Source organism: Oncorhynchus gorbuscha, linkage group LG12, assembly GCF_021184085.1.
Source record: "Oncorhynchus gorbuscha isolate QuinsamMale2020 ecotype Even-year linkage group LG12, OgorEven_v1.0, whole genome shotgun sequence".
NCBI lineage: Eukaryota > Metazoa > Chordata > Actinopteri > Salmoniformes > Salmonidae > Oncorhynchus > Oncorhynchus gorbuscha.
The window spans coordinates 691,623-835,801 of record NC_060184.1 but is presented as its reverse complement, the minus strand read 5'-3'; the positions used below and the strand labels follow the sequence as shown (position 1 = coordinate 835,801).

Genomic DNA, 144,179 nt, shown 5'->3' with positions numbered 1-144,179 from the left:
ATGACGCTACAAGCATGGACTCTCCTTGGGTATGACGCTACAAGCTTGGAGTCTTCTTGGGTATGACGCTACAAGCTTGGAGTCTTCTTGGGTATGATGCTACGCAAACGTCTTGGTGGTTCCAAACATCTTTGATTTAAGAATGATTGAGGCCACTGTGTTCTTGGGGACTTTCAATGCTGCAGAAATGTTTTGGTACCCTTCCCCAGATATGTGCCTCGACACATTCATGTCTCGGAGCACAATGGACAATTCCTTTGACAATGGCTTACTTCTTTCTCTGACTGCACTGTCAACTGTGGGACCTTATATAGACAGGTGGGTGCCTTTCCAAATCATGTCCAACCATAGATGGATTCCAATTAAGTCGTAGAAACATCTCAAGGACTATCGATGCAAACAGGATTCACCTGAGCTCAATTTCAAGTCTCATAGCAAAGGGTCTAAATATTTATAATAAGGTATTTCTGTTTTTTATTTTTAAAACATTTGCAAAAAATTATGGGTTATTGTGTGTAGACAGATGAGGAAATAAAGGATTAAAACAATTTTAAAATAATGCTGTAACATAAAAAAATTGGGAACAAGTCAAGGGGTCTGAATACTTTCCGAATTCACGGAAACTAACAGGAAAGGTAAGTGTTTGGAGGGGGCAAAATAATGTATTAAAGATACTTGTTCTGAGAGGGCAAGATACCCTCATAACTTAGAGGAGAGGTACATGTTATAAGAGGGGAATGTATCCCCATATCTTACGAGAGATACATATTCCGAGGGAGCAAGAGAACCTCATAATTTAGAAGGGAGATGTGTGTTATAAGGGTGCGAAAGAAGCCCATAACTTAGCTGAGATACATGTTCTGATGGGGCAAGAGAACCCCTTACCTGAGATGAGAGATATTTCTTCTGAGGGATCAAGAGAACCCTATAATTTAGGAGAGATACGTGTTCTGAGGTGGCAAGAAAACTGCATCATTTAGGGGAGATAAGTTTTCGGCGAGGGAATTATGGTGTTGAACACTGAGCTGTAGTCAATGAACAGAATTCTCACATGGGTGTTCCTTTTGTCCAGGTGCGAAAGGGCGGTGTGGAGTGTGATTGAGATTAAGTAATCTGTGGATTTGTTGGGGTGGTATGCGAATGGGAGTGGATCGAGGGTTTCTGGGATAATGGTGTTAATGTGAGCCATGACCAGCCTTTCAAAGTACTTCATAGGTACCGCAGTGAGTGCTACAGTGTGGTAGTCATTTAGGCAGGTTACCTTCGCTTTCTTGGGTACAAGGACTATGGTGGTCTGCTTGTAGGTATTACTGACTCGGTATTACTGACTCGGTATTACTGACTGAAAATGTCTGTGAAGAGACTAGCCAGTTGGTCCACGCATGCTCTAAGTAAACGTCCTGGTAATCCATCTGTCCCCGAGGCCTTGTGAATGTTGACCTTTTTAATGGTCTTGCTCACATCGGCTACGGAGAGCGTGATCACACAGTTGTCCAGAACTGCTGGTGCTCTCATGCTTGCTTTAGTGTTGCTTGAATCTAAGTGAGCATAAAAGGCATGTAGCATGTCTGGTAGGCTTGCGTAACTGGGCAGCTCACAGCTGGGTTTCCCGTTGTAGTCCATAATAGTTTGCAAGCCCTGTATTGACACTTGCCTGTTTGATTGTTCGTCTGAAGGCATAGCGTGATTTCTTATAAGCGTCCGGATTAGTGTCCCTCTCCTTGAAAGTGGCAGCTCTAGCCCTTAGCTCAGTGTGGATGTTGCCTGTAATCCATGGCTTCTGGTTGGGATATGTACGTACGGTCACTGCGGGGACGACTCTCATCGATGCACATATTAATGAAGCCGGTGACTGAGGTGGTATACTCCTCAATTTAGGAGAGCTGCGTGTTTTGATGTGGCAAGATGACCCCATAATTTAGGAGAATTATCTTTTCGTAGGGTACCAAAGAAAAGCTCAGCTTAGGAGAGATATGTGTTCCTATGGAACAGGATAACCCCATAACTTGGGAGAGTTACGTGTTCATAGGGGGCAAGATAAATAATAAATTACCGGGGGGATACATGTTCTGAGCAGGCAAGAGAACCCCATGATTTATAGAAGAGTTACATTTTCTGAAGGGGTAAGACAACCCCATAACTTAGAGAGATGTCTGTTCTGAGGGGGCTACAGAACCCCATTACTTAACTGAGATACATATTCTGAAGGGGCAAGAGAACCCCTTAACTGATATGAGAGATATGTGTTCTGAAGGGTCAAGAGAACCCCATAACTTAGGAGAGAAACTTGTTCTGAGGTGTCAAAAAACTGTATAATTTTGGAGAGATGCGTGTTTGGAGGGAGAAAGTGAAGCTCATAATTTAGGAGAGATATGTTTTAGGAGGGGGAAAGAGAACCCCATAACTTAGTGGAAAAATAATTCAGAGGGAGCAAGAGAAAACAAAAACTTAATAGAGATATGTTTATGGTAGAGGTCAAGAGAACCCCATAACAGAGGGAAGAGACATGTTTGGAGGAACCAATTTGGCTTCTGTTCTTAGTGCTGTCTCAGATTATTGCATGTGTTGCTTTTTTCTTAAACTTTTTTTTAAATCTGACACAGCGGATGCATTAAGGAGAGGTATATCTACAATTCCATGTGTATAATTTGTATTATCATCTACATTTATGATGAGTATTTCGGTTGAAACGATGTGGCTATGCAAAATCACTTGATGTTTTTGGAACTAGTGAATCTAATAAGCCAATGTAAACTCAGATTTTTTTAATATGATATGAACTTTATCAAACAAAACATGCATGTATTGTGTAACATGAAGTCCTATGAGTGTCATCTGATGAAGATCATTCAAGGTTAGTGATTCCTTTTATCTTTATTTATGCTTTTTGTGAAGGCTATATTTTGCTGGAAAATGGCTGTGCTTATTGTGGTTTGGTGGAGACCTAACATAATCGTTTGTAGTGCTTTCGCTGAAAAGCCTATTTGAAACCGGACACTTTGGTGGGATTAATTAAATACAGGTTGGAGCGAGCGGTCGCATCCGCATTTCGCTCCGCAGGTAGTATAACTTTTTCATTACATTTCATTACATTTCATTATAGTACAACGGTTTGATTTGTCTAATCTTAGCAATTTCTTCTTAGTTAGCTACATAGCCGTCTTTGTATCAAAGATAATTGCGTAATTATCATATTTTGTCGTCCTAACGTAGTCTTCACTGCTCTGCCCAGCAGCTAGCCAGCTAGCAAACGTCCACCGATTAGCAGCACTGTAGAAACTATTACACTCAACTGAACGACTTGATAAGTGTAGTGTTAGCTAGCTACATAGCTGTCTTTGCTGTCTTCGTATCCAAGATAATTGTGTAGTTTAGAGTGTGTAGTCTTAGAGTGATTATCTTAATTTACCGAGGTTAGCTAGCCAGCTATTTGTCGTCCTTAACGTAGGAGACACTGCTAGCTAGCCAACAGCTAGCCAACGTCTTCCGAATAGAACTCAACAACCCGGTCGCATTCCGCTACGCTCCACAGGTAGTATCACATTTTCATTTCATTTCATTACAGTACAACGGTTTGATTTGTTTGATCGTAGCTAGCTACATAGCTAGCTACATAGCCGTCTTTGTATCAAAGATAATTGTGTAGTCTCGAGCGATTTTCTAGGTTAGCTAGCCAGCTATTGTCGTTCTTTTAACGCAACGTAACGTAATCAACACTGCTAGCTAGCCAGCTAGCCCCCGAATAGCAGCACTGTAGAAACTATTATACTCAACGGAACGACTTGATTAGTGTAGTGTCAACAACGCAGCCACTGCCAGCTAGCCTACAAAGTCAACGACGCAGCCACTGCCAGCTAGCCTACTTCAGCAGTACTGTATCATTTTAATCATTTTAGTCAATAAGATTCTTGCTACGTAAGCTTAACTTTCTGAACATTCGAGACGTGTAGTCCACTTGTCATTCCAATCTCCTTTGCATTAGCGTAGCTTCTTCTGTAGCCTGTCAACTATGTGTCTGTCTATCCCTGTTCTCTCCTCTCTGCACAGACCATACAAACGCTCCATACCGCGTGGCCGCGGCCACCCTAATCTGGTGGTCCCAGCGCGCACGACCCACGTGGAGTTCCAGGTCTCCGGTAGCCTCTGGAACTGCCGATCTGCGGGCAACAAGGCAGAGTTCATCTCAGCCTATGCCTCCCTCCAGTCCCTCGACTTCTTGGCACTGACGGAAACATGGATCACCACAGATAACACTGCCACTCCTACTGCTCTATCTTCGTCCGCCCACGTGTTCTCGCACACCCCGAGAGCTTCTGGTCAGCGGGGTGGTGGCACCGGGATCCTCATCTCTCCCAAGTGGTCATTCTCTCTTTCTCCCCTTACCCATCTGTCTATCGCCTCCTTTGAATTCCATGCTGTCACAGTTACCAGCCCTTTCAAGCTTAACATCCTTATCATTTATCGCCCTCCAGGTTCCTCGGAGAGTTCATCAATGAGCTTGATGCCTTGATAAGCTCCTTTCCTGAGGACGGCTCACCTCTCACAGTTCTGGGCGACTTTAACCTCCCCACGTCTACCTTTGACTCATTCCTCTCTGCCTCCTTCTTTCCACTCCTCTCCTCTTTTGCCCTCACCCTCTCACCTTCCCCCCCTACTCACAAGGCAGGCAATACGCTCGACCTCATCTTTACTAGATGCTGTTCTTCCACTAACCTCATTGCAACTCCCCTCCAAGTCTCCGACCACTACCTTATATCCTTTTCCCTCTCGCTCTCATCCAACACTTCCCACACTGCCCCTACTCGGATGGTATCGCGCCGTCCCAACCTTCGCTCTCTCTCCCCCGCTACTCTCTATAATAATAATAATAATAATAATAATAATAATAATAATAATAATAATAATATAATAATAATCTCTCCTCTTCCATCCTATCATCTCTTCCCTCTGCTCAAACCTTCTCCAACCTATCTCCTGATTCTGCCTCCTCAACCCTCCTCTCCTCCCTTTCTGCATCCTTTGACTCTCTATGCCCCCTATCCTCCAGGCCGGCTCGGTCCTCCCCTCCCGCTCTGTGGCTCGACGACTCATTGCGAGCTCACAGTACAGGGCTCCGGGCAGCCGAGCGGAAATGGAGGAAAACTCGCCTCCCTGCCGACCTGGCATCCTTTCGCTCCCTCCTCTCTACATTTGCCTCTCCTGTCTCTGCTGCTAAAGCCACTTTCTACCACTCTAAATTCCAAGCTTCTGCCTCTAACCCTAGGAAGCTCTTTGCCACCTTCTCCTCCCTCCTGAATCCTCCCTCTCTGCAGATGACTTCGTCAACCATTTTGAAAAGAAGGTCGACGACATCCGATCCTCGTTTGCTAAGTCAAACGACACCGCTGGTTCTGCTCACACTGCCCTACCCTGTGCTCTGACCTCTTTCTCCCCTCTCTCTCCAGATGAAATCTCGCGTCTTGTGACGGCCGGCCGCCCAACAACCTGCCCGCTTGACCCTATCCCCTCCTCTCTTCTCCAGACCATTTCCGGAGACCTTCTCCCTTACCTCACCTCGCTCATCAACTCATCCCTGACCGCTGGCTACGTCCCTTCCGTCTTCAAGAGAGCGAGAGTTGCACCCCTTCTGAAAAAACCTACACTCGATCCCTCCGATGTCAACAATTACAGACCAGTATCCCTTCTTTCTTTTCTCTCCAAAACTCTTGAACGTGCCATCCTTGGCCAGCTCTCCCGCTATCTCTCTCAGAATGACCTTCTTGATCCAAATCAGTCAGGTTTCAAGACTAGTCATTCAACTGAGACTGCTCTTCTCTGTATCACGGAGGCGCTCCGCACCGCTAAAGCTAACTCTCTCTCCTCTGCTCTCATCCTTCTAGACCTATCGGCTGCCTTCGATACTGTGAACCATCAGATCCTCCTCTCCACCCTCTCCGAGTTGGGCATCTCCGGCGCGGCCCACGCTTGGATTGCGTCCTACCTGACAGGTCGCTCCTACCAGGTGGCGTGGCGAGAATCTGTCTCCTCACCACGCGCTCTCACCACTGGTGTCCCCCAGGGCTCTGTTCTAGGCCCTCTCCTATTCTCGCTATACACCAAGTCACTTGGCTCTGTCATAACCTCACATGGTCTCTCCTATCATTGCTATGCAGACGACACACAATTAATCTTCTCCTTTCCCCCTTCTGATGACCAGGTGGCGAATCGCATCTCTGCATGTCTGGCAGACATATCAGTGTGGATGACGGATCACCACCTCAAGCTGAACCTCGGCAAGACGGAGCTGCTCTTCCTCCCGGGGAAGGACTGCCCATTCCATGATCTCGCCATCACGGTTGACAACTCCATTGTGTCCTCCTCCCAGAGCGCTAAGAACCTTGGCGTGATCCTGGACAACACCCTGTCGTTCTCAACTAACATCAAGGCGGTGGCCTGTTCCTGTAGGTTCATGCTCTACAACATCCGCAGAGTACGACCCTGCCTCACACAGGAAGCGGCGCAGGTCCTAATCCAGGCACTTGTCATCTCCCGTCTGGATTACTGCAACTCGCTGTTGGCTGGGCTCCCTGCCTGTGCCATTAAACCCATACAACTCATCCAGAACACCGCAGCCCGTCTGGTGTTCAACCTTCCCAAGTTCTCTCACGTCACCCCGCTCCTCCGCTCTCTCCACTGGCTTCCAGTTGAAGCTCGCATCCGCTACAAGACCATGGTGCTTGCCTACGGAGCTGTGAGGGGAACGGCACCTCAGTACCTCCAGGCTCTGATCAGGCCCTACACCCAATCAAGGGCACTGCGTTCATCCACCTCTGGCCTGCTCGCCTCCCTACCACTGAGGAAGTACAGTTCCCGCTCAGCCCAGTCAAAACTGTTCGCTGCTCTGGCCCCCCAATGGTGGAACAAACTCCCTCACGACGCCAGGACAGCGGAGTCAATCACCACCTTCCGGAGACACCTGAAACCCCACCTCTTTAAGGAATACCTAGGATAGGATAAGTAATCCCTCTCACCCCCCCCCTTTAAGATTTAGATGCACTATTGTAAAGTGACTATTCCACTGGATGTCATAAGGTGAATGCACCAATTTGTAAGTCGCTCTGGATAAGAGCGTCTGCTAAATGACTTAAATGTAAATGTAAATGTAATTAACAACAATATTACCTTTAAAATGATATAAGACACATGTATGTTTTAGGAATTCTAATTATGAGATTTCTGTGGTTTGAATTTGGCGCCCTCTATTTTCACTGGTCGTTGTCATATCGATCCCGGTAGTGGGATTGCAGCCATAACAAGTTTTAAACACCCTGGTAGGTTGACTGAATCAGGTTGTAGGCACTGGTTACAGTTAGAAGCTTTATCTTGAGTGAGAAGCTTAATGGAAGCCAATCGATATTTAAGTCACCCATGAAATATACCTCTCTGTTGATATCACATACAATATCTAGCATTTCACACATATTATCCAGATACTGACTGTTAGTACTTGGTGGTATATAGCAGTGTCGTGACTTGACTTTAACATGAATCTGAAGACTGTTATTTACCTAATTACCGAAATATGTTTAATTGATTAAATTAATCAGGTAAAAAATAACTCATTAGGTATCTGGGGCACCACAAGAGAAGTTCTTTAAAGAGTTACCATCTCCCAAATTAAACTCTAAAGGTCTTGACCTTTTCACATCTATAAACAATCAACATATTAATAATAACCTCATATCATCATTCTGAACAGTCCTAGCCTCCTGCATCTGTAATAACCTGAGCCTTATGATTCAGTACTACACAAATTGGTTAAAGTATTTATTTACTAGCTAACTAAATGGTAACAGGATAAACATACACACTTAATACATTAAAAACAGGTCCCTAACGGAATGACAACAATGTGGATACTCGTTACAAAAGAGATGGAGAGGGTGACAGAGACACTTAACATTGGTACTTTCAGAAACCACTCTTACTTACAGTAACCTTAATACGTTGTACACGAACCGCCTCCCACTTTGAGTAAGAAATCATGAATGTATTTAAATGAAATGCCTTAGTTCGCCGGATCACTCTTGGTGGACCATTGGAAAGGGAGTTGGGCCTTTTCACGGCACGCTTGTAAAGGGTTCCAACAAGAATTCTACTGTTGTTCCTCTCTGTAGTTATCCGGTATCCTGTGACTTGACGTGTAGTCCTGAACAGAACTACAGAGTTTATTTTTCCTTCCATTCGCTCTTGAAGATACTTCTTTGAAGATAGGCTAGCCAGACATGTCGATGGTTCCCAGTGGGGTGACAAGAGTAGGCTAATACAATGATTTGAGCAGAGTAGTATAATGGTCCTACTTTAATTTGCTTTCGAAGATACTTTACTTAGGACAGTTAATCAGCCGTACTAGTGATTGTCCATGAGGTGACTTTATCATCTCTACCTCGTGTTGAGATTCACAGTTCAAACCACTTTAAACGTGTAGCTTGATGCTTTTTAGGTGTGCTATGTTAATTTATGACATGCTCTCTGACCTCACTCAGAGGCGGTGGCAATTACTGTGCACAGTTATAAAAAAAACATCTCTTAGAGTTTCTCAAATCACATCCCTCTCTTGACAAAAACACTTTCATCATGTTTCATATTACATGCACAACACATAGTATGTAAACTTGGTACATCTACAGTGGTTCGTCCTTTAAAGGTTATGAGCTTATTCTGCGACCGTTTGTGGTAGATGGTGGCATTCTGTCATTGCACCACACTATAAAAAGGGGGCTTTAGGAACGCTGATATATAGGTAGTCTGAACTGTGGCAATTAATGGTGGTGTTTTCAGTGTGAGAGACTCTCTTCTCTGGCACTAGAGTCCAACATCAGACAACAACAACAAAAACTGTCAGTGGTCCTGGAGGGGAATTTCACATGACATGTGGACTGACAATTTTCCAACAAATAGTCACTGTGGGCTTTTGGTTTCTCTCCCTCTAAAAACATAAATCATTCTAAGTAACAAACTGGCTCTATTTATAAATTAGTAAGAATGTCTCACTCCATGTTCAAGAATGGCCTTTTTCCCTTTTTTCAGATTACAATCGCTCACATACGGTTACTTGAAATCATCATTGGAGATGAAATCATCTCCAAAATACCATTGTTATTATATTTTTTAAAGCCCTGGAAATGCAAATTCAGTCAAACAATTAAAAAGTAAGGAGCTTGGTTAATTAAAGAAAATTGTGATAAATAAAAATATATACCACTGTCTCTTGTCATTTACAAAACGATTATTATTATAATTATTAACCCTGCACTATAATTATATAAAAGCCCCTTAAATATTTTTACAGACCAGATTTGAACCTAGAAAAAATGCCCCTTAGATATTATTTTAGAATCCTCCAATCCTCTAAATGTAATTATTGGCAGAGAGCCACGTCATTGGCAGAGAGTCAGGCAGCATTGGCGGAGTTGAAGAGGAACAAGATGGCAAACATGCAAATGTTTATTTCAACTACATTTTAGTTTCAACAAGTTTGGTCGGGTTTCATTCAGGAGACCTACATGTAGAGATAAAAAATATATTTTTAGACATACTGTAGGCCTACCGTAGGCAACATGAGTCTCACTAGTGTTGAGTAATGTGCTGTTAAAAGTGTTGTGGGGGTTATGTTTATTTATTTTTATTTAACCTTTATTTTAATACAAAAAGGTCTACTTACTCTGCTGGCATCTTGATCCAGTTTATGTCCTCATTTGCAATGCAAACCATAACGAATTACTATGGGAATAAATTAGATGTTTATTTAACCTTCAGAAAGGGAGAAAAGTAAGGAACATCTCTGTCGGCCCTGGAGGCATTTTGAAAACATGGTCCCAAAAACAACTCTATGACATAGGGTCCAGCATATCTCTTGAGGATGTCAGTGAATGTCTCGCCAGCTTTGATCCAAGCCTGGGCCTGCAGGACGCAAAGTAATTTTTTGTTAGATGAATCATTGGGTCAAAACTACAGAACAGTACAAAACAAGAGAGCACACATGGTTAATGTTCTGGAAAAAATAATATAATTCAAATATATAAAAAAAAAATTCATATGAGTTTACCTATATGCTTATAGTTTTGCCTACACCTAGCGACCTGTTCAAATTATATGAGCAAAAAAGTATTTTTGTTTCAGGAGTCCGCCTGACTTTCTGACGAGTACTTATGACCATTTCGTTTCATGTGATTAATGGATTAACTTCTCCAAATCAAGTCAGTATGGTAGGTATGGTACCCTTGATAGAAACAGTAGTATTTATTTAGTTTGGGTGAAGAATGTCTCATGTTTTTAATCCCCCGATAGAACCCGTAGTATTTATTTATTTTGGGCGAAGAATGTCTCATGTTGTTTTTTACCCCCGATATAAACAGTTGTATTTATTTATTTTGGGTGAAGAATGTCTCATGTTTTTTTACCCCCGATATAAACAGTTGTATTTATTTAGTTTGGGCGAAGAATGTCTCATGTTTTTAACCCCCCGATATAAACAGTTGTATTTATTTAGTTTGGGCGAAGAATGTTTCATGTTCAATGTTTCAGATGATCAATGTATTTGTTGCATTAATGAATCGTCAATCATCTTGATAGCTTTCTCCAGTTCCAAAAAAGTGATTTGTTTTCCTAGATTCTTAAAATGTGTTTCTGTACGTAGCATTTGTGTGTTGGAGTCACAATACATTTAATTGATTTACCAATCCATGCCGTCCAATTGTTATAAAATGTCAGATAAAGCATATACTGTACAGTATTTCTTCATCAATATCTTTATGCTTTCGTTAATAAAATAATGATCAAAATACAGATTTCTATTTCGTTATGGATCCATACCGAATTACTATGAGAATAAATATCTCTAAATGACAGAAAAATGTGAATAAAGTCGTCTAATGAAGGCAACACATAGTTGCTCACTGGAACACCCAAAGTCATCCAATTGTTATAACAGGATTTGAAGCAACAGCCAACCTGTGAGTGGTCAACTATTTCATCACCGTTTCGCCCTGAGACCAGCATGGGGACTGGTCTTGATAAATCAATGAGATTTATCACTTAGCTAAATAGTTGGAAAGAGATTTTCGATGTACCGATTCCATGACACATGATTTATGAATTGACATGCAATTTTCCGTTCATCCTGAAAGGTCTAATCTGCTCAATTAAATTAGTAGACATCCTGGTCATGGTGCTACAGTATTTTGTTACAGATCAAAGTGATGATGGACTATTAGCAGGACAATAGACACTTCAACCTTTACAAAAGGATAGCTCGGCTTGGTGTGATAAAAAAATCCCCCCAACAATGTATTAAGTACTCTAAAATGTTACATTTCTAACTCCAAACCTCATGCATCCGTAAAATGTCAAAGCATATACTTTATGTACAGTCTTTGTTCATCAACATCTTTATGCTTTCATTAATAAAATAATGATAAAAACACTTGATTTTCAAAGGGCTATTAGCAAGACAATAGACACGGTGTGGTCCCATAAACACCTCTCTGACATAGGGCCCAGCATATCTCTTAATGATGTCATTGAATGTCTCCCCAGCTTTGATCCATGTCTGGGCCTGCAGAGTTTGTCAGACTAATCATTGGGTTGAAACTACAGAACAGTACAAAACAAGAGAACACACATGGTTAGTGTTCTCAAAAAATAATGTATATATATATATATATATTGGTCATATTGGGCATGGCTCCTGAGTGGTGCAGCGGTCTGAGGCACTGCATCTCAGTGCAGTAGGCATCACTACAGTGCCTTGTTCAAATCCAGGTTCTATCAATCTGGCTGTGATTGGGTGGTACACAATTGGCCCAGCGTTGTCTGGGTCATTATCAATAAGAATGTGTTCTTAACAGACTTGCCTAGAGGCTTTCCATAAGTCCACTCAGATGTATTCTGACTGTGATTAGAGCGATGTTGTGCGGGGTAAACAAGGTAAACAAAAAATGTAATCGTCTCACTGGAAATGGAATACAATGTAAAAAATGTGCAGCATACAGTGAAAACCAGCGGTCGATTTATTTAAGCATTATTAGGCCTACTTTACAGTATTGTAGCCTACTGTACCCGTTCATTTTCCAGGGATTTAGCATTCGGCATAACACAGGCGAATAGGACTGGCCATAATCCCCAAGTCCAACAGTATTTTACCGACACGTTTAAATATTCATGGCTCCTTTCTTTTCTCTGCACTGGATTTCTTTTAAGAATACTTACTGAACACCAAAAGTCATCCAATTGTTCTAATATAATTTTAACCAATAGCCTACCCGGGCGCGGTCAACTATTTCAGCACCATTTCGTTCTGCTCTGAGACAAGCATGTGGACTGGTCTTGATAAATCAATGAGATTTCTATTTTCACTGAATCTCCACTTGGGTATTGGTTAGCCTACAATTATGGTGATGACACGGTCACATTGTACAGCGCCATATTTTCCAAACGGAATCCTGAGAGTTTCATTTGAATTTTTAATGGAAAAAACACCAGAATATTAATCTAATTAATTAAGATACATTTCTTAAAATCAGTCCCATATACTATGTTCTTACAAAAAAAGCTTTTAAAATCTCTAGTACAGCCAATATTAAAAAGAGACTAACGCAGCTTAAAGATTCCCTCTGGTGGTCAAACTAGCACTAACTAGCATGAATGGCAACAATGGCTGGCACTTAAATAACGTGCCATAGAATTCTGCGGCAGCCCGCAAGGTATGCTGCAGTATGACTCAACTTTTAAAGGAAGAACCACTGTAGTTAGTTAGTCATAGCAGCCATTACAGAATAGGAATGTCATATCTAACAACAAAGTAGCTGATTGGCTGAGAATCCAGTTGTCCAATGGCTGCTGTGGCTGCTGCTAGCATGATAATATAATTTTATTATGAATAACAACAGCAAGTACTTTGTTATAAAATATATATATACAGCACCAGTCAAAAGTTATAGAACACCTACTCATTCTCGGGGTTTTCTTTATTTTTACTATTTTCTACATTGTAGAATAATAGTGTAGATATCAAAACTATGAAATAACACATATGGAATCACATATGGAACCAAAAAAGTGTTCAAAACATATTTTATATTTGAGATTCTTCAAAGTAGCCCAAAGGTACAACGGCCACCGGCCGCAAAAGGCATGGATTCATTTATGGGGCATTACGACCACGCTGGGAAATTAGAGGAATTATCAAGTGCCTGTCAACTTTGTGAATGAGAGACTGATGAAGTGTGTGCAGCCTGCGCAAATAACAAAGCAGAGCGTATTCCGTTCAAGCAACTTTTTTCAGGTATTTAGAGTCGCATCACGCTTAGAATGGCCTCCCGAGTGGCGCAGCAGTCTAAGGCACGGAATTTCAGTGGTTGAGGCATCACTACAGACCTGGGTTCAATCCCCCGTGATTGGGAGCCCCTTAGGGTGGTGCACAATTGGCCCAGCATCATCTGGGTTTGGCTGGGGAGGGTGGGCTTTACTTTGAACATCGTGCTCTAGCGACTCATTGTGGTGGGCCAAGTGCCTGCGGGCTGACTTCGGGCTATAGTTGAACATTTAAAAAATAAAAGTTCACCATTGCTTCCGGGTTTAGCGGGCAGGTGATAAGAAGTGTGGTTTGGTGGGTCGAGCCCATTGGGGAGGTGCAGCGAAAAGACAAGATCACAATTGGATATCACGAAAAGGGGGGTAAAATACAAACGTTGCGCTGTATTTTTTGATCACAACTAAAATTGCATAAATAACTGTAAATTATGTCACACTCTGGCCATAGATAGGCTTTTTATTCTCTATTATGGTTAGGCCAGGGATTGACTAGGGTCTATGTTCTTTTTTCAATGTTTTTGTATTTCTTTGTTTTTTGCAGGGTATGGTTCTCAATCAGGGACAGCTGTCTGTCATTGTCTCTGACTGAAAACCATACTTAGGTAGCTGTTGCCCACGTGGATTTTGTAGGTAGTTATTTTCTGTGTAGTGTGTTTTGCACCTGACGGAGCTGTTTCAGTTGTTGTTTTGGTTATTCAGTGTTCAGTTAAATAAAGTAAATGACACGTACCACGCTGCACCTTGGTCTTCACCTTCTTCCACCAACGGCCGTTACAGAACTACCCACCACCAACGGACCAAGCAGCGTGGAAAAAGGAGGAATGGACATGGGAGGACATTCTGGATGGGAAGGGATCCTACACATTGGAGGAGATCCTGGCTGGAAGGGATCGCCTCCCATGGGAACAGGAGGAGGCAGCCAGGAGAGCGGAGGCAGCCAGGAGAGCGGAGGCAGCAGGAGAAGGGAACAAGTGCTATGAGGTAAGGCAGCGCAACAGGCACGAGAGACAGTCCCCCCAAAAAATTGGGCGGGCGCACGGGGAGATTGGCTGAGTCGGGCGATAGACCTGAGCCAACTCCCCGTGCTTACCGGGAGAGGCGTAGTACTGGTCAGGCACCATGTTATGCAATAAAGCGCATGGTGTCGCCAGTATGCGCTCATAGCCCAGTGCGCTATAGGCCAGTCCCCCGCAAGTGCCATGCGAGAGTGGGCATCCAGCTAGGGCGTGTTGTGCCGGCTGAGCATGTTTGGTCTCCGGTACACCGTTTGGACCCAGGGTATCCTGCGCCGGCGCTGCGTGCTGTGTCTCCGGGGCGCTGGGAGGGTGCAGTTCGCCCTATGCCTGCGCTCCGCCCGTGCCGATCTCCAGTGCTCCCCCACAGCCCGTTTCAACCTGTGCCTGCACTCTGGATGGGCTAAAGTGGTCATCCAGCCTGGAGGAGTGGTGCTAAGGCTGCGCACCAGAGCTCCAGTGCTCCCCCACAGCCCGGTCCATCCGGTGCCCCCTCCACACACCAGGCCAGAGCTGCCAGAGCCGCCCTCCTGTCCGGAGCTGCCAGAGCCGCCCTCCTGTCCGGAGCTGTCAGACCCGCCCTCCTGTCCGGAGCTGCCGGAGCCGCCCTCCTGTCCAGAGCTGCCGGAGCCGCCCGTCTGTCCGGAGCTGCTGGAGCCGCCCGTCTGTCCGGAGCTGCCGGAGCCGCCCGTCTGTCCGGAGCTACCGGAGCCGCCCGTCAGTCCGGAGCTGCCGGAGCCGCCTGTCAATCCTGAGCTGCCAGAGTCGCCCGTCACTCCGGAGCTGCCAAAGTTGCCTGTCACTCCGGAGCTGCAAGAATCGCAGCCCCTCAGTCCAGAGGTGCCCCTCAGTTCAGAGGCTCCCCTCAGTCCAGTGGCGCTCCTCAGTCCAGAGGCGCCTCTCAGTTCAGAGGCTCCCCTCAGTCCAGTGGCGCTCCTCAGTCCAGAGGCGCCCCTCAGTCCAGAGGCGCCCCTCAGTCCAGTGGCGCTCCTCAGTCCAGTGGCGCTCCTCAGTCCAGTGGCGCTCCTCAGTCCAGTGGCGCCCTCTACAAGGGTATTCAGTCCGGGGTCCACGTCCCGCACAGAGCCTCCGCCGTAAAGAAGGCCCACCCGTACTCTCCCCTTTAGTCAGGTTTTGCTGCCGGAGTCCGCACATTTTTTGGGGGGGGGGGGGGTACTGTCACGCCATGGCCATAGAGAGGCTTTTTATTCTCTATTTTGGTTAGGCCAGGGTCCCACCTAGCTATCTGAAGATGAATGTACTGACTATGACTGTGATATGTGGTTGTCCCACCTAGCTATCTGGAGATGAATGTACTGACTATGACTGGTCCACCTCGCTATCTGAAGATGAATGCACTAACTGTAAGTCGCTCTGGAAAAGAGCATCTGATAAATGACTCAAATGTAAATGTAACCTCAGCCCAGAGCCAGAACAATATTAACAACACACACAACAAATATTTATTCTGATGTGTTATTCCTCCTCCTCTCCTCCCCTTCTCCTCCCCTTCTCCTCCCCATCCTCTCTCATCCCATCCTCTCTCCTCCCCATCTTCTCTCATCCCATCCTCTCTCATCCCAGCCGCTCTCATCCCATCCTCTCTCCTCCCCATCCTCTCTCATCCCATCCTCTCCCTCCACCTTATGGCTCATGGAGCGTATGAATAGTAGAACATTCGACTATTGAGTTATAATATTTATTTTGTTCTTGGTTGGGAGAATCACAGAGGAAGTGGTGGGTATCGTGGTCAGAAATATGGGGAATGTTCAAATGACTTTACTATGTATGTGTGTGTGCTGTTTTTAAGAACAGCCATTAGGTCGTAAAGCTGTGAGGGGTTTAATCCCATAATCAGAGACAGAGATGGAATTAAAACAACAAAATAACATGACATCACACACACACAAACACACACAAACACACACAATGGCAACAGCATAAAAAAGTAATTCATCCTTACAGCCCTATTCTGTCCATCTTGCTTTCTCTCTCCGTTTCTCTTTCAATCTCTTTGTCTCTCTCTCTCTTTCCCTTCTTCCATTTCTCTTTCTCTCACCATCTCTCTCTCCTTTTTTGAGTCTGGTGTCATGTAAAAATCTTCCCAACGTAAAATAGTTCCCAATTGTTCTGATTATGTTGTGATTGTGACATCATGTTGTAAGATTTCTCACAGTGTGAAAATGTTCGCAGTCAATAATTAAATCTTATTTATGCGGATGTCTCTCCCACCCTCCCTCGCCCTTGATTTATCTAGCTAGCATAATTAGGTATCAGGTGGTGGAGATGGCTTGTTCTCAGAGGTGTGCCGTTTTAGCTTGTTTATTTAGCTAAATAAAGTCATATAAAAGCTAGGTTATAGCGAAAGTATAAACAACTGTTTCACATCTACTAGTTACTTTTGATAGCTAGCTCAATACATCTGCCATTCCGTGCATCACATGATAGGCTGCACTAGCTAGCTAGCACAACTAGATAGCTTATAACTTTACCCACCTTCTCTCACATTACCCAACATTACATTGGTAGGCTCTCCTGGAGCAATTCCTGAGTAGAAAGTAAATGGCAGCACTGCACATAAATGCAATATTGATTTGTGGTAAAAAGCCAAATAAACTATCAACACAACTAACCTATGGTGTTGCAGTTTCTCCAAAACAATCTGTTTTTGCTGCCATTTGTCACTTGAGTGACCTCTACTGTCCTAATGTAGAACTGAAGACTCAACTGTGTTCAAATCAAATCAAATCAAATTGTATTGGTAACATACACATTTAGCAGGTGTAGTGAAATGCTTGTGTTTCTAGCTCAGACAGTGCAGCAATAAAACAAGTAATATCTAACCGTTTTAAAACACACAACACACACAAATCTAAAGTAAAGGAATGGAATTAAGAATATATAAATAACTGGACAAGCAGACTGACATAGACCAACACACAGTACAATAGAATATAATACATTATACACATATGAGACGAGTAATGCAAAATATGTAAACATTATTAAAGTGACTAGTGTTCCATTATTTAAGTGGCCAGTGATCTCAAGTCTATGTATATAGGGCAGCAGGCTGTAAGGTGCTAGTGATTGCTGTTTAGCAGTCTGATGGCCTTGAGATAGAAGCTGTTTTTCAGTCTCTTGGGCTTTGATGCACCTGTACTGACCTCAGGCAGTGGCTCGGGTGGTTGATGTCCTTGATGATCTTTTTGGTCTTCCTGTAACATCGGGTGTTGTAGGTGTCCTGGATGGCAGGCAGTTTGCCCCCGGTGATGCATTGTGCAGACCGCACCACCCTCTGGAGAGCCCTGTGGTTGTGGGGGGTGGAGTTGCCATACCAGGCAGTGATACAGCCCGACAGGATGCTCTCAATTGTGCATCTGTAAATGTTTGTGAGGGTTTTAGGTGCCAAGCCAAATTTCTTCAGCCTCCTGAGGTTGAAGAGGCACTGTTGTACTTTCTTCACCACAGTGTCTGTGTGGGTTGACCATTTCAGTTTGTCAGTGATGTGTATGCTGAGGAACTTTAAGCTTTCCACCTTCTCCACTGCGGTCAAATAAATGTGGATAGGGGGATGTGCCCTCTGCTTTCTCCTGAAGTCCACGATCATCTCATTTGTTTTGTTGATGTTGAGTGAGAGGTTGTTTTCCAGGCACCACACTCCCAGGGCCATCACCTCCTCCCTGTAAGCTGTCTCTTCATTGTTGGTAATCAAGCCTACTACTGTTGTGTTGTCTTCAAACTTGATGATTGAGTTGGATGCGTTCCTGGCCATGCACTCATGGGTGAACAGGTTTTACAGGAGGGGGCTGAGCAAGCACCCTTGTGGGGATCCAGTGTTGAAGATCAGTGGAGTGGAGGTGATGTTTCCTACCTTCACCACCTGGGGGCGGCCCGTCAGGAAGTCCAGGACTCAGTTGCACAGGGCGGGGTTCAGACCCAGGGCCTCGAGCTTGATGATGAGCTTGGAGGGTACTATGGTGTTGAATGGTGAGCTATGCCAATAAACATAATTCCTACATATGTATTCCTCTTATCCAGATGGGATAGGGCAGTGTGTAGAGTGATGACGATTGCATCATCTGTGGATCTATTGGGACGGTACACAAATTGAAATGGGTCTAGGGTGGCCAGTAAGGTAGAGGTGATATGATCCTTGACTAGTCTCTCAAAGCACTTCATGATGACAGAAGTGAGTGCTACGGGGCAATAGTCATTAAGTTCAGTTACCTTTGCCTTCTTGGGTACACGAACAATGGTGGTCATCTTGAAGAAGGTGGGGACAGCAGACTGGGATAGGGAGAGATTGAATCTGGCCGTAAATACACCAACCAGCTGGTCTGAGCATGCTCTGAGGACGTGGCTAGGGATGCCGTCTGGACTGGCAGCCTTGCGAGGGTTAACACGTTTAAATGTTTTACTTTTTTCTTCTCCGGCCACGGAGAAGAAAAAAGAAAGCCCACAGTCCTTGGTAGCGGGCCACATCGGAGACACCGTGTTACCCTCAAAGCCTGCAAAGAATGTGGTTAGCCTGTCCGGAAGCAAGATGTTGGTCTCGGCGATGTGGCTGGTTTTCCTTTTGTAGTCCCTGACACATACAGTGGGGCAAAAAAGTATTTAGTCAGCCACCAATTGCGCAGGTCCTCCCACTTAAAAAGATGAGAGAGGCCTGTAATTTTCATCATAGGTACACTTCAACTATGACAGACAAAATGAGAGAAAAAACTCCAGAAAATCACATTGTAGGATTTTTAATTTATTTACTTGCAAAATATGGTGGAATATAAGTATGTCCATATCAGCCATTTCTAGCATGTGCTTCTACTTCTGTTGAGCACCGCGGTACTGGACTGATGCCAATCTTTGAATGCGAAACATAACGGCTAAGTGGAGAGAACCTGTACAAGCGTTTTTAGCCATTTCTGATGTTTTCCGCTGCTGAGGTCAGTGAGTGATCCTTTTATGGGCGAGGTGTACCAGGAACCATCCCTCTGATAGCTGGCACATTATTAAAAAATGTTTTGTTCATTTTTTTCAAAGTTTGGGTTTTGCGTTGATGGAAGCTGCAAATGCGATTATAATTTATTTAAAGACGTTAATGAACCATCAATACTGGATCAGTAATGTTCGTAAATGAATTTGCAAAAGCAAAGTCAATGTGGAGGCTATATACAGGGTATTACGGTACAGTGTCAATGTGGAGGCTATATACAGGGGGTGCCGGTACAGAGTCAATGTGCGGGGGCACCGGTTAGTTGAGGTAGTATGTACATGTAGGTAGAGTTAATTAAAGTGACTATGCATAGATGACAACAGAGAGTGGCAGTGGTGTGGAGAGGGGAGGGGGGGCAATGTGAATAGTTTGGGTAGCAATTTGACTAGATGTTCAGGAGTCTTAAGGCTTGGGGATAGAAGCTGTTTAGAAGCCTCTTGGACCTAGGTGCTCTGGTACCGCTTGCCGTGCAGTAGCAGAGAGAATAGTCTATGACTACGGTGGCTGGAGTATTTGACCATTTTCAGGGCCTTCCTCAAGGCCTTCCATCATCCTCCCCCAGGCAGATATCAGACTAAAAGCATGAGATGTAAAACCTGCATAAACAAGTCAAGTCTCAGCTACAAGTCAAGTCTCAGGGACTAGGGCCTAGTGGACGTGTCAAACCTATTCCATGTAGGGCCTAGTGGAAGTGTCAAACCTATTCCATGGAGGGCCTAGTGAACGTGTCAAACCCATTCCATCTAGGGCCTAGTGGACGTATCAAGCCCATTCCATGGAGGGTCTAATACATGTGTCAAACCCATTCCATGTAGGGCCTAGTGGAAGTGTCAAACCTATTCCATGGAGGGCCTAGTGGACGTGTCAAATCCATTCCATGGAGGGCCTAGTGGACGTGTCAAATCCATTCCATGGAGGGTCTAGTACACGTGTCAAACCCATTCCATGGAGGGTCTAGTACACGTGTCAAACCCATTCCATGGAGGGCCTAGTACACGTGTCAAACCCATTCCATGGAGGGCCTAGTGCACGTGTGAGGATGAACCAGGGTGTCTGTAGTGAAGCCTCTAGCGCTGAGATGCAGTGCCTTAGACCGTTGCGCCACTCGGATGGCCGAGTGTCTGCTGGTTTTTGCTCCTCCCTTGTACTTGTACCTCTCTTGTACTCCTCCCTTATTAAGGTCACTAATTAGTGAAGAAGTCCCCTCGCCCTAGTTGTCTAGGTCTTAATTGAATGGAAAAAACATAAACATGCAGACACGAGGCCAGGGGATAGGATGAAAAACTGGAAGTGACTCAGCCCTCAGTGGAATGAGTTTGATTAGAGTATACAGAGTGTCTGACTTTATTGTTCTAGAAGTAAACAAAGCCATATGTTTTTTATTTGTAGTTATTTTACCTTTATTTAACTAGGTAGGCTAGTTGAGAACAAGTTCTCATTTGCAATTGTGACCTAGCCAAGATAAAGCAAAGCAGTTCGACACATACAACATCACAGAGTTACACATGGAATAAACAAACATACAGTCAATAATACAGTAGAAAAGTATATATACAGTGTGTGCAAATGAGGAAGGATAAGAGAGGTAAGGTAATAAATAGGCCATGGTGGCGAAGTAACTACAGTATAGCATTTAAACACTGGAATGGTAAGATGTGCATAATATGAATGTGCAAATAGAGATACTGGGGTGGAAAGGAGCAAGATAAATAAATAAATACAGTATGGGGATGAGGTAGATAGATGGGCTGTTTTCAGATGGGTTATGTACAGGAGCAGTGATCTGTGAGCTGCTCTGACAGCTGGTGCTTGAAGCTAGTGAGGGAGGTAAGAGTCTTCAGTTTTAGTGATTTTTGTAGTTTGATCCAGTCATTGGCAGCAGAGAACTGGAAGGAGAGGCGGTCAAAGGTAGATTTGTCTTTGGGAGTGACCAGTGAGTTATACCTGCTGGAGCGCGTGCTACAGGTGGGTGCTGCTATGGTGACCAGTGAGCTGAGATAAGGCAGGGCTTTGCCTAACAGAGACTTGTAGATGACCTGGAGCCAGTGGGTTTGGCGACGAGTATGAAGCGAGGGCCAGCCAACGAGAGCATACAGGTCGCGGTGGTGGGTAGTATATGGGGCTTTGGTGACAAAACGGATGGCACTGTGATAGACCGCATCCAATTTGTTGAGTAGAGTGTTGGAGGCTATTATTTAAATGTCGTAGCCGAAGTCAAGGATTGGTAGGATGGTCTGTTTTACGAGGGTATATTTGGCAGCATGAGTGAAGGATGCTTTGTTGCGAAATAGGAAGCCGATTCTAGATTTAATTTTGTATTGGAGATGTTTAATGTGAGTCTGGAAGGAGAGTTTACAGTCTAACCAGACACTGAGGTATTTGTATGGAGGATAGTTAACAGTGTCCAAAGAAGGGCCAGAAGTATACAGAATGGTGTCGTCTGCATAGAGGTAGATCAAAGAATCACCAGCAGCAAGAGCGACATCATTGATGTATACAGAGAAGAGAGTCGGCCTGAGAATTGAACCCTGAGGCACCCCCATAGAGAGTGCCAGAGGTCCGGACAACGAGGCCCTCCAATTTGACACACTGATGTCTGTCTGAGAAGTAGTTGGTGAAACAGGCAAGGCAATCATTTGAGAAACCAAGGCTGTTGAGTCTGCCAATAAGAATGTTGTGATTGACAGAGTCGAATGCCTTTGCCAGGTCATGGAATACGGCTATATCTGTTCCTGGTTATAAAGGTGACTAGCGTTGATTTGAGCCAAGAGGAAGTACGAGCAAAGTAAGAAGAAGCAGACCCATAAACGTGAATGAGCTGATAGGAAGTGCTAACCAAGTAACAAGAAGCAGACCCCGAGCAAAGAAAGTGGGAGAGTTCTCCAAAATGGTATGTTTGCCTTGAGTTTTTTAATCAGAGAGGGGAAATTCTCTTTAAATGGTGAGGAGTATTGTTTAGTAACTACAATTCCTAGATATGTCAATTTTTCTGAAGATGAAATGGAAGAAGTTCTAAACAAGAGGTTTTTGCAACCATATGGGCATTAATTTGGTACCAAACACATTAATCAAGAATAGCTGGAATGCTAGATTGTGGTTCTGTTACATAGAGGAGAATGTCATCTGCATATAGGGAAATCGTATTTAGTATTATAGCAGTGTATTGCTGCATGAGATCTGATCGCCTGAGTGAGAGGTCCAATAATTAGAGCAAAGAGCATAGGCGACAGCGCACAACCTTGCCTTGTCCCTCTATAAAGGTTATATCGGGGCGACAATGATTGGTTAGTGAGTATTCTCACACAGGGGTTCCTATATAGAAGCTGGATCCATTTTATGAACCCATCTCCAATATTACATTTCTGTAGGACCTTGAATAGATAGGACCCCTCAACTTGGTCAAAGGCCTTTTCGGTGTCAAGAGACAACGGTGTAAGAATATGTCGAAGAGGACGAGAGCTCAAAAGGACGAGAGCTCAAAAGGACGAGAAGTCAATAGAGTAATAATGATTAAAGGAAATAGTGTTTTTTCTGTAATAGGCTATTATTGATCAACAGTTCAGAGACATGGGAGGAACATGTCTTCTGAAATAGGATATTTGTTATTTGGCCATTTGGCTAGTTTTATTGCAAGGAATTATAATTGCTCAACTACAGGCTAGGGCTGGGTTATAAAACTAGATGCTGTCCCTTTGTTCTGTGGAGAGAACCACAGGAGAGAATCACTGAGAGAGCATCACTGAGGACAGGGGAGAATGACCATTTTCCTCACTGTATAATTTTTCCTCTTTGAATAAACCTATTTTCCTCCCCCTGATTTGCTTTGGGGTCTGTTATCAAAGAATAACATAAATTGCTAACAACGGCAAGGTCCACGTTGGGCAACCTCTAAGAATGCATAATGTTGAAGAGGCGCCTGAGAAGAATGAAGAAGAATGAGTTTCCGTTAGGGATAAAGCAGGTCTGGTCCGAATGGACCAATTTGCCCACTAAAGTGCTAAGCCTGTTAGCCATAATTTTTGCTAAAATATTTTGGTCTCTATTAAGGAAAGATATTGGTCTCTATGACCCTACCTCTTCCGGATCTTTACCCTTCTTATGTATTACTGTAATGAACGCTTCATCCATAGTAGGTGAGAGAGTTCCATCCTCATTGGCCTGAACCAACAGTTTGTGCAGGGAAAGAGCATGTTGCTCAATGATTTATAGAATTCACCAGGGAATCCATCTGGACCCAGGCTCTTTAGAGATGTAAGTGTTTCTCGAATTTCTCCAAGAGATATTTCCTTATTCGGGAAGTTGGAATCTTCCTGGTTCAGGGCAGAGAGATTACAGTCCTCCAAAAAGGGGTTAGGATCTGCTTTAGATGTATATAGAGTCTTGTATAACTGACGGAATCTGTAATTGATGTCCTTGGGGGAAGAGAGTAATTCCCCAGTTACAAATGTAACTTTGTGAATCATTCGGTGACTCTCAGTTTTTCAAAGTTGTCTGGCAAGTATTTTGTGTGGTTTGTCACCAAACTCAAAATATTTTTGCTTTGCATAGAGAAAATATGTAGCTATTTTAGCTGAGAGAATATGATTATATTCAAATTTAAAGCGTGAATTTTTTAAATGTTTCTCCATAGATGGACGACTAGCATTCTCTCTATCCAGTAAGTGCATTTGTCCTCCAAATCTACTAATTTTCCTCTCCTGGCAGCCTGAAAGGAGATGATACAGCCTTTCAAATAAGCCTTCAGTGTTTCCCACAATAATGCTAAGGAAGTGTGATGTAATTGGTTTTAAACCTCCAAAGCCTCTGGTTTGATACGATGCCACCCTCGGGGAGAAGGTGAGTGGACTGTGGTCAGAGATGATAATATCATGATACCTCACATTACAGGTATAAGGGAGTCATTTTGCATCAACTAAAAAGTAGTCAATTCAGGTATAAACATTGTAAACATGAGAGTAAAAGGAGTATCCCCTACCCGTTGGGTTACAGATTCTACAAATATCAAGTAAGTTAGAATTTCTTATGTAGGTATTCAAGAATTAATTTGAATTGTAGGTAGGGGTTCGCCAGGTAGAGGATCTATCCAAATATTGGTCTAGCACACAGTTACGGTCCCCCCAATGACCAGGTCAGTATGGGAAATACCTGGAATCAGGGCCCGTAGATATTCAGTAGAGTTACAGAAGTAGAAGGAATCTCTCCTATTTCGATTACATAACGACCCTCTTTATCCAAAATAGTGGTTTGATGTAAAATGGGAATTCCTTTCCGTACCAGAATCGCTGTGCCTCTCGGTTTGGCGTAGAAGTTAGAATGACCCACCCATCTACATTTAAGACGCTATGATAAATGTTTTTCAGATGGGTTTCTTGCAAAAATATAATATCAGAGGAGAGTGATTTTAAGCGGGCTAGGACCTTGCCTCTCTTAATTGGTTCGTTTAAACCCTTGATATTCCAGGAAGTAAATATAAAGCCCCGCCCTACTCTCATTTGTAGTTCCTATGGTGGCCTGCAGAACATGTAACTCAATAAAAAGGTAAGAAGGCACACCAAGCCATCAAGATCAGCATATGTACAGTGGTTCCTCCTTTAAAAGTTGTGAGCTTACACCGCAGGACCTAGAGGTACCCAGCGTCACGGCTTCATTGTTCCAGACCACCACAAGGGGGAGTTAGAGCACTCATAATGCATTTGGGTCCCAAGGTTTTATATGACCAATCATATCGAGGGGTTCCAATGACGTCACGAGCCACCAGTCCCTGGTGACTTTCTTCAGCAAAGATGGCTGACAAAACATTATGGCTTTACGGTGGAAGCAAATTTAAGTAATTATAAATCAAATCAAATTTTATTTGTCACATACACATGGTTAGCAGATGTTAATGCGAGTGTAGTGAAATGTGGTCCTTCTGTAGCTCAGTTGGTAGAGCATGGCGCTTGTAACGCCAGGGTAGTGGGTTCGATTCCCGGGACCACCCATATGTAGAATGTATGCACACATGACTGTAAGTCGCTTTGGATAAAAGCGTCTGCTAAATGGCATATATTATTATTATTATTATTATGCTTGTGCTTCTAGTTCCGACAATGCAGTAATAACCAACAAGTAATCTAACTAACAATTCCAAAACTACTGTCTTATACACAGTTGGTGTAAGGGGATAAAGAACATGTACATAAGGATATATGAATGAGTGATGGTACAGAGCAGCATAGGCAAGATACAGTAGATGGTATCGAGTACAGTATATACATATGAGATGAGTATGTAAACAAAGTGGCATAGTTAAAGTGGCTAGTGATACATGTATTACATAAGGATGCAGTCGATGATATAGAGTACAGTATATACGTATGCATATGAGATGAATAATGTAGGGTAAGTAACATTATATAAGGTAGCATTGTTTAAAGTGGCTAGTGATATATTTACATCATTTCCCATCAATTCCCATTATTAAAGTGGCTGGAGTTGAGTCAGTGTCAGTGTCAGTGTGTTGGCAGCAGCCACTCAATAATTATAACGAGGTGAGCAAAAAAAATACAATTGAGAGGAATCTGTTGATTAATTTGTGCATATTTTTGGTCATAAAGTTCATTTACAAAAATCGCTATTTAGCAAGTTAGCTGACTAGCTAACATTAGCCAGCTAGCTAGCTGATAATATGACATAGTAATTTGTGTTGTTTCGTGTTTTAGGGACTCCTGAGAAAACCAGCAAACCAGGCTGTCGTCTTGGGAAACAGTGGATGTAAAGAATCTAGCTAGCTAAAGCATTTACTGCAAATGTAATGTACAATTGTGTAAGCTTGCCTTGCAATGCAGCTGAAGTAACATAGCTAGCTAACTATTTACTTGCTTATTGTGTAGTGGAGGATAAAAATAACTGTAAACAAAACTATAAACACACATACAGTACAACAATTACATATTACATTGAAAAACACAAACATCTTGACTGAAAACAGCTGTCCTAAAGACAATTACACTCTTCTATGATATATACATCGATCAAGTGTTTAAACTCCACCAACGAAACTAGATCATCACATTTTAATATGTTCAGGAGAGAATTCTAGGACCACGGAGCTGAGTAACTAAAACTATTTCTACTATGTTCTGTTCTAATTTTTGGTGCTGTTAGAAGCAAATCAAAATGGGACCGTAATTTATATTTATTTACCAACCTGATTAAAAAAGAACAGAGATAAAATGGCATTTTACCCAATATGGCCTTATAAATCAGTGTATACCAGTGTTTAAGCCTATGCAAGGTTAATGACGACCAGCCAACGGCGCTGTAGAGATCACAATGATGTGTTAGATGTTTCTGATGTGTAATGAACCTGAGGGCTGTATGATACACTGAATCAAGGGCTCTCAGGGTCGTGGCTGAGGCCTGCATATATATAACATCACTACAATCTAAAACCGACAGTAATGTACATCGTACCAGCTCCTTCCTGGCCTCCAGAGAAAAACAAGCCTTATGCCGGTAATAAAATCATATTTTCAGCTTGAGCTTCCTTATCAAGTTCTCTACATGCAGTGAAGCTCAGCTTATCATCAACCCACACACCCAAATATGTGTACACTTTAACTTGCTCTATAGTATTTTAGCCAATGTAGCAATGACATGATTTGTAACATGCCTGGCATTTGAAAATACCATACATTTTGTTTAACCCGAATTCAAAATCAGCTTTAAATCATACAGATTCTGTTGTATGATGTTAAATGCTCGTTGGGTATTTTCAAAAGATAAACTATTAGCACTTGAATAAAGAACAGCATCATCTGCATAAAAATGAACATCCGCTGTTTCAATAAGATCCCCAATATTGTTGATATACAAAATGAACAACAGTGGACCCAAAATAGAACCTTGCGGAACACCTTGGCACACCTCTATGGACTCAGATTTACAACCATCCGCCATTACACATTGTGTACGATTTGATAGGTCATTTATAAACCAATCTAGAGCATGACCAGTTATTCCACAACATTTTAACCTTTGCACTAACACAGCATGGTCCACGGTGTCAAAAGCCTTTGACAAATCAATAAAAACAGGCACACAATGTAACTTCTTATCAAGAGCACAGTGGATGTCATTTAAAACCTTGAATGTTGCTGAAACAGTGCTGTGGCCAGACCTAAAACCTGATTGCATTCCATCTAAGATGTTGTTTTCTTGGAAGTAGGTCTTTAGCTGCCTACTAAGGACTCCAGTACCTTTGACAGTACAGACAATGTTGATATGGGTCGATAGTTGTCAAGTAGCGAAGGATCTCCACCTTTCAGGAGAGACAGTACAAAGGCAGATTTCCATAACTTGGGGATTTCCTTTACATCAAGCGTGCGGTTAAAAATACATGTTAAGTTGCATATGAACGTGACTGACAGCTTCTCTGATCAATTCATTTATCAGAATCATTATCATAATGGTTATAGCCAATAGAAATGGCAATAGAAACTAAGTTAAAACTAATGAAGCTGCTTGATGTGATTGTGTTACGCTGTAACCCTGAATTCACGCGTAACGGACTGAATTGGCTAGCAAAGGAGAAGTTACGTTAGCTGGTGATTACTTGTGACTGAGAAAGATAGAAAGTGAACACTTACCGATACTTTCCTTCCGTAGATGTTCCCAGGTACTGTTTTGAGATAGCCGTCTTGCACTATCAATCAAAAAAGTAGAGCTATGTCTTCGCAATAACAATCCAATTTCCTCACATCAACCCTCAGCACTTTGAGTCCGGATTGGCAGATGTACCAAATGCACATGCCCACAGAACAGTTCTTCCAGGTCAAGGGAGATAGAGACATCTGCATCAGCCATCCATACAAAGAGAAGCGCGTGCAATTATTGAACTGGGAACATTTTCACGCTGTGAGAAATTTTACAGCGTCACGATCATAACACAATCAGGAATATTGGGAACTGAGTTTTAAAACCCTAAATGACTGAGTTGGTTTCCCCTCTGTCCTCCCTCCTAAAATACGCACACTAACATGTACAATGGAACCAGCTGCACTGGTCCTAACAGAACTACTCTGTCCGCTCGCTCTCTCAATCTCTCTCCATCTATATGTCCATCTCGCTCTCTCAATCTCTCTCCATCTATATGTCCATCTCGCTTGCTCTCTCAATCTCTCTCCATCTATATGTCCATCTCGCTTGCTCTCTCCATCTATATGTCCATCTCGCTTGCTCTCTCAATCTCTCTCCATCTATATGTCCATCTCGCTTGCTCTCTCCATCTATATGTCCATCTCGCTTGCTCTCTCAATCTCTCTCCATCTATATGTCCATCTCGCTTGCTCTCTCAATCTCTCTCCATCTATATGTCCATCTCGCTTGCTCTCTTCATCTATATGTCCATCTCGCTTGCTCTCTCAATCTCTCTCCATCTATATGTCCATCTCGCTTGCTCTCTCAATCTCTCTCCATCTATATGTCCATCTCGCTTGCTCTCTCAATCTCTCTCCATCTATATGTCCATCTCGCTTGCTCTCTCAATCTCTCTCCATCTATATGTCCATCTCGCTTGCTCTCTCAATCTCTCTCCATCTATATGTCCATCTCTCTTGCTCTCTCAATCTCTCTCCATCTATATGTCCATCTCGCTTGCTCTCTCAATTTCTCTCCATCTATATGTCCATCTCGCTTGCTCTCTCCATCTATATGTCCATCTCTCTTTCTCTCACCTTGTCTCTCTACTTCTTTGAGAATCTGGCACTGAGTTTCAAAACACCAAATTAATGAGTTAGTCTCCCCTCTTCTCTCTCCTCTCCCCTCTTCTCCCTCTCTCCTCTCCCCTCCCCTCTCACTCTCTCTTCTCCCTCTCCCTCTCTCTTCTCCCCTCTCCTCTCTTCTCCCTCTCTCTCTCCTCCCCCTCTCTTCTCTCTCTCTCCTCCCCATCTCTTCTCCCTCTCTCCTCCCCCTCTCCTCTCTCCCCCAGGCTGACTGCAGTAGTTATTAAATCTAAATGTGCAGCAGATCTCTGAGGTCCTGTGTGTGTGTTTGTGTGTGTGTGTGAGTAACATCTTGCCACCGAAGAGGAAACCCCTGGTTCTCCTGTCATCACCTTCCAGCTCCTCAAACATTTCAATTTTGAGCGCAGTGCCGGTCCCACACACAGACACACACGGTCTGCATTAGGGACAGTGGAGGTGCTCCCTCTGCTCCCATTTCAGGAGGGCGTTACTTCAACCCTCTCATTCTTCTCTCTCCCTCTTCTCTCGCTCACTCTCTCTTTTCTCCTCTCTCGCTTTCCTCCTCTCTCAATCTCTCTCTCTCTTTTCTCCTCTCATTTCTCTCTTTTCCCCTCTCTCTTTTCTCCTCTCTCTTTTCTACTCTCTCTTAATTCATTTTAAGGGGTTTATTGGCATGGGAAACATATGTTGACATTGCCAAAGCAAGATAAACAAAAGTGAAATAAACAAAAAATGTACATTAAACATTACACTCACAAAAGTACCAATAGAATAAAGACATTTCAAATGTCATACTGTATTATGTGCAAATAGTTAAAGTACAAAAGGGAAAATAAATAAACAGAAATATGGGTTGTATTTACAATGGCGTTTGTTCTTCACTGGTTTCCCTTTTCTTGTAGCAATAGGACACAAATCTTGCTGTTGTGATGGCACACTGTGGGATTTCACCCAGTAGATATGGGAGTTTAGCAAAATTGGGTTTGTTTTTGAATTCTTTGTGGATCTGTGAAATCTGAGGGAAATATGTGTCTCTAATATGGTCATACAAACTTAGGTTAGGAAGGTTAGGCAGGAGGTTAGGAAGTGCAGCTCAGTTTCCACCTCATTTTGTGGGCAGTGTGCACATGCAGTGCCTTGCGAAAGTATTCGGCCCCCTTGAACTTTGTGACCTTTTGCCACATTTCAGGCTTCAAACATAAAGATATAAAACTGTATTTTTTTGTGAAGAATCAAGAACAAGTGGGACACAATCATGAAGTGGAACGACATTTATTGGATATTTCAAACTTTTTTAACAAATCAAAAACTGAAAAATTGGGCGTGCAAAATTAGCCGTAGCCGTAATTAGGCACTGTAGCCGGTCTTCTCTTGAGAGCCAGGTCTGCCTACGGTGGCCTTTCTCAATAGCAAGGCTATGCTCACTGAGTCTGTACATAGTCAAAGCTTTCCTTAAGTTTGGGTCAGTCACAGTGGTCAGTTATTCTGCCGCTGTGTTCTCTCTGTTTAGGGCCAAATAGCATTCTAGTTTGCTGTGTTTTTTTTGTTAATTCTTTCCAATGTGTCAAGTAATTATATATTTTTTTCTCGTGATATGGTTGGGTCTAATTGTGTTGCTGTCCAGGGGCTCTGTGGGGTCTGTTTGTGTTTGTGTGTTTCTCTCTCTCTCTCAGTGCATGCTGGGAGTGTTTTATAGTTGAGAGGCCTTGATTCTATTCTTAGTCTTTTCTTTCAATTTCTCTTTTCTATGGTGGAGGGTTAAGACTGTATAGTTCTACCCACTGTTTATTTTTTTCAAAATTAGGGAGGAAGAGGACAGACTTTTAGTTTCCTGGGGTTTGGATGGTGTGGTGTGCGTGATGGCTTCGCAGCCTAGAGTGGTGGAGACGCTGTTGGTGGAAGCTCGCGGTCGGTGAACAGGTAGGAGCTGAATATATACATTCCGCATCAAGAATGAACAAAGCTGTGGTTGTGATCATGAAAAGAGTGAATTTGATGGGGAGGCTGATCGCTAGTGGAATATTTGTAAGGGATGTGTTGGTTGCCGATTTCTTCTGTTTTGACTCCTTCGACATAGTAGTTCAAATCAAATCTAAGTGTATTGGTCACATACACATGTTTAACGGATGTTATTGGTCACATTTTTAGCAGATGTTATTGGTCACATGATTAGCATATGTTATTGGTCACATACACATGTTTAGCAGATGTTATTGGTCACATGTTTAACAGATGTTATTGGTCACATGTTTAGCAGATGTTATTGGTCACATGATTAGCAGATGTTATTGGTCACATGATTAGCAGATGTTATTGGTCACATACACATGTTTAGCAGATGTTTTTGGTCACACATGTTTAGCAGATGTTATTGGTCACATGTTTAGCAGATGTTATTGGTCACATACACATGTTTAGCATATGTTATTGGTCACATGTTTAGCAGATGTTATTGGTCACATGTTTAGCAGATGTTATTGGTCACATGTTTAGCAGATGTTATTGGTCACATGTTTAGCAGATGTTATTGGTCACATGTTTAGCAGATGTTATTGGTTACATGTTTAGCAGATGTTATTGGTCACATGTTTAGTGAAATGTTATTGGTCACATGTTTAACAGTGCAGTAAAATTACACCATGTTTACAATGTTATTGGTCACAAATTAAATGTTATTGGTCACATGGAATTAAGATGTTAAATTGGTCACAAGTACTGTCAGACTGTTTAGAGAACATTGGTCACATGTTTACAGATGTTATACAATCAGCATACACATGTTTAGCAAAATATAAACATTATTAATTGGTCACATGTTTAGCAGATGTTATTGGTCACATGTTTCAGATGTTATTGGTTACATGTTTAAGTTGGTCACATGTTTACATTTATTTATTTTCAAAAAACATGTTTCAGATGTTATTTAACCAGGTGTAGTGAAATGTTCTCATTTAGCTCCAACAGTGGCAAGATAAAATCTAACCATTTTCACAACAATACACACAAATCTAAAGTAAAGGAATGGAATTAAGAATATATAAATACCTGGACAAGTACTGGCAGACTGACATAGACCAACACACAGTACAATAGAATACAATACAGCATACACATATGAGATGAACAATGCAAAATAGTTAACATTAAACAACAACACAGATGTTACACATTTCTTAAATAACCAGTGATTTCAAGTCTAATAAACAGTTGAACACAGAGTTTACATTTATTTATTTAAAAAAACAATTATTTACACATGGAGTAAACAACACAGATTTAACCAGGTAAACAACACAGCTAGTTACACATGGAGTAACAAGTTCTCATTTACAACTGCAACCTGGCCAAGATAAACAACAACACAGAGTTACACAAAACAACAACACAGAGTTACACATGGAGTAAACAACAACACAGAGTTACACATGGAGTAAACAACAACACAGAGTTACACATGGAGTAAACAACAACACAGAGTTACACATGGAGTAAACAACAACACAGAGTTACACATGGAGTAAACAACAACACAGAGTTACACATGGAGTAAACAACAACACAGAGTTACACATGGAGTAAACAACAACACAGAGTTACACATGGAGTAAACAACAACACAGAGTTACACATGGAGTAAACAACACAGAGTTACACATGGAGTAAACAACACAGAGTTACACATGGAGTAAACAACAGAGTTACACATGGAGTAAACAACAACACAGAGTTACACATGGAGTAAACAACAACACAGAGTTACACATGGAGTAAACAACAATACAGAGTTACACATGGAGTAAACAACAACACAGAGTTACACATGGAGTAAACAACAACACAGAGTTACACATGGAGTAAACAACAACACAGAGTTACACATGGAGTAAACAACAACACAGAGTTACACATGGAGTAAACAACAACACAGAGTTACACATGGAGTAAACAACAACACAGAGTTACACATGGAGTAAACCATAAGCGTACAATCAATAACACAATAGAAAATAAGAAAGTCAGTGTGTGCAAATGGCTTGAGGAGTTAAGGCAGATTAACACTGGAGTGATGATGAGCAGATGAAGGTGTGTAAGTAGTGATACTGGTGTGAAAGTAGTGATAGATGAGCAGATGAAGGTGTGTAAGTAGTGATACTGGTGTGAAAGTAGTGATACTGGTGTGTAAGTAGTGATAGATGAGCAGATGAAGGTGTGTAAGTAGTGATACTGGTGTGCAAAAGAGCAGAATGCTCCGTTCAAAAAATGCAGAAATAAGAACAGATATAGCCCTTGGTTCACTCCAGACCTGACTGCCCTCGACCAGCACAAAAACATCCTGTGGCGGACTGCAATAGCATTGAATAGTCCCCGCGATATGCAACTTTTCAAGGAAGTCAGGAACCAATATACACAGTCAGTTAGGAAAGCAAAGGCAGGCTTTTTCAAACAGAAATTTGCATCCTGTAGCACTAATTCCACAAGGTTTTGGGAGACTGTAAACACCATGGAGAATAAGAGCACCTCCTCTCAGCTGCCCACTGCACGGAAGCTAGGAAACACTGTCACCACCGAAAAATCAAGAATGTCAATAAGCATTTCTCTACGGTTGGCCATGCTTTGCACCTGGCTACCCCAACCTCGGCCAACAGCTCTGCACCCCCCTCTGAAACTGGCCCAAGCCGCCCCCCCCCCCGCTTATCTTTCACCCAAATCCAGACAGCTGATGTCATGAAAGAGCTGCAGAATCTGGATCCCTACAAATCAGCTAGGCTAGACAATCTGGACCCTCTCTTCCTAAAATTATCCTCGACTATTGTCCCCTATTACTGGTCTGTTCAACCTCCTTTTTGTATCGCCTGACATCCCCAAAGATTGGAAAGCTGCCACGGTCATCCCCATCTTCAAAGGGGGAAACATTCTAGACCCAAACTGTTACAGACCTATATCCATCCTGCCCTGCCTTTCTAAAGTTTTCAAAAGCCAAGTGAACAAACAGATGACCGACCATCTCAAATCCCACCGTACCTTCTCTGCTATGCAATCCAGTTTCCGAGCCGGTCACGGGTGCACCTCAGCCATGCTCAAGGTTCTAAACGATATCATAACCACCTTCGATAAAAAACAGTACTTTCAGCCTTCTTCATCGACCTGGCCTAAGCTTTCGAATCACCGTATTCTTATCGGCAGACTCAACAGCCTTCGTTTCTCTAATGACTGCCTCGCCTGGTTCACCAACTACTTCTCAAATAGAGTTCAGTGTGTCAAATCGGAAGGCTTGATGTCCGAACCTCTGGCAGTCTCTATGGGGGTGCCAAAGGGTTCATTTCTCGGGCCGACTATTTTCTCTGTATATATCAATGATGTCGCTCTTGCTGCTGGTGATTCTTTGATCCACCTCTACGCAGACGACACCATTCTGTATACTTCTGGCCCTTCTTTGGACACTGTGTTAACTTCTTCGATTTAGGGGGCGCTCTTTTAATTTTTGGATAAAAAAACGTTCCCGTTTTAAACAAGATATTTTGTCATGAAAAGATGCTCGACTATGCATATAATTAACAGCTTTGGAAAGAAAACACTCTGACGTTTCCAAATCTGCAAAGATATTATCTTTGAGTGCCACAGAACTGATGCTACAGGTGAAACCAAGATGAAATTCCAAACAGGAAATGCCCCAGATTTTGAATGCGCTTTGTTCCAATGTCTCCTTATATGGCTGTGATTGCGCAAGGAATGAGCCTACACTTTCTGTCGTTTCCCCAAGGTGTCTGCAGCATCGTGACGTTTTTGTAGGCATATCATTGGAAGATTGACCATAAGAGACTACATTTACCAGGTGCCCCGCTTGGTCCCCGTTGCAATTATTGGGCAATCTCCAGCTGTGTGCATTTTACCATTTGCTTCAGAGGAGAAACCAAACTGCCACAAATGACTTATCATCGAATAGATATGTGAAAAACACCTTGAGGATTGATTCTAAACAACGTTTTCCATGTTTCTGTCGATATTATGGAATTAATTTGGAAAAAAGTTTGGCGTTGTAATGACTGAATTTTCATTTTTTTTTTTGCCAAATGTGATGAACAAAACGGAGCGATTTCTCCTACACAAATAATATTTTTGGAAAAACTGAACATTTGCTATCTAACTGAGAGTCTCCTCATTGAAAACATCCGAAGTTCTTCAAAGGTAAATTATTTTATTTGAATGTTTTTCTTGTTTTTTGTGAAAATGTTGCCTGCTGAATGCTAGGCTTAATGCTATGCTAGCTATCAATACTCTTACACAAATGCTTGTGTAGCAATGGTTGAAAAGCATATTTTGAAAATCTGAGTGGACAGTGTCGTTAACAAAAGGCTAAGCTTGTGAGCCAATACATTTATTTAATTTCATTTGCGATTTTCAAGAATAGTTAACGTTGCGTTATGGTAATGAGCTTGAGGCTATAATTACGCTCCCAGATACGGGATTGCTCGACGCAACAGGTTAACAAACCTCCAAATGAGCTTCAATGCCATACACCACTCCTTCCATGGCCTCCAACTGCTCTTAAACGCTAGTAAAACTAAATGCATGCTCTTCAACAGATCGCTGCCCGCACCCGTCTAGCATCACTACTCTGGACGGTTCTGACTTAGAATATGCGGACAACTATAAATACCTAGGTGATTGGCTAGACTGTAAACTCTCCTTCCAGACTCACATTAAGCATCTCCAATCCAAAGTTAAATCTAGAATCAGCATCCTATTTCGCAACAAAGCCTCCTTCACTCATGCTGCCAAACATACCCTCCTAAAACTGACTATCCTGCCGATCCTTGGCTTCGGCAATGTCATTTACAAAATAGCCATCAACAATCTACTCAGCAAATTGGAGGTAGTCTGTCACAGTGCCATCCGTTTTGTCACCAAAGGCCCATATACTACCCACCACTACGACCTGTATGATGTCGTTGGCTGGTCCTCGCTTCATACTTGTCGCCAAATCCACTGGCTCCAGGTCATCTATAAGTCTTTGCTAGGTAAAGCCCCGCCTTATCTCAGCTCACTGGTCACCATAGCAACACCCACCCATAGCACACGCTCCAGCAGGTATATTTCACTGGTCACCATAGCAACACCCACCCGTAGCACACGCTCCAGCAGGTATATTTCACTGCTCACCCCCAAAGCCAACACCTCTTTGAACACCTTTCCTTCCAGTTCTCTGCTGCCAATGACTGGAACGAATTGCAAAAATCACTGAAGTTGGAAACTTATATCTCCCTTACTAACTTCAAGCATCGGATGTCAGAGCAGCTTACCGATCTCTGCAGCTGTACATAGCCCATCTGTAAATAACACATTCATCCAACTACCTTCCTCATCCCCGTATTGTTTTTTTTCTGCTCTTTTGCACACCAGTATTTCTACTTGCACATCCTCCTCTGCATATATTTCACTCCAGTGTTAATTGCTAAATTGTAATTACTTCGCCACTATGGCCTATTTATTGCCTTAACTCCTTACATATTTTGCACACATAGTATACAGATTTTCTATTGTGTTATTGACTGTACGTTTGTTTATCCCCTTTGCTTTATCTTGGCCAGGTCGCAGTTGTAAATGAGAACTTGTTCTCGACTGGCCTACCTGGTTAAATTAAGTTGATTTTTGAAATTTAATGGCCATGCAGTCATGGGTGAACAGCGAGTTTGGAAATTGCTCCCAAGAATTAACCAGACTTGAGGAGGTCTACAATTTTCTGCGGTCTTCGCTGATTTCCTTTGATTTTCCCATGATGTGAAGCAAAGAGGCACTGAGTTTGAAGGTAGGCCTTGAAATTCATCCACAGGTACACCTCCAATTGACTCAGATGATCAGAAGCTTCTAAAGCAACGATATCATTTTCTGGCATTTTCCAAGCTGTTTAAAGGCACAGTCAACTTAGTGTACGTAAACTTCTGACCCACTGAAATTGTGATACAGTGAATTAAAAGTGAAATAATCTGTCTGTAAACAATTGTTGGAAAAATTACTCATGTCAGGAACAAATTAGTTGTCTTAACTGACTTTCCAAAACTATAGTTTGTTAAGAAGAAATTTGGGGAGTGGTTGAAAAATGAGTTTTATTGACTCCATGTAAACTTCCGACTTCAACTGTACATAGATTTTAGTTTCTTCAAAGTAGGCATTCTCTCAACCAGCTTCATGAGGGAGTCGCCTGGAATGCTTTTCAGTGTTGACGGAGTTCCATCCTATGCTGAGCACTTGATTGCTTTTCCTTCATTCTACGATCCAACTCATCCCAAACCATCTCAATTGGGTTGAGGTGGGGTGATTGTGGAGGCCAGGTCATCTGATGCAGCACTCCGGCGGCAGGTAGCCTAGTGGTTATAGTGTTGGGCCAGTAACCAAAAGGTTGCTGGATCGAATCCCTGAGCTGACAAGGTAAAAAATCTGTCGTTCTGCCCCTGAGCAAGGCAGCTAACCCACTGTTTCCTGAGCGCTGAAGACGTGGATGTCGATCAAGGCAGCCCGCCGCACCTCTCTGATTTAGAGGGGTTGGGTTAATCTTGCATGTGTAGTATTTTCACGTTCGGATGAAATGCATGCCCAAAATAAACTGCTTGTTACTCGGGCCCAGAAGCTAGGATATGCATATAATTGGTAGATTTGGATAGAAAAAAACTCAAAATTTTCTAAAACTGTTAAAATGATTTGAGTATAACAGAACTGATATGGCAGATGAAACCCAGAGGACAAACCATCCAAAAAAAAGAAGACTTCCACTGTTTTCCAATGGCTTTCATGTTTATTATGAGGCGAAGTCCTCCCAGATTGCAGTTCCTATGGCTTCCACTAGATGTCAACAGTCTTTAGAAAGAGTTTCAGGCTGGTTTTTGGAAAAATGAGATAGAAGTTGTGGTTTTTCGAAGTGGCTCCCATTTTGGCTGTCATGTTTCCATTGACTGACTGGGTGAAAGCGTGTTCTTTGTTATTTATCTCTGGTAAAAACATACTATTCTCCGTCTAAATGTTATTGTTTATTATATATATATATATATATATATATAGTATTAGGGTACCTGAGGTTTGATTATAAACGTTGTTAGACTTGTTTGGATAAGTTTATTGGTAATGTTTGGGATTCATTTTGTATGGATTTTGAAGGATGGAATGAAACGCGGCAGCTAAACTGATTTTTATGGATATAAAGAAGGACTTTATTGAACAAAAGGACCATTTGTGATGTAACTGGGACCGGTTGGAGTGCCAACAGGAGGAAGATCTTCAAAGGTAAGGCATTTATTTTATCGCTATTTCTGACTTTCGTGTCGAACCTGCCTGGTTGAAAAAGGGTTTTCATGTTTTTGTATGCGGGGAGCGGTCTTCAGATAATCAAATGGTGTGCTCTCGCCGTAAAGCCTTTTTGAAATCTGACACAGCAGCTGGATTAACAAGAAGTTAAGCTTTATTTTGATGTATAATACTTGTATTTCCATGAATGTTAAATATTTATGTTTCTGTCATTTGAAATTCGCACCCTGCAATTTCACTGGATGTTTCCAGATGGGACGCTACCGTCCATAACTACCTAATGAAGCTGGTTGAGAGAATGCCAAGAGTGTGCAAAGCTGTCATCAAAGCAAAGGTTGGCAACTTTGAAGAATCTCAAATATAAAATATTTTGATTTATTTAACACTTTTTTGTTTCCTACATGATTCCATGTGTTATTTCATAGTTTTGATATCATCACTATTATTCTACAATGTAGAAAATATGAATAATAAGGAAAAACCCTGGAATGTGTGTGTCCAAACTTTTGACTGGTACTTTATTATGTTACGAATTCCAACATTTTGATATAATGTTAATGATATGTTAAAGACCCCACTGAACGATTCAGAACATGAATCATCATATTTGTCTTGGTAAAATGTATTCTATAACATAAAGAAGTGAAATGATCACCAAAGTATGTTTTCACCCACTCTGGGCAGTCACACTTTAACAGGAAAATGCTTTTGTATGGAGTGCGGAAAGTTTATAAATCACAAAAATATTGCATGTGCAGTCTTTTCATAAATGGCTCATGCAGATATTTGGTGTGAAATGCACAACCGTTATAAATTACCTTTACAATTTAGAGGTGATCTGCTGCTGCCTGGTGGAGGCAGGAGGTACTACATCCAGCGCCTTATCACCAGTTTCAACTACATCACCATAGTTACACATACAGTTACATCACCATGGGAACATTAACAAAAATGTCACCATGGTTACATCCACATCGGGGTTGAAATCAGTACGACCAAAGGTGTGCAACGTTGAATTCAACAGAAAGTGTACTATACCAAACGACTAGATGAATTTTTTTTGATTATGGTATAATTATATAATATCTACCCAGAGGTAGATTGTATGGTGTTTGTTGCACAAGTTTTGTCATTTCAAATGGTCACCCATATTGATCAGTCCACACCCAGCAAAGGGGAGCAAAGTACCTCAAAGGCTGTTGAAGAACAGAACGCACCATTTTAGGGTAACCGTGTCGTTCAGTACACATCATCACGCAGCAGAACTGAACGCACCCCTGGAACATTCAAACGTCCATATGAATAAATAGGTGTGTCGCTCTGATAAAAAGGTTAAACAAACATTTTATTAAGTTGGACCTTTGTTTCTTTACATCATCATCATAATAATCAGGTGCTCTGCAGCCGCGTCACATGACAGACAAACTCACAGCTGTAAATTACAATAAAGAGCTCTGGACAGACAGAGTCACAGATTAACGGTTTCATCCAGAGTCGTTAGCAGTGATGGAGGAGACTTGATGACCAGGATCATTAGTAGAGAGGGTCCAATGGACCTCAAATCCCTTTCTATACCCAACTTCCAGACACATAGGGTGCCTCATAGAGCTAAAGTAGTGCACTACATAGGAAGTCTTCGGATGGACTAGACCCTACCTGGTCTCCCAGACGTTCAGATGGACTAGACCCTACCTGGTCTCCCAGACGTTCAGATGGACTAGACCCTACCTGGTCTCCCAGACGTTCAGATGGACTAGACCCTACCTGGTCTCCCAGACGTTCAGATGGACTAGACCCTACCTGGTCTCCCAGACGTTCAGATGGACTAGACCCTACCTGGTCTCCCAGACGTTCAAACGGACAAGACCCTTATTGTTTAAAACCACAGGCGACATCTGCTCAAAACAAAAGTGATGTAATTAAGCACGTGCTGTAATTACTAGGATTCTGTGGTTTCACAGGCAAAAGGGATTGCTTTTGATTGAAAATAAAACACTTTGTCTTCCCAATGAACAAAAAAATACTTTATGGAAAAGAGATGTCTGATACACCATAATGCCTTGTTGACAAAAATCACAGAGCTACGTAGATTACTGTTGGATTCGTAGATTACTGTTGGATTCATCGATTACTGTTGGATTCGTAGATTACTGTTGGATTTGTAGATTATTGTTGGATTTGCAGATTACTGTTGGATTTGAGAAGGGTGCTTCATTCGCGGTGAAAGAGGACCATAGACTGGTGCCACGTGGCTTAGCATAATCAAATCCGCCCATTGATAAACAAACACTGGGAAGTGAAGTCATCACTAGATACCGATAATGACGTCATCACTGGATACCGGTAATGACGTCGTCACTAGATACGGGCAATGACGTCGTCACTAGATACGGGCAATGGCGTCACCACTGGATACGGGTAATGGCGTCACCACTGGATACGGGTAATGGCGTCACCACTGGATACGGGTAATGGCGTCACCACTGGATACGGGTAATGGCGTCACCACTGGATACGGGTAATGGCGTCACCACTGGATACGGGTAATGGCGTCACCACTGGATACGGGTAATGGCGTCACCACTGGATACGGGTAATGGCGTCACCACTGGATACGGGTAATGGCGTCACCACTGGATACGGGTAATGGCGTCACCACTGGATACGGGTAATGGCGTCACCACTGGATACGGGTAATGGCGTCACCACTGGATACGGGTAATGGCGTCACCACTGGATACGGGTAATGACATCACCACTGGATACGGGTAATGACGTCACCACTGGATACAGGTAATGACGTCATCACTGGATACGGGTAATGGCGTCACCAGTGAAGTCATCGCTAGATATGGGTATAATGGTGCTTTCCAGACAACTGGGAACTCGGGAATAAAAGGTTAAATCAGGGCGTCCGTGATCTTCAGGTCAGAATGTCCGAGCTAAATATACGAGTTAAATGACCGTTCAAAAATGTTTCCCTAATTTCAAGTCCCCAGTTCTTTTAAACGTGGCAAGAAGCCTGATGAAACTCGAGGCGCGTTCCATAGCTAAGGCGAGGCAACAATCAGTGTTTGTGTGATGGACTGACAAATTGCTATAACCTACACTTAATGACCAAATGTATGTGGACATCTGCTCGTCGAACATCTCATTCCAGAATCATGGGTATTTGCTGCTATAACAGCCTCCACTCTTCTGGGAAGGCTTTCCACTAGATGTTGGGACATTGCTGCTATAACAGCCTCCACTCTTCTGGGAAGGCTTTCCACTAGATGTTGGGACATTGCTGCTATAACAGCCTCCCACTCTTCTGGGAAGGCTTTCCACTAGATGTTGGGACATTGCTGCTATAACAGCCTCCACTCTTCTGGGAAGGCTATCCACTAGATGTTGGGACATTGCTGCTATAACAGCCTCCCACTCTTCTGGGAAGGCTTTAATATGGAGTTGGTCCCCCTTTGCTGCTATAACAGCCTCCCTCCACTCTTCTGGGAAGGCTTTCCACTAGATATTTTAACATTGCTGCAGGGACTTTCTTCCATTCAGCTACAAGAGAATTAGTGAGGCTGGGCACTGATGTTGGGCGATTAGGCCTGGCTCGCAGTCAGCGTTCCAATTCTTCCTAACGGTGTTTGATCATATTGAAAAAGTAAAGGGCCTTCCCCAAAACTGTTGCTACAAAGTTGGAAGCACAGAATCGTCTAGAATGTCATTGTATGCTGTAGCGTTAAGATTTCCCTTCACTGGAACTAAGGGGACTAGCCCGGACCATGGAAAAACATTATTCCTTGTCCACCAAACTTTACAGTGGTCACTATGCATTCGGGCAGGTAGCGTTCTTCTGGCATCTGCCAAACCCAGCTTTGTTGATTGGAATGCCTGATGGTGAAGCGTGATTTATCACTCCAAAGAACGAGATTTCACTGCTCCAGAGTCCAATGTCCGTGACCTTTACACCACTCCAACCGACGCTTGACATTACACATGGTGATCTTAGGCTTGTGTGCGGCTGCTCTGCCATGGAAACCAATTTCATGAAGCTCCAGCCGAACAGTTATTGTGCTGATGTTGCTTCCAGAGGCAGTTTGGAACTCTGTAGTGAGTGTTGCAACCGAGGACAGAATTTTTACGCTCTATGTGCTTCAGCACTCGGCGGTCCCGTTCGGTGAGCTGATGTGGCCTACCACTTCACAGCTGAGCCGTTGTTGCTCCTAGACGTTTTCACTTCACATTAACAGCATTTACAGTTGACAGGCAGATCTAACAGGGCACAAATCGACTTGTTGGAAAGGTGGCATCCTATGATGGTGCCATGTTGAAAGTCACTGAGCTCTTCAGTAAGGCCATTCTACTGCCAGTGTTTGTCTATGGAGATTGCATGGCTGTGTGCTCGATGTGTCAGCAACGGGTGTGGCTGAAATAGCCGAATCCACTAATTTAAAGGTATGTCCACATACTTTTGTATATATAGTGTATGTGAGCTGATACTTAAAATACATATCCAGGCGTTAGATATATCACGCTAAGGAATGATCCCAAATGGCACGCTATTCCCTGTATAGTGCACTCCTTTTGATTTGAGCCAAGCACCCTGGTCGTGCACTATATTATAAGGAATAGGGTGCATTTGGGACACAAAGGGAGGAAGACTTGAAGCAAGAGAGATAACAGGGCATAAAGTCTGACTTCTCCAGCAGGGGGCGTTTTTATGTATTTGTCACCAAGAAAGGAGTTTTTGTATGGAGGTCAATGAGTGGCGGATTTCGTTAACATATTTAATGGCTTATTTCATCGAACAAGTTTTGAAATGATTAGGTCGTTACGAGTGTACTGATATAAGTAGGGCACATGGCATTCTAGCAACTTTGAGGAAAAAAACCTTTATATCAGAGTTGTGCCTGGTCTTCACTAGTTACCACAACCACAAAGTCATAAATAAGATGGCGCCAACAGACATTGTCACCCTGCTTCTAGCTCCTAGCCAACTTTACAGTATAGTTGTTTTTGTGTGTTATATCTTACATTATTTTCTCAGAAGGTTTCTTGCATTATTACCTACTGCCAAAAAATAACTTTTAGTTATTAGATCACTCACCCGCATTTCCATCACAAAAACGACTTCCCTGGAATATTACTTCCTAATGTTCAGTCCCTGGACAAGAACTTAAGACGAGATCAAGGCTCTCCTTCCATAGAGGCATCAGTGACATCATATTCCCCCTCAAGCTGAGACTGACGGCTCAGGGAATTACACTGGAACGACACCATTCTGTATACTTTTGGTCCTTCTTTGGACACCTTGTTAACTAACCTCCAAATGTGCTTCAATGCCATACAACTCTCCTTCCGTGGCCACCAACTGCTTTTAAATGCAAGTAAAACTAAAAGCCCGCCCATCTAGCATCACTACTCTGGACGGTTCTGACTTTGAATATGTGGACAACTACAAATACCTAGGTGTCTAGACTCACATTATGCATCTCCAATCCAAAATTAAATCTAGAATCTGCTTCCTATTTCACAACAAAGCATCCTTCACTCATGCTGCCAAACATACCCTGGTAAAACTGACAATCCAACCGATCCTTGACTTTGGCGATGACATCTATAAAATAGCCTCCAAGAAATTGGATGCAGCCTATCAGTGTCATCTGTTTTGTCACCAAAGCCCTATATACTACCCACCACCGCGACCTGTGTGCTCTCGTTGGCTGGCCTTCGCTTCATATTTGTCACCAAACCCGCTGGCTCCAGGTCGTCTATAAGTCTTTGCTAGGTAAAGTCCCCACCTTATCTCAGCTCACTGGTCACTATAGCAGCACCCACCCGTAGCACGCGCTCCAGCAGGTATATCTCACTGGTCACTCCAAAAGCTAATTCCGCCTTTGGCCGCCTCATTTCTCCCTCACTAACTATAGACATCAGCTGCCATAGCAGCTTACAGATCATTGCACCTGTACATAGCCCATCTGTAAATTGCCCACCCAACTACCTCATCCCCACGTTATTTATATTTTGCACCCCAGTATCTCTACTTGCACATTCATCTTCTGCTCATCTATCACCCCGGTGTTTAATTGATAAATTGTAATTATTTCGCAACTATGGGCTATTTATTTCCTTACCGCATTTGCACACACTGTATATAGACGTTTACTATTGTGTTATTGACTGTATGTTTGTTTATGCCATCTGTTGTTGTTTGTGTTGCGCTGCTTTGCTTTATCTTGGCCAGGTCACAGTTGTAAATAAGAACTTGTTCTCAACTAGCCTACCTGGTTAAATAAAGGTGAAATAAAAATAAAATAAACACTGGACTTTGTATAAACTGGAAATTGCATATCCCGAGGCCGCCTTTATTGTAGCTTTAATAAAGCGAATCTGAGGAAAATGCCACTGTAGTTTTATCAAAACATCACCTGCGCTACTCGCTAATCAAGAATTCTCGACCATTGCTACTCTCCCTCCCAGGACGGTTACAAGTCCCTCCCACACCCTGCCTTTGGCAAATCAGATCACGCCTCCCTTCTGTTCCTCCCTTCCTATTAGGTAGAAACTTAAACAGGAAGTACCTGTACCTGACTGCGATTGTTCAACATTGGTCTTACCAATCTAACAACGTTGACGTATACACTTGGTGACTGGGTTCAATGACGTATAAACTGACTTGCTGACTGGGTTCACCAGGAAGTGCATAGAGGTTACCACTGTTACGATTAGAACTTATCCAAAACAAATAACCGTGGAGACGGCAGCATTCGCGCAAAACTGAAAACATATGTGATAGGGTCTTCAGCCATGTCGGTCACTGACACCGTACTCCCGGACAAGCTAAACACCCTCTTCTTCTAAGCTCCCTCTTCAAGGAAAACACAGCGCCGTTGATGTGGGCCACCGAGGAGTATGAGCTCTTTCTCCATGTCAGACATGGCATTTAACCCTCTTAAGGCTGCTGGCCCAGATGGCCGTATCCTCAAAGCATGTTCAGACTAGCTGGCTGGAGTGTTTACGGACATGTTCAATCTCTCCCTATTCCAGTCTGCTGTCCGGTATCAAAGAAAGCGAAGGTAACTGAACTCAGTGACTATTGCCCCATAGCACTCACTTCTGTCAACATAAAATGCTTTGAGAGGCTAGTTAAGGATCATATCAACTCCACCTTACCAAACAACATAGAGCCACAGGTAGCCTAGTGATTAGAGCGTTGGGCCAGTAACTGAAAGGTTGCTAAATGGAATCCCCGAGCTGACAAGGTAAACATCTGTCGTGCTGCCCCTGAACAAGGCAGTTAACCCACTGTTCCCCAATAGGCAGTCATTGTAAATAAGAAATTGTTCTTAACTGACCTGCCTAGTTAAATAATAAAAACAGATCCACGGATGACATGGCACTGCCCTATCCCATCTGGACAAGAGGAATAACTGTCAGAATGCTGTTCATGGACTACAGCTTAGCCATTAACGCCATAGTGCCCTTCAAGCATTAATCACTGGACACTTCAATAATGTTTACATGTTTTACCCACTTCATATATATATATACTGCATTCTAGTCATAGCTCATCATTTTTAACTACTGCTGTACACACCTTCTCTACTCACATATACTGTCCATAACATCTATACACACCATCATATACATACACATACAGTACCAGTCACAAGTTTGGACACACCTACTCATTCCAGGGTTTTTATATATTTGTCAAATGTTCTCCATTTTAGAATAGTGAAGACATCAAAAATATGAAATAACACCTATGGAATCATGTAGTTAAAAAAAAAATATTAAATCAAAATATATTTTATATTTGAGATTCTTCAAATAGCCACCCTTTGCCTTGATGACCGCTTTTCACACTTTTGGCATCTCTCAACCAGCTTCATGATGTAGTTACCTGGAATGCATTTCAAATGACAGGTGTACCTTGTTAAAAAGTTAACTTGTGGAATTTCTCTCCTTCGTAATGCATTTGAGCCGATCAGTTGTGTTGTGACAAGGTATGGGTGGTATACAGAAGAGGGTCTTTTACCTATTAGGGCTAAGTCCATATTATGGCAAGAACACCTCAAATAAGCAAAGAGAAACGACAGTCCATCATTACTTTAAGAAATGAAGGTGAGTCAATACGGAAAATGTCAAGAACTTTGTAAGTTTCTTCAAGTGCAGTTACAAAAACAATCTAGCGCTATGATTAAACTGTCTCTCATGAGGACCACCACAGGAAAGGAAGACCCAGCGTTACCCCTGCTGCAGGAAGACCCAGAGTTACCTCTGCTGTAGGAAGACCCAGAGTTACCCCTGCTGCAAGAAGACCCAGAATTACCTCTGCTGCAGAGAATAAATTCATTTGGACGGATACCTCAGATTGCAGTCCAAAGAAATGCTTCACAGAGTTCAAGTAACAGACACATCTCAACATCAACTGTTCAGAGGAGACTGCGTGAATCAGGCCTTCATGGTTAAATTGCTGCAAATAAACCACTACTAAAGGACACCAATAATAAGAAGATACTTGCTTGGGCCAAGAAACACGAGCCAAGGACATTACACCAGTGGAAATCTGTCCTTTGGTCTGATGAGTCCAAATTTGAGATTTCTGGTTCCAACCTTCTTGTCTTTGTGAGACACAGAGTAGGTGAACGGATGATCTCTGCATGTGTGAGTCCCACCGTGAAGCATGGAGGAGGAGGAGGTGTGACGGTGCTTTGCTGGTGACACTATCAGTGATTTATTTAGTATTCAAGGTACACTTAACCAGCATGACTACTACAGCGATACGCCATCCCATCTGGTTTAGACTTAGTGGGACTATCATTTATTTTTAACAGGACAATGACCCAACACACCTCCAGGCTGTGTAAGGACTATTTGACCAAGGAGAGTGATGGAGTGCTGCATCAGATGACCTAGCCTCCACAATCACCCAAATGAAATGAAGGGGGAAGGAAATGCAGTCAACTAGTGCTCAGTATATGTGGGAACTCCACCAAGACTGTTGGAAAAGCATTCCAGGTGAAGCTGGTTGAGAGAATGCCAAGAGTGTGCAAAGCTGTCCAGGCAAAGGGTGGCAACTTTGAAGAATCTAAAATCTATTTTTGTTTAACAGTTTTTTGGTTACTACATGACTGCATGTGTTATTTCATAGTTTAAGTCTTCACTATTATTCTACAATGTAGAAATAAAGAAAGTGTCCAAACTTGACTGATACTGTATATATTGCATATACTGTATATATTCCGGATATTGCTCCTTCAAATATTTATATTTTTATTAATCCCTTTTCATATTTTGGATTTGTGTGTATTGTTTTGTATTGTTCAGTATTACTGAGCTGTTGGAGCTAGTAACATAAGCATTTTGCTGCACCCGCAATAACATCTGCAAAATGTGTACGCAATGAGCAGTAACATTTTACTTGATAAAACCGCCTATTTAAAAATAGTCTGTTCTTAAAATGTGATTTTAAACCTTACCTTAGGCCTAACCTTAACTTTAAACTAAAAATCGAAAAACAATATACCAAATTTGACTTTGTGGCTGTGGTAACCGTTGTGCCTGTTCTTTAAACCCATGTCTGCCCTCTCATTGGCTAGAATGGTCCCACCTGATCTCCTCCCGACTGCCTTTTTGAAAGACATTTCTTTTCATTGCAGCCACTAGAGTATCCAGTCAATATAATGGGGCAAACAGACAGACGTTGGTCCAACAGAAGGAACAGACAGACAGTGTTACAGGTGTATACCAGGTGTTACAGTAATACAGGTGTGACAGTACAGACAGTGACAGGTATATCTCATGGGGTTGTGGTCATGGCAGCCTGTTCCCTCAGAGTGAGTCGCTCCGCTGGCGGTTTTCAGACACACTCTTCATTCAAGCGCTGCTGCTACCAACACACACACACACACACACACACACACAAACACCCCAGCTATGAGAGATTAACAGAGAGGAAATCAAATGAAAAATAATTCAACAAAAAAAAGAACTCGAGCACGAATCGGCCTTTTGCCACGACGACACCTCAGGTGTGGGAGGATTCTGGAGGTCAGAGTTCAGACTACAGAGGTCACTACAGTTCACAGCTCAGGGGTCATCCTGGGGTCAGCGCTGAGCGAGGTCCATGATTGAGTGTTTCCACCCTCTGTCTCACCCCCCAAAGGGCCCTGATTGGTCAGAACTGGCCTCACAGTTAACTCAGACTACCAACTGACATCACCAAGCATGTGTGTAGTGCGCACGTGTGTGAGAGCATGTTTCACACACACCTCAGCTGAATTAGCGGAGTATTTTTAGATCATAATAATATTCTCTTTGTTCAGTTCTTTCTCTAAATAAAAAAACAAAACCCCATTTTAATAATCATGTTGCCATATAAAGACAGACAGTTTCACTTCCCCTCAACACTCCAATTAGAAGACACAGCTGAGACTCCGCCTTCATACCCTTGATAGAACCATGACACACCAACTGACGGACCGACCGCACGATTCAGATGAGGTCAGGGGTTAGAGGTCAGGGGTGGGTAAGACCTGTCTGTCAAACTAGAGGTCAGGGGTGGGTCAGACCTGTCTGTCAAACTAGAGGTCAGGGGTGGGTCAGACCTGTCTGTCAAACTAGAGATCAGGGGTGGGTCAGACCTGTCTGTCAAACTAGAGGTCAGGGGTGGGTCAGACCTGTCTGTCAAACTAGAGGTCAGGGGTGGGTCAGACCTGTCTGTCAAACTAACTAACTGAAATGACATTTCCCCAAGGCAATAACATACTGAACATTCATAAGAGTGTGTGTGTGTGTTTAAAGGAACAACTGTGGCGTTTGTGTAAGTGTGTCTAAGTGTGTCTGTAAGCAGTGTGTGTGTGGTCTGGGCTCCTGTCGCCCCGGCTGAAGAATATTTCCGTAGGAAACAACATCTCATTGGCTCATCAGCTCAACCTATCAGCAGCCAAGGAACCAAGAGCCCCGGGATGCCGCCCCCAAAGTTCTGAGGGCCGCCCCCAAACTGACACTGCGCAGGAAGGGGGTGGGGGGGTGTGTGTGTGTGTGCCAGGGCGGAGGGTCAGAGATCAGATGGGTGGTAGAATCCTCGTGGGGGGAGTGGTGTGTTTCCATGGTAATGAGAGTGAAGTGTCGGTTGGCTGCAGAGGGAGGTAGGAGGGTCTAAACCTCTGCTCCCTGCAAGCCGATTTGCCCCTGGTCCTGTCAGTCAGTGCTGGGCTTCATCAGAGAGAAGGCAAAGATGTTGAAGTGATCGCTGAGCTGGTTCACCTAGAGAAAGAGGAGAGAGGGAGGAGTTGGAGGAGAGGATGGAGAGAGCGTATCATTTAACTTACAATGGCTAAATCTCAAACCTAGCATTTGGCCACTCTGACATTTATCGATTGGTCACTGTGAGCTGATGTGATCAAGTCTGCCACTGTGGGCAAAATGAAAATGTCCTTCGTTTCCTAGGTAACCATGTAACTCTGAAGCTAGCTGTGCTATGTTGCTAACTAGGTAGGTAGAGACTTGGTCAGTCCTTGCTAATATCTAGCTAGATGGCCATTCTAGCAAGATGTTGATGAATTTAATTAGATCTCACCACAATGTAACTACCGTTACCCCATACTGCCAGTACTAGCTAGCTATATTTTTAGATTACTAGCTAGCTAACTGGTTAGCATCATCATTCACTAGCATAACAAACAGGCTAGCTAGCTAACTGGTTAGCATCATCATTCACTAGCATAACAAATAGGCTAGCTAGTTAACTGGTTAGCATCATCATTCACTAGCATAACAAACAGGCTAGCTAGCTAAATTCTCACCTTGCTTGCCATGACATCAGCTACTAGCAAGCTAATCAAGCAACCTTGCTAGCTAGGATGCAGCTAGTAAGCTTTCAATGTGTCAAAATCCCTGCTAGCTAGCGTTAGAAGGCAATTGAGCTTCATCCAGTATTTTTAAAAAGGCAGAGGCGGAAGGCTACTGAGTAATAGTAGTGAAAGGGGGAGATATGTTGTGTTGGGAAACAGCTTTTTTCACCCGACTTGTCCAACTTATCACCTTTAACAAGTTTAATAAAACACCTTAAAGAGTTTATATAATGTGTCATTACATTTAATTTTACCTTTATTTAACTAGGCAAGTCAGTTAAGAACAAATTCTTATTTTCAATGACGGCCTAGGAACAGTGGGTTAACTGCGTGTTCAGGGGCAGAACGACAGATTTGTACCTTGTCAGCTCAGTGGTTTGAACTCGCCACCTTCCAGTTACTAGTCCAACGCTCTAACCACTAGGCTACATGCCTATTTGATTTGTGTCAAATTTGAATGGGGTTTTTAGGGCGGCGCTAAAGTTCAGAAGTAAACAGCGGCTGTCGCGGCTTTTGAGAGTCATGATGGCTGGCAGTGATGACGATACAAATGAATGCATTATGTTGTACAACTGCCTAGGTACCTCCCCTTACCCTGTCTTCTTTTAAATCTGCGAGAGAAGCACTACACCTGGTGGAGAGAGGCTGTATGACACCACGTGTTATGTCGTGATACGTCTAAATGTATCGTACAGCGTCAGAGGGGTCAGTTTTTTAAACTTTTCTAAAATATGATTGGTCCATTGTTATGCAAATCAATGCTTGAATAGAAACGTAGATCACACCCCGAATTTTGCTACAGTCCCATTAGTTTTCATTACAGCCTGGATTTTGCTACAGTCCCATTAGTTTTCATTACAGCCTGGATATTGCTACAGTCCCATTAGTTTTCATTACAGCCTGGATTTTGCTACAGTCCCATTAGCTTTCATTACAGCCTGGATAGAGCCGTAACGACAGAGCGACAGCGCCGTAATGACAGAGCGACAGCACCGTAACGACAGAGCGACAGCACCGTAACGACAGAGCCGTAACGACAGAGCCGTAACGACAGAGCGACAGCACCGTAACGACAAAGCGACAGCGCCGAAACGGCAGAGCGACAGCGCCGTAACGACAGAGCCGTAACGACAGAGCGACAGCACCGTAACGACAGAGCGACAGCACCGTAACGACAGAGCGACAGCGCCGTAACGCCAGAGCCGTAACGACAGAGCGATAGCGCCGTAACGACAGCGCCGTAACGACAGAGCGACAGCGCCGTAACGCCAGAGCCGTAACGACAGAGCGATAGCGCCGTAACGACAGAGCGACAGCGCCGTAACGACAGAGCGACAGCGCCGTAACGACAGAGCGACAGCGCCGTAACGACAGCGCCGTAACGACAGAACGACAGAGCCGTAACGACAGAACGACAGAGCCGTAACGACAGAGCCCGACAGCGCCGTAACGACAGAGCGACAGCGCCGTAACGACAGAACGACAGCGCCGTAACGACAGAACGACAGAGCCGTAACGACAGAGCCCGACAGCGCCGTAACGACAGAACGACAGCGCCGTAACGACAGAGCGACAGCGCCGTAACGACAGAGCGACAGCGCCGTAACGACAGAGCAACAGCTCCGTAACGACAGAGCGACAGACAGCGCCGTAACGACAGAACGACAGCGCCGTAACGACAGAACGACAGAGCCGTAACGACAGAGCGACAGAGCCGTAACGACAGAGCCGTAACGACAGAACGACAGAGCGACAGCGCCCGACAGATTTTATTTCCCACCCTGCTCACTACTGCCACTGTAGTGTGTGTGTGTGTGTGTGTGTGTGTGTGTGTGTGTGTGTGTGTGTGTGTGTGTGTGTCTACTCACCACTGCCACTGTAGTGTGTGTGTGTGTGTGTGTGTGTGTGTGTGTGTGTGTGTGTGTGTGTGTGTGTGTGTGTGTGTGTGTGTGTGTGTGTGTGTGTGTGTGTGTGTGTGTGTGTGTGTGTGTGTGTGTGTGTGTGTGTGTGTGTGTGTGTACTCACCACTGCCACTGTAGGGTGTGTGTGCGTGTGCGTGTGCGTGTGTGTGTGTACTCACCACTGCCACTGTAGGGTGTGTGTGTGTGTGCGTGTGTGCGTGTGTGTGTGTGTGTGTACTCACCACTGCCACTGTAGGGTGTGTGTGTGTGTGCGTGTGTGCGTGTGTGCGTGTGTGTGTGTGTACTCACCACTGCCACTGTAGGGGTGTGTGTGTGTGTGTGTGTGTGTGTGTGTGTGTGTGTGTGTGTGTGTGTGTGTGTGTGTGTGTGTGTGTGTGTGTGTGTGTGTGTGTGTGTGTGTGTACTCACCACTGACACTCCGTAGTGTATGTGTGTGAGTATGACTATGGCCGTCCACACGTAGATCAACAGCGTCTCGTTAGCAACCAGCCCTGTAACCGCCAACAACACCACCGTCGCCATGGGAACCAACAGCCAGCTCAGGGGTTGGCAACGGGTGTTACTCATCTGGCACACGATCAGCTTACACTGCAGACACACACAGACTCAGCAGTTATGTAGTTCATATCTTTAGTTGTGGAGAGCAGGGAACTTTAATGGGGGCCACAAAAATCTAAGCTCATCATGAGGGGCTGCTGTGGCTCGTGGGGCTGCGTACCCACACGTGCAGTCAGACACATTTTGCATAGGGTGGAGAGAAATGCTGCAGTTTTTAATAAGAAATCTGACAGAGTGACAATAAAATTAATGGGGGTCTCCCGGGCAGTAAGTCAACCATGATTACTACAAATTAAAGATAGCTGGCAGCTAGACTTAACTTAATAATGTATTTTAAATGTAGCTGTCAGTGACTGACATAAGAGAAACTGCTGATGCACAAACACATTCCAAAATGGAACCTTGTGTATTCTACTATTCTAACTCAAGATCCCAGGGGCCTGTATAGACAGGAGGGGGCCTGTAGAGACAGGAGGGGGCCTGTAGAGACAGGAGGGGGCCTGTATAGACAGGAGGGGGCCTGTATAGACAGGAGGGGGCCTGTATAGACAGGAGGGGGCCTGTAAAGACAGGAGGGGCCTGTAAAGACAGGAGGGGGCCTGTAAAGACAGGAGGGGGCCTGTAAAGACAGGAGGGGCCTGTAAAGACAGGAGGGGGCCTGTAGACAGGAGGGGGCCTGTTGAGACAGGAGGGGGCCTGTAGACAGGAGGGGGCCTGTTGAGACAGGAGGGGGCCTGTAGACAGGAGGGGGCCTGTAGACAGGAGGGGCCTGTAGACAGGAGGGGGCCTGTAGACAGGAGGGGGCCTGTAGACAGGAGGGGGCCTGTAGACAGGAGGGGGCCTGTAGACAGGAGGGGGCCTGTAGACCTGTAGGGAGGGGGCCTGTAGACAGGAGGGGGCCTGTAGACAGGAGGGGGCCTGTGACAGGAGGGGGCCTGTGCACAGGAGGGGGCCTGTGCACAGGAGGGGGCCTGTGCACAGGAGGGGGCCTGTGCACAGGAGGGGGCCTGTGCACAGGAGGGGGCCTGTGCACAGGAGGGGGCCTGTGCACAGGAGGGGGCCTGTGCACAGGAGGGGGCCTGTAGACAGGAGGGGGCCTGTGCACAGGAGGGGGCCTGTGCACAGGAGGGGGCCTGTGCACAGGAGGGGGCTGTGCACAGGAGGGGGCCTGTGCACAGGAGGGGGCCTGTGCACAGGAGGGGCCTGTGCACAGGAGGGGGCCTGTGCACAGGAGGGGGCCTGTGCACAGGAGGGGGCCTGTGACAGGAGAGGGCCTGTGCACAGGAGAGGGCCTGTGGGAGAGGGCCTGTAGACAGGAGGGGGCCTGTAGACAGGAGGGGGCCTGTAGACAGGAGAGGGCCTGTAGACAGGAGGGGGCCTGTAGACAGGAGGGGCCTGTAGACAGGAGGGGGCCTGTAGACAGGAGGGGGCCTGTAGACAGGAGGGGGCCTGTAGACAGGAGGGGGCCTGTAGACAGGAGGGGGCCTGTAGACAGGAGGGGGCCTGTAGACAGGAGAGGGCCTGTAGACAGGAGGGGGCCTGTAGACAGGAGGGGGCCTGTAGACAGGAGAGGGCCTGTAGACAGGAGGGGGCCTGTAGACAGGAGGGGCCTGTAGACAGGAGAGGGCCTGTAGACAGGAGAGGGCCTGTAGATAGGAGAGGGCCTGTAGACAGGAGGGGGCCTGTAGACAGGAGAGGGCCTGTAGACAGGAGGGGGCCTGTGCACAGGAGGGGGCCTGTGCACAGGAGGGGGCCTGTAGACAGGAGGGGGCCTGTAGACAGGAGGGGGCCTGTAGACAGGAGGGGGCCTGTAGACAGGAGAGGGCCTGTAGACAGGAGGGGGCCTGGTGCAGTGTGTGTGTGGTGTGTGTAGTTAGAGCTGGTGCATGCGTGTGACTCACTGTGACATTAGCGAAGGCTGTCCCCACCATGAGGTAGAAGACTCTGGGCTGCTGCTGGAGGATGCCGGATGGAGAGAAAATCACCCAGACAGAGGAGAGGAGGCAGAGGAGGACAGGAGAGAGGAAGGGGAGGAAGGCCTCGTACATACTGCTGTGTTTCAGAGTGTTATTACGAGACGCCCTGAGAGAGAGAGGCGGAGATAAAAGAGAGGGTTACCTCTAAAGCCCTGTCATGATCAAGTAAGTTGTTAGTTTAGTTTACTAGGATCCTATTCATCTAAACTAACAGCTAATGGGGGTCCTATGAAACTAAACTAACCACAGCTAACAGGGGTTACTAGTAAACTACACTAACCACAGCCAACAGGGGTTACTAGTAAACTAAACTAACCACAGCTAAGAGGGGTTACTAGTAAACTAAACTAACAACAGCTAACAGGGGTTACTAGTAAACTACACTAACAACAGCTAAGAGGGGTTACTAGTAAACTAAACTAACAACAGCTAACGGGGGTTACTAGTAAACTAAACTAACCACAGCTAAGAGGGGTTACTAGTAAACTAAACTAACCACAGCTAAGAGGGGTTACTAGTAAACTACACTAACAACAGCTAACGGGGGTTACTAGTAAACTAAACTAACCACAGCTAACGGGGGTTACTAGTAAACTACACTAACAACAGCTAACAGGGGTTACTAGTAAACTAAACCAACCACAGCTAACAGAGGTTACTAGTAAACTACACTAACAACAGCTAACGGGGGTTACTAGTAAACTAACCACAGCTAACAGGGGTTACTAGTAAACTAAACTAACCACAGCTAACAGGGGTTACTAGTAAACTAAACTAACCACAGCTAACGGGGGTTACTAGTAAACTACACTAACAACAGCTAACAGGGGTTACTAGTAAACTAAACTAACCACAGCTAACAGAGGTTACTAGTAAACTACACTAACAACAGCTAACGGGGGTTACTAGTAAACTAACCACAGCTAACAGGGGTTACTAGTAAACTAAACTAACCACAGCTAACAGGGGTTACTAGTAAACTAAACTAACCACAGCTAACAGGGGTTACTAGTAAACTAAACTAACATCAGCTAACAGGAGTTACTAGTAAACTAAACTAACCACAGCTAACAGGGGTTACTAGTAAACTAAACTAACCACAGCTAACAGGGGTTACTAGTAAACTAAACTAACAACAGCTAATGGGGCTCCTAGTAAACTAAACTAACATTAGCTAATGGGGCTCCTAGTAAACTAAACTAACCACAGCTAATGGGGCTCCTAGTAAACTAAACTAACATTAGCTAATGGGGCTCCTAGTAAACTAAACTAACCACAGCTAATGGGGCTCCTAGTAAACTAAACTAACATTAGCTAATGGGGCTCCTAGTAAACTAAACTAACCACAGCTAATGGGGCTCCTAGTAAACTAAACTAACATTAGCTAATGGGAAACCTAGTAAACTAAACTAAGAAAAGCTGATGGGGGATCCAAGTGAGAGTTAAATTAGGTTGCTAGGTTAACGCACTGCAGCTAAACCAACTTGACATGTTGAGTCTGAAGGAGATTGACGTTTACATGTTGAGTCTGAAGGAAACATGACTATAACAGTTAGTAAGCTAAGAGCTGTAACTTACTTGAAGACGTTGTAGAGGCTCATGGGAAGGGTCACAGTGAACGAACAACCTGGTGGTGACACCACGAAAAACCAATCAGAACACAACATCAATTTACATAACATCAGAACCAATCACACTGCACGGTGCACGAAACTGTCCAATCCCAGCTCAGACAGCAGTAATCTGACCAACGGGAGCTCACCGAGGATCATGAAAGTGAAGAGGTCTCGGTAGTGGAAGTTCCACCAGATTGGTTCATACCACGTCTCCACAGCCAACCATCGCTGTGAAGATGTACACTATAGAGATGGTCTGAGAGAGAGAGTCAGAGAGATGAGAGAACAGAGAAAGGAGTGCGAGAGAGGGAGATGAGTGCGAGAAAGAGAGAGAGAAACGAGAGAGAGAGACAGAGCGGAGAGAGAGAAACAGAGATGAGAGAGAGAAACAGATGAGAGAGAGAAACAGATGAGAGAGAGAAACAGATGAGAGAGAGAAACAGATGAGAGAGAGACAGATGAGAGAGAGAAACAGATGAGAGAGAGAAACAGATGAGAGAGAGAGAAACAGATGAGAGAGAGACAGAGCGGAGAGAGAGAAACAGATGAGAGAGAGAAACAGATGAGAGAGAGACAGAGCGGAGAGAGAGAAACAGATGAGAGACAGAGCGGAGAGAGAGAAACAGATGAATGAGAGAAACAGATGAGAGAGAGAAACAGATGAGAGAGAGAAACAGATGAGAGAGAGAAACAGATGAGAGAGAGAAACAGATGAGAGAGAGACAGAGCGGAGAGAGAGAAAGAGATGAGAGAGAGAAACAGATGAGAGAGAGACAGAGCGGAGAGAGAAACAGATGAGAGAGAGAAACAGATGAGAGAGAGAAACAGATGAGAGAGAGACAGACCGGAGAGAGAGAAACAGATGAGAGAGAAACAGATGAGAGAGAGAAACAGATGAGAGAGAGACAGAGCGGAGAGAGAAACAGATGAGAGAGAGAGACAGAGCGGAGAGAGAGAAACAGATGAATGAGAGAAACAGATGAGAGAGAGAAACAGATGAGAGAGAGAAACAGATGAGAGAGAGAAACAGATGAGAGAGAGAAACAGATGAGAGAGAGGAGCGGAGAGAGAGAAACAGATGAGAGAGAGAAACAGATGAGAGAGAGAAACAGATGAGAGAGAGAGACAGATCGGAGAGAGAGAGACAGAGCGGAGAGAGAGAAACAGATGAGAGAGAGAAACAGATGAGAGAGAGAAACAGATGAGAGAGAGAGAAACAGATGAGAGAGAGAGACAGAGCGGAGAGAGAGAGACAGAGCGGAGAGAGAGAGACAGAGCGGAGAGAGAGAGACAGAGCGGAGAGAGAGAGACAGAGCGGAGAGAGAGAGACAGAGCGGAGAGAGAGAGACAGAGCGGAGAGAGAGAGACAGAGCGGAGAGAGAGAGACAGAGAGGAGAGAGAGAGACAGAGCGGAGAGAGAGAGACAGAGCGGAGAGAGAGAGAGAGAGACAGAGCAGATGAGAGAGAGAAACAGATGAGAGAGAAACAGATGAGAGAGAGAACAGATGGAGAGAGAACAGAGCGGAGAGAGAGAGACAGATGAGAGAGAAACAGATGAGAGAGAGATGAGAGAGAGAAACAGAGCGGAGAGAGAGAGAGAGAAACAGATGAGAGGAGAGATGAGAGAGAAAACAGATGAGAGAGAGAGACAGATGAGAGAGAGAAACAGATGAGAGAGATGAAACAGATGAGAGAGAGAACAGAGACAGATGAGAGAGAGAAAGAAACAGATGAGAGAGAGAAACAGATGAGAGAGAGAAACAGATGAGAGAGAGAAACAGATGAGAGAGAGAAACAGATGAGAGAGAGAAACAGATGAGAAACAGATGAGAAACAGATGAGAGAGAGAAACAGATGAGAGAGAGAAAGATGAGATGAGAGAGAGAGACAGATGAGAGAGAGAGACAGAGAGAGAGAAACAGATGAGAGAGAGAGAGAGAAACAGATGAGAGAGAGAAACAGATGAGAGAGAAACAGATGAGAGAGAGAAACAGATGAGAGAGAGAAACAGATGAGAGAGAGAAACAGATGAGAGAGAAACAGATGAGAGAGAAACATTTGAGAGAGAGAAACAGATGAGAGAGAGATGAACAGATGAGAGAGAGAAACAGATGAGAGAGAGAAACAGATGAGAGAGAGAAACAGATGAGAGAGAGAAACAGATGAGAGAGAGAGAGAGAGAGACAGAGCGGAGAGAGAGATGAGAGAGAGACAGAGCGGAGAGAGAGAAACAGATGAGAGAGAGAAACAGATGAGAGAGAGAAACAGATGAGAGAGAGAAACAGATGAGAGAGAGAAACAGATGAGAGAGAGAAACAGATGAGAGAGAGAAACAGATGAGAGAGAGAAACAGATGAGAGAGAGAAACAGATGAGAGAGAGACAGACAGATGAGAGAGAGAAACAGATGAGAGAGAAACAGATGAGAGAGAGAAACAGATGAGAGAGAGAGACAGATGAGAGAGAGACAGAGCGGAGAGAGACAGAGCGGAGAGAGAGAGACAGAGCGGAGAGAGAGAGACAGAGCGGAGAGAGAGAGACAGAGAGAGAGAGAGACAGATGAGAGAGAGAAACAGATGAGAGAGAGAACAGAGAGAGAGAGACAGAGCGGAGAGAGAGAGACAGAGCGGAGAGAGAAACAGATGAGAGAGAGAAACAGATGAGAGAGAGAAACAGATGAGAGAGAGAAACAGATGAGAGAGAGAGACAGATGAGAGAGAGACAGATCGGAGAGAGAGAAACAGATGAGAGAGAAACAGATGAGAGAGAGACAGAGCGGAGAGAGAAACAGATGAGAGAGAAACAGATGAGAGAGAGAAACAGATGAGAGAGAGAAACAGATGAGAGAGAGAAACAGATGAGAGAGAGAGACAGATGAGAGAGAGACAGAGCGGAGAGAGAGAAACAGATGAGAGAGAAACAGATGAGAGAGAAACAGATGAGAGAGAGACGGAGCGGAGAGAGAAACAGATGAGAGAGAAACAGATGAGAGAGAGAGACAGAGCGGAGAGAGAGAAACAGATGAGAGAGAGAGAAACAGATGAGAGAGAGAGAAACAGATGAGAGAGAGAGAAACAGATGAGAGAGAGAGAAACAGATGAGAGAGAGAGAAACAGATGAGAGAGAGAGAAACAGATGAGAGAGAGAAACAGATGAGAGAGAGAAACAGATGAGAGAGAGAGAGAGAGAGAGAGAAACAGATGAGAGAGAGAAACAGATGAGAGAGAGAAACAGATGAGAGAGAGAAACAGATGAGAGAGAGAAACAGATGAGAGAGAGAAACAGATGAGAGAGAGAAACAGATGAGAGAGAGAAACAGATGAGAGAGAGAAACAGATGAGAGAGAGAAACAGATGAGAGAGAGAAACAGATGAGAGAGAGAAACAGATGAGAGAGAGAAACAGATGAGAGAGAGAAACAGATGAGAGAGAGGTCATGATCAGATGATCTCCTGCATTTTTCAGCATGTTCTTAAAAAAATAGATTAAGTTAGATAAACTTGGATTTTTTTGTCAGGAACATATACAGGATACTACCCTCTACAACACTATGTCACCAGGACATATACAGGATACTACCCACTACAACACTATGTCACCAGGACATATACAGGATACTACCCACTACAACACTATGTCACCAGGACATATACAGGATACTACCCTCTACAACACTATGTCACCAGGACATATACAGGATACTACCCTCTACAACACTATGTCCTGGTGACATAGTGTTGTAGTGTGACGTAGTTTTACGCATTTCTGTTGAAGAATAGCCGTAGGCGGCCACATTGCGTAAATGGTCACATGGTGGCTCCGAGAGAGATTCTCTGGTAAAGTACAGAGGTAGCCATTACTCCAATCGGTCCTCCTGAAAAACTAATTGTCCCGACGGAGATATTATCAAATAGATATTAGAAAAACACCTTGAAGATGGATTCTAAACAACGTTTGCCATGTTTCTGTCGATATTATGGAGCTAATTTGAAATATTTTTCGGCTTTGTGGTGACCTCAATTTCCGGGCGATTTCTCAGCCAAACGTGAAGAACAAACGGAGCTATTTCGCCTACAAATATAATATTTTGGGGAAAAATGAACTTTGGCTATCTACCTGGGAGTCTCGTGAGTGAAAACATCCGAAGTTCATCAAAGGTAAACGATTTAATTTCATTGCTTTTCCGATTTCCGTGACAAGGTTGCCTGCTGCTAGCAAGGCATAATGCTATGCTAGGCTATGATAAACTTACACAAATGCTTGTCTAGCTTTGGCTGTAAAGCATATTTTGAAAATCTGAGATGACAGGGTGATTAACAAAAGGCTAAGCTGTGTTCAAATACATTTCACTTGTGATTTTCATGAATAGGAATATTTTCTAGGAAGATTTATGTCTGTTGCGTTATGCTAATTAGTGTCAGATGATGACAATGAGCCCGTTCACGGGATGGGGTGTCACTACAGGTTAAGCGCACCTGAATATAAACCGCACCCACTGAATTATTAAAAAATAAGTATTTTGTACATAAATAAGCCGCACATGTCTATAAGCCGCAGGTGCCAACCGGTACATTGAAACAATTAAACGAAACACGGCTTGGGTAAAAAAGATAGTGACCAATGACCAAGAAAGTCATTGGTCACTATCTTCCTCCTCCTGTGCACTGAAACCACTGAAGTCATCTCCTTCGGTGTCGGAGTTGAATAGCCTCAGATTTGCTTCATCCGATGTTGGATCGTTTTCATTGTCGCTCTCGTCACTTTCATCCGGAGGCAAATACCCCGCTGAGCTCATGCTGCCCCTTCAACACGCAGCAGTCCAGCTGCCCCTTCAACACGCAGCAGTCCAGCTGCCCCTTCAACACGCAGCAGTCCAGCTGCCCCTTCAACACACAGCAGTCCAGCCTTTCGAAACCCGTTGATGATAGTGGATTTTTTGACAATGCTCCACGCTGTCAGGACCCACTGGCAGACTTGACCATAAGTTGCTCTTCGCATGCGGCCCGTTTTAGTGAAGGATTTCTCCCCACTTGTAATCCAAGCCTCCCACTGAACACGGAGCGCCACCTTGATGGGAAGTTTGAGCGCGCTCGATTGACGTCACATTATGTGACGGTGCTCAGTTTTTTGGCGGCATGAATTTTGTGAAAGCGGGAAAAATCCATCAATTAGCCGCATCATTGTATAAACCGCGAGGTTCAAAGCGTGGGAATAAAGTAGCTGGGAGCACAGCAGGAACGGGTGGCCACAGCACTAAAGGGAGTGAGTGAAAAGGTTTCTTCTACTTTCCCCAATGCAGAAGTGGTTATCTCCACCCTGCTACCACGAAAAGACTTCCACCCTGCTACCATACAGCGGGTAAACGCAAGTATTTCCCATAACTGTGCCTCAAAACCAAATGTTTTCCTGGCCCACCACTCCATCCTGGACCTGCACAGCCTCTATGACCAGGTCCACCTCTACAAGGCAGCAGTGCCTACATTGGCCCGGACTCTAAAGGACATCGCTCTCAAACTCAGCCCCAAAACTTTACACAGGAGCAACAGATCAATAGACACCCCACCCAGACCAGCGAGATACTCTCCCAGACTTGCGGGACCCCCCCAATGGACCTACCCATAGAGGACCCACACCTACATTCAGACCACAGCACCACCAGCCACACACACCCCCACCCCAACCAATCAACAGGCCCCCAAGTCAACCATGTCAAAACACAATGTAGGCCCCCTCAGATTAGACATATGGCCAGTCTTCCCACCCCCGCAGGGAGGGCCTCAACATGAAAGTCACACATACGCCCAGGCCGTAAGCAGGCAAACAGACCCAACCCCCACTCTTACACTCGCCCAAGCCAATGGCCTGTACCAGATGCTCAGCAGGCTCTGCTCACACTTACTGACCTGGGGCCAAACCACACAACCAACAACATTGGACACTTTATGGAACACAAAGCCTTCACCATCTCATCCTGGGGTATCCAAGGCCTGAGGTCATCTGCCTTTGGCCTAAAGAGCAGGAACCTGGACTTCATCAAAGAAATCCAAAATACAGACATTGTCATCCTACAAGAAACCTGGTATAGAGGAGACGGACCCACTGGTTGCCCTCTAGGTTACAGAGAGCTGGTAGTCCCATCCACCACACTACCAGGTGGGTGGTATAGAGGAGACGGACCCACTGGTTGTCCTCTAGGTTACAGAGAGCTGGTAGTCCCATCCACCATACTACCAGGTGGGTGGTATAGAGGAGACGGACCCACTGGTTGCCCTCTAGGTTACAGAGAGCTGGTAGTCCCATCCACCACACTACCAGGTGGGTGGTATAGAGGAGATGGACCCACTGGTTGTCCTCTAGGTTACAGAGAGCTGGTAGACCCATCCACCACACTACCAGGTGTGAAACAAGGAAGAGACTCAGGGGATATGCTAATTTGGTATAGAGCAGACCTTACCCACTCTATTAAATTAATCAAACAGGAACATTTGACAAGAAATTCAAAAGGAAATGATTTTAACAGAAAAAATATCCTCCTGTGTGCTACCTATATCCCCCCCATACTTTAATGAAGCCAGCTTCTCCATCCTGGAGGGGGAAATCAATAATTTCCAAGCCCAGGAACATATACTAGTCTATGGTGACCTTACATGCCAGAACCGGACAAGAACCTGACACCCTCGGCACACAGGGGGACAAACACCTACCTGGAGGAAACACCATTCCCTCCCCCATAAACTCCAGCAGCTCTGTTGCATGCTGGGTATGAACATAGTCAATGATAGGCTGAGGGGACTCCTACGGTAGGTACATCTATAGCTCATTTCTTGGCAGTAGTACTGTAGACTACTTTATCACTGACCTCAACCCAGAGTCTCTCGAGCGCTCTGTCACCCTACTGACACCCCTATCAGATCACAGCAAAATCTCTACCTGAAAAGAGCAATACTCAATCATGAGGCATCAAAGCCAAAGGAACTGAGTAACATTAAGAAATGCTATTGATGGAAGGAATGCAGTTTGGAAACCTACCAAAAAACTATTAGGCAACAACAAATTCAATCACTTTAGACAATTTCCTGGGTAAAACGTTCCACTGTAATAGTGAAGGTGTAAAAAAAAAAAATCTTAACAGTATATTTGACCTCTCAGCTTCCCTCCATCAAATCTAAAAATCTCAAATAGAAAACCTAAGAAAATGAACAACAAATGACAAATGGTTTGATGAAGAATGAAAAACCTAAGAAAGAAATCGAGAAACCTATCCAACCAAAAACATAGAGACCCAGAAAACCTGAGACTATGCCTTCATTATGGAGAATCACTAAAACAATACAGAAATACACTACGGAAAAAGAAGGAACATAAATCAGCTCAATGGAATTGAAGAATCCATAGACTCTAACCTCTTCAGGGAAAATTGGAAAACACTAAACAAACAACACAAAGAATTATCTATCCAAAATGGAGATGTATGGGTAAACCACTTCTCCAATCTTTTTGGCTCTATAACAAAGAACAAACAGCAAAAACACATACATGATCAAATACAGATCTTAGAATCAACTATCAAAGACTACCAGAACCCACTGGATTCTCCAATTACATTGAATGAACAAAACACAAACCCTCCAACCCAAAAAGGCCTGTGGTGTTGATGAAATGATCAAATATACAGACCACAAATTCCAATTTGCTAAAACTCTTTAACATCATCCTCAGCTCTGGCATCTTCCCCAATATTTGGAACCAAGGACTGATCACCCCAATCCACAAAAGTGGAGACAAACTTGACCATAATAACTTCCGTGGGATAATCTGAAGTCTACTGTCTACTGATGATCTGGTGCTTCTGTCACCAACCAAGGAGGGCCTGCAGCAGCACCTAGATCATCTGCACAGATTCTGTCACACCTGGGCCCTGACAGTAAATCTCACCAAGACAAAAACAATGGCATTCCAAAAAGGTCCCGTTGCCAGGACAACAAACACAAATTCCATCTGGACACCATTGCCCTAGAGCACACAGAAAACTATACATACCTCGGCCTAAACATCAGTGCCACAGGTAATTTACACAAATCTGTGAATGATCTGAGAGACAAGGCAAGAAGGGCCTTCTATGCTATCGAAAGGAACATAAAATTCAACATACCAATTAGGATCTGGCAAAAAAATACTTGAATCAGTTAAACACCCCATTGCCCTTTGCGGTTGTGAGGTCTGGGGTCCGCTCACCCACCAAGAATTCACAAAACGGGACAAACACCAAATTGAGAGACTGCATGCAGAATACTGCAAAAATATCCTCAGCGTACAACACCAAATAACGCAGAGCAGAATTAGGCCGATACCCACTAATTATCAAAATCCAGAAAAGAGACGTTCACTTCTACAACCACCTAAAAGGAAGCGATTCACAAACCTTCCATAACAAAGCCATCACCTTCAGAGAGATGAACCTGGAGAAGAGTCCCCTAAGCAAGCTGGTCCTGGGGCTCTGTTCACAAACACAAACAGACCCCACAGAGCCCCAGGACAGCAGCACAATTAGACCCAACCAAATCATGAGAAAACAAAAAGATAATTACTTGACACATTGGAAAGAATTAACAAAATAACAGAGCAAACTAGAATGCTATTTGGCCCTAAACAGAGAGTACACAGCGGCAGAATACCTGACCACTGTGACTGACCCAAACTTAAAAAGCTTTGACTATGTACAGACTCAGTGAGCATAGCCTTGCCATTGAGACAGGCTATGTGCACACTGCCCACAAAATGAGGTGGAAACTGAGCTGCACTTCCTAACCTCCTGCCAAATGTATGACCAATGTTGATAAAGTCCCATATCTACTAGGTGAAATGCCAGTGTGACATCACAGCAGCAAGATTTGTGACCTGTCAACCAGTGAAGAACAAACACCATTGTAAACACAACTCATATTTATGTTTATTTATTTTCCCTTTTGTACTTTAACTATTTGCACATCGTTACAACACTGTGAATAGACATAATATGACATCTGTAATGTCTTTATTCTTTTGGAACTTTTGTGAGTGTAATGTTTCCTGTTAATTTTTATTGTTTATTTCACTTTTGTTCATTATCTGCCTCACTTGCTTTGGCAATGTTTAACATATGTTTAGCATGCCAATAAAGACCCTTGAATTGACAGAGAGCCAGAGCAATGAGGTGAATGTGTAGTGTCTCCCCTACTCACCACTTGGCTGATGTCATATCCCCAGGGCAGGAAGAGGATTCCTGTGTTGTATTTCTCCCAGTGAGACAGGATGAATGAGAAAAGGACCACCCACAGGATGTAGTACAACGTGGCCACGCCCACGCCGCTCGGGCCACGCCCAAATATGGAGTAGACGGTGGCCACGAAAAACACACAGGCCCAGCTGTCCAGGCCATGGTCAAACAGCTCCCCCAGTGGTGTGGAGGAGTTAGTACGCCTCGCCTGCTTACCATCCACACCGTCTATCAGAGAGAGAAAGAGAGAGAGAGAAAGAGAGACAGAGAGAGAGAGAGAAAGAGAGAGAGAGAGAGAGAGAGAGAGAGAGAGACAGAGAGAGAGAGAGAGAGACAGAGAGAGAGACAGAGAGAGAGAGAGAGAGAGAGAGAGAGAGAGAGAGAGAGAGAGAGAGAGAGAGACAGAGAGAGAGAGAGAGAGAGACAGAGACAGAGAGAGAGAGAGAGAGAGAGAGAGAGAGAGAGAGAGAGAGAGAGAGAGAGAGAGAGAGAGAGAGAGACAGAGAGAGAGAGAGAGACAGAGAGAGAGAGAGAGACAGAGAGAGAGAGAGAGAGACAGAGAGAGAGAGAGAGAGACAGAGAGAGAGAGAGACAGAGAGAGAGAGAGAGACAGAGAGAGAGAGAGAGACAGAGAGAGAGAGACAGACAGAGAGAGAGACAGAGAGACAGAGACAGAGAGACAGAGAGAGAGAGACAGAGAGAGAGAGACAGAGAGAGAGAGACAGAGAGAGACAGAGAGAGAGAGACAGACAGAGAGAGAGAGACAGAGAGAGAGAGAGAGAGAGAGAGACAGAGAGAGAGAGACAGAGAGAGAGAGACAGAGAGAGAGAGACAGAGAGAGAGAGACAGAGAGAGAGAGACAGAGAGAGAGAGACAGAGAGAGAGAGACAGAGAGAGAGAGAGAGACAGAGAGAGAGAGACAGAGAGAGAGAGACAGAGAGAGAGACAGAGAGAGAGACAGAGAGACAGGAGAGAGACAGGAGAGAGACAGGAGAGAGACAGAGAGACATGAGAGAGACAGAGAGACATGAGAGAGACAGAGAGAGAGAGACAGAGAGAGAGACAGAGAGAGAGAGACAGAGACAGAGAGAGAGAGAGACAGAGAGAGAGAGAGACAGAGAGAGAGACAGAGAGAGAGAGAGACAGAGAGAGAGACAGAGAGACAGAGAGAGAGAGAGAGAGAGAGAGAGAGACAGAGAGAGAGAGACAGAGAGAGAGAGAGACAGAGAGAGAGAGACAGAGAGAGAGAGAGACAGAGAGAGAGAGAGACAGAGAGAGAGAGAGAGAGAGACAGAGAGACAGGAGAGAGAGAGACAGAGAGAGAGAGAGAGAGAGACAGAGAGACAGGAGAGAGAGAGACAGAGAGAGAGAGAGACAGAGAGAGAGAGAGAGTTTGGACAATTAATGGACACTGCAGTAGGGCTGTCCCCAACAACAGAAATCTTGGTCAACCGAGTCGTCAGTTTTGGTAGATTTTTTTTTATAGACATCCTATGTAATATAATAATAATAATATATGCCATTTAGCAGACGCTTTTATCCAAAGCGACTTACAGTCATGTGTGCATACATTCTACGTATGGGTGGTCCCGGGGATCGAACCCACTACCCTGGCGTTACAAGCGCCATGCTCTACCAACTGAGCTACAGAAGGACCATGTATTTTAATTAAATCAACTATATTCACTGAGCTGGTCTGATGCTTTAAGCACTATTTGATTAAATAAATACAAAAGACACAAATGACTAGAGGGAGTGCGACCACAACTGATTTCATTGTGCCGGGATCAGATTTGCTGCGCCATGTTAAAAAAAACGACAGCGAGTGACTGACCATCACCCGTTGTCTCTATCTCCTCCCTGCTACAGCGACCACCACAGAACATCAGTGTGTATAGTGCTGTCTCTCTCCTCTCTCTCTCCTCCCTGCTACAGCCACCACCACAGAGCATCAGTGTGTATAGTGCTCTCTCTCTCTCCTCCCTGCTACAGCGACCACCACAGAACATCAGTGTGTATAGTGCTGTCTCTCTCTCTCTCTCTCTCCTCCCTGCTACAGCGACCACCACAGAACATCAGTGTGTATAGTGCTCTCTCTCTCTCCTCCCTGCTACAGCGACCACCACAGAACATCAGTGTGTATAGTGCTGTCTCTCTCTCTCTCTCCTCCCTGCTACAGCGACCACCACAGAACATCAGTGTGTATAGTGCTCCCTCTCTCTCCTCCCTGCTACAGCGACCACCACAGAACATCAGTGTGTATAGTGCTGTCTCTCTCTCTCCTCCCTGCTACAGCGACCACCACAGAACATCAGTGTGTATAGTGCTGTCTCTCTCTCTCCTTCCTGCTACAGCCACCACCACAGAACATCAGTGTGTATAGTGCAGTCTCTCTCTCTCTCTCCTCCCTGCTACAGCCACCACCACAGAACATCAGTGTGTATAGTGCTGTCTCTCTGACTGATTGATACAGTTGCCTATATAGGTATTGAAAAATAGGCCTCGGTAAGTTACGGTATCTAAGGTATACAGCTTCACTGTGGTTCTACAAGGCATACTACATACTTATGATAATGTCATGGGGGTTCTATACTAAGTCTACTAATGATAATGACATGGTGGTTCTATACTAAGTCTACTAATGATAATGACATGGTAGTTCTATACTAAGTCTACTAATGATATGGTGGTTCTATACTAAGTCTACTAATGATAATGACATGGTGGTTCTATACTAAGTCTACTAATGATATGGTGGTTCTATACTAAGTCTACTAATGATAATGACATGGTGGTTCTATACTAAGTCTACTAATGACATGGTGGTTCTATACTAAGTCTACTAATGATAATGACATGGTGGTTCTATACTAAGTCTACTAATGATATGGTGGTTCTATACTAAGTCTACTAATGATAATGTCTTGGTGGTTCTATACTAAGTCTACTAATGATATGGTGGTTCTATACTAAGTCTACTAATGATAATGACATGGTGGTTCTATACTAAGTCTACTAATGATATGGTGGTTCTATACTAAGTCTACTAATGATAATGTCTTGGTGGTTCTATACTAAGTCTACTAATGATAATGACATGGGGGTTCTATACTAAGTCTACTAATGATAATGTCTTGGTGGTTCTATACTAAGTCTACTAATGATAATGACATGGGGGTTCTATACTAAGTCTACTAATGATAATGACATGGTGGTTCTATACTAAGTCTACTAATGATAATGATATGGTGGTTCTATACTAAGTCTACTAATGATAATGACGTGGTGGTTCTATACTAAGTCCACTAATGATATGGTGGTTCTATACTAAGTCTACTAATGATAATGACATGGTGGTTCTATACTAAGTCTACTAATGATAATGACATGGTGGTTCTATACTAAGTCTACTAATGATAATGACATGGGGGTTCTATACTAAGTCCACTAATGATAATGACATGGGGGTTCTATACTAAGTCTACTAATGATAATGACATGGGGGTTCTATACTAAGTCTACTAATGATAATGACATGGTGGTTCTATACTAAGTCTACTAATGATAATGACATGGGGGTTCTATACTAAGTCCACTAATGATAATGACATGGGGGTTCTATACTAAGTCCACTAATGATAATGACATGGGGGTTCTATACTAAGTCTACTAATGATAATGACATGGTGGTTCTATACTAAGTCCACTAATGATAATGACATGGGGGTTCTATACTAAGTCTACTAATGATAATGATATTACTAATTACTATAATGATGACCACAATAATATTGGTAATAATGAAGGAGATGAATGAAAAGGAGGGTTCTTATTACTAGAAATGTGATTTGTCTGACTACCTGGAACAGCGTAAACACTAATTCAATGATACCAGAGGCTAAAGAAACAACGTGTAAAGAGATAGTGACAGCACAGCAAAGAATAAAAGCAGACAAATTTGTGAAATTGTTTATCTGAAATGTGGTTACATGAGGCTTAGTGTTCACAGAATCAGTAGGATATTAACCAAACAGTCAAACAGGCAACAGAAGACAGATTTGTCTTATGTTGATAGATGTGCAACATGCAACAAGTTCAAAGATTATAATCTACGGATTTCACATGACTGAGCAGGGGTGCATCCACTTGGTAGGCAGGCCAAGTCAATCAGAATGACTTTTACCCCACAAACAGGCTTTAATAGAGACAGAAGTACTCCTCAGTACCACCACCCCCAGCATCTGATCCAGCAGGGGAAGAAACCGGATAGTGAGGTCCATGACTGGGATGGTAACAACGGAGGTTGTGAGAAATCCCGCTATGCCCTCCAATGAACCAATAAACAGGCAAAGCGTCAATACAGGACTAAGATTGAATCGTACTACACCGGCTCTGACGCTCGTCAGATGTGGAAGGGCTTGCAAACTAAGAACCATGTGATTAAGACTTTTAAACAGGTCAACATCCACAAGGACGCTGAGCCGAAGGACGTGTACTCCGAGCATTCACTGACCAACTGGCAAATGTCTTCACTGACATTTTCAACCTCTCCCTGACTGAGTCTTTAATACCGGCATGTTTCAAGCAGAACACCACAGTCCCTCTGGATAGTACCTCTGGATGCTGGACTTCCTGATGGGCCGTTCCCAGGTGGTAAGGGTAGGTAAAAACACATCTGCCATGCTTATCCTCAACACGGGGGCCCCTCCGGGGTGCGTGCTCAGTCCCCTCCTATACTCCCTGTTCACTCATGACTGCACGGCCAGGCACAACTCCAACACCATCATCAAGTTTGCCGACGACAACAGTGGTAGGCCCGATCACCGACAACGAGACAGCCTATAGGGAGGAGATCAGAGACCATGTGGTGCCAGGACAACAGCCTCTCCCTCAATGTGATCAAGACAAAGGAGATGATTGTGGACTACGGGAAAAGAGGACCGAGCACGATCCCCGTCCACAAAGACGGATCTGCAGTGGAGCAGGTTGAGAGCTTCAAGTTCCTTGCTGTCCACATCACCAACAAACTAACATGATCCAAGCACACCAGGACAGTTGTGAAGAGGCCACGACAAAACCTATTCCCCTTTAGGAGACTGAAAAGATTTGGCATGGGTCCTCAGATCCCCAAAAGGTTATACAGCTGCACCGTTGAGAGCATCCAGACAGGTTGCATCACTGCCTGGTATGGCAACTGCTCGGCCTCCGACCGCAAGGCACTCCAGAGGGTAGTGTGAACGGCCCGGTACATCACTGGGGCCAAGGTTCCTGCCATCCAGGACCTCTATACCAGGCGGTGTCAGAGGAAGGCCCTAAAAATTGTCAAAGACTCCAGCCACCCCAGTCATAGATTGTTCTCTCTACTACCGCACAGCAAGAGGTACTGGAGCGCAACGTCTAGGTCCAAAAGGCTTCTTAACAGCTTCCACACCAATGACATAAGATTTGCATTTCCCCCCCACTCCTTACACAGCTGCTACTCTGTTTATTATCTATGCAGTCACTAACTCTACCTTCATGTACATATTACCTTAACTGCCTCGACTAACCAGTGCCCCCGCACATTGACTTTGTATGGTACCTCTTGTATGTATATAGCCTCCACATTTACTCTGTACCGTTACCCCCTGTATATAGTCTCCACATTAACTCTGTACCAGTACGCCCTGTGTATAGTCTCCACATTGACTCTGTACCAGTACCCCCTGTGTATAGTCTCCACATTGACTCGGTACCGGTACCCCCTGTATATAGCCTCCACATTGACTCTGTACCGGTACCCCCTGTATATAGCCTCCACATTGACTCTGTACCGGTACCCCCTGTATATAGCCTCCACATTGACTCTGTACCGGTACCCCCTGTATATAGCCTCCACATTGACTCTGTACCGGTACCCCCTGTATATAGCCTCCACATTGACTCTGTACCGGTACCCCCTGTATATAGCCTCCACATTGACTCTGTACCGGTACCCCCTGTATATAGCCTCCACATTGACTCTGTACCGGTACCCCCTGTATATAGCCTCCACATTGACTCTGTACCGGTACCCCCTGTATATAGCCTCCACATTGACTCTGTACCAGTACCCCCTGTATATAGCCTCCACATTGACTCTGTACCGGTACCCCCTGTATATAGCCTCCACATTGACTCTGTACCGGTACCCCCTGTATATAGTCTCCACATTGACTCTGTACCGGTACCCCCTGTATATAGTCTCCACATTGACTCTGTACCGGTACCCCCTGTATATAGTCTCCACATTGACTCTGTACCGGTACCCCCTGTATATAGCCTCCACATTGACTCTGTACCAGTACCCCCTGTATATAGCCTCCACATTGACTCTGTACCAGTACCCCCTGTATATAGTCTCCACATTGACTCTGTACCGGTACCCCCTGAATATAGTCTCCACATTGACTCTGTACCGGTACCCCCTGAATATATTCTCCACATTGACTCTGTACCGGTACCCCCTGTATATAGCCTCCACATTGACTCTGTACCGGTACCCCCTGTATATAGCCTCCACATTGACTCTGTACCGGTACCCCCTGTATATAGCCTCCACATTGACTCTGTACCGGTACCCCCTGTATATAGCCTCCACATTGACTCTGTACCGGTACCCCCTGAATATAGCCTCCACATTGACTCTGTACCGTAACACCCTGTATATAGTCTCCACATTGACTCTGTACCGGTACCCCCTGTATATAGCCTCCACATTGACTCTGTACCAGTACCCCCTGTGCCTCCACATTGACTCTGTACCGGTACCCCTGTATATAGCCTCCACATTGACTCTGTACCGGTACCCCCTGTATATAGCCTCCACATTGACTCTGTACCGGTACCCCCTGTATATAGTCTCCACATTGACTCTGTACCGGTACTCCCTGTATATAGCCTCCACATTGACTCTGTACCGTAACACCCTGTATATAGTCTCCACATTGACTCTGTACCGGTACCCCCTGTATATAGCCTCCACATTGACTCTGTACCGTAATACCCTGTATATAGTCTCCACATTGACTCTGTACCGGTACCCCCTGTATATAGTCTCCACATTGACTCTGTACCGGTACTCCCTGTATATAGCCTCCACATTGACTCTGTACCGTAATACCCTGTATATAGCCTCCACATTGACTCTGTACCGGTACCCCCTGTATATAGCCTCCACATTGACTCTGTACCGTAATACCCTGTATATAGCCTCCACATTGACTCTGTACCGTAATACCCTGTATATAGCCTCCACATTGACTCTGTACCGGTACCCCCTGTATATAGCCTCCACATTGACTCTGTACCGTAATACCCTGTATATAGTCTCCACATTGACTCTGTACCGTAACACCCTGTATATAGTCTCCACATTGACTCTGTACCGGTACCCCCTGTATATAGCCTCCACATTGACTCTGTACCGTAATACCCTGTATATAGTCTCCACATTGACTCTGTACCGGTACCCCCTGTATATAGTCTCCACATTGACTCTGTACCGGTACCCTCTGTATATAGCCTCCACATTGACTCTGTACCGGTACCCCCTGTATATAGCCTCCACATTGACTCTGTACCGTAATACCCTGTATATAGCCTCCACATTGACTCTGTACCGTAATACCCTGTATATAGCCTCACTATTGTTATTTTACTGCTGCTGTTTAATTATTTGCTACTTTTATTTATCACTTTTCTCTTTTTACAAAATTGTTGGTTAGTGGCTTGTAAGTAAGCATTTCACTGTGAGGTCTACACCTGTTGGTTAGGGGCTTGTAAGTCAGCATTTCACTGTGAGGTCTACACCTGTTGGTTAGGGGCTTGTAAGTCAGCATTTCACTGTGAGGTCTACACCTGTTGGTTAGGCGCTTGTAAGTAAGCATTTCACTGTGAGGTCTACACCTGTTGGTTAGGGGCTTGTAAGTCAGCATTTCACTGTGAGGTCTACACCTGTTGGTTAGGGGCTTGTAAGTCAGCATTTCACTGTATGCTCTACACCTGTTGGTTAGAGCCTGTAAGTAAGCATTTCACTGTAAGCTCTACACCTGTTGGTTAGGGGCTTGTAAGTAAGCATTTCACTGCAAGCTCTACACCTGTTGTATTCGGCGCATTTGACAAATAACATTTGATTTGACGCACAGTCACATGCTCTGAAACGACATTGGAAGCAGCTTATGGTAGATAAATGAACAGGGAACTAAACTAATTTGTACAAAAACATTCGAGAGAAATAAGCTTTTTGTGCGTATGGAACATTTCTGGGATCTTTCATTTCAGCTCATGAAACATGGGACCAACACTTTACCTGTTGCGTTTATATTTTTGCGTACAGTATGTACAGATTATTTATAAAGTCAGGCACATTTAACAGTTACGATGATTGATTATAGAAATAATTACATTTCCTCTACCCTCACACATCCTCTTGGGGAGGCAGGTAGCAAAGTGTTTAGCGCATTGGGCCAATAACCCGAAAGGTTGCTAGATTGAATCCCCGAGCTGACCAGGTACAAATCTGTCGTTCTGTCCCTGAACAGGCAGTTAAACCCACTGTTCCTAGGCAGTCATTGAAAATAATTATTTGTTCTTAACTGACTGGCCTATTTAAATAAAGGATAAGTAAATATAAAAAATATATTTAATCTTTTGACAATTAAGCCAAGGGCTGTTTTCCCTTCTCCTAACTCCGCTGCTGCCTCCACACCAATATACTGGCTACATTTGACCTTTATTTAACTGCCTCCACACCAATATACTGGCTACATTTGACCTTTATTTAACTGCCTCCACACCAATATACTGGCTACATTTGACCTTTATTTAACTGCCTCCACACCAATATACTGGCTACATTTGACCTTTATTTAACTGCCTCCACACCAATATACTGGCTACATTTGACCTTTATTTAACTGCCTCCACACCAATATACTGGCTACATTTGACCTTTATTTAACTGCCTCCACACCAATATACTGGCTACATTTGACCTTTATTTAACTGCCTCCACACCAATATACTGGCTACATTTGACCTTTATTTAACTGCCTCCACACCAATATACTGGCTACATTTGACCTTTATTTAACTGCCTCCACACCAATATACTGGCTACATTTGACCTTTATTTAACTGCCTCCACACCAATATACTGGCTACATTTGACCTCTATTTAACTGCCTCCACACCAATATACTGGCTACATTTGACCTTTATTTAACCAGGCAAGTCAGTTAAGAACAAATTCTTATTTTCAATGACGGCCTAGAAACAGTGGGTTAACTGCCTGTTCAGGGTCAGAACAACAGATTTGTACCTTGTCAGCTCGGGGGTTTGAACTTACAACCTTCCGGTTACTAGTCCAACGCTCTAACCACTAGGCTACCCTGCACATAGAACATAGCAACATGTTCTAGGAAAAGGCGCCAATTCAACAGCTCACTGATGTGTTTCAGAGCGGCAGACAGTGACCACTATCCAAAGCGGGAGAAAGCCCATTTGTTATAAAACAAAATTATTTTTAATATTAGTGTTGCACCATTGTTCTTACGTACTGCTCCAAAAAATAAAGGGAACACTAAAATAACATCCTAAATTTGAATGAATTAAATCTTTTTTTTCTCTTCTTTACATAGTTGAATGTGCTGACAACAAAATCATAGAAAAATTATCAATGGAAATCAAATTTATCAACCCATGGAGGTCTGGACTTGGAGTCACACTCAAAATTAAAGTGGAAAACCACACTACAGGCTGATCCAACTTTGATGTAATGTCCTTAATTAAAGTCAAAATGAGGCTCAGTAGTGTGTGTGGCCTACACGTGCCTGTATGACCTCCCTACAACGCCTGGGCATGCTCCTGATGAGGTGGCGGATGGTCTCCTGAGGGATCTCCTCCCAGACCTGGACTAAAGCATCCGCAACTCCTGGACAGTCTGTGGTGTAAGGTGACGTTGGTGGATGGATGTCCCAGATGTGCTCAATTGGATTCAGGTCTGGGGAACGGGCGGGCCAGTCCATAGCATCAATGCCTTCCTCTTGCAGGAACTGCTGACACACTCCAGCCACATGAGGTCTAGCATTGTCTTGCATTAGGAGGAACCCAGGGCCAACCACAACAGCATATGGTCTCACAAGGGGCCTGAGGATCTCATCTCGGTACCTAATGGCAGTCAGGCTACCTCTGGTGAGCACATGGAGGGCTGTGCGGCCCCCCAAAGAAATGCCAACCCACACCATGACTGACCCACCGCCAAACCGGTCATGCTGGAGGATGTTGCAGGCAGCAAAACATTTTTTGGTTCTAGTAAGATTCTAGCAACCATATTTAGCACTAACTGAAGTTTATTTAGTGCTTTATCCGGGTAGCCGGAAAGTAGTCTAACCTAGAAGTGACAAAAGCATGGATACATTGTTCTGCATCATTCTTTGGACAGAAAATGTCTGATTTTTGCAACATTACGAAGATGGAAAAAAGCTGTCCTTGAAATATTCTTGATAAATTCGTGAAAAGAGAGATCAGGGTCCAGAGTAACGTAGAGGTCCTTCACAGTTTTATTTGAGACGGCTGTACAACCATCAAGATTAACTGTCAGATTCAAGGAAGGAAAGCTCCACTGGTGTCGCTCATTCAGCCGACAAACTCTCAACCGTTTATCCCTATTATGCAATGAGTCAGAGTGGGAGGCCGATCCTTCTCTGGTCTCTCCTCCACCCGTTACGGGGTCTGAGACACCGAAGCCTCCCACCGTTAGCTCTGACAAATTGAAAACCCTCGTCATTGGCGACGCCATTACCTGCAGTATTAGACTCAAAAGAATCATCCAGCGATCATACACTGTTTACCAAGGGGCAGGGCTACCGACGTTAAGGATAATCTGAAGATGGTGCTGGCTAAAGCTAAAACTGCTGAGTGTAGAGAGTATAGAGATATTGTTATCCACGTCGGCACCAACGATGTTAGGATGAAACAGTCAGAGGTCCCCAAGCACAACATAGCTTCAGCGTGTAAATCAGCTAGAAAGATGTGTCGGCATCGAGTAACTGTCTCTGGCCCCCGCCCAGCTAGGGGGAGTGATGAGCTCTACAGCAGTCTCAACTCAATCTCTGGTTGAAAACTGTTTTCTGCCCCTCCCAAAAGATAACATTTGTCGATAATTGGCCCTCTTTCTGGGACTCGCCAGAAAGCCTGGCCTGTTGAGGAGTGACTGACTCCATCCTAGCTGGAGGGGTGCTCTCGTCTTATCTATGACCATAGACAGGGCATTAACTCCTCTAGCTCCACAATGAAATAGGGTGCAGGCCAGGCAGCAGGCTGTTAGCCAGCCTGCCAGATTAGTGGAGTCTGCCACTAGCACAGTCAGTGGAGTCAGCTCAGCTATCCCCGTGTCTGTGCCTCGACCTAGGTTGGGCAAAACTAAACATGGCGGTGTTCGCCTTAGCAATCTCACTGGAATAAAGACCTCCTCCATTTCTGTCATTATTGAAAGAGATCATGATACCTCACATATCAAAATAGGGCTACTTAATGTTAGATCCCTCACTTCCAAGGCAGTTAAGAGTCAATTAACTAATCACTGATCATAATCTTGATGTGAATGGCCTGACAAACATGGCTCAAGCCTGATGAATTGACTGTGTTAAATGAGGCCTCACATCCCGAAAATGCGGAGGTGATGATCACATTTACAATAGCAAATTTCAATTTACCCCCCAAAAATAAATGGCTGCGTTTTCGTCTTTTGAGCATCTAGTCATGAAATCTATGCAGCCTACTCAATCACTTTTATAGCTACTGTTTACAGGCCTCCTGGACCGTAAACAGCGTTCCTCTCTGAGTTTCCTCAATTCCTATTGGACCTTGCAGTCATAGCAGATAATATTCTAATTTTTGGTGACTTCAATATTCACATGGAAAAGTCCACAAACCCACTCCAAAACCCACAGACTCAACTCAGTGGGTTTTGTCCAACATGTCTCTGGACCTACTCACTACAACAGTCATACTCTGGACCTAGTTTTGTCCCGTGGAATAAATGTTGTGGATCTTAATGTTTTACCTCATAATTGGACCACCATTTTATTACGTTTGCAATCGCAACAAATAATCTCCTCAGGACGCAACCAAGGAGCAACAAAAGCTGTGCTATAAATTCTCAGACAACACAAAGATTCCTAGATGTCCTTCCAGACTCTCTTCACCTACCCAAGGATGTCAGAGTACGAAAATCAGTTAACCACCTAACTGAGGAACTCAATTTAACCTTGCGCAATACCCTAGATGCAGTCGCGCCCCTAAAAACAAAACACATTTGTCATAAGAAACTAGCTCCCTGGTATACAGAAAATACCCGAGCTCTGAAGCAAGCTTCACTACCGTGCAGTATCAAAGAGCCCTCATTGTTGCTCGATCATCCTAGAAGAATCCAAAATCTATTTTTGATAACTAAAAAGCAGCATTCCCCACTTCAGCAGTGATAAGTTCATGAACTTTGACCAAAAAAAATCATGATAAGGCGATCGTTCTCCTGTATATTATGAGTACAGCAACTGCAATTAGAAGGCATCATATTAATGTTACTCCTTTGCTTCGGCTGGTGGAGGTCCTGACGACCCACGGCCAGATAAAGCATCCGGAGTGAAAAAGTTGAATGAAAAAAAAGTAGAGTGAGGTTAAAACAAAAAAATATCATTGCTAATTAAAATGTAAAAACCGTAAAGTTGGCAGGTAGCAAAGAAACGTTAGCTACAAATCGCACAGCAGCACGTAAACTAGTCTACAGTCGAGGCCAAAAGTTTTGAGAATGACACAAATATTAATTTTCACAAAGTCTGCTGCCTCAGTTTGTACGATGGAAATTTGCATATACTCCAGAATGTTATGAAGAGTGAACAGATGAATCGCAAAGTCCCTCTTTGCCATGCAAATTAACTGAAACATTTCCACTGCATTTCAGCCCTGCCACAAAAGGACCAGCTGACATCAGGTCAGTGATTCTCACGTTAACACAGGTGTGAGTATATGCTCAGGGATTCAATCTAGCCAACTTTCGGTTTCTGGCTCAACGCTCTAACCACTAGGGTACCTGCATGCTTCTATCCCAACCCACCTTTTGACAACTGAATGGGAACTTGCCTGCCTGCCCATTTGATCGATGCCAAATACATTTGATTGACAACTATGAGATATGCTAACTGTGGATAACAGTCGTTCAAGTTCAGCACAGCTAGCTAGCAAAGTGATTCACATTTCTTGCTAGCTAACTAAATGACACCTGCATTTCTAGCTGCAGCCACGAAAAACAATACGATAGGAAAAGTTGGTTACTCACCCAGTCCTCCAATGACATGACATCCTCCCAGCAGCTAGCTAGTTAGGCTCCGTGTTTTCATCTTGCTACATAAATACCTACATAAATAGATATGCTAGCCTATTAGCCATGCTATGACTGACTTGTGATCATTGCTAGGTTGATTGTATTGACATTCCCAGCCTTAGTTACAGTTGTCCGTTTCTGTTCAGAATATTGAGTCGTTGAAACGGAAACAGTGGATGGAGGCAGCAAACAACGTACCAGGCCAGCTGTGATTTACTACCTGATATTTTGGACTACCAATAAATGTATTGGTGTATTATATGAATCGTGTATTGAACTGCATCCATCTATTCTGCCAACATCTTACTGTACGTCATGGAACGTTGAGTCACATAGATTCTATTATTAAAACCTCCCTGGTCTTTGTGGTTGAATCTGTGATCGAAATTCACTGCTCACCTGTGGGACATTACAGATAGTTGTATGTGTGGGGTAAAGAGATGAGGTATTCATTTAAAAAAATAATGTTAAACACAATTATTGCACACAGAGTGAGTCTATGCAAGTTATTATGTGACTTGTTAAGCACATATGTACTCATGAACGTATTTAGGCTTTACAAAACAAAGGGGTTGAATACTTATTGGCTCAAGACATTTCAGCTTTTTAATTTTCATTAATTTGAGAGGGATTTTTTTTATGGCACTTTGACATGTATTGTGTGTAGGCCAGTGGCAAACAAATGTCAATTAGGTCCATTTTAAATTCAGGTTGAAACAACAAAATGTGGAAAAAGTCAAGTGGTGTGAATATTTTCTGAAGGCTAAATAGATGAACACTCCCGCTCTAAAAACCTCTGTTGCCTCGATGATGTCCATGAACTAATGCATTTTTGGATTATAATGAAAACGGGTGTCATATGGCCAACTCAATTACACGTTTGTTACAGTTTTTCATGTGACGCCAATGAGAGAACTTACCTAGCGTACACACACACACACACGCTACACACACAGCAGTACTCACCCAGTGTATATGCCAGGAAGTTGAAAAGTCCTGCAGCGACCCAAACCCAGCTTGGCACATGAGTGTATCCTTCAGCTAACACACAACACACACACACAAACACACAGACAGAAATCAGTTATTTTGTGCAAACATAAGTCTACATACACTGCATGACCAAAAGTATGTGGACACCTGCTAGAACATCTCATTCTAAAATCATGGGCATTAATATGGAGTTGGTCCCCCTTTGCTGCTATAACAGCCTCCACTCTTCTGGGAAGGCTTTCCACTAGATGTTGGAACATTGCTGCTATAACAGCCTCCAGTCTTCTGGGAAGGCTTTCCACTAGATGTTGGAACATTGCTGCTATAACAGCCTCCTCTCTTCTGGGAAGGCTTTAATATGGAGTTGGTCCTCCCTTTGCTGCTATAACAGCCTCCATTCATCTGGGAAGGCTTTAATATGGAGTTGGTCCCCTCTTTGCTGCTATAACAGCCTCCACTCTTCTGGGAAGAGTTTAATATGGAGTTGGTCCCCCCTTTGCTGCTATAACAGCCTCCATTCATCTGGGAAGACTTTAATATGGAGTTGGTCCCCCCTTTGCTGCTATAACAGCCTCCATTCATCTGGGAAGGCTTTAGCCTCCATTCATCTGGGAAGGCTTTAATATTCATCTGGGAGTTTAATCCTCCCTTTGCTGCTATAACAGCCTCCATTCATCTGGGAAGGCTTTAATATGAGTTGGTCCTCCCTTTGCTGCTATAACAGCCTCCATTCATCTGGGAAGGCTTTAATATGGAGTTGGTCCCCCCTTTGCTGCTATAACAGCCTCCATTCATCTGGGAAGGCTTTAATATGAGTTGGTCCTCCCTTTGCTGCTATAACAGCCTCCATTCATCTGGGAAGGCTTTAATATGAGTTGGTCCTCCCTTTGCCGCTATAACAGCCTCCATTCATCTGGGAAGGCTTTAATATGGAGTTGGTCCCCCCTTTGCTGCCATAACAGCCTCCCTCCACTCTTCTGGGAAGGCATTAATATGGAGTTGGTCCCCCCTTTGCTGCTATAACAGCCTCCACTCCTCTGGGAAGGCTTTCCACTAGATGTTGGATCATTGCTGCATGGACTTGCTTCCATTCAGCCACAAGAGCATTAGTGAGGTCGGGCACTGATGTTGGCCGATTAGGCCTGGCTCGCAGTCGGCGTTCCAATTCATCCCAAAGGTGTTTGATGGGGTTGAGGTCAGGGGTCTGTGCAGACCAGTCAAGTACTTCCACACCGATCTCAACAAATAGCTTCTGTATGGACCTCGCTTTGTGCACGGGAGCATTGTCATGCTGAAACAGGAAAGGGTCTTCCCCAAACTGTTGCCACAACGAATAATCTATAATGTAACTGTTAAGATTTCCCTTCTCTGGAACGAAGGGCCCGAACCATGAAAACAGACCATTAATCATCACTCCAGAGAACGCGTTTCCACTGCTCCAGAGTCCAATGGCGGGGAGCTTCACACCACTCCAACCAACGCCTTGCATTGCACAGGGTGATCTTAGGCTTGTGTGCTGCTGCTCGGCCATGGAAACCCATTTCATGAAGCTCCCAATAAAACAGTTATTGTGTTGCCCTTGTTTCCAGAAGCAGTTTGGAACTCAGTAGTGAGTGATTTTTTACGTGCTATGTACCTCAGCACTCGGCGGGTCCCGTTCTGTGAGCTTGTGTGGCCTACCACTTCACGGCTGAGCCGTTGTTGCTCCACTTCACAATAACAACACTTTCAAGTGGACTGGGTCAACAAATTTGATAAACTGACTTGTTAGAAAGGTGGCATCATTGAAAGTCACTGAGCTCTTCAGGCTATTCTGCTGTCAGTGTTTGTCTATGGAGATTGCATGGCACTGTGTCTATTTTATACACCGGTCAGCAATGGGTGTGGCTGAAATAGACGAATCCACTAATTTGAAGGGGTGTCCACATACTTGCCTGTGTACGTATGTATATAAAGTGTACAAGTCTGTAAGTCCATTGTTGCATCAACGAGACCTTTCATGAGTCATTTGAGGGTGTGTGTGTGGTGCAGGTTGTGTGTGTATGGTGCAGGTAGGTGTGTGTGTTGCAGGTAGGTGTGGGTGTGTGAAGTCACTGGAACTTGTTTCCTTCATGACCAAAGGGTCATAACACATAACACAAACAAATTGCACCACACCCCCACCCACACACAACCTGCACCACACACACACACAACCTGCACCACACACACACACAACTTGCACCACACAAACACACGGCGGGCGGCATACCGGATGCATCAAAGTGGTAGTCGTAGAAGGACAGCATGAGGAAGTTGAAGACCAGGAACATGAAACCAGTGAAGGTGATGAGGTTAGGAGCTAACCATCTGGGCATCACCTGGAAAAGAGAGAGAGAGGGGGGGAGTAGAGAGAGGGATGGAAAGAGAGAGAGAGAGAGAGATAGAGAGAGGGATGGAAAGAGAGAGAGAGAGAGATGGAAAGAGAGAGAGACAGAGATGGAAAGAGAGAGAGAGAGAGATGGAAAGAGAGAGAGAGAGATGGAAAGAGAGAGAGAGAGATGGATGGATGGAAAGAGAGAGAGAGAGAGATGGAAAGAGAGAGAGAGAGAGATGGAAAGAGAGAGAGAGAGATGGAAAGAGAGAGAGAGAGATGGAAAGAGAGAGAGAGAGAGATGAAAGAGAGAGAGAGATGGAAAGAGAGAGAGAGATGGATGGATGGAAAGAGAGAGAGAGAGAGGGATGGAAAGAGAGAGGGAGAGAGAGGGATGGAAAGAGAGAGAGAGAGAGGGATGGAAAGAGAGAGAGAGAGAGGGATGGAAAGAGAGAGAGAGAGAGGATGGAAAGAGAGAGAGAGATGGAAAGAGAGAGAGAGATGGAAAGAGAGAGGGAGAGAGATGGAAAGAGAGAGGGATGGAAAGAGAGAGAGAGAGATGGAAAGAGAGAGAGAGAGATGGAAAGAGAGAGGGATGGAAAGAGAGAGGGATGGAAAGAGAGAGGGATGGAAAGAGAGAGGAGATGGAAAGAGAGAGGGATGGAAAGAGAGAGAGATGGAAAGAGAGAGAGATGGAAAGAGAGAGAGATGGAAAGAGAGAGAGATGGAAAGAGAGAGAGAGAGAGAGAGAGAGAGAGAGATGGAAAGAGAGAGAGAGAGAGAGAGAGAGAGATGAAGAGAGAGAGAGAGAGAGAGAGAGATGGAAAGAGAGAGAGAGAGATGGAAAGAGAGAGAGATGGAAAGAGAGAGAGAGAGAGATGGAGAGAGAGAGATGGAAAGAGAGAGAGAGAGAGAGGAAAGAGAGAGAGGAAAGAGAGAGAGAGAGAGAGAGAGAGATGAAGAGAGAGAGATGGAAAGAGAGAGAGAGAGAGAGAGAGATGGAAAGAGAGAGAGAGAGAGAGAGATGGAAAGAGAGAGGGATGGAAAGAGAGAGAGAGGAGAGAGAGAGAGATGGAAAGAGAGAGAGATGGAAAGAGAGAGAGAGAGAGAGAGAGATGGAAAGAGAGAGAGAGAGAGAGATGGAAAGATGGAAAGAGAGAGAGAGAGAGAGAGGAAAGAGATGGAAAGAGAGAGAGAGAGAGAGAGAGAGATGGAAAGAGGAGAGAGAGAGAGAGGAGAGGAAGAGAGATGGAAAGAGAGAGGAAAGAGAGATGGAAAGAGAGAGGATGGAAGAGAGAGAGAGAGAGAGAGATGGAAAGAGAGAGAGAGAGGAAAGAGAGGAAAGAGAGAGAGAGAGAGAGAGAGAGAGAGAGAGAGAGAGAGAGAGAGAGAGAGAGAGAGAGACAGAGAGAGAGAGAGACAGAGAGACAGAGAGAGAGAGAGAGAGAGAGAGAGACAGAGAGGAGAGGAGATGGAAAGAGAGAGGTGGGGGATGGAAAGAGAGGTGGGGGATGGAAAGAGAGAGGTGGGGGATGGAAAGAGAGAGGTGGGGGATGGAAAGAGAGGTGGGGGGGGGGGAGTAGAGGGATGGACAGACTGAAAAACTTTTCTACCAAACACACAGTGCGCCCCCCCTAGACCTTCTGTCTGAGGACCAACTAGGGTCACCCAGCCACTTAATAATACACACAGGCACAAACCACCTGAGAGCACAGCAGGAAAGGGTGGCCACAGCACTGAAGGGAGTGATGGAAAAGGCTTCTTCTACTTTCCCCAATGCAGAAGTGGTTATCTCCACCCTGCTACCAGGAAAAGACTTCCACCCTGCTACCATACAGCGGGTAAACCCAAGTATTTCCCATAACTGTGCCTCAAAACCAAATGTTTTCCTGGCAGCAGTGCCCACATTGGCCCGGAATCGCTCTCAAACGCAGTCCCAACACTTCACACAGGGGCAACAGATCAATAAACACCCCGCCCAGACCAGCGAGATACTCCCCCAGATACTCCCCCAGACCTGTACCCCCTGTATATAACCTCATTACTAACCTGTACCCCCTGTATAACCTCATTACTAACCTATGCCCCCTGTATATAACCTCATTACTAACCTGTACCCCCTGTATATAACCTCATTACTAACCTGTACCCCCTGTATATAACCTCATTACTAACCTGTACCCCCTGTATATAACCTCATTACTAACCTGTACCCCCTGTATATAACCTCATTACTAACCTGTACCCCCTGTATATAACCTCATTACTAACCTATAACCCCCACATTGACCCGGTACCCCCTGTATATAACCTCATTACTAACCTGTACCCCCCACATTGACCCGGTACCCCCTGTATATAACCTCATTACTAACCTGTACCCCCCACATTGACCCGGTACCCCTGTATATAACCTCATTACTAACCTGTACCCCCCACATTGACCCGGTACCCCCTGTATATAACCTCATTACTAACCTGTACCCCCCACACTGACCCGGTACCCCCTGTATATAACCTCATTACTAACCTGTACCCCCCCCACATTGACCCGGTACCCCCTGTATATAACCTCATTACTAACCTGTACCCCCCACATTGACCCGGTACCCCCTGTATATAGCCTCATTACTAACCTGTACCCCCCACATTGACCCGGTACCCCCTGTATATAACCTCATTACTAACCTGTACCCCCCACATTGACCCGGTACCGGTAGCCCCTGTATATAGCCTCATTACTAACCTGTACCCCCCCCACATTGACCTGGTACCGATACCCCTGTATATAGCCTCACTACTAACCAGTACCCCCCACATTGACCCGGTACCGGTAGCCCCTGTATATAACCTCATTACTATCCTGTACCCCCCACATTGACCCGGTACCGGTAGCCCCTGTATATAGCCTCATTACTAACCTGTACCCCCCACATTGACCTGGTACCGGTAGCCCCTGTATATAGCCACATTACTAACCTGTACCCCCACATTGACCCGTTACCGGTAGCCCCTGTATATAGCCTCATTACTAACCTGTACCCCCCACATTGACCCAGTACCCCCTGTATATAGCCTCATTACTAACCTGTACCCCCCACATCGACCCGGTACCCCCTGTATATAGCCTCATTACTAACCTGTACCCTCCCACATTGACCCGGTACCGGTAGCCCCTGTATATAGCCTCATTACTAACCTGTACCCCCACATTGACCCGGTACCGGTAGCCCCTGTATATAGCCTCATTACTAACCTGTACCCCCACATTGACCCGGTACCCCCTGTATATAGCCTCATTACTATCCTGTACCCCCCCACATTGACCCGGGTAGCCCCTGTATATAACCTCATTACTAACCTGTACCCCCACATTGACCCGGTACCCCTGTATATAGCCTCATTACTAACCTGTACCCCCCCACATTGACCCGGTACCGGTAGCCCCTGTATATAGCCTCATTACTATCCTGTACCCCCCACATTGACCCGGTACCCCCTGTATATAACCTCATTACTAACCTGTACCCCCCACATTGACCCAGTACCCCCTGTATATAACCTCATTACTAACCTGTACATAGCCTCATTACTAACCTGTACCCCCTGTATATAACCTCATTACTAACCTGTACCCCCCACATTGACCCAGTAGCCCCTGTATATAGCCTCATTACTAACCTGTACCCCCACATTGACCCGGTACCCCCTGTATATAGCCTCATTACTAACCTGTACCCCCACATTGACCCGGTACCGGTAGCCCCTGTATATAACCTCATTACTAACCTGTATCCCCCCACATTGACCCGGTACCGGTAGCCCCTGTATATAGCCTCATTACTAACCTGTACCCCCCCCCCCACATTGACCCGGTAGCCCCTGTATATAACCTCATTACTAACCTGTACCCCCCACATTGACCCGGTACCCCCTGTATATAACCTCATTACTAACCTGTACCCCTGTATATAACCTCATTACTAACCTGTACCCCCTGTATATAACCTCATTACTAACCTGTACCCCCTGTATATAACCTCATTACTAACCTGTACCCCCTGTATATAACCTCATTACTAACCTGTACCCCCTGTATATAACCTCATTACTAACCTGTACCCCCTGTATATAACCTCATTACTAACCTGTACCCCCTGTATATAACCTCATTACTAACCTGTACCCCTGTATATAACCTCATTACTAACCTGTACCCCCTGTATATAACCTCATTACTAACCTGTACCCTGTACCCCTGTATATAACCTCATTACTAACCTGTACCCCCTGTATATAACCTCATTACTAACCTGTACCCCCTGTATATAACCTCATTACTAACCTGTACCCCCCACATTTACCCGGTACCCTCTCATTATTGTTATTTTTACTTAATTATTGTTACTTTAGTTTATTTGGTAAATATTTTCTTCACTCTTCTTGAACTGCACTGTTGGTTAAGGTGACAAATAAAGTTGAATTTGTTCTAAAACTGTTGAGCTGTAGTGCACCTCTGCCTGAACATCAACACCACAGATACCTTCCACTGTAAACGTTGAGACAAGGGCCTACTACGCCATCAAAAGGAACATAAACAACATCCAAATTAGGATCTGTCTAAAAATACATCAGTTATCTAACCCATTGTCCTTTACGGTTGTGAGGTCTGGGGTCAACTCACCAACCAAAAATTCACAAAATGGGACAAACAAACAAAAATGCCATAGCCTGTCTTCTAGAGAGCCAGGTCTGCCTATGTACACACTGCCCTCAAAATTAGGTAGAAACTGAGCTGCACTTCCTAGCTTCCTGCCAAATGTATGACCATATTAGAGACACATATTTCCCTCAGATTTCACAGATCCACAAAGAATATGAAAACAAATCAAACACTGATAACCTCCCATATCTACTGGGTGAAATACCACAGTCTGCCATCACAGCAGCAAGATGTGACCTGTTGCCATGACAAAAGGGTAACCAGTGGAGCACCAACACTAATGTGTAATGTTCACTAATGCTTCCACTGTTAATTTCCCTTCAGTTTATTGTCTATTCCATTTGCTTTGAGGATGTAAACTCGTGTTTCGGATGCCAATAAAGCCCTTTAAATTGAGAGAAGGGTAGAGAGAGGGTCAAGGTTATTGTATCTCAGCAAACCTCAATGATGCAGACAGACCTCATTATCATAATACACACACAGTGTAGTCATAGTCACAATAACCTGTGTGTGTGTGGTGTGTTGTGTGTGTGTGTGGTGTGTGTATGGTTGGTGTGGGTGTGTGGTGTGTGGGTGTGTGTGTGGTGTGTGGGTTGTGTGTGTGTGGTGTGTGTATGGTTGGTGTGTGGTGTGTGGTGTGGTCTGTGGGGTGTGTGTGTGTGGTGTGGTCTGTGGTGTGTGGTGGGTGTGTGGTGGGGTGTGTGTGGGGTGGGGTGTGTGTGTGTGGTATGTGTGTGTGTGTGTGGTGTGTGGTGTGTGGTGTGTGGTGTGTGGTGTGTGGTGTGTGTGTGTGGTGTGTATGTGTGGTATGTGTGTGGTATGTGTGTGGTATGTGTGTGGTATGTGTGTGGTATGTGTGTGGTATGTGTGTGGTATGTGTGTGTGTATGTGTGTGTGTGGTATGTGTGTGTGTGGTATGTGTGTGTGTGGTATGTGTGGTGTGGTGTGTGGTATGTGTGGTGTGGTGTGTGGTGTGTGGTATGTGTGGTGTGTGTGTGTGGTGTGGTGTGTGGTGTGGTGTGTGGTGTGGTGTGTGTGGTGTGGTGTGTGTGTGTGGTGTGTGTGTGTGGTGTGGTGTGTGGTGTGGTGTGTGTGTGTGTGTGTGTGTGTGGTGTGTGTGTGTGGTGTGGTGTGTGGTGTGTGTGGTGTGTGTGGTGTGTGGGTGTGTGTGGTGTGTGGGTGTGTGTGGTGTGTGGGTGTGTGTGGTGTGTGTGTGGGTGTGTGGTGTGTGTGTGGTGTGTGTGTGGTGTGTGGTGTGTGTGTGGTGTGTGGTGTGTGTGTGGTGTGGTGTGTGTGTGTGCTCACCTTGACTACAGAGTTCCAGAAGGGGTGCATGACGTAGACTGACAGGGGGTTGGAATCCACTGCACTGTACTGAAGAGAGGAGAGAAGAAGAGAGAAAGTGAGGAGCGGAGAGAAGGGAGTCATTAAAACTCGTTTTTCAACCACTATAAATTTCTTGTTAATTTAAGGAGGCTGCTAATTTTTGCAGCTTTTTGTTAAAAATCGCGCAGAATTTCAACGTCCTGTTACTCATGCCAGGAATATAGTATATGCATATGATTAGTATGTTTGGATAGAAAACACTCTGAAGTCTCTAAAACTGGTTAAATCATGTCTGTGACTATAACAGAACGTGTGTAGGAGGCAAAATCTCAAGGAAAACTTCACAAAAAAAACACACAAAAAATATCCCTCCGCCAGTCTCTGTATTGTCTATGGCAAGGGGGAAAATAGATAGCGTGCAGTTTACAATGCCTACAGCTTCCACACGATGTTGCCAGTACTGGCATTTGAGTTTAAGTTTATCCTTGGTTAGATGAGGAATAGGCACTTCCTGTCTTCGGGTCCCTCAGAGGAAGTTATGAAAGGGCGAATATGGACCATGAATTCAAGACTTGCTGCTATCGAATACAGATCGCCCCGTGATCAATTTGATCGATTATTAACGTTTACTAATACCTAAAGTTGGATTACAAAAGTAGTTTGAAGTGTTTTGTCAAAGTTTATAGGCAACTTTTTTAATTTAAAAAAAATGACGTTGCGTTTTTGAAAGCAGTTTTTTCCTGATCAGTCGGGCTTCATAAATGGACATTTTGGGTATACATGGACGGATTTAATCAAAAAATTGTGATGTTTATGGGACATATAAGAGTGCCAACAAAGATGCTTGTCAAAGGTAATGAATGTTTTATATTTTATTTCTGCGTTTTGTGTAGCGCCGGCTTTGCTAATTATTCTGTTTACATCCCCTTTGGGTATTCCGGGGGTTGCATGCTATCAGATAATAGCTTCCCATGCTTTCGCCGAAAAGCATTTTAAAAATCTGACGTTAGCTAGATTCACAACATGTGTAGCTTTAATTGAGTACCCTGCATGTGTGTTTTAATGAAAGTTTGAGTTGAATCGAGTATTATTTATTATTATTATTACTATTAGTTGTCACTCTGAAAGTTCCGCTGATGTTGATCCCAGGGACAGCAGCCCTAAGAAGTTTTAACAAACTATAGTTTTGGCAAGTCGGTTAGGACATCCACTTTGTGCATGACACAAGTCATTTTTCCAGTGGGTCAGAAGTAGAGGTCGACCGATACAGATTTTTCAAAGCCGATAATAATGAAAATTACAACAATACTGAATTAACACTTATTTGAACTTAAAATAATACATCAATAAAATCAATTTAGCCTCAAATAAATAATGAAACATGTTCAATTTATTTTATAGGACTATTTCTCTCAATACCAATTGTATTTCATTAACCTTTGCATTTTGGATGTTCTTATAGGCACTTTAGTATTGCCAGTGTAACAGTATAGCTTCCGTCCCTCTCCTCGCTCCTCCCTGGGCTCGAACCAGGAACACATCGACAACAGCCAACCTCGAAGCAGCATTACCCATGCAGAGCAAGGGGAACAACTACTCCAAGTCTCAGAGCGAGTGATGTTTGAAACGCTATTAGCGCGCTCCCTGCTAACTAGCTAGACATTTCACATCAGTTACACCAGCCTCATCTCGGGAGTTGATAGGCTTGAAGTCATAAACAGCGCAATACTTGACGCACAACGAAGAGCTGCTGGCAAAACGCAAGAAAGTGCTGTTTGAATGAATGCTTACGAGCCTGCTGCTGCCTATCACCGCTCAGTCAGATACTTAGATACTTGTATGCTCAGTCAGATTATATGCAACGCAGGACACGCTCGATAAACTAGTTATATCATCAACCATGTGTAGTTAACTAGTGAATATTTTTGATTGATTGATTGTTTCTTTATAATGTAAGTTTAATTCTAGCTAGCAACTTACCGTGGCTTACTGCATTTGCGTAACAGGCAGACTCCTTGTGGAGTGCAACGAGAGGCAGGTGGTTATAGCGTTGGACTAGTTAACTAAGGTTGCAAGATTGGATCCCCCGAGCTGACAAGGTGAAAATCTGTCGATCTGCTGCCCTGAACGAGGCAGTTAACCCACTGTTCCTAGGCCGTCATTGAAAATAAGAATGTGTTCTTAACTGACTTGCCGTGTTAAATAAAGGTGTGTAAAAAATGAAAATAAATAAATTAAATCGGCCAAATCAGTGTCCAAAAATGCCGATTTCCGATTGTTATGAAACCTTGAAATCGGCCCTAATTAATCAGCCATTCCGATTAATCGGTCGACCTCTAGTCAGAAGTTTACATACACTAAGTTGACTGTGCCTTTAAACAGCTTGGAAAATTGCAGAAAATGGTGACATGGCTTTAGAAGCTTCTGATAGGCTAATTGACATCACTTGAGTCAATTGGATGTGTACCTGTGGATGTATTTCAAGGCCAACCTTCAAATTCAGTGCCTCTTTGCTTGACATCATTTGAAAATCAAAAGAAATCAGCCCAGGCCTCAGAAAAACAATTGTATACCTCCACAAGTCTGGTTCATCCTTGGGAGCATTGCCAAACACCTGAAGGTACCACGTTCATCTGTACGAACAATAGTACGCAAGTATAAACAGCATGGGACCACGCAGCTGTCATACCGCTCAGGAAGGAGGCTCGTTCTGTTTCCTTGAAATGAACGCACTTTAGTGTGAAGAGTGCAAATCAATCCCAGAATAACAGCAAAGGACCTTTATTTTACCTTTATTTAACTAGGCAAGTCAGTTAAGAACAAATTCTTATTTTCAATGACGGCCTAGGAACAATGGGTTAACTGCCTGTTGAGGGGCAGAATGACAGATTTGTACCTTGTCAGCTCGGGGGTTTGAACCTGCAACCTTCGGGTTACGAGCAACCTTCCGGTTACCTTGTGAAGATGCTGAAGGAAACAGGTACAAAAGTATCTATATCCACAGTAAAATGACTCCTATATTGACATAACCTGAAAGGCCGCTCAGCAAGGAAGAAGCCACTGCTCCAAAGGCGCAATAACAAAAAGCCAGACTACGGTTTGCAACTGCACATGGGGACAAACATCGTATTTTTGGAAGAAATGTTCTCTGGTCTGATGAAACAAAAATAGAACTGTTTGGCCATAATGACCATCGTTGTTTTTGGAGGAAAAAGGGGGAGGCTTGCAAGCCGAAGAACACCATCCCAACCGTGAAGCACGGGGATGGCAGCATCATGTTGTGGGGGTGCTCTGCTGCAGGAGGGACTGGTGCACTTCACAAAATAGATGGCATCATGAGGTATGAAAATGATGTGGATATATTGAAGCAACATCTCAAGACATCAGTCAGGAAGTTAAAGCTTGGTCGCAAATGGGTCTTCCAAATGGACAATAACCCCAAGTATACTTCCAAAGTTGTGGCAAGATGGCTTAAGGACAACAAAGTCAAGGTATTGGAGTGGCCATCACAAAGCATGTGAAAGGAAGGAGGCCTACAAACCTGACTCAGTTACACCTGCTCTGTCAGGAGGAATGGGCCAAAATTCACCCAACTTTTGTGGGAAGCTTCTGGAAGGCTCCCCAAAATGTTTGATCCAAGTTAAACAATTTAAAGGCAATGCTACCAAATACTAATTAAGTGTATGTCAACTTCAGACCCACTGGGAATGTGATGAAAGAAATAAAAGCTTAAATAAAGAATTCTCTCTATTATTTTGACAATTCACATTCGTAAATTAAAAGGGTGATCCTAACTGACCTAAAACAGGGAATTTTTACTTGGATTAAATGTCAGGAATTGTGAAAAACTGAGTTTAAATGTATTTGGCTAAGGTGTATGTAAACTTCCGACTTCGACTGTATATGCACAGGCAGGTGTGCATATACAATACAGACACACACAGATCGGGGGTGAGAGAGCCTCAGTGGGAGATCAGATCGGGCTTCTTCTCTCCATTCTATCACCATCCCCGTCACTCCCTCTCTCCCTGGCACAACAAGAGAGTGACTTTGGACCCCATGCACAAACTAGACCTCATAAACCAGACAACACTATCTTAGAGTTGTTCCCCTCATAAACCAGACAACACTATCTTATAGAATATTCCTTACCCCATCTACACTGTCTCCCTCCTCATACCCAACCCAGAGAGCTCTGGGGCATATTCCTTACCCCATCTACATTGCTGTCTCCCTCCTCATACCCAACCCAGAGAGCTCTGGGGCATATTCCTTACCCCATCTACACTGTCTCCCTCCTCATACCCAACCCAGAGAGCTCTGGGGCATATTCCTTACCCCATCTACACTGTCTCCCTCCTCATACCCAACCCAGAGAGCTCTGGGGCATATTCCTTAACCCATCTACACTGTCTCCCTCCTCATACCCAACCCAGAGAGCTCTGGGGCATATTCCTTACCCCATCTACACTGTCTCCCTCCTCATACCCAACCCAGAGAGCTCTGGGGCATATTCCTTACCCCATCTACACTGTCTCCCTCCTCATACCCAACCCAGAGAGCTCTGGGGCATATTCCTTACCCCATCTACACTGTCTCCCTCCTCATACCCAACCCAGAGAGCTCTGGGGCATATTCCTTACCCCATCTACATTGCTGTCTCCCTCCTCATACCCAACCCAGAGAGCTCTGGGGCATATTCCTTACCCCATCTACACTGTCTCCCTCCTCATACCCAACCCAGAGAGCTCTGGGGCATATTCCTTACCCCATCTACATTGCTGTCTCCCTCCTCATACCCAACCCAGAGAGCTCTGGGGCATATTCCTTACCCCATCTACACTGTCTCCCTCCTCATACCCAACCCAGAGAGCTCTGGGGCATATTCCTTACCCCATCTACATTGCTGTCTCCCTCCTCATACCCAACCCAGAGAGCTCTGGGGCATATTCCTTACCCCATCTACACTGTCTCCCTCCTCATACCCAACCCAGAGAGCTCTGGGGCATATTCCTTACCCCATCTACACTGTCTCCCTCCTCATACCCAACCCAGAGAGCTCTGGGGCATATTCATTACGCAGATTCTGTAAAAAAAAAAACTTAAATAAGAAGGCAAACTGAAGGAAACAGGGAAAGGCCTACCCAAATTTGTCCAATAGAAAGTCTCAGTGGCAGCTGCTGTTATGATATACAGAGCCTTCGGAAAGGAGCCACACCCCAGAACTTAACACATTTTGTTGTGTTACAGTCTGAATTTGAAATGGATTAAACTGACATGTTTTTGTAACTTGCCTACACACTGTACCCCATCATGTCAAAGTGGAATAATGTTTTTTCTAAATGTTAAATTCATGAAAACTTAAAAGCTGAAATGTCTTGAGTCAATAAGTAGTCAACCCCTTTGTAATGACAAGTCTAAATAAGTTCAAGAGTAAAAATATGCTTTAATTAAGAAGTCACGTAATAAGTTGTATGGACTCACTGTGTGCAATAATAGCGTAACATGATTTTTGAATAACTACCTAATCTCTGTACCAACACATACAACTACCTGTAACGTCCCTCAGGCGAGAAGTGAATTTCAAACAGATTCACCCACAAAGACCTGGGAGGTTTTACAATGCCTCGCAAAAGGCACCTATTGGTAAATGGGTAAACATTTTTAAAGCAGACATTGAATATCCCTTTGGGCATGGTGAAGTTATTAATTACACTTTGGACAGGAAGGAAAACGCTCAGGGATTTTACCATAAGGCCAATGGTGACTTTAAAACAGTTACATAGTTTAATGGCTGTGATGAGAGAAAACTGAGGATGGATCAACAACATTGTAGTTACTCCACAATACTAACCTAAATGACAGAGTGAAAAGACAGAAGCCTGTACAGAATAGCAATACTAACATAATTGATAGTGTGAATAGAAGGAAGCCATTATAGGACAAAAAATATATAAAAAAAACATGCATCCTGTTTGCAACAAGAAACTAAAGTAATACTGCAAAATATGTGACGAAGCGATTCACATTTTGTCCTGAATACAAAGTGTTATGTTTGGGGAAAATCCAATGCATCACTGAGTACCACTCTCCATATTTCCAAGCATAGTGGTGGCTACATCATGTTATGGGTATGCTTGTAATTGTTAAGGACTGGGGAGTTTTTCAGGATTTAAAAAAATTAAATGAAGCTAAGCAAAGTCAAAAACAAATGGTTCAGTCTGCTTTAAACCAGACATTAGGAGATCAATTCACCTTTCAGCTGGACAATAACCTAAAACACAAGGCCAAATCTAAACTGGAGTTGCTTACCTAGACAGTGAATGTTCCTGAGTGGCCGAATTACAGTTTACTTAAATCTGCTTTGAAATCCAAAGCAAGACTTGAAAAAGGTTGTCTAGCAATGATCAACAACCAATTTGACAGTTTGAAGAATTTTGAAAATAATGGGCAAATATTGTACAATATAGGTGTGCAAAGCTCTTAGATACTCAGACTCACAGCTGTAGTAGCTGCTTCATTTTCAATACATTTGCAAAAATAATGGGGTGTTGTCATTATAGGGTGTTGTCATTATAGGGTGTTGTGTGTAGATGGGTGAGAAAAAATTATCTATTTAATCTGTTTTGAATTCAGGCAGTGACAACAAAATGTGGAAAAAGTCAAGGGGTATGAATACTTTCTGAAGACACTGTACTTTTGTGGAGATGGGAAACTTCATTGGAATAGTAATTACGGCCATTGTGAAAGTGCATCGTCAGTGGTGCATTCTGGGAGATTCTGGGACAAGGAGTGCTCTCCTTCAAGGGGTCAATTGGGCACTAGCTCAAAAACCTAATATTAGCAGGAATTTTGTCAACAAGAAGTATAGGACAACATTTAAAAAACATTTTGAGAAGCGAAAAAATGTACTTGTTCTCTGTAATAGCTTTGGAATAGTGACATTACGTATTTGAGGAAAATAGGAAGGTTTCTCAACTCGTACCTGTACCTATGTTTGTTCTGTACAATTGTGGCCGCTGAAATTCATACATCTTATTGAATACAACCACTAACAATTTCCTAACTTCGTTGCTCGTACTACTTAAACTGGAATGAATTGGCACATCCATATTCACGCTGCTCTGAGCATCACCAATTAGGAAAAGGTCTGGTTGTATTCAATACAAGTTTTCAGACTGATGGTGACTAAATGTTGTTGCTAGCAAATCCCACGACCAGTTATGAAAACAACTCCTCCTCAATATAGAGTGGTGAGAAGGAGGAACTCCAGGGACCCTTAGTGTCAGGAAGTAATATAGCCATTCGTTGTAGTCATTGCAATCCGTAGAGTTGCCATTTTCTCATGTCAAATAACTTGTGACATTCCTGGATTACTTGCACATTCTTCCATTGCAAAACTACCATTCCAGTGTTTTACTTGCTATATTTTATTTACTTTGCCACCATGGCCTTTTTTTGCCTTTACCTCCCTTCTCACCTCATTTGCTCACATTGTATATAGACTTGTTTATACTGTATTATTGACTGTATGTTTGTTTTACTCCATGTGTAACTCTGTGTCATTGTATCTGTCGAACTGCTTTGCTTTATCTTGGCCAGGTCGCAATTGTAAATGAGAACTTGTTCTCAACTAGCCTACCTGGTTAAATAAAGGTGAAATAAACAAATAAAAAATTATATGAATAAAAAAAGTCTGATTTAAATCAACAAATATGATTGTCAGTTGAAAGAAGATTAAGGGAACAAGACTGTATACATATCTCTGGCTGTGTTGGCAAAATCACTACATATCCCATCATGCAAAGACCCCCACCCATTTTCATAGTTCCATGACCAGCCCAAAATGTCCAGGTAACCCTACACCAATGACGCCGGTGGATCTAAAAACTGAATTTGGATACACATTAAGGAGTAGTTTTGTCCTTCGCCACCAGAGTATGAGCGAGTGTGTCGAAAGGAAAGGAGTGTGTGTCGAAAGGAAAGGAGTGTGTGTCGAAAGGAAAGGAGTGTGTGTCGAAAGGAAAGGAGTGTGTGTCGAAAGGAAAGGAGTGTGTGTCGAAAGGAAAGGAGTGTGTCGAAAGGAAAGGAGTGTGTGTCGAAAGGAAAGGAGTGTGTGTCGAAAGGAAAGGAGTGTGTGTCGAAAGGAAAGGAGTGTGTGTCGAAAGGAAAGGAGTGTGTGTCGAAAGGAAAGGAGTGTGTGTCGAAAGGAAAGGAGTGTGTGTCGAAAGGAAAGGAGTGTGTGTCGAAAGGAAAGGAGTGCGTGTCGAAAGGAAAGGAGTGCGTGTCGAAAGGAAAGGAGTGCGTGTCGAAAGCGCTCTGCCATAGGTTAGACCAGTGGGTCCCAAACAGTGGGGCGCCGGCCCGGGGTCTTCCTTTTTTGACCGCTGTACTGCGAGTTTGCAATTATGTTTTTAAGCCAGAGTCAGTCGTATTTCACTGTTTGTTTTACGCAAATAATGACATTTTCAGTTATAAAATTTAAGATTGTTTATTTAAAAGTATTTATGATGGGTGTACTGTTGCTTCATACATTGCATGCGTGCTGACTGTCACCCTACTATTAGCTACTACCATCAGGTAGCTACTTCCCACGCCGTTGCCGGACAGTGGTGTTTTTCAAGCAGGAGCGAAGGGCGTCCCGGTGTTGCCGTTCATGCTCTCCCCGTTGAGTAGTAGACTATATGAAGGCTATGAATCAAGGTGACATCTAGATGGTTATCAACATTAGTTATCAATATCGCCACGCAAAACGTCCTTCAGTGGCCACAAATCTGCCCAATAACCCATCCTCCGGTCGGCATGTCGGGCTGCAGCTACTTGGCTAATCAGGAAGTAGTATTCTGGTGGGAAATTGTGTTTTATAAAGAAAGGATGTATATTTCCCCCCGTTCTTTCCCGCCACTAAACAGAAATAAGGAGGTGAAGTCTTCACAGTCTGAATGGAGAATATATTATGTACCCGCTGTGCATATCACGACATAGAGTAACTAGTTAGCGGGGTAACTAGCTGGTTAGTTCGCTGGTTAACTGGTTAATAGTGAACAAAACATAGATACAGGTATGAGTTGAGAAACCTTCCTATTTTCCTCAAGTACGTAATGTCACTTAGTTAACGTTACGCTAGCCAATGTTGACGGGTCGCTTATCGGTCAGATCCATTAATACACAACCGGTTAGTCTATTCCGATGACATTATATGACCCCCGGCCATACGAGCTGAGCGTAGCGAAATTAAAAGGACATTTCCCAGAATGTTCAGCGGCCGATAATGATGGTGGTGTAACTGAACGCCAGAAAACACTCGTTAGCTAACCGGGTTAGCATGCTAACCGCTAGCTAGAGGAGCAGTCTTTCTCTTCACGTTACCTTGTACTTGTCGAAGCCCGACAGTTGGTCCCGAGTGACATATTCGTACAGCGCCATGTTGGCAACTCACAGGATCTACTCTAACTAACTAACTTAACTATCTGAACGTTAACTATTGGTTTCTCCGATCTCTGTTCCGCGTACCGCAAAAGCGAAGCACCATGTAGATAGTTAGCTAACCAGCTACTCCTCACGCCGGCTAGGCGACAGATCCACGTCTCGGCCACTCCTCTCCCTCCGGTCCCGTGCAGCCGGACACCACTACCGCCCTCTCTGGCTTGGAGGACCAACTGTATTCAATCTAAAATATTTATTCATGTTCAATTATGAACATCTAGATTAAAATTATCTATTAAAATATTCATACGTGATTTGAGTCGTTCCGTCTATCACAGTTTTTTTTTTGTTAGAAATCATGGAGTGTGTTCGTAAATTCATCAGTTAATTCTACCCTTCTGGCGCATTTCGGATAGAGTGCTCTGAAACCGGAGTAGATCGAACGCACCCCGTATGACGTCATGCGCCGCTGTATGAACGCGGTCCCCATGGCTCCTCCCCTCTACGTCGACGTGGCGCCCTGCGCTCGTCCGAAGCGACGGGACCGGAAACCGAGGATAGTATCACACATCAGAAAGACAGAACTGAACCTGCAACCGACTAAAATACACATAAACAAGGAATAACGTAAGGATTGAATTATCTCTTTTGCTGAAATGTCATCGTATTATTTTGCCTTAGTAGGTGATGCTTTCCTATTCGATTTCATATAGAGTTTTTTATGTCTGCAATGTTGGCTAAGGATGCAGCTCACACAGTTGCTCACCAACGTCAGAAAAGGAACTACCTGTGTCTAAAAATGAGAATAGCCATAATCATGTTATTTTTTTAAACTATTCATAATGTGGCATTGACTAGGCGGCCAACCATACAGGTGCAGCTCACGTTAGCTAGATAGATAGCTAGTTGTTGTCCGATGTCAATTAATTATGGTGGGTAGGTAAGTAGATAGCTCAGTTCCTTGCCTGTCATGGATGACCAGGGGTGTAATCATTACTCCAATTCTGTTGTAAAAAGTTTAGCAACACAAACAGTTTGCCCCAAACGGAAAACGCAAACGCCCCCTCCCCCAGAATTTCTAGAATGGTGTGTTTCTGCCCCCTCCCCCAGAATGTGTGTTTTTCTGCCCCCTCCCCCAGAATGGTGATATTAGGTGTGTTTCTGCCCCCTCCCCCAGAATGGTGATATTAGAATGTGATGTTTCTGCCCCCTCCCCCAGAATGGTGATATTAGGTGTGTTTCTGCCCCCCCCCAGAATGGTGATATTAGGTGTGTGTGTTTCCCCCAGAATGGTGATATTAGGTGTGTTTCTCCCCCAGAATGGTGATATTAGGTGTGTTTCTCCCCCAGAATGGTGATATTAGGTGTGTTTCTGCCCCCTCCCCCAGAATGGTGATATTAGGTGTGTTTCTGCCCCCGCCCCCAGAATGGTGGTATAATGTGTGTTTCTGCCCCCTCCCCCCAGAATGGTGATATTAGGTGTGTTTCTGCCCCCACACTCCTGTTCCTCTGGTGAGTTAGAGGTTAACCCAGGCCCTGCAGCCCTCAGTATCACTCCCCTTCCCCAGGCGCTCTCATTTGTTGACTTCTGAAACTGCAAAAGCCTTGGTTTCATGCATGTTAACATTAGAAGCCACCTCCCTAACTTTGTTTTATTCAGTGCTTTAGCACACACTGCCAACCCGGATGTCCTAGCCGTGTCTGAATCCTGGTTTAGGAAGGCCATCAAAAATCCTGAAATTCCATCCCTAACTATAATATTTTCCGACAAGTTAGTAGAACTGCCAAAGGGGGTGGAGTTAGCCTGCAGAGTTCTCACACTATCCAGCTTTGTGCCCAAACAAACTTCTACTTTTAAAAATCCACCTTTCCAGAAACAAGTCTCTCACTGTTGCCACTTGTTATAGACCCCCTTCAGCCCTCAGCTCTTCCCTGGACACCATATGTGAATTGATCGCCCCTCATCCATCTTCAGAGTTCGTACTGTTAGGTGACCTAAACTGGGACATGCTTAACACCCCAGCCATGCTACAATCTAAGCTAGATGCCATCAATCTCACACAAATGATCAAGGAACCTACCAGGTACAACCCTTAATCTGTAACCATGGGTTCATTCATTATACCCTCTAAATACACCTCTGCTGTCTTCACCAGGATCTCAGCGATCAGCCTTGGCTTCTCAAATCCCCTCATCACTGTCAAACGCTCCCTAAAACACTTCAGCGAGCAGGCCTTTCTAATCGATCCTGGAAGGATATTGACCTCATCCCGTCAGAATCCACCTGCCCGGCCTTTCTAAAATCTTCTTAACAAACAGATGATATTTCGAGTTCTCCACCATGCAATCTGGTTTCAGAATGCTCAAGGTCCTAAACGATATAATAATCGCCATAGATAAAAGACAGTACTGTGCAGCCGTTTTCATCGACCTGGCCAAGAACTCTGTCAATCACAGCATTCTTATCGACAGACTCAATAGCCTTGGCTTCTCAAATGACTGCCTCGCCTGGTTCACCAACTACTTCTCTGATAGAGTTCAGTGTGTCAGAATGGTGATATTATGTATGTTTTGGTCCCCACACCCCAGAATGGTGATATTATGTATGTTCCCCCCTCCAGAATGGTGATATTATGTATGTTTCTGCCCCCCCTCCAGAATGGTGATATTATGTATGTTTCTTTCCCCCTCCAGAATGGTGACTGACGTGCAGCTGGCCATCTTTGCCAACATGTTGGGTGTGTCTCTGTTCCTGCTGGTGGTTCTATATCACTATGTAGCCGTCAACAACCCCAAGAAACTGGAGTAGAACTGTTTTTTCCAGAGGGGGAGAGATGGAGGTGAGGAGAGATGTGGTATGGGGGGGGGGGTGAGAAAGAGGAGAGTGGGTGGTGTGAGAAAGGAGTGATGGGGTGTGAGGAGAGTAGGTGGGTGGGTGGGGTGAGAAAGAGGAGAGAGGGAGAGGAGTGATGGGGTGTGGGGGGAGTGAGGATGAGGCGTGGGGGGGTGAGGATGAGGTGTGGGGGGTGAGGATGGGGTGATGGGGGGAGTGAGGATGAGGTAAAGAGGGTCTGAAGAAAGGGATGATAACTCTGCTAGTCAGCCATTGGAGGTTCTGCCCACATATATTGGTATCAGTTTACCCCTACCAGTTTTCTAACCATCCTGTCATGCTGTTCCTTCGTTCCAAATGGAATCCTATTTAGTATTTAGTGCACTACTATAGACCAAAGCCCATAGGGTCAAATATAGGGAACGGGGTGCCATTTGGCCATCAGGATGTGACTTGACTTCTCTCTCCTCACAGGTGGCTGAAGAGGACCATCGAGAGTAGCAGTCAGATGCCATACCTCTGCTTGCATTAGTGCTGTCTCATTCTGTGCAGGTGTTTTCTAATAAAAGGACTCTACAAACACCTGTCAGTTTATTGTGTGGTGATTGATTAGAAAGAATTGTTCATTTTGACACAAAAATGACAAACAAACATTACATACAAATATGGACACTCAGGGATGGAACCTATAGATTTTTTAAAATGACTTCTATACAACAATTCCCACTGCCCTGCATCCAAAATCTGGGCCATGGGATATTTGAGGAGACCAACATTTTCTACTAGCCTGGTCTGAAAAATGTCAGGTATCTTGATTACCACCGCTGTGTACACTATACAGAACATGTCTCAGAGCTGTCTGCCAACATGTATTTAGTAACTATATAGAACATGTCTCAGAGCTGTTGTCTTCAAGCTCACCGTTATAGAGGTCTATAGAGCCTGTCTGCATTTCTGTAACCGTTTGCTACCCTGTGTAAAAATGGACTTTAATTTCAGAAACACTTTCTTTTTTTTTTTTTTTCAAACATGGTCCTGTTTTATCAATTGCTGCGCTGATCAATGGACAGTTCCTTACCTCTGTCAAATTATTAAGTAGCTTAAAGTTGTATTTTTATTCATGTTTGCAATAAAGATGACGCTATAATACACATTTACACTAAACCTATATCTAAAAATACATCCTAATGATAGATCTACGCTACATATATACAGTGGCAAAAACAAATGTGAACCCTTTGAAAATACATGTATTTCTACATAAATTGTTCATGAAATTTGATCTATACTTTATCTAGGTCTCAATAATAGACAGTCTGCTTAAACACACAAACAATTATACGTTTTCATGTCTTTCTTGAACACACCGTGTAAACATTCACAGTGCAGGATGGGAAAAGTAAGTGAACCCTTGGATTTAATAACTGGTTGACCCTCCTTTGGCAGCAATAACAACCAAACGTTTTCTGTAGTTGTGGATCAGACCTGCACAACGGGGTCAGGAGGAATTTTGGACCATTCCTCTTTACAAAACTGTTTCAGTTCAGCAATATTCTTGGGATGTCTGGTGTGAACTGTTCTCGAGGTCACGCCACAGCATCTCAATCGGGTTGAGGTCAGGACTCTGACTGGGCCACTCCAGAAGGTCAGGACTCTGACTGGGCCACTCCAGAAGGTCAGGACTCTGACTGGGCCACTCAGGTTGAGGTCAGGACTCTGACTGGGCCACTCCAGAAGGTCAGGACTCTGACTGGGCCACTCCAGAAGGTCAGGACTCTGACTGGGCCACTCCAGAAGGTCAGGACTCTGACTGGGCCACTCCAGAAGGTCAGGACTCTGACTGGGCCACTCCAGAAGGTCAGGACTCTGACTGGGCCAATCCAGAAGGTCAGGACTCTGACTGGGCCACTCCAGAAGGTCAGGACTCTGACTGGGCCACTCCAGAAGGTCAGGACTCTGACTGGGCCACTCCAGAAGGTCAGGACTCTGACTGGGCCACTCCAGAAGGTCAGGACTCTGACTGGGCCTCTCCAGAAGGTCAGGACTCTGACTGGGCCACTCCAGAAGGTCAGGACTCTGACTGGGCCACTCCAGAAGGTCAGGACTCTGACTGGGCCACTCAGGTTGAGGTCAGGACTCTGACTGGGCCACTCCATAAGGTCAGGACTCTGACTGGGCCACTCCAGAAGGTCAGGACTCTGACTGGGCCACTCCAGAAGGTCAGGACTCTGACTGGGCCACTCCAGAAGGTCAGGACTCTGACTGGGCCACTCCAGAAGGTCAGGACTCTGACTGGGCCACTCCAGAAGGTCAGGACTCTGACTGGGCCACTCCAGAAGGTCAGGACTCTGACTGGGCCACTCCAGAAGGTGTATTTTCTTCTGTTGAAGCTTTTTGGTTGTTCGTTTTCTTCTGTGTTTTGGGTCGTTGTCCTGTTGCATCACCCAACTTCTGTTGAGCTTCAATTGGCGGACAGACAGCCTTATATTCTCCTGCAAAATGTCTTGATAACCTTGGGAGTTCATTTTTCCATCGATAATAGCAAGCTGTCCAGGCCCTGAGGCAGCAAAGCAACTCCAAACCATGATGCTCCCTCCACCATACTTTACAGTTGGATTTTGGTTTTGATGTTAGTGTGCTGTGCCTTTTTTTCTTCATACTTAGTGTGTTCCTTCCAAACAACTAAACTAGTTTCACCTGTCCACAGAATTTTTTATTTACCTTTATTTAACCAGGCAAGTCAGCTAAGAACAAATTCTTATTTTCAATGACGGCCTAGGAACAGTGGGTTAACTGCCTGTTCAGGGGCAGAACAACAGATTTGTACCTTGTCAGCTCAGGGGTTTGAACTTGCAACCTTCCGGTTACTAGTCCAACACTTTAACCACTAGGCCGCCCTAGTTGTGCTGTGGAACATCCAGGTGCACGTTTGCAAAAAGAATTGGACAGCAGTGGCTTCTTCCGTGGTGTCCTCCCGTGAACACCAATCTTGTTTAGTGTTTGACATATCGTAGACTTGTCAACGGAGATGTTAGCATGTTCCAGAGATTTCTGTAAGTCTTTAGCTGACACTCTAGAATTCTTCTTAACCTTGAGTATTCTGCTCTGTTCTCTTGCAGTCGTCTTTGCAGAACGGCCACTCCTAGGGAGAGTAGCAACAGTGATGAACTTTCTCCATTTATAGACAATTTGTCTTACCGTGGACTGATGAACATCAAGGCCTTTAGAGATACTTTTGTAACCCTTTCCAGCTTTATACAAGTCAACAATTCTTAATCTTCTGAGATCTCTTTTGTTCATGGCATGGCTCACATCAGGCAATGCTTCTTGTGAATAGTAAACTCCCATTTTGTGAGTGTTTTTTATAGGGCTAGGCAGCTCTAAGCAACATCTCCAATCTCATCTCATTGATTGGACTTCAGGTTAGCTGACTCCTGGGGTGGCAGGTAGCCTAGTGGTTAGAGCGACGGACTTGTAACCCGAAAGGTTGCAAGATCAAATCCACCAAGGTAAAAATCTGTCATTCTGCCCTTGAACAAGGCAGATAACCCACTGTTCCTAGACCAGTTAACCCATTGTTCCTAGACCATCATTGAAAATAATAATTTGTTCTTAAACTGACTTGCCTAGTTAAATGGAGTCATTAGCCTAGGGGTTCACATACTTTTTCCAACCTACACTATGAATGTTTAAATGATGTATTCAATAGACATAAATGTGTGTTATTAGTTTGAGCAAACTATGTTTATCTATTGTTGTTGTGACTTAGATGAAGATCAGATCAAATGACCAATTTATGCAGAAATCCAGGTTATTCCAAACAGTTAATACTTTTTCTTGCTACTGTACATTATTTTCCTAACATGTTACTGTAACACATTTACACTAAGCCTACATCTAAAAATACATCCTAATGATAGATATACAGTATATACATACTTGTCCTATCATTAGGATGTGTTTTCAGATACAGTTGAAGTCGGAAGTTCACATACACCTAACATTTAAAATCAGTTTTTCACAATTCCTGACATTCAATCCTAGTAAAAATTCCCTGTCTTAGGTCAGTTGGGATCACCACTTTATTTGAAGAATGTGAAGACAGAACGCGTCTCCTTCCTGAGCGGCTGCGTGGTCCCATGGTGTTTATACTTGCATACTATTCTACAGATGAATGTGGTACCTTCAGGCGTTTGGAAATTGCTCCCAATGATGAACCAGACTTGTGTAAGTCTACATTTTTTTTCCTGAGGTCTTGGCTGATTTCTTTAGATTTTCCCATGATGTCAAAGAGGCACTGAGTTTGAAGGTCAGCCTTGAAATACAACCACAGGTACACCTCAAATGGACTCAAATTATGTCAATTAGCCTATCAGAAGCTTCTAAAGCCATGTCATTTTCTGGAATTTTCCAAGCTGTTTAAAGGCACAGTCAACTTAGTGTATGTAAACTTCAGACCCACTGGAATGGTCAATTATAAGGGAAATAATCTGTAAACAAGTGTTGTAAAAATTACTTCTGTCATGCACAAAGTAGATGTCCCAACCGACTTGCCAAAACTATAGTTTGTTAACAAGAAATTTGTGGAGTGGTTGAAAAGCGAGTTTTAATGACTCCAACCTAAGTGTATGTAAACTTCTGACTTCAACTGTATGGACCTAGTGTAAATGTGTTAGATATAAAGTGGATACATGATTTTCCTTTCAGGACACTAAAAAGTCCCTTATTCCACTGAATAGTATGAATTAGGCTGGTTGAGAAGGTTTGAATCCTAAGCAACCTGCTTACACAGTTTGAAGTACAATAGACCAGCATAGCTACTGTAGTAGGTCAAAGCTGTGTACTGGAAAATGTTGGTGGAGCATGGGTGGAGTAGTGTTTGGCTTGCTCCTCAAGAAATCCTGACAGCCATAAGTTGACTTGAGGTTTGATGCGGGTGTTTCTTCTTGGATGTGTCCTTGCCACCACCAAGACAGACCTCAACATCAGTCAAATGGTGGTGAGGTCTGGTCTTCCAACACGCAGTACCTTTCTAGACAAAGTGCCGGACGGTAACTATAGATTATTTTCATTTTTTTTCACCAGGTAGGCCAGTTGAGAACAAGTTCTCATTTACAACTGAGACCTGGCCAAGATAAAGCAAAGCAGTTCGACACATTCAACAACACAGTTACACATGGAATAAAACAAACATACAGTCAATAATAAAATAGAAAAATAAGTCTATATACAATGTGAGCAAATGAGGTGAGATAAGGGAGGTAAAGGCAAAAAAAGGCCATGGAGGCAAAGTAAATACAATATAGCAAGTAAAACACTGGAATGGTTGATTTGCAGTGGAATAAAGTGCAAAGTAGAAATATAAATAATGGGGTGCAAAGGAGCAAAATAAATAAATACATTAAATACAGTTGGGGAAGAGGTTGTTTGGGCTAAATTATAGGTGGGCTATGTACAGGTGCAGTAATCTGTGAGCTGCTCTGACAGCTGGTGCTTAAAACTAGTGAGGGAAATAAGTGTTTCCAGTGTCAAAGATTTTTGTAGTTCGTTCCAGTGATTGGCAGCAGAGAACTGGAAGGAGAGGCGGCCAAAGGAAGGATTGGTTTTGGGGGTGACCAGAGAGATATACCTGCTGGAGCGTGTGCTACAGGTGGGAGATGCTATGGTGACCAGCGAGCTGAGATAAGGGGGGACTTTACCTAGCAGGGTCTTGTAGATGACCTGGAGCCAGTGGGTTTGGCGACGAGTATGAAGCGAGGGCCAGCCAACGAGAGCGTACAGGTTGCAGTGGTGGGTAGTATATGGGGCTTTGGTGACAAAACAGATGGCACTGTGATAGACTGCATCCAAGTTATTGAGTAGGGTATTGGAGGCTATTTTGTAAATGACATCGCCGAAGTCGAGGATTGGTAGGATGGTCAGTTTTACGAGGGTATGTTTGGCAGCATGAGTGAAGGAGGCTTTGTTGCGAAATAGGAAGCCAATTCTAGATTTTACTTTGGATTGGAGATGTTTGATGTGAGTCTGGAAGGAGAGTTTACAGTCTAACCAGACACCTAAGTATTTGTAGTTGTTCACATATTCTAAGTCAGAACCGTACAGAGTAGTGATGCTGGACGGGCGGGCAGGTACGGGCAGCGATCGGTTGAAGAGCATGCATTTAGTTTTACTTGTATTTAAGAGCAGTTGGAGGCCACGGAAGGAGAGTTGTATGGCATTGAAGCTCGTCTGGAGGTTTGTTAACACAGTGTCCAAAGAAGGGCCAGAAGTATACAGAATGGTGTCATCTGCGTAGAGGTGGATCAGAGACTCACCAGCAGCAAGAGCGACATCATTGATGTATACAGAGAATAGAGTTGGCCCAAGAATTGAACCCTGTGGCACCCCCATAGAGACTGCCAGAGGCCCGGACAACAGGCCCTTCAATTTGACACACTGAACTTTATCTGAGAAGTAGTTGGTGAACCAGGCGAGGCAGTCATTTGAGAAACCAAGGCTGTTGAGTCTGCCGATGAGAATCGACTCTGATTGACAGAGTCGAAAGCCTTGACCAGGTCAATGAATACGGCTGCACAGTATGGTTTCTTATTCATGGCGGTTAAGATATCGTTTAGGACCTTGAGCGTGGCTGAGGTGTACCCATGACCAGCTCTGAAACCAGATTGCATAGTGGAGAAGGTACGGTGGGATTCGAAATGGTCGGTAATCTGTTTGTTGACTTGGCTTTCGAAGACCTTAGAAAGGCAGGGTAGGATATATATAGGTCTGTAGCAGTTAGGGTCAAGACTGTACCCCACTTTGAAGAGGGGGATGACCGCAGCTGCTTTCCAATCTTTGGGAATCTCAGATGACACGAAAGAGAGGTTGAACAGGCTAGTAATAGGGGTTTCAACAATTTCGGCAGATAACTTTAGAAAGAGAGTGTCCAGATTGTCTAGCCCGGCTGATTTGTAGGGGTCCAGATTTTGCAGCTCTTTCAGAACATCAGCTATTTGGATTTGGGAAATGGAGAAATGGCGAAGGCTTGGGCGAGTTGCTGTGGGGGGTGCAGTGCTGTTGACCGGGGTAGGGGTAGCCAGGTGGAAAGCATGACCAGCCGTAGAAAAATGCTTCTTGAAATTCTCAATTATTTATTTCCTATAGTCAGTGCAGTTGGCAGCTGGGAGGAGGTGTTCTTATTCTCCATGGACTTTACAGTGTCCCAGAACTTTTTTTGAGTTTGTGTTGCAGGAAGCAAATTTCTGCTTGAAAAAGCTAGCCTTGGCTTGTCTAACTGCCTGTGTATATTGGTTTCTAACTTCCCTGAGGATGTGGCGGATGTACCCAGTATAACTTTACCAACGAATGCACGATATTCAATCACCCTATTACGGGCAGTTGTTCCCCTTCCACTTAATCACAACAAACCTCCTGCAAGTTGAGTTCAATAACTACAGTTATGGTGGAAGCTTTGAATAGGTCAGTAGCACAGGAGGTTTGAGGCACCTTTATTGGGGAGAACAGGCTCATGGTAATGGCTGCAGCGGAAGGGGTGGAATGGCATTACATTTGATCTGTTCCAGCCATTATTATGAGCCGTCCTCCCCTCAGCAGCCTCCACTGGTCAGCAGCCTCCACTGGTCAGCAGCCTCCACTGGTCAGCAGCCTCCACTGGTCAGCAGTCTCCACTGGTCAGCAGCCTACAGAGTAATATGATCAGAATGCAATTGCTGTATTTATGTAGATATTGTAAAGTGTTGTGGTATCTTTCAACAATAGCAAGAAGTCCATGTAGAATAAATAACCCTTTACATAATACCATATAATCAGTGTTCTGCTAATATAACAAAGTTCACCATCATCTTTCATTGTCATTCCCAGCCGACACAGATACTGTCATTCCCAGATACAGATACTGTCATTCCCAGATACAGACACTGTCATTCCCTGATACAGATAATGTCATTCCCAGATACAGATACTGTCATTCCCAGATACAGACACGGTCATTCCCTGATACAGATGCTGTCATTCCCTGATACAGATACTGTCATTCCCTGATACAGATACTGTCATTCCCAGCCGATATAGATGCTGTCATTCCCAGCCGATACAGATACTGTCATCCCCAGATACAGACATTGTCATTCCCAGATACAGATACTGTCATTCCCAGATACAGATACTGTCATTCCCAGATACAGATACTGTCATTCCCAGCCGATACAGATACTGTCACTCCCAGATACAGATACTGTCATTCCCAGATACAGATACTGTCATTCCCAGATACAGATACTGTCATTCCCAGATACAGATGCTGTCATTCCCAGATACAGATACTGTCATTCCCAGATACAGATACTGTCATTCCCAGATACAGATACTGTCATTCCCAGATACAGATACTGTCATTCCCAGATACAGATACTGTCATTCCCTGATACAGATACTGTAATTCCCAGCCGATACAGATACTGTCATTCCCAGCCGATACAGATACTGTCATTCTCAGCCGATACAGGCACTGTCATTCCCAGCCGATACAGATACTGTCATTCCCAGCCGATACAGATACTGTCATTCCCAGCCGATACAGGCACTGTCATTCCCAGCCGATACAGATACTGTCATTCCCAGCCGATACAGATACTGTCATTCCCAGATACAGACACTGTCATTCCCAGACACAGATACTGTCATTCCCAGATACAGATACTGTCATTCCCAAACACAGATACTGTCATTCCCAGATACATATACTGTCATTCCCAGCCGATAAAGATACTGTCATTCCCAGCCGATACAGATACTGTCATTCCCAGCCGATACAGATACTGTCATTCCCAGCCGATACAGATACTGTCATTCCCAGCCGATACAGACATTGTCATTCCCAGCCGATACAGATACTGTCATTCCCAGCCGATACAGATACTGTCGTTCCCAGCCAATACAGATACTGTTGTTCCCAGATACAGATACTGTCATTTCCTGATACAGATACTGTCATTCCCAGCCGATACAGATACTGTCATTCCCAGCCGATACAGATACTGTCATTCCCTGATACAGATACTGTCATTCCCAGCCGATACAGATACTGTCATTCCCAGCCGATACAGATACTGTCATTCCCAGCTGATACAGATACTGTCATTCCCTGATACAGATACTGTCATTCCCTGATACAGATACTGTCATTCCCAGCCGATACAGATACTGTCATTCCCTGATACAGATACTGTCATTCCCAGATACAGATACTGTCATTCCCTGATACATATGCTGTCATTCCCAGATACAGATACTGTCATTCCCAGCAGATACAGATGCTGTCATTCCCTGATGCAGATACTGTCATTCCCAGCCGATACAGATACTGTCATTCCCAGATACAGATACTGTCATTCCCAGCCGATACAGAGAATGTCATTCCCAGCCGATACAGATACTGTCATTCCCAGCCGATACAGATACTGTCATTCCCAGCCGATACAGATACTGTCATTCCCAGCCGATACAGATACTGTCATTCCCAGGCGATACAGATACTGTCATTCCCAGCCGATACAGATACTGTCATTCCCAGCCGATACAGATACTGTCATTCCCAGCCGATACAGATACTGTCATTCCACGCCGATACAGATAATGTCATTCCCAGCCGATACAGATACTGTCATTCCCAGCCGATACAGATACTGTCATTCCCAGCCGATACAGATACTGTCATTCCCAGCCGATACAGATACTGTCATTCCCAGCCGATACAGATACTGTCATTCCCAGCCGATACAGATACTGTCATTCCCAGCCGATACAGATACTGTCATTCCCAGCCGATACAGATACTGTCATTCCCAGCCGATACAGATACTGTCATTCCCAGCCGATACAGATACTGTCATTCCCAGCCGATACAGATACTGTCATTCCCAGCCGATACAGATACTGTCATTCCCAGCCGATACAGATACTGTCATTCCCTGCCGATACAGATACTGTCATTCCCTGATACAGATACTGTCATTCCCTGATACAGATACTGTCATTCCCTGATACAGATACTGTCATTCCCTGATACAGATACTGTCATTCCCAGCCGATACAGATACTGTCATTCCCAGCCGATACAGATACTGTCATTCCCAGCCGATACAGACATTGTTATTCGCAGATACAGATACTGTCATTCCCAGCCAATACAGATACTGTCATTCCCAGCCAATACAGATACTGTCATTCCCAGCCGATACAGATACTGTCATTCCCAGCCAATACAGATACTGTCATTCCCAGCCGATACAGATACTGTCATTCCCTGATACAGATACTGTCATTCCCAGCCGATACAGATCCTGTCATTCCCAGCCGATACAGATACTGTCATTCCCAGCCGATATAGATACTGTCATTCCCAGCCAATACAGATACTGTCATTCCCAGCCAATACAGATACTGTCATTCCCAGCCGATACAGATACTGTCATTCCCAGATACAGATACTGTGCCTATCGGCATTTCGTCTGGTAAAAATGTGGTTACCATGGTAACATGTCAATGGTCATAACTTCCTGTCTGGTGGTTATGGGGTTACCATGGTAACATGTCAGAGTGGGCATGCCTTCCTGTGTGGTGGTAATGGGGTTACCATGGTAACATGTCAGAGTGGGCATGCCTTCCTGTCTGGTTGTAATGAGGTTACCATCTAATCATTAGTTTTGTACATTTTATGAGGGGGGAAGGCTAATAGTAAAGGGGAGGGTTCTGTGCAGATATTTGTAATGTTGGGGAGGGTGTGTCTTTTTTAATGAGACTGCCCCCCCACCTCGTAGTAAATGTATATCTTTACCTTACCTTCGTAATATTGACATAAGCTCAGACCCACTTGTTTTTCAAACATGGTCCTGTTTTATCAATTGCTGCGCTGATCAATGGACAGTTCCTTACCTCTGTCAAATTATTATGTAGCTTAAAGTTGTATTTTTATTCATGTTCGTAATGAAGATAGTGATGCAACAATGATCCACATTTACACTAGGCCTAGATCAAAAATTACATACAGCCTAATTTCATTTAAACTTTATTTAACTTGGCAAGTCAGTTAAGAACAAATAATTTTTACAATGGCGGCCTAGGAACAGTGGGTTAACTGCCTGTTCAGGGGCAGATCGACAGGTTTTTACCTTGTCAGCTCGGGGGTTTGAACTTGCAACCTTTCGGTTACTAGTCCAATGCTCTAACCACTAGGCTACCCTGCCGGGGTAGCAGGGAAGGGGTAGCCACCGTTGGGAAGCTACAGATAGAAGTTGGCAGAAGAGACTTCAGACGAGTCGTGTGAAGCTAGTGGGCGTCCTAGAGCATGTGTACGCGAGAGTCTTTCAATAGTGTGGTCATAATATTGGCGGATGTGGGAGATTGAGACACAGCCCATGCAATATATATATATATATATATATATATATATATATATATATATATATATATATATATATATATATATATATATATATCTAGCTTAAACAGATGGACTTTGATAGGGATTTTGTTATGTTAATTAGATTTCCGCAGGGGAAATTGTAGGCTAAGGGTTAATATTTAAAAAATGGCCACAGAGAAGTGGGGGGTTAATTTGGGAACTTTTAATGGTTGTCTGGTATCCACATCCTGGGGAGTCTAACTAGCAGGCTGTTTTCTGTCCAGTTATGTAGACCACTACTCCCTGACTGTGCTCTGCCAATGCCCTGTCCCCCTCTTCACTCCCTCTCACCCATAAAACGGATTACCTCTTTATACTACAACCCATAAAGCCTTAAGAGCCGCCTATTCATTTCCAATAAGCACACACCATGTGTGGGGTGTCAAAACTGTAACCCAAAGAGATTCAAGACCTATTCATTTCCAATAAGCACACACCATGTGTGGGGTGTCAAAACTGTAACCCAAAGAGATACAAGGCCTATTCATTTCCAATAAGCACACACCATGTGTGGGGTGTCAAAACTGTAACCCAAAGAGATTCAAGACCTATTCATTTCCAATAAGCACACACCAAGTGTGGGGTGTCAAAACTGTAACCCAAAGAGATACAAGGCCTATTCATTTCCAATAAGCACACACCATGTGTGGGGTGTCAAAACTGTAACCCAAAGAGATTCAAGGCCTATTCATTTCCAATAAGCACACACCAAGTGTGGGGTGTCAAAACTGTAACCCAAATAGATACAAGACCGGTATCCAGTACAAACCCTGTCATGACACTATTAAATAGTCTGGTAAAGACAGCAATCTTTCGTCTCATAATGTTTTTGTAGTTCATTCACTCAGTACTGATTGCACATTTATTTATCTTGCTTGGTAAAAAAAAAGAAGCCTAAAACAGTGTTGAAAACAGTCACATAGCAAGTTAGCAAGCATGGCATTTTCTTTTGACTGCCAAAAAGGTCACGCAAGTAAGCAGTAATGTTGGTGCGTTTAACCTGGGTGCACCCCTCCCCCCCCCCTTGGCCACTTGGTGTGTTTAACCTGGATGCACCCCACCCCCTGGCCACTTGGTGTGTTTAACCTGGGTGCACCCCACCCCCCTGGCCACTTGGTGTGTTTAACCTGGGTGCACCCCACCCCCTGGCCACTTGGTGTGTTTAACCTGGGTGCACCCCACCCCCTGGCCACTTGGTGTGTTTAACCTGGGTGCACCCCACCCCCCTGGCCACTTGGTGTGTTTAACCTGGGTGCACCCCACCCCCTGGCCACTTGGTGTGTTTAACCTGGGTGCACCCCACCCCCCTGGCCACTTGGTGTGTTTAACCTGGGTGCACCCCACCCCCCTGGCCACTTGGTGTGTTTAACCTGGGTGCACCCCACCCCCCTGGCCACTTGGTGTGTTTAACCTGGGTGCACCCCACCCCCCTGGCCACTTGGTGTGTTTAACCTGGGTGCACCCCACCCCCTGGCCACTTGGTGTGTTTAACCTGGGTGCACCCCACCCCCTGGCCACTTGGTGTGTTTAACCTGGGTGCACCCCACCCCCTGGCCACTTGGTGTGTTTAACCTGGGTGCACCCCACCCCCCCCCTGGCCACTTGGTGTGTTTAACCTGGGTGCACCCCACCCCCTGGCCACTTGGTGTGTTTAACCTGGGTGCACCCCACCCCCCTGGCCACTTGGTGTGTTTAACCTGGGTGCACCCCACCCCCCCCCTGGCCACTTGGTGTGTTTAACCTGGGTGCACCCCACCCCCCTGGCCACTTGGTGTGTTTAACCTGGGTGCACCCCCCCCCCTGGCCACCCTGGGTGCCCCCCTGGCCACTTGGTGTGTTTAACCTGGGTGCACCCCACCCCCTGGCCACTTGGTGTGTTTAACCTGGGTGCACCCCACCCCCTGGCCACTTGGTGTGTTTAACCTGGGTGCACCCCCCCCCCGGCCACTTGGTGTGTTTAACCTGGGTGGCCACTTGGTGTGTTTAACCTGGGTGCACCCCCTGGCCACTTGGTGTGTTTAACCTGGGTGCACCCCCCCCCTGGCCACTTGGTGTGTTTAACCTGGGTGCACCCCACCCCCTGGCCACTTGGTGTGTTTAACCTGGGTGCACCCCACCCCCCTGGCCACTTGGTGTGTTTAACCTGGGTGCACCCCACCCCCCCTGGCCACTTGGTGTGTTTAACCTGGGTGCACCCCACCCCCCGGCCACTTGGTGTTTAACCTGGGTGCACCCCACCCCCCCGGCCACTTGGTGTGTTTAACCTGGGTGCACCCCACCCCCTGGCCACTTGGTGTGTTTAACCTGGGTGCACCCCCCCCCTGGCCACTTGGTGTGTTTAACCTGGGTGCACCCCCCCACTTGGTGTGTTTAACCTGGCCACTTGGTGTGTTTAACCTGGGTGCACCCCCCCCCTGCCACTTGGTGTGTTTAACCTGGGTGCACCCCCCCCTGGCCACTTGGTGTGTTTAACCTGGGTGCACCCCCCCTGGCCACTTGGTGTGTTTAACCTGGGTGCACCCCCCCCCCTGGCCACTTGGTGTGTTTAACCTGGGTGCACCCCACCCCCCTGGCCACTTGGTGTGTTTAACCTGGGTGCACCCCACCCCCCTGGCCACTTGGTGTGTTTAACCTGGGTGCACCCCACCCCCTGGCCACTTGGTGTGTTTAACCTGGGTGCACCCCACCCCCTGGCCACTTGGTGTGTTTAACCTGGGTGCACCCCACCCCCTGGCCACTTGGTGTGTTTAACCTGGGTGCACCCCACCCCCTGGCCACTTGGTGTGTTTAACCTGGGTGCACCCCACCCCCTGGCCACTTGGTGTGTTTAACCTGGGTGCACCCCACCCCCTGGCCACTTGGTGTGTTTAACCTGGGTGCACCCCACCCCCCTGGCCACTTGGTGTGTTTAACCTGGGTGCACCCCACCCCCCTGGCCACTTGGTGTGTTTAACCTGGGTGCACCCCACCCCCTGGCCACTTGGTGTGTTTAACCTGGGTGCACCCCCCCCCTGGCCACTTGGTGTGTTTAACCTGGGTGCACCCCACCCCCCTGGCCACTTGGTGTGTTTAACCTGGGTGCACCCCACCCCCCTGGCCACTTGGTGTGTTTAACCTGGGTGCACCCCACCCCCCTGGCCACTTGGTGTGTTTAACCTGGGTGCACCCCACCCCCCTGGCCACTTGGTGTGTTTAACCTGGGTGCACCCCACCCCCTGGCCACTTGGTGTGTTTAACCTGGGTGCACCCCACCCCCCCCTGGCCACTTGGTGTGTTTAACCTGGGTGCACCCCACCCCCCTGGCCACTTGGTGTGTTTAACCTGGGTGCACCCCACCCCCCTGGCCACTTGGTGTGTTTAACCTGGGTGCACCCCACCCCCTGGCCACTTGGTGTGTTTAACCTGGGTGCACCCCACCCCCCTGGCCACTTGGTGTGTTTAACCTGGGTGCACCCCACCCCCCTGGCCACTTGGTGTGTTTAACCTGGGTGCACCCCACCCCCTGGCCACTTGGTGTGTTTAACCTGGGTGCACCCCACCCCCTGGCCACTTGGTGTGTTTAACCTGGGTGCACCCCACCCCCTGGCCACTTGGTGTGTTTAACCTGGGTGCACCCCACCCCCCTGGCCACTTGGTGTGTTTAACCTGGGTGCACCCCACCCCCTGGCCACTTGGTGTGTTTAACCTGGGTGCACCCCACCCCCTGGCCACTTGGTGTGTTTAACCTGGGTGCACCCCACCCCCTGGCCACTTGGTGTGTTTAACCTGGGTGCACCCCCCCCCCTGGCCACTTGGTGTGTTTAACCTGGGTGCACCCCCCCCTGGCCACTTGGTGTGTTTAACCTGGGTGCACCCCCCCCTGGCCACTTGGTGTGTTTAACCTGGGTGCACCCCACCCCCCCCTGGCCACTTGGTGTGTTTAACCTGGGTGCACCCCACCCCCTGGCCACTTGGTGTGTTTAACCTGGGTGCACCCCACCCCCTGGCCACTTGGTGTGTTTAACCTGGGTGCACCCCACCCCCCTGGCCACTTGGTGTGTTTAACCTGGGTGCACCCCACCCCCTGGCCACTTGGTGTGTTTAACCTGGGTGCACCCCACCCCCCCACTGGCCACTTGGTGTGTTTTAACCTGGGTGGGCCACTTGGTGTTTAACCTGGGTGCACCCCCCCCCCCTGGCCACTGGTGTGTTTAACCTGGGTGCACCCCACCCCCTGGCCACTTGGTGTGTTTAACCTGGGTGCACCCCACCCCCCTGGCCACTTGGTGTGTTTAACCTGGGTGCACCCCACCCCCTGGCCACTTGGTGTGTTTAACCTGGGTGCACCCCCCCCCTGGCCACTTGTGTGTTTAACCTGGGTGCACCCCCCCCCTGGCCACTTGGTGTGTTTAACCTGGGTGCACCCCCCCCCCTGGCCACTTGGTGTGTTTAACCTGGGTGCACCCCACCCCCCTGGCCACTTGGTGTGTTTAACCTGGGTGCACCCCACCCCCCTGGCCACTTGGTGTGTTTAACCTGGGTGCACCCCACCCCCTGGCCACCCTGGGTGCACCCCACCCCCTGGCCACTTGGTGTGTTTAACCTGGGTGCACCCCACCCCCTGGCCACTTGGTGTGTTTAACCTGGGTGCACCCCACCCCCTGGCCACTTGGTGTGTTTAACCTGGGTGCACCCCCCCCCCTGGCCACTTGGTGTGTTTAACCTGGGTGCACCCCCCCCCTGGCCACTTGGTGTGTTTAACCTGGGTGCACCCCACCCCCTGGCCACTTGGTGTGTTTAACCTGGGTGCACCCCACCCCCCTGGCCACTTGGTGTGTTTAACCTGGGTGCACCCCACCCCCCTGGCCACTTGGTGTGTTTAACCTGGGTGCACCCCACCCCCCCTGGCCACTTGGTGTGTTTAACCTGGGTGCACCCCACCCCCTGGCCACTTGGTGTGTTTAACCTGGGTGCACCCCCAAAGGTGGATGGCATCTTCAGATGTTCGGGAATACATTTAACAGTAACTTGTCACTGTATTAAAGGAATGGAAGCTAATATGTAGGCAATCACGTCACTTGTAATTGGCTACAATCCACCTTTGCCCTCTGAATGCGAGAACTGCATGAATGAGAGATGTACTGGCCTTTGAGATCAAATCAAATTTCATTAGTCACATGCGCCAAATACACCTCACAGTGATATGATTACTTATGAGCCCCAAACCAACAATGCAGTTTTAAAAAATACAGATAGGAATAAGAAATGAAAGTAACAAGTAATTAAAGAGCAGCAGTGAAATAACAATAGAGACTATATACAGGGGATACCGGTTAGTTGAGGTAATATGTACAAGTAGGTAGAGTTAAAGTGACTATGCATAGATAATAAACAGAGAGTAGCAGCAGTGTTAAAGAGGGGGTGGGGGGCAATGCAAATAGTCTGGGTAGCCATTTGATTAGATATTCAGGAGTCTTATGGCTTGGGGGTAGACGCTGTTTAGAAGCTTCTTGGACCTAGACTTGGCTCTCCAGTACCGCTTGCCGTGCAGTAGCAGAGAGAACAGTCTATGACTAGGGTGGCTGGAGTTTTTGATAATTTTTAGGGCCTTCCTCTGACACTGCCTGGTATAGAGGTCCTGGATGGCAGGAACCTTGGCCCCAGTGATGTACTGGGCTGTTCACACTACCCCCTGGAGAGCCTTGCGGTCGGAGGCTGAGCAGTTGCCATACCAGGCAGTGATGCAACCAGTCAGGATGCTCTCGATGGTGCAGCTGTATAACCTTTTGAGGATCTGAGGACCCATGCCAAATCTTTTCAGTCTCCTGAGGGGGAATAGGTTTTGTTGTGCATCTTCACGACTGTCTTGGTGTGTTTGGACCATGTTAGTTTGTTGGTGATGTGGACACCAAGGAACTTGAAGCTCTCAACCTGCTCCTCTGCAGCCCCGTCGATGAGAATGGGGGCGTTCTCTGTCCTCTTTTTCCTATGTCCACAATCATCTCCTTTGTCTTGATCCCGTTGAGGGAGAGTTTGTTGTCCTGGCACCACACGGCCAGGTCTCTGATCTCGTCCCTATAGGCTGTCTCGTCGTTGATCAGGCCTACCACTGTTGTGTCATCAGCAAAATGAATGATAGCGTTGGAGTCGTGCCTGGCTGTGCAGTCAATCCTTCGCGTCCGACTCGTTGGGAGAAAAAGGATTCATCGGTCCTGATAACTAGAAGCTCTTTCTGGTCATAAGACAGGGTGGCAGAAACATTATGTACAAAATAAGTTACAAATAATGCGGAAAAACAATCAGAATAGATTGGTTACGGGATCGGTAGCTATCTCCTTCGGCACCATTCCATTTCTTTTCTTCTGCTCTTGCCAACGATATTCCTTTCTCTCCGAGTGCCCAATGAGGGCTGGATGTGTTCCAGGGAGCCAGGGTAGACTGTGGAGAGTTCACCCAGAGAGAGGACACCATGGTAGGGCACAGACTATGGGCTAGATTCAATCTGTATTGTGGAAGATCTGACACATGTGCTGATATATGCAGCGCTATACTGTGAATGCAGTCTCCGCTAACACAGTCTGCTAAATGGCATATATTATAGGAACATTGCCTTTGAACTTCTATAGCACTGTAGCGCAGCTATTCAGCACTACGGATTGAATCGAGCCCTGAATCTAGACCTGTGTGTGTGTCATAGACGTAAGGTGTGTGTCTGTCCACTCCTACAATAAGAGTCGACCAGTCTATTCCTTTTGGTTTTGAACCCATCTCTTTATTCAGCCTCGTAATAAAATGACAAACAATGCATGTCTATCACACAGGGCTGCCATGACAACCAGCGGCAGCTGTCAGTTACCACTGAGCCCTGCTCCCCATCACCATGACAGAGACTGTGGTGTTTTTAACACAGTGCAACATGTCAACAACCCCCCCCAAAAAACTCCAAATCAAAGACAGCAGCTAAAACAATAATCCACATTCACCCATTAGTATCTATGGTAGTGTGTTTTTGTTCATTCATATAGTTTAATAATAAAAGCCTTCTCTGGGTAATAAATAGATTCACATTAACCACCTTGTTAACCTGTTAGCCACTCCATGTTTACCCTAACTAACTCCACATTCAAAACAATACAACAAATTAACCCAGGGTGAATTCAGTGGCTAACACCCGCCGACTGTTGCAGACAGAAATGTAAGAAATAGAGCTGACATGATTGTGACATACAGTTGAGTCTGTTCTACTGTAATCCAGTTCTATCTGAATGTTTTGTAACGTTGCTCCCTGCTGAATAGCGACCCCTGCTTCCTGCTGGCCTCACCCAATCACCTTACATGTAGGTTTCTGGATCCTTCTGATTGGTTAAAATAACCGCTAAAGAAATAAAATCATGCCGCCTGGTTAATCGCTTCTTTACAACAGGCTGTTTCCCTGACGACAGAGTCACTTGACAACTGACAACATGGTGGTGCAGCTGAGCCCATATTATTAATGCAGGGACTGATGACTGATATGTGTATGGTAGGTAGATGCCGAACCCTAATGCTGAACTGGGCCAGTGAGTCAGTGGAGTGAGTCTCTTTCCAATCTGAGAGAAGCATGCGAGACTTGGTTCTGGGTTCAGAGATGATGGAGTTTGATGTGTGACCTGCATCTATAGGCAGAGGGCTCTATAGAGCCATACTTTGTGCTAACAACCTGACATTTACACTAGCCATTAGCCTAGCACCCTGCTAACACCTCCCATACAGATTAACCAAAGATTTTTATAACTAACCCAAGATAGACCAGAGTCTGTCATTTCCAATGGGAGCAAATAAACCATAGTGGGCAGAGCCAACCACGAGCTGGTGCGATCCTATTGGCACATTCTAGCATTTATTTGCATATTTCCATTAGGGAACGCCTACTCTGAAGTGCGTGTGTGCAATAACTCAATTCACCCTTACACTTTTTCTAAACAACACAATACTTTGAAACTTTCGTAAAGGATAAAGTCTACAAAACGCAGTACACTCTGCTTGTTACAGATTCTAGTTTGGGAAACAGAAAAACTGTAGAGGTCAAATGTTTCATTGATGAGAAAATTTGCAGAATGTCGGCCAAAATCCTTCTCCCACTGCTGGCCACTGTGCTTCCTCTCATCACCATATTTGGTAGAGCTAGCTATTAGCCTAGCATCCTGCTAACAACACCCATACAGATGAACTGTTTAGAGCTAGCTATTAGCCTAGCATCCTGCTAACAACACCCATACAGATGAACTGTTTAGAGCTAGCTATTAGCCTAGCATCCTGCTAACAACATCCATACAGATGAACTGTTTAGAGCTAGCTATTAGCCTAGCATCCTGCTAACAATGCCCATTCAGAGGAGCTGTTCAGAGCTAGCTATTAGCCTAGCACCCTGCTAACAATGCCCATTCAGATGAACTGTCCGGAGCAGACATGTCTTGGGGGGGTGGTTGCGAGAGGATGGGAGAAGAGAAGGGGAAGGAGATGAGAATCTTGAAGAGGTGAGCCACGGAGGGAAGTGGTGCAGAGAAAGGAGGTGTGTAGTGGTGCAGAGAAAGGAGGTGTGTAGTGGTGCAGAGAAAGGAGGTGTGTAGTGGTGCAGAGAAAGGAGGTATGTAGTGGTGCAGAGAAAGGAGGTGTGTAGTGGTGCAGAGAAAGGAGGTGTGTAGTGGTGCAGAGAAAGGAGGTGTGTAGTGGTGCAGAGAAAGGAGGTGTGTAGTGGTGCAGAGAAAGGAGGTATGTAGTGGTGCAGAGAAAGGAGGTGTGTAGTGGTGCAGAGAAAGGAGGTGTGTAGTGGTGCAGAGAAAGGAGGTATGTAGTGGTGCAGAGAAAGGAGGTGTGTAGTGGTGCAGAAAAAGGAGATGTGTAGTGGTGCAGAGAAAGGAGGTGTGTAGTGGTGCAGAGAAAGGAGGTGTGTAGTGGTGCAGAGAAAGGAGGTGTGTAGTGGTGCAGAGAAAGGAGGTGTGTAGTGGTGCAGAGAAAGGAGGTGTGTAGTGGTGCAGAGAAAGGAGGTATGTAGTGGTGCAGAGAAAGGAGGTGTGTAGTGGTGCAGAGAAAGGAGGTGTGTTTAGTATTCTTCTTGGTCTCCCTGTGGCGCCTCCTCCACCATGTCGTACTCTGGCGCCATGAAGCCATCCTAAAACACACACAGAGGTCAGACAGAGGTCAGGGGCTGGCTGGGGGTGTGTAAGTGTGTGTGTGCATGTAAAAAGTTGTGTGAATGGTGTGTGTGTAATTATTAATTTTATTCACCTTTAGTGATCAGGTAAGTTGTCTGAGAAGGTATTCTCTTTCTCAACCTCGCCCTGGGGAAGAGTTACAGGGGAGAGGTGGAGAGGAGGCAGAGGAGAGGGGAGAGGAGAGGGGAGGGGGAGAGTTACAGGGGAGAGGTGGAGAGGAGGCAGAGGAGAGGGGAGAGGAGAGTTACAATGGAGAGGGGAGAGGAGGGGGAGAGGAGAGGGGGAGAGGAGAGGGGAGGGGGAGAGTTACAGGGGAGAGGTGGAGAGGAGGCGGAGGAGAGGGGAGAGAGAGTTACAATGGAGAGGGGAGAGGAGGGGGAGAGGAAAGGGGGAGAGGAGAGGGGAGGGGAGAGTTACAGGGGAGAGGTGGAGAGGAGGCGGAGGAGAGGAGAGGGGAGGGGAGAGTTACAGGGGAGAGGTGGAGAGGAGGCGGAGGAGAGGGGAGAGGAGAGTTACAATGGAGAGGGGAGAGGAGGGGAGAGGAGAGGGGGAGAGGAGAGGGGGAGGGGGGGAGAGTTACAGGGGAGAGGTGGAGAGGGGGCGGAGGAGAGGGGAGAGGAGAGTTACAATGGAGAGGAGAGGGGAGAGGGGGAGAGGAGGGGGGAGAGTTACAATGGAGAGGGAGAGGAGAGGGGAGAGGGGAGAGGAGGCGGAGGAGGGGAGAGGAGGGGGGAGGAGGCGGAGGAGAGGGGAGAGGAGAGGGGGAGAGGAGGCGGAGGAAAGGGGAGAGGAGGCGGAGGAGAGGGGAGAGGAGAGGGGAGAGGAGAGTTACAATGGAGAGGGGAGAGGAGGTGGAGGAGAGGGGAGAGGAGGGGGAGAGTTACAATGGAGAGGGGAGAGGAGAGGGGGAGAGGAGGCGGAGGAGAGGGGAGAGGGGGAGAGTTACAATGGAGAGGGGGAGAGGAGAGAGGAGGGGGAGGGGGGAGAGTTACAATGGAGAGGGAAGAGGAGAGGGGGAGAGTTACAATGGAGAGGAGGCGGAGGAGAGGGGAGAGGAGTGGGAGAGTTACAATGGAGAGGGGGAGAGGAAGCGGAGGAGAGGGGAGAGGAGGGGGAGAGTTACAATGGAGAGGGGGAGAGGAGGCGGAGGAGAGGGGAGAGGAGGGGGAGAGTTACAATGGAGAGGGGGAGAGATACAGAAGAGAGGAGAGGGGGAGAGTTGTAACCTAGTTGGTAACCTATCTGGTAATCAGGTAACCTAGCTGGTAACCTGGTAACCTAGCTGGTAACCTAGCTGGTAACCTGGTAACCTAGCTGGTAACCTAGCTGGTAACCTAGCTGGTAACCTGGTAGCCTAGCTGGTAACCTAGCTGGTAACCTAGCTGGTAGCCTAGCTGGTAACCTAGCTGGTAACCTAGCTGGTAGCCTAGCTGGTAACCTAGCTGGTAACCTAGCTGGTAACCTGGTAGCCTAGCTGGTAACCTAGCTGGTATCCTAGCTGGTAACCTAGCTGGTATCCTAGCTGGTAACCTAGCTGGTAACCTGGGTAACCTGGTAGCCTAGCTGGTAACCTAGCTGGTAACCTGGTAGCCTAGCTGGTAACCTAGCTGGTAACCTGGTAGCCTAGCTGGTAACCTAGCTTCATACACTTATAGGGGAACTTGAGTGTTTTATAACTTGAGTCTATGGGCGAGTTATAATCCATGGAAAGCCGTTTAGACGACATTGATGGTGAGGAACCGTCTAATGTCAAGTTGTAAAACACTGAACTTCACAACACTCATAAAAAACAAACAAAACAAACAATTGTTAGTATGACTATTAAACAGTTTGTTAATATTTTATTAGCTTGATTAATTCTACCTCCTATTTTGAACATGACTTTTAGAAGCTTCTAGTTGATGGAGCAGCAGCTGCTCCTGTAGGACTGTGTGTAATCACAGGACACCGCCCTCTACTGTGGATGGCAATATACAACGCATTCAGAAGGTATTCAGACCCCTTCACTTTTTCACATTTTGTTACATTACAGTCTTCTTCTAAAATACATTAAATACATGCTTTTTTTCTCATCAATCTACACACAATACCCCATAATGATCATTTTTGCAAATGTATTAAAAATAAGAAACAGAAATACCTTATTTACATAGGTATTCAGACACTTTGCAATGAAACTCGAAATTGAGCTAAGGTGCATCCTGTTTCCGTTGATCATTCTTGAGATGTTTCTACAACTTGATTGGAGTCCACCTGATATAAATTAAATCACATGATATCTCAGGGCTCCCGACCCTGGTTCAGAGGTCTAAGACATCTCAGTGCTAGAGGAGTCACTACAGACCCTGGTTCAGAGGTCACTGTATCTCAGTGCTAGAGGCGTCACTACAGACCCTGGTTCAGTGGTCTAAGTCACTGTATCTCAGTGCTAGAGGCGTCACTACAGACCCTGGTTCAGTGGTCTAAGACATCTCAGTGCTAGAGGAGTCACTACAGACCCTGGTTCAGTGGTCTACAGACCCTGGTTCAGTGGTCTCAGTAAGACACTGCACCTCAGTGTTAGTGGTCTAAGACATCTCAGTGCGTCACTACAGACCCTGGTTCAGTGGTCTAAGACACTGCATCTCAGTGCTAGAGGCGTCACTACAGACCCTGGTTCAGAGGTCTAAGGCATCTCAGTGCTAGAGGAGGAGTCACTACAGACCCTGGTTCAGCGGTCTAAGGCACTGCATCTCAATGCTAGAGGTGTCACTACAAACCCTGGTTTGATTCCAGGCTGTATTACAACCAGCCGTGATTGGGAGTCCCATAGGGCAGAACACAATTGGCCCAACATTGTCCGGGTTTGGCCAGGTTAGGCAGTCATTATAAATAAGAATTTGTACCCAACTGACTTGCCTAGTTAATTTAAGGTTAAATAAATAAATACAATTTGGGAAGGGAACACAACTGTCTATATAAGGTCCAACAGTTGTCAGAGAAAAAAAAACAAGCCATGAGGTCGAAGGAATTGTCCGTAGAGCTCCGAGACAGGATTGTGTTGAGGCACAGAACTGGGGAAGGGTACCAAAACATTTCTGCAGCATTGAAGGTCCCCAAGAACACAGTGGCCTCCATAATTCTTAAATAGAAGAAGTTTGGAACCACCGAGACTCTTCCCAGAGCTGGCCACCTGGCCAAACTGAGCAATTGGTGGAGAAGTAGAGATCCTTGATGAAAACCTGAGTGCTCAGGACCTCAGACTGGGGGCGAAGGTTCACCTTCCAACAAGGCAACGACACAAAGCACACAGCCAAGACAACGCAGGAGTGGATTCGGGACTCTGAATGTCCTTGAATGACCAAGCCAGAGCCAGGACTTGAACCCGATTTAACATCTCTAGAGATATCTGAAAGTAGCTGTGCAGCGATACTCATCTAACCTGACAGAGCTTGAGAGGATCTGCAGAGAAGAATGGGAGAAACTCCCCAAATACAGGTGTGCCAAGCTTGTAGCGTCATACCCAAGAAGACTTGAGGCTGTAATCGCTGCCAAAGGTGCTACAACAAAATACTGAGTAAAGGGTCTGAATACTAATGTGAATGTGATATTTCAGTTTTACATTTCTTATAAGTTGCTAAAATGTCTAAACACCTGTTTATGCTTTGTCATTATGAGGTATTGTGATGTCATTATGGGGTATTGTGATGTCATTATGGGGTATTGTGATGTCATTATGGGGTATTGTGATGTCATTATGGGGTATTGTGATGTCATTATAGGGTATTGTGTGTAGATCGATGAGGGGGAAAAAACAATCCTATACATTTTAGAATAAGGCTGTGATGTAACAAAATGGTGAAAAAAGTCGAGGTACTTTTTCTGAATACTTTCCGAATGCCATGCTGTATATAGTGTGTGTTTCAACATACACAAGTACAGTACCAGTCAAAAGTTCGACCTCATTCCAGGGTTTTTATTTATTTTTTACTATTTTCTACATTGTTGAATAATAGTGAAGACATCAAAATTGTCACGCAGCTGTCATCAAAGGGTGGCTACTAAATATATTTAGATTTGTTTAACACTTACTACATGATTCTATTCATGTTACTATAGTGTGTGTGTCTGTTTTATTCAGTGTGTGTGTGTGTGTGTTTTATTCAGTGTGTTTTATTCAGTGTGTTTTATTCAGTGTGTGTGTGTGTGTTTTATTCAGTGTGTGTGTGTGTTTTATTCAGTGTGTTTTATTCAGTGTGTGTGTGTGTGTGTGTTTTATTCAGTGTGTGTGTGTGTTATATTCAGTGTGTTTTATTCAGTGTGTGTGTGTGTGTGTGTTTTATCGAGTGTGTTTTATTCAGTGTGTTTTATTCAGTGTGTGTGTGTGTGTGTGTTTTATCGAGTGTGTTTTATTCAGTGTGTTTTATTCAGTGTGTTTTATTCAGTGTGTTTTATTCAGTGTGTGTGTGTCTGTTTTATTCAGTGTGTGTGTGTCTGTTTTATTCAGTGTGTGTGTGTGTTTTATTCAGTGTGTGTGTGTGTGTTTTATTCAGTGTGTTTTATTCAGTGTGTGTGTGTCTGTTTTATTCAGTGTGTGTGTGTCTGTTTTATTCAGTGTGTGTGTGTGTTTTATTCAGTGTGTGTGTGTGTGTTTTATTCAGTGTGTGTGTGTGTGTGTGTGTGTGTGTGTGTGTGTGTGTTTTATCCAGTGTGTGTGTGTGTGTTTTATCCAGTGTGTGTTTGTGTTTTATTCAGTGTGTGTGTGTGTGTGTTTTATCCAGTGTGTGTGTGTGTGTGTTTTATTCAGTGTGTGTGTGTGTGTGTGTGTTATTCAGTGTGTGTGTGTGTGTGTGTGTGTGTGTGTGTGTGTGTGTGTGTGTGTGTGTGTGTGTGTGTGTGTGTGTGTGTGTGTGTTTTATCCAGTGTGTGTGTGTGTGTTTTATCCAGTGTGTGTTTGTGTTTTATTCAGTGTGTGTGTGTGTGTGTTTTATCCAGTGTGTGTGTGTGTGTGTTTTATTCAGTGTGTGTGTGTGTGTGTGTGTGTGTGTGTGTTTTTTTTTATCCAGTGTGTGTGTGTGTGTGTGTGTTTTATCCAGTGTGTGTGTGTGTGTTTTATTCAGTGTGTGTGTGTGTGTTTTATTCAGTGTGTGTGTGTGTGTCTTATCCAGTGTGTGTGTGTGTGTGTGTTTTATCCAGTGTGTGTGTGTGTGTGTGTTTTATCCAGTGTGTGTGTGTGTGTGTGTTTTTATCCAGTGTGTGTGTGTGTGTGTTTTATCCAGTGTGTGTGTGTGTGTGTGTTTTATCCAGTGTGTGTGTGTGTGTGTGTGTGTTTTATCCAGTGTGTGTGTGTGTGTGTGTTTTATCCAGTGTGTGTGTGTGTGTGTTTTATCCAGTGTGTGTGTGTGTGTGTGTGTTTTATCCAGTGTGTGTGTGTGTGTGTTTTATCCAGTGTGTGTGTGTGTGTGTGTGTGTTTTATTCAGTGTGTTTTATTCAGTGTGTTTTATTCAGTGTGTGTGTGTGTGTGTGTTTTATTCAGTGTGTGTGTGTGTGTGTTTTATTCAGTGTGTTTTATTCAGTGTGTGTGTGTGTGTGTTTTATTCAGTGTGTTTTATTCAGTGTGTGTGTGTCTGTTTTATCCAGTGTGTGTGTGTGTGTGTGTGTGTGTGTGTGTGTGTTTTTATCCAGTGTGTGTGTGTGTGTGTTTTATCCAGTGTGTGTGTGTGTGTGTGTGTTTTATCCAGTGTGTGTGTGTGTGTTTTATCCAGTGTGTGTGTGTGTGTGTTTTATCCAGTGTGTGTGTGTGTGTGTGTGTGTTTTATCCAGTGTGTGTGTGTGTGTGTGTTTTATCCAGTGTGTGTGTGTGTGTTTTATCCAGTGTGTGTGTGTGTGTTTTATCCAGTGTGTGTGTGTGTGTTTTATCCAGTGTGTGTGTGTGTTTTATTCAGTGTGTGTGTGTGTGTGTGTGTTTTATCCAGTGTGTGTGTGTGTGTGTGTGTGTGTGTGTGTTTTTTATCCAGTGTGTGTGTGTGTGTGTGTGTTTTATTCAGTGTGTGTGTGTGTGTTTTATTCAGTGTGTGTGTGTGTGTTTTATTCAGTGTGTGTGTGTGTGTTTTATCCAGTGTGTGTGTGTGTGTTTTATCCAGTTTGTGTGTGTGTGTGTGTTTTATCCAGTGTGTGTGTGTGTGTGTGTGTGTGTGTGTTTTATCCAGTGTGTTTTATTCAGTGTGTGTGTGTCTGTTTTATTCAGTGTGTGTGTGTGTGTGTGTGTTTTTATTCAGTGTGTGTGTGTCTGTTTTATTCAGTGTGTGTGTGTGTGTGTTTTATTCAGTGTGTGTGTGTGTGTGTGTGTGTGTGTGTGTGTGTGTGTGTGTGTGTGTGTGTGTGTGTGTGTGTGTGTGTGTGTGTTTTATCCAGTGTGTGTGTGTGTGTGTGTGTTTTATCCAGTGTGTGTGTGTGTGTGTGTTTTATTCAGTGTGTGTGTGTGTGTGTGTGTGTGTTTTATTCAGTGTGTGTGTGTGTGTTTTATCCAGTGTGTGTGTGTGTGTGTTATCCAGTGTGTGTGTGTGTGTTTTATCCAGTGTGTGTGTGTGTGTGTGTGTGTGTTTTATCCAGTGTGTTTTATTCAGTGTCTGTGTGTCTGTTTTATTCAGTGTGTGTGTGTGTGTGTGTGTGTGTGTTTTTTATTCAGTGTGTGTGTGTGTGTTTTATTCAGTGTGTGTGTGTGTGTTTTATTCAGTGTGTGTGTGTGTGTTTTATTCAGTGTGTGTGTGTGTGTGTGTGTGTGTGTGTGTGTGTGTGTGTGTGTGTGTGTGTGTGTTTTATCCAGTGTGTGTGTGTGTGTGTGTGTTTTTATCCAGTGTGTGTGTGTGTGTGTGTTTTATCCAGTGTGTGTGTGTGTGTGTTTTATCCAGTGTGTGTGTGTGTGTGTGTTTTATTCAGTGTGTGTGTGTGTGTGTGTGTGTGTTTTATCCAGTGTGTGTGTGTGTGTGTGTGTGTGTGTGTGTGTTTTATTCAGTGTGTGTGTGTGTGTGTGTTTTATTCAGTGTGTGTGTGTGTGTGTGTGTTTTATTCAGTGTGTGTGTGTGTTTTATCCAGTGTGTGTGTGTGTGTGTGTGTGTGTGTTTTTATTCAGTGTGTGTGTGTGTGTATGTGTGTGTGTTTTATCCAGTGTGTGTGTGTGTGTGTGTTTTATCCAGTGTGTGTGTGTGTGTTTTATTCAGTGTGTGTGTGTGTTTTATCCAGTGTGTGTGTCTGTGTGTTTTATTCAGTGTGTGTGTGTCTGTTTTATTCAGTGTGTGTGTGTGTGTTTTATTCAGTGTGTGTGTGTGTGTTTTATTCAGTGTGTGTGTGTGTGTTTTATTCAGTGTGTGTGTGTGTGTGTGTGTGTGTTTTATCCAGTGTGTTTTATCCAGGGTGTGTGTCTGTTTTATCCAGTGTGTGTGTGTCTGTTTTATTCAGTGTGTGTGTGTGTGTTTTTATTCAGTGTGTGTGTGTGTGTGTGTGTGTGTGTGTGTGTGTGTGTGTGTGTGTGTGTGTGTGTGTGTGTGTGTGTTTTATCCAGTGTGTGTGTGTGTGTGTGTGTGTGTGTGTGTGTGTGTGTGTGTGTGTGTGTGTGTGTGTGTGTGTGTGTGTGTTTTATTCAGTGTGTGTGTGTGTGTGTTTTATTCAGTGTGTGTGTGTGTGTGTGTGTGTGTGTGTGTGTGTTTTATCCAGTGTGTTTTATCCAGTGTGTGTGTGTGTGTGTGTTTTATCCCGTGTGTGTGTGTGTTTTATTCATTGTGTGTGTGTGTGTTTTATTCAGTGTGTGTGTGTGTGTGTGTGTTTTATCCAGTGTGTGTGTGTGTGTGTGTTTTATCCAGTGTGTGTGTGTGTGTGTTTTTATCCAGTGTGTGTGTGTGTGTGTTTTGTTTATCCAGTGTGTGTGTGTGTGTTTTCCAGTGTGTGTGTGTGTGTGTTTTATCCAGTGTGTGTGTGTGTGTGTGTGTTTTTTATCCAGTGTGTGTGTGTGTGTTTTTTATTCAGTGTGTGTGTGTGTGTTTTATCCAGTGTGTGTGTGTGTGTTTTTGTGTGTGTGTGTGTCCAGTGTGTGTGTGTGTGTGTGTTTATCCAGTGTGTGTGTGTGTGTGTGTGTGTTTTATCCAGTGTGTGTGTGTGTGTGTTTTTATCCAGTGTGTGTGTGTGTGTGTTTTATCCAGTGTGTGTGTGTGTGTGTTTTATCCAGTGTGTGTGTGTGTGTGTGTGTTTGTGTATGTGTGTGTTTTATCCAGTGTGTGTGTGTGTGTGTGTTTTATCCAGTGTGTGTGTGTGTGTGTTTTATCCAGTGTGTGTGTGTGTGTGTGTGTGTGTGTGTGTGTGTGTGTTTTATCCAGTGTGTGTGTGTGTGTTTTATCCAGTGTGTGTGTGTGTGTGTTTTATCCAGTGTGTGTGTGTGTGTGTTTTATCCAGTGTGTGTGTGTGTGTGTGTGTTTTATCCAGTGTGTGTATGTGTGTGTTTTATTCAGTGTGTGTGTGTGTGTGTGTGTGTGTTTTATTCAGTGTGTGTGTGTGTGTTTTATCCAGTGTGTGTGTGTGTGTGTTTTATTCAGTGTGTGTGTGTGTGTGTTTTATTCAGTGTGTGTGTGTGTGTGTGTGTGTGTGTGTGTGTGTGTGTGTGTGTGTGTGTGTGTGTGTGTGTGTGTGTTTTATTCAGTGTGTGTGTGTGTTTTATTCAGTGAGTGTGTGTGTTTTATCCAGTGTGTGTGTGTGTTTTATCCAGTGTGTGTGTGTGTGTGTTTTATTCAGTGTGTGTGTCTGTTTTATTCAGTGTGTGTGTGTGTGTGTTTTATTCAGTGTGTGTGTGTGTTTTATTCAGTGTGTGTGTGTGTGTTTTATTCAGTGTGTGTGTGTGTGTTTGTGTGTGTGTGTGTGTGTGTGTGTGTGTGTGTGTGTGTGTGTGTCTGTTTTATTCAGTGTGTGTGTGTGTTTTATTCAGTGTGTTTTATTCAGTGTGTGTGTCTGATTTATTCAGTGTGTGTGTGTGTGTGTGTGTGTGTGTGTGTGTGTGTGTGTGTGTGTGTGTGTGTTGTGTGTGTGTTTTATTCAGTGTGTTTTATCCAGTGTGTGTGTGTTTTATTCAGTGTGTGTGTGTGTGTGTTTTACCCAGTGTGTTTTATCCAGTGTGTGTGTGTTTTATCCAGTGTGTGTGTGTGTGTGTGTGTTTTTATTCAGTGTGTGTTTTATTCAGTGTGTGTGTGTGTTTTATTAAGTGTGTGTGTCCTACCTCAGTAGCGTACAGTATATCCATGATCTTGGAGAGTGTTGGGCTGGCGTTGGTCTCATTCTCCTGACAGATCAACTCGATGTCTCTCAGCTTACTGAAGTAGAAATCTCTCTCTTTCTCCAGACCATCCACCGTCAGCTTCAGATCCAACATCTACACACACACACACACACACACACACACACACACACACACACACACACACACACACACACACACACACACACACACACACACACACACACACACACACACACACACACACACACACACACACACACACACACACACACACACACACACACACACAGGTAGAGAGAGAGAAGGGGGAGACCGAGGTAAGAGCACCTAATAAGAGCACCTCCTCCCAGCTGCCCACTGCTCTGAGGATAGGAAACACTGTCACCACCGATAAATCCACTATAATTGAGAATTTCACAAATATTTTTCTACGGCTGGCCATGCTTTCCACCTGGCTACCCCTATCCCGGTCAACTGCCTGGCACCACCCACAGCAACCCCAAGCCTCCCCCAGTTGTCCTTCACCCAAATCCAGATAGCTGATGTTCTGAAAGAACTGCAAAATCTGGAACACTAAAAATCAGCGTGGCTAGACAATCTGGACCCGCTCTTTCTAAAATTATCTGCCGAAATTGTTGCAACCCCTATTACTAACCCATTCAACCTCTCTTTCGTGTCATCTGAGATTCCCAATAATTGGAAAGCTGCAGGAGTACCTTCTCCGCTATGCAATCTGGTTTCAGAGCTGGTCATGGGTGCACCTCAGCCACGCTCAAGGTCCTAAACGAAATCATAACCACCATCGATAAAAGACAGTACTGTGCAGCCGTATTCATTGATCTGGCAAAGGCTTTCGACTCTGTCAATCACCACATCCTCATCGGCAGACTCAACAGCCTTGGTTTCTCAAATGATTGCCTCGCCTGGTTCACCAACTACTTCTCAGACAGAGTTCACTGTGTCAAATCAGTGGGCCTATTGTCCGGCCTCTGGCAGTCTCTATGGGGGTGCCACAGGGTTCAATTCTTGGGCCAACTCTCTTCTCTGTATACATCAATGATTTTGACCTCACCTTCCCCCCCTACTCACAAGGCAGGCAATACGCTCGACCTCATCTTTACCTAGATGCTGTTCTTCCACTAACCTCATTGCAACTCCCCTCCAAGTCTCCAACCACTACCTTGTATCCTTTTCCCTCTCGCTCTCATCCAACACCTCCCACACTGACCCTACTCGGATGGTATCGCGCCGTCCCAACCTTCGCTCTCTCTCCCCCGCTACTCTCTCCTCTTCCATCCTATCATCTCTTCCCTCCGCTCAAACCTTCTCCAACCTATCTCCTGATTCTGCCTCCTCAACCCTCCTCTCCTCCCTCTCTGCATCCTTTGACTCTCTATGTCCCCTATCCTCCAGGCCGGCGCGGTCCTCCCCTCCCGCTCCGTGGCTCGATGACTCATTGCGAGCTCACAGAACAGGGCTCCGGGCAGCCGAGCGGAAATGGAGGAAAACTCGCCTCCCTGCGGACCTGGCATCCTTTCACTCCCTCCTCTCTACATTTTCCTCCTCTGTCTCTGCTGCCAAAGCCACTTTCTACCACTCTAAATTCCAAGCATCTGCCTCTAACCCTAGGAAGCTCTTTGCCACCTTCTCCTCTCTCCTGAATCCTCCTCCCCCTCCCCCCCCTCCTCCCTCTCTGCAGATGACTTCGTCAAACATTTTGAAAAGAAGGTCGACGACATCCGATCCTCGTTTGCTAAGTCAAACCACACCGCTGGTTCTGCTCACACTGCCCTACCCTGTGCTCTGACCTCTTTCTCCCCTCTCTCTCCAGATGAAATCTCGCGTCTTGTGACGGCCGGCCGCCCAACAACCTGCCCGCTTGACCCTATCCCCTCCTCTCTTCTCCAGACCATTTCCGGAGACCTTCTCCCTTACCTCACCTCGCTCATCAACTCATCCCTGACCGCTGGCTACGTCCCTTCCGTCTTCAAGAGAGCGAGAGTTGCACCCCTTCTGAAAAAACCTACACTCGATCCCTCCGATGTCAACAATTACAGACCAGTATCCCTTCTTTATTTTCTCTCCAAAACTCTTGAACGTGCCATCCTTGGCCAGCTCTCCCGCTATCTCTCTATGAATGACCTTCTTGATCCAAATCAGTCAGGTTTCAAGACTAGTCATTCAACTGAGACTGCTCTCCTCTGTATCACGGAGGCGCTCCGCACTGCTAAAGCTAACTCTCTCCTCTGCTCTCATCCTTCTAGATCTATCGGCTGCCTTCGATACTGTGAACCATCAGATCCTCCTCTCCACCCTCTCCGAGTTGGGCATCTCCGGCGCAGCCCACGCTTGGATTGCGTCCTACCTGACAGGTCGCTCCTACCAGGTGGCGTGGCAAGAATCTGTCTCCTCACCACGCGCTCTCACCACTGGTGTCCCCCAGGGCTCTGTTCTAGGCCCTCTCCTATTCTCGCTATACACCAAGTCACTTGGCTCTGTCATAACCTCACATGGTCTCTCCTATCATTGCTATGCAGACGACACACAATTAATCTTCTCCTTTCCCCCTTCTGATGACCAGGTGGCGAATCGCATCTCTGCATGTCTGGCAGACATATCAGTGTGGATGACGGATCACCACCTCAAGCTGAACCTCGGCAAGACGGAGCTGCTCTTCCTCCCGGGGAAGGACTGCCCGTTCCATGATCTCGCCATCACGGTTGACAACTCCATTGTGTCCTCCTCCCAGAGCGCTAAGAACCTTGGCGTGATCCTGGACAACACCCTGTCGTTCTCAACCAACATCAAGGCGGTGGCCCGTTCCTGTAGGTTCATGCTCTACAACATCCGCAGAGTACGACCCTGCCTCACACAGGAAGCGGCGCAGGTCCTAATCCAGGCACTTGTCATCTCCCGTCTGGATTACTGCAACTCGCTGTTGGCTGGGCTCCCTGCCTGTGCCATTAAACCCCTTCAACTCATTCAGAACGCCGCAGCCCATCTGGTGTTCAACCTTCCCAAGTTCTCTCACGTCACCCCGCTCCTCCGTTCTCTCCACTGGCTTCCAGTTGAAGCTCGCATCCGCTACAAGACCATGGTGCTTGCCTACGGAGCTGTGAGGGGAACGGCACCTCAGTACCTCCAGGCTCTGATCAGGCCCTACACCCAAACAAGGGCACTGCGTTCATCCACCTCTGGCCTGCTCGCCTCCCTACCACTGAGGAAGTACAGCTCCCGCTCAGCCCAGTCAAAACTGTTCTCTGCTCTGGTCCCCCAATGGTGGAACAAACTCCCTCACAACGCCAGGACAGCGGAGTCAATCACCACCTTCCGGAGACACCTGAAACCCCACCTCTTTAAGGAATACCTAGGATAGGATAAGTAATCCCTCTCACCCCCCCTTTAAGATTTAGATGCACTATTGTAAAGTGACTGTTCCACTGGATGTCATAAGGTGAATGCACCAATTTGTAAGTCGCTCTGGATAAGAGCGTCTGCTAAATGACTTAAATGTAAATGTAAATGTAATTTCGCTCTTGCTCCTGGGTGAGTCCCTTATCCACCTCTATGCAGACGACACCATTCTTTATACTTCTGGCCCTTCTTTGGACACTGTGTTAACAAACCTCCAGACGAGCTTCAATGCCATACAACTCTCCTTCCGTGGCCTCCAACTGCTCTTAAATACTAGTAAAACTAAATGCATGCTCTTCAACCGATCGCTACCAGCACCTGCCCGCCCGTCCAACATCACTACTCTGGACGGTTCTGACCTAGAATATGTGGAAAACTACAAATACCTAGCTGTCTGGTTAGACTGTAAACTCTCCTTCCAGACTCACATTAAGCATATCCAATCCAAAATTTAATCGAGAATCAGCTTCCTATTTCAAAACAAAGCATCCTTCACTCATGCTGCCGAACCTACCCTCGTAAAACTGACCATCCTACCCATCCTCGACTTTGGCGATGTCATTTACGAAATAGTCTCCAACACTCTACTCAGCAAATTGGATGCAGTCTATCTCAGTGCCATCCGTTTTGTCACCAAAGCCCCATATGCTACACACCACTACGACCTGTACGCTCTCGTTGGCTGGCCCTCGCTTCATACTCGTCGCCAAACCCACTGGCTCCATTTCATCTACAAGACCCTGCTAGGTAAAGTCCCCCCTTATCTCAGCTCACTGGTCACCATAGCAGCACCCACTCGTAGCACGCGCTCCAGCAGGTATATCTCACTGGTCACCCCTAAAGCCAATTCACCCTTTGGCCTCCTTTCCTTCCAGTTCTCTGCTGGAACGAATTGAAAAATAATCACTGAAAAGTGAGACTCATAACTCCCTCGCTAGCTTTAAGCACCAGCTGTCAGAGCAGCTCACAGACCACTGCTCCTGTGCATAGCCCATCTACCTACCTCATCCCCAAACTGTATTTATTTACCTCCTTTGCACCCCAGTATCTCTACTTGCAATCATCTTCTGCACATCTACCATTTCAGTCTGTAATTGCTCAATTGTAATTACTTCGCCACTATGGCCTAATTATTGCCTTAACTCCCTTATCTTACCTCATTTGCACTCACTGTATATATATTTTTATACTGTATGTTTGTTTTACTCCATGTGTAACTCTGTGTTGTTGTTTGTGTCACACTGCTTTGCTTTATCTTGGCCAGGTCGCAATTGTAAATGAGAACTTGTTCTCAACTGGCCTACCTGGTTAAATAAAGGTGTTCTCAACTGGCCTACCTGGTTAAATAAAGGTGTTCTCAACTGGCCTACCTGGTTAAATAAAGGTGTTCTCAACTAGCCTACCTGGTTAAATAAAGGTGTTCTCAACTGGCCTACCTGGTTAAATAAAGGTGTTCTCAACTAGCCTACCTGGTTAAATAAAGGTGTTCTCAACTAGCCTACCTGGTTAAATAAAGGTGTTCTCAATTAGCCTACCTGGTTAAATAAAGGTGTTCTCAACTAGCCTACCTGGTTAAATAAAGGTGTTCTCAACTGGCCTACCTGGTTAAATAAAGGTGAAATAAAATAAATATATAATAAAAGAGGAAGCTGAGTGAGAGAGTGTGTGTGTACCTGCTGGTTCAGTTCTAGGATCTCAGCGTCTGATGGTCTGGTTGCTCTAGTGGGCATCGCCCTGCGGATGGAGGCAGAGTTTATCTGCCTGGAGGGGGCTGTCTTGGTCACTGTGGGAGATGTCCTCTGGGGGCCTGGAAACACAGCCAATCAGAACCAAGCCTCTCAGCAGCACCCAATCAACAGCTAGCAACATTACTGCCAGGACATTGAGCAGGAAACCAGATTCATTGACCCTGATTACAATTGGGGGACGTCTGTTACACTGTTAACTCATTAGGTTAGAGGAGACTGGGGCTGTTAACTCATTAGGTTAGAGGAGACTGGGGCTGTTAACTCATTAGGTTAGAGGAGACTGGGGCTGTTAACTCATTAGGCTAGAGGAGACTGGGGTCACCCTGTTAACTCATTAGGTTAGAGGAGACTGGGGCTGTTAACTCATTAGGCTAGAGGAGACTGGGGTCACCCTGTTAACTCATTAGGTTAGAGGAGACTGGGGTCACCCTGTTAACTCATTAGGTTAGAGGAGACTGGGGCTGTTAACTCATTAGGTTAGAGGAGACTGGGGCTGTTAACTCATTAGGTTAGAGGAGACTGGGGCTGTTAACTCATTAGGTTAGAGGAGACTGGGGGTGTAACTCATTAGGTTAGAGGAGACCTGTTAACTCATTAGGTTAGAGGAGACTGGGGCTGTTAACTCATTAGGTTAGAGGAGACTGGGGCTGTTAACTCATTAGGTTAGAGGAGACTGGGGCTGTTAACTCATTAGGTTAGAGGAGACTGGGGCTGTTAACTCATTAGGTTAGAGGAGACTGGGGCTGTTAACTCATTAGGTTAGAGGAGACTGGGGCTGTTAACTCATTAGGTTAGAGGAGACTGGGGTCACCCTGTTAACTCATTAGGTTAGAGGAGACTGGGGCTGTTAACTCATTAGGTTAGAGGAGACTGGGGCTGTTAACTCATTAGGTTAGAGGAGACTGGGGCTGTTAACTCATTAGGTTAGAGGAGACTGGGGCTGTTAACTCATTAGGTTAGAGGAGACTGGGGCTGTTAACTCATTAGGTTAGAGGAGACTGGGGTCACCCTGTTAACTCATTAGGTTAGAGGAGACTGGGGTCACCCTGTTAACTCATTAGGTTAGAGGAGACTGGGGCTGTTAACTCATTAGGTTAGAGGAGACTGGGGCTGTTAACTCATTAGGTTAGAGGAGACTGGGGCTGTTAACTCATTAGGTTAGAGGAGACTGGAGCTGTTAACTCATTAGGTTAGAGGAGACTGGGGCTGTTAACTCATTAGGTTAGAGGGAGACTGGGGTCACCCTGTTAACTCATTAGGTTAGAGGAGACTGGGGCTGTTAACTCATTAGGTTTGAGGAGACTGGGGCTGTTAACTCATTAGGTTAGAGGAGACTGGGGCTGTTAACTCATTAGGTTAGAGGAGACTGGGGCTGTTAACTCATTACGTTAGAGGAGACTGGGGTCACCCTGTTAACTCATTAGGTTAGAGGAGACTGGGGTCACCCTGTTAACTCATTAGGTTAGAGGAGACTGGGGCTGTTAACTCATTAGGTTAGAGGAGACTGGAGCTGTTAACTCATTAGGTTAGAGGACCTCTGGGGCTGTTAACTCCCTAGGTTGAGGAGACTGGGGCTCCCTGTTAGCTCATTAGGTTAAAACTGTTCGCTGTTAACTCCCATTGGTTTGGAACTGGGGCCCTCAACTCAGGACAGACTGGGGCAATCACCACCTTAACTCATTAGGAGACACCTGAAACCCTGGGGCACCTGTTAACTCATTAAGGAATAGAGGAGACTGGGGTTCCCTGTTAACTCATTAGGTTAGATGGACTATTGTCATTAGTGACTGTTCCACTGGATGTCATAAGGTGAATGCACCAATTTGTAAGTCGCTCTGGATAAGAGCGTCTGCTAAATGACTTAAATGTAATGTAAATGTTAACTCATTAGGTTAGAGGAGACTGGGGTCACCCTGTTAACTCATTAGGCTAGGGGAGACTGGGGTCACCCTGTTAACTCATTAGGCTAGAGGAGACTGGGGTCACCCTGTTAACTCATTAGGTTAGAGGAGACTGGGGTCACCCTGTTAACTCATTAGGTTAGAGGAGACTGGGGTCACCCTGTTAACTCATTAGGCTAGGGGAGAGAGACTGGGGTCACCCTGTTAACTCATTAGGCTAGGGGAGACTGGGGCTGTTAACTCATTAGGCTAGGGGAGACTGGGGCTGTTAACTCATTAGGCTAGAGGAGACTGGGGCTGTTAACTCATTAGGTTAGAGGAGACTGGGGTCACCCTGTTAACTCATTAGGTTAGAGGAGACTGGGGTCACCCTGTTAACTCATTAGGTTAGAGGAGACTGGGGCTGTTAACTCATTAGGTTAGAGGAGACTGGGGTCACCCTGTTAACTCATTAGGTTAGAGGAGACTGGGGTCACCCTGTTAACTCATTAGGTTAGAGGAGACTGGGGCTGTTAACTCATTAGGTTAGAGGAGACTGGGGTCACCCTGTTAACTCATTAGGTTAGGGGAGACTGGGGCTGTTAACTCATTAGGTTAGAGGAGACTGGGGCTGTTAACTCATTAGGTTAGAGGAGACTGGGGCTGTTAACTCATTAGGTTAGAGGAGACTGGGGCTGTTAACTCATTAGGTTAGAGGAGACTGGGGCTGTTAACTCATTAGGTTAGAGGAGACTGGGGTCACCCTGTTAACTCATTAGGTTAGAGGAGACTGGGGTCACCCTGTTAACTCATTAGGTTAGAGGAGACTGGGGTCACCCTGTTAACTCATTAGGTTAGAGGAGACTGGGGCTGTTAACTCATTAGGTTAGAGGAGACTGGGGCTGTTAACTCATTAGGTTAGAGGAGACTGGGGCTGTTAACTCATTAGGTTAGAGGAGACTGGGGCTGTTAACTCATTAGGTTAGAGGAGACTGGGGCTGTTAACTCATTTCATCCACCTCTGGTTAGAGGAGACTGGGGTGTTCACCTCTGTGGGGGAACTCATTAGGTTAGGAGGAGACTGGGGACACCTCACCCTGTTAACTCATTAGGTTAGATGGAGACTGGGGCTGAGGTAACTCATTTGTAGAGGAGACTCGTTAACTCTGGATAGAGAGACGTCTGTTAAATTAGACTGGGGTAAATGTTAACTCATTAGGTTAGAGGAGACTGGGGCTGTTAACTCATTAGGTTAGAGGAGACTGGGGTCTGTTAACTCATTAGGTTAGAGGAGACTGGGGTCACCTCATGTTAACTCATTAGGTTAGAGGAGACTGGGGCTGTTAACTCATTAGGTTAGAGGAGACTGGGGCTGTTAACTCATTAGGTTAGGGAGACTGGGGCTGTTAACTCATTAGGTTAGAGGAGACTGGGGCTGTTAACTCATTAGGTTAGGGGAGACTGGGGCTGTTAACTCATTAGGTTAGTGGAGACTGGGGCTGTTAACTCATTAGGTTAGAGGAGACTGGGGCTGTTAACTCATTAGGTTAGAGGAGACTGGGGCTGTTAACTCATTAGGTTAGAGGAGACTGGGGCTGTTAACTCATTAGGTTAGAGGAGACTGGGGTCTGTTAACTCATTAGGTTAGAGGAGACTGGGGTCACCCTGTTAACTCATTAGGTTAGAGGAGACTGGGGTCACCCTGTTAACTCATTAGGTTAGAGGAGACTGGGGCTGTTAACTCATTAGGTTAGAGGAGACTGGGGCTGTTAACTCATTAGGCTAGAGGAGACTGGGGTCACCCTGTTAACTCATTAGGTTAGAGGAGACTGGGGCTGTTAACTCATTAGGTTAGAGGAGACTGGGGCTGTTAACTCATTAGGTTAGAGGAGACTGGGGCTGTTAACTCATTAGGTTAGAGGAGACTGGGGCTGTTAACTCATTAGGTTAGAGGAGACTGGGGTTACGCTGTTAACTCATTAGGTTAGAGGAGACTGGGGCTGTTAACTCATTAGGTTAGAGGAGACTGGGGTCACCCTGTTAACTCATTAGGTTAGAGGAGACTGGGGCTGTTAACTCATTAGGTTAGTGGAGACTGGGGCTGTTAACTCATTAGGTTAGAGGAGACTGGGGTCACCCTGTTAACTCATTAGGTTAGAGGAGACTGGGGCTGTTAACTCATTAGGTTAGAGGAGACTGGGGCTGTTAACTCATTAGGTTAGAGGAGACTGGGGCTGTTAACTCATTAGGTTAGAGGAGACTGGGGTCTGTTAACTCATTAGGTTAGAGAGGAGACTGGGGTCTGTTAACTCATTAGGTTAGAGGAGACTGGGGTCTGTTAACTCATTAGGTTAGAGGAGACTGGGGCTGTTAACTCATTAGGTTAGAGGAGACTGGGGCTGTTAACTCATTAGGTTAGAGGAGACTGGGGCTGTTAACTCATTAGGTTAGAGGAGACTGGGGCTGTTAACTCATTAGGTTAGAGGAGACTGGGGCTGTTAACTCATTAGGTTAGAGGAGACTGGGGCTGTTAGAGGAGACTGGGGTCACTCATTAGGTTAGAGGAGACTGGGGTCACCCTGTTAACTCATTAGGTTAGAGGAGACTGGGGTCACCCTGTTAACTCATTAGGTTAGAGGAGACTGGGGCTGTTAACTCATTAGGTTAGAGGAGACTGGGGCTGTTAACTCATTAGGTTAGAGGAGACTGGGGCTGTTAACTCATTAGGTTAGAGGAGACTGGAGCTGTTAACTCATTAGGTTAGAGGAGACTGGAGCTGTTAACTCATTAGGTTAGAGGAGACTGGGGCTGTTAACTCATTAGGTTAGAGGAGACTGGGGTCACCCTGTTAACTCATTAGGTTAGAGGAGACTCTGTTAACTCATTAGGTTAGAGGAGACTGGGGCTGTTAACTCATTAGGTTAGAGGAGACTGGGGTCTGGCCCCCAATGTTAACTCATTACGTTAGGAGGAGACTTCCGGGAGACACCTGAAACCCACCTAGTTAGGATAGGATAAGTATTCTCATTTAGATGCACTATTGGTTAGACTGGAGACTGGGGCTGTTAACTCATTAGGTTAGAGGAGACTGGGGCTGTTAACTCATTAGGTTAGAGGAGACTGGGGCTGTTAACTCATTAGGTTAGAGGAGACTGGGGCTGATAACTCATTCGGTTAGAGGAGACTGGGGCTGTTAACTCATTAGGTTAGAGGAGACTGGGGTCACCCTGTTAACTCATTAGGTTAGAGGAGACTGGGGCTGTTAACTCATTAGGTTAGAGGAGACTGGGGCTGTTAACTCATTAGGTTAGAGGAGACTGGGGTCACCCTGTTAACTCATTAGGTTAGAGGAGACTGGGGTCACCTGTTAACTCATTAGGTTAGAGGAGACTGGGGCTGTTAACTCATTAGGTTAGAGGAGACTGGGGCTGTTAACTCATTAGGTTAGAGGAGACTGGGGCTGTTAACTCATTAGGTTAGAGGAGACTGGGGCTGTTAACTCATTAGGTTAGAGGAGACTGGGGCTGTTAACTCATTAGGTTAGAGGAGACTGGGGCTGTTAACTCATTAGGTTAGAGGAGACTGGGGCTGTTAACTCATTAGGTTAGAGGAGACTGGGGCTGTTAACTCATTAGGTTAGAGGAGACTGGGGCTGTTAACTCATTAGGTTAGAGGAGACTGGGGCTGTTAACTCATTAGGTTAGAGGAGACTGGGGCTGTTAACTCATTAGGTTAGAGGAGACTGGGGTCACCCTGTTAACTCATTAGGTTAGAGGAGACTGGGGCTGTTAACTCATTAGGTTAGAGGAGACTGGGGCTGTTAACTCATTAGGTTAGAGGAGGAGACTGGGGCTGTTAACTCATTAGGTTAGAGGAGACTGGGGTCACCCTGTTAACTCATTAGGTTAGAGGAGACTGGGGCTGTTAACTCATTAGGTTAGAGGAGACTGGGGCTGTTAACTCATTAGGTTAGAGGAGACTGGGGCTGTTAACTCATTAGGTTAGAGGAGACTGGGGCTGTTAACTCATTAGGTTAGAGGAGACTGGGGTGGGGCTGTTAACACCTGTTAACTCATTAGGTTAGAGGAGACTGGGGCTGTTAACTCATTAGGTTAGAGAGAGACTGGGGCTGTTAACTCATTAGGTTAGAGGAGACTGGGGCTGTTAACTCATTAGGTTAGAGGAGACTGGGGCTGTTAACTCATTAGGTTAGAGGAGACTGGGGCTGTTAACTCATTAGGTTAGAGGAGACTGGGGCTGTTAACTCATTAGGTTAGAGGAGACTGGGGCTGTTAACTCATTAGGTTAGAGGAGACTGGGGCTGTTAACTCATTAGGTTAGAGGAGACTGGGGCTGTTAACTCATTAGGTTAGAGGAGACTGGGGCTGTTAACTCATTAGGTTAGAGGAGACTGGGGCTGTTAACTCATTAGGTTAGAGGAGACTGGGGCTGTTAACTCATTAGGTTAGAGGAGACTGGGGCTGTTAACTCATTAGGTTAGAGGAGACTGGGGCTGTTAACTCATTAGGTTAGAGGAGACTGGGGCTGTTAACTCATTAGGTTAGAGGAGACTGGGGCTGTTAACTCATTAGGTTAGAGGAGACTGGGGCTGTTAACTCATTAGGTTAGAGGAGACTGGGGTCACCCTGTTAACTCATTAGGTTAGAGGAGACTGGGGTCACCCTGTTAACTCATTAGGTTAGAGGAGACTGGGGCTGTTAACTCATTAGGTTAGAGGAGACTGGGGCTGTTAACTCATTAGGTTAGAGGAGACTGGAGCTGTTAACTCATTAGGTTAGAGGAGACTGGAGCTGTTAACTCATTAGGTTAGAGGAGACTGGAGCTGTTAACTCATTAGGTTAGAGGAGACTGGGGCTGTTAACTCATTAGGTTAGAGGAGACTGGGGCTGTTAACTCATTAGGTTAGAGGAGACTGGGGCTGTTAACTCATTAGGTTAGAGGAGACTGGAGCTGTTAACTCATTAGGTTAGAGGAGACTGGGGTCACCCTGTTAACTCATTACGTTAGAGGAGACTGGGATCACCCTGTTAACTCATTAGGTTAGATGAGACTGGGGCTGTTAACTCATTAGGTTAGAGGAGACTGGGGCTGTTAACTCATTAGGTTAGAGGAGACTGGGGCTGTTAACTCATTAGGTTACAGGAGACTGGGGCTGTTAACTCATTAGGTTAGAGGAGACTGGGGCTGTTAACTCATTAGGTTACAGGAGACTGGGGCTGTTAACTCATTAGGTTAGAGGAGACTGGGGCTGTTAACTCATTAGGTTAGAGGAGACTGGGGCTGTTAACTCATTAGGTTACAGGAGACTGGGGCTGTTAACTCATTAGGTTACAGGAGACTGGGGCTGTTAACTCATTAGGTTAGAGGAGACTGGGGCTGTTAACTCATTAGGTTAGAGGAGACTGGGGCTGTTAACTCATTAGGTTACAGGAGACTGGGGCTGTTAACTCATTAGGTTACAGGAGACTGGGGCTGTTAACTCATTAGGTTACAGGAGACTGGGGCTGTTAACTCATTAGGTTAGAGGAGACTGGGGCTGTTAACTCATTAGGTTAGAGGAGACTGGGGTCACACTTATCTCATTACGGATTACAAAAGGAAAACCAGCACCGTCACGGACCAGGATGTCTTGCTCCAAGGCAGACTAAATAACTCCCCCCCCCCGCTTTGAGGACAATACAGTGCCACTGACACTGCCCGCAACTAAAACATGCGGACTTCACTGCAGCCGACGAGAGGAAAACATTTAAACGTGTCAACCCTCACAAGGCTGCAGGCCCAGACGGCATCCCCAGCCACGCCCTCAGAGCATGCGCAGACCAGCTGGCTGGTGTGTTTACGGACATATTCAATCAATCCCTATCCCAGTCTGTTGTTCCCACATGCTTCAAGAGGGCCACAATTGTTCCTGTTCCCAAGAAAGCTAAGGTAACTGAGCTAAACGACTACCGCTCCGTAGCACTCACTTCCGTCATCATGAAGTGCTTTGAGAGACTAGTCAAGGACCATATCACCTCCACCCTATCTGACACCCTAGACCCACTCCAATTTGCTTACCGCCCAAATAGGTCCACAGACGATGCACTCTCAACCACACTGCACACTGCCCTAACCCATCTGGACAAGAGGAATACCTATGTGAGAATGCTGTTCATCGACTACAGCTCGGCATTCAACACCATAGTGCCCTCCAAGCTCATCATCAAGCACGAGACCCTGGGCCTCGACCCCGCCCTGTGCAACTGGGTACTGGATTTCCTGACGGGCCGCCCCCAGGTGGTGAGGGTAGGCAACAACATCTCCACCCCGCTGATCCTCAACACTGGGGCCCCACAAGGGTGCGTTCTGAGCCCTCTCCTGTACTCCCTGTTCACCCACGACTGGCCTCCAACTCAATCATCAGGTTTGCGGACGACACAACAGTGGTAGGCTTGATTACCAACAACGACGAGACGGCCTACAAGAAGGAGGTGAGGGCCCTCGGAGTGTGGTGTCAGGAAAATAACCTCACACTCAACGTCAACAAAACTAAGGAGATGATTGTGGACTTCAGGAAACAGCAGAGGGAACACCCCCTTATCCACATCGATGGAACAGTAGTGGA

General features: G+C 45.1%; 3 protein-coding genes and 1 long non-coding RNA gene across 5 annotated transcripts in view; 1 reads left to right on the top strand and 3 right to left on the bottom strand.

Annotated features, from left to right (window-relative positions):
* Positions 1–39,705: 39,705 nt before the first annotated feature.
* On the bottom strand, positions 39,706–41,621 carry LOC123991511. Its single transcript, XR_006830809.1, has 2 exons — positions 40,218–41,621; positions 39,706–40,181 (listed from the first exon to the last, which is right to left on the bottom strand). It is a non-coding gene; the product is annotated as an uncharacterized LOC123991511 (long non-coding RNA).
* A 6,487-nt stretch (positions 41,622–48,108) lies between these two features.
* On the bottom strand, positions 48,109–97,982 carry selenoi (selenoprotein I). The gene is given in 11 exon segments (XM_046290985.1): positions 48,109–49,649; positions 52,567–52,746; positions 54,618–54,798; positions 56,271–56,319; positions 56,455–56,524; positions 56,526–56,564; positions 65,528–65,790; positions 79,931–80,005; positions 82,209–82,317; positions 88,339–88,407; positions 97,729–97,982. Coding segments are annotated over 11 exon segments (1,200 nt in total). The 5' UTR covers positions 97,786–97,982; the 3' UTR covers positions 48,109–49,541.
* Positions 97,983–98,256: 274 nt separating this feature from the next.
* Positions 98,257–101,202, top strand: LOC123990450 (dolichyl-diphosphooligosaccharide--protein glycosyltransferase subunit 4). Of its 2 annotated transcripts, XR_006830641.1 has the most exons (3): positions 98,257–98,412; positions 100,480–100,625; positions 101,093–101,202. XR_006830641.1 is itself a non-coding variant. In XM_046290986.1 (2 exons), the coding sequence occupies exon 1, from the start codon at positions 100,481–100,483 to the stop codon at positions 100,592–100,594; it is 114 nt and encodes a 37-aa protein (XP_046146942.1). In that variant the 3' UTR covers positions 100,595–100,625; positions 101,093–101,202. The 2 variants fall into 2 exon arrangements, 1 of the variants encoding a protein (XP_046146942.1); XM_046290986.1 differs by lacking the exon at positions 98,257–98,412 and having other exon boundaries at positions 100,481–100,625.
* Positions 101,203–119,326: 18,124 nt separating this feature from the next.
* Positions 119,327–144,179, bottom strand: part of LOC123991476 (microtubule-associated protein RP/EB family member 3-like) — a 61,688-nt gene continuing 36,835 nt past the window's right edge. The window contains exons 6-8 of the mRNA XM_046293096.1: positions 135,600–135,733; positions 130,492–130,644; positions 119,327–121,209 (exon numbers count right to left, since the gene is read on the bottom strand). Of these exons, the coding sequence (XP_046149052.1) occupies positions 121,141–121,209; positions 130,492–130,644; positions 135,600–135,733 (356 nt within the window). The 3' untranslated portion in view covers positions 119,327–121,140. The remainder of the gene's footprint in view (positions 121,210–130,491; positions 130,645–135,599; positions 135,734–144,179) is intronic.

Excerpts from the sequence above, each read along its gene's own strand:
- LOC123990450 (XM_046290986.1), top strand. The coding sequence starts at position 100,481 with ATGGTGACTGACGTGCAGCTGGCCATCTTTGCCAACATGTTGGGTGTG.